Source organism: Pollicipes pollicipes, unplaced genomic scaffold (assembly GCF_011947565.3).
Source record: "Pollicipes pollicipes isolate AB1234 unplaced genomic scaffold, Ppol_2.1 Scaffold_2555;HRSCAF=2994_pilon_pilon_pilon, whole genome shotgun sequence".
NCBI lineage: Eukaryota > Metazoa > Arthropoda > Thecostraca > Pollicipedomorpha > Pollicipedidae > Pollicipes > Pollicipes pollicipes.
In genome coordinates, this window is record NW_023596136.1 from 18,606,875 (window position 1) to 18,746,042 (window position 139,168).

The window sequence follows — 139,168 nt, forward strand, 5'->3', positions numbered from 1 at the left end:
GTTATGCCCAAAGCTCACATAGACACAGCGGCAGTGGGAGTAGCGTACCTCTTTTTGAGAATGTTGAACATTACCTTAGAGTAATACCTGAAAGAGATCCACTGCAAAATTGGCATCAACTCTTCACTTACTGATACGTGCCTTCTCATACGACCGACAACGCGCAGAAGCTGGTTTATTTTACCTGCTCCAATTTTGCTGAGGTTGACAAGTACCTTTGAATCATCGTTTTCTTCTGCTTTCATGAGAACTGTAAGTTTTTTTGACGGACACAATTTCTTTTATGATTACATTTATCTAAGCTGATGCTATAGTGACGAATAATCAAACCATAATGGCCTCTTGCTCCTATCATTTGGACCGTTTCCACACCCTGCTACCATGAACAAAGCGCGCAACACTCGTGGGTGGAATAATTTCTTCGGACGATCGTGTCCGTGTGGTGTCTTAGTATGTACACCAAGTTTCGGCCCTGTAACTCTACCGCCGACGTCAGGTGTTATGAAATCCTGAGAAGGATGAGGCGATTTTTGCTTTCGGCAAAACATTATCCATCTCATCGTATTATCTCGTCGCAGTCCCCTCGAAAAACATGCATCTCCCTTGTTCTTTTAACTGTCTTATTTGCTCTTTAAAATTCTCTGGTGTTACTGGAAAACGAACATTTGCCCAATTCAAGCCAAGGTGCTTGATAGATTTGTGGAGTTTATTCGATAGCTCAATTTCGTCTCTGGCTACAGCCTCGGACTGCATTCTTGGGACATGATATGCATCCAACCCAGTCTGTAGTTACCTCAGGGGTATTCACACACAAATGTCATGTAGGTGTGTTTGTTGCCAAACATTTCCAATTTAACATGGATTAAAAATCGTTGGCTGCCCAGAAGTACTTTACGTCCCTTAATGGTTAAATACCTTCCTGGCAAAAGAAATAAAGAAATGTACAAAACACTGACTCTATACATTGCTGAATACATTGATATGATATCTACAACACGGCAGCAGCGTTAACGTCGTTTATCTCATGGCATTCTGTACACGAATAACAACTCCACTCTGCATAAATAACATAGATAAGACACTAAAAGTATTATTTCTCGTAGAATAACCAGGAGAATACCAGAAGAAGGGGGAGATAGGTGGTATTCTCCTGGTTATTGTACGAGGAATAAGACTGTTAGTGCTGTCTTATCTAAATGCATGATGTCCCCTGCAAATGCGTTAAGCAACTTACATAAATCAGTGTTGTTTATTCCATATAAACAACATCATTTACTCCATATGAGCAACAACGTCGTTTTTACTCATATGGAGTATATGGTTGCTCGCACTTCGTATCGTTAACTACATCAATTCCAAAAAGTTTGGTCCACACTACTGTTGACACTTCCGCTGATATATCACTTGGGCTTTTCGACCTCTACGAACTGCAAACATTTCATTGTCCTCGATGGCGCTTTTAGAAACGCGGCTCGGGCGAGAAAAGTTATCTCGGACACCGCTCTGAACATGTCATGTGCGAAATTAGGACATGGTGCCGTGCACATAGACATTAACAGTTTTCCCGTTTAGACCTGTTCATCCTCCCGTTAGCTGAGAAAAGGGAAATGTATTCAACGGCTGGCGCGCCGATTGCACTGCGAACAGGTTTCAAGATGCCACATAGGAGGGGAAAGTTTACTCGGACAGTTAATTTATGTTTCTGGAAGTCCCGAGGGCGCCCTAACCTTTCAGCTGCGGCGGCGCTAGCGTCTCTCTCGAGAGTCGGCTCCAGGCGGGTTACGTTTCGCCGAGGCTTCCTCCTCAAGAAACTCGCCACGCCAAATAATGCAGACGCCGCCAGGGGACAGGGCCGGCACAATACAAACACACACACACACACACACACACACACACACACACACACACACACACACACACACACACACACACACACACACACACACACACACACACACACACACACACACACACACACACACACACACACACACACACACACACACACACATCTGGGAGTTGGGAGAGCAGTGACAGCTTTTAGGGAGCCGTTTACGCTGGGCATTTTGACTTGCGATTTTGCCCTCACAATAGGTGATGGTTATCAGTTCTGGTGCAGCCAAACCTGATTAAGATAATGCGAGCTCATGGTTTACGGGGCTGGAGGAATTTTATGCATTTTAGAACTTCAGAAAGTCAAAGTAAAATGAATCACAAATTTCGATCCAGAACGTTTGCACTTGTATGAAAAATGCCCTCAGGTGCAGCATAGTGATACGTTGTGTATTAGAGATGATGAAAATTGATTCGAAAACCGGTGGGTGACAACACATCACAGGCTTGCAGTTCATACCGTCATTGTTTGCAGGTAAAGCACATTTGACTGTTTTCACGCCTCTTAGCTTGGCAAAGCTGTAAGCGTAAAAATGATAGCCTTAAAGGAACAGTAAAAAATAATTGGTTTTTGAGTCTTTGAGCTAAAAAAAGATATGAGAAGGCGGTGTTTAGATTCTGCTATTCAGTGCTTTCTTTCATCCACAAATTTACTTTTTCTTTTTCAGATTTCTGGTAGCTGAAAGAACGTCAGGATAAGAAAAAAAAAAACGTCGGAGTGCATCGTTTTTGAGATACATCCCGACGTCACAAGAATGACCGTTCTTGCCCAATCGTGATATACCGGACAAGGTGCACTTCGTACTCACTCATTAATCAATATGATACACTGACCGTTTAGGGGACATTTAGCGCGGCAATATCTTCGATCATTGTTCAGATACATCCGCGTGCGCTCCCTTTACTCAGTTCTGGCGTGTGATTCACCTCCTGTGGATCATCGACCCCAGCCGTAATCAGAACTTAGTCTCTCATGGGACCTGCCTTCGCACATGCCTCGCCGATTTCGGACAGAAACACCAGCTGACGCGCTCGTGCCGCGGTCTCAGTGGCGGACCGAGGACATCAGCATTGGAAGTGCTCTCTCACTCCACGTCTCTGCGCCGTGTCCGCTGCCGCGCCCCCCGCCGTTGGCCGATGTCCGGTGACGTGATCTGGCGGGATGGCTCGTGTTCCGCTGCAGGGCGGCGGCTGGCTCCGCCTCTGATACGCGGCGGATCGATCAGAGCAGCGCTCCGCCGCGCCCGCGGCGTGCCGGCGTCCCGGCCAAGGGTACCACGCCCGCACCAGATGGCGCAAAGCCACCGCCGGGCACGCCGCCGGTCGCCGACAAAAACAGGCGCCCGCCGCGCCAAAGAAGAAAGAGTCGCTGAAAGTGGCGCGCCGCCGGCGGCTGAATGGCCGCTAACACCACCGCTTTGCGGCGAGTGTAAAACAGCCGGATCACTTTGTCTGATGGCCGGGATGGTCTGAACGCGCCACTGAATAGGACAGAAGGTGGCTGCATAGTAATGCTCGAGAGAACCGGTCCTCTGCATTCGCTCGATCATTCGGAGTGGCGATCCCGGGGCGACCGTGCCCCTGGTACTGCATCCACTATGCTATTGTTTATCTACCGATATCAACTTTTATTCAAACCCCCTCGACAAAATGCCTAGGGCGCAAATCACCAGTGCAGTTTATGCACTTTTAAAGGAAGTATGCCAGCTTTTTGTACTTTTCACTTATTATTAGACCAGACACGTACAACTTCATCAGTAATGCCAGTTTTTTAAAAAAATCTTTCTGATTTTCTCACAATTTCTAGTACAAGTAGCCGTTCCTGTGGAAGAAATTGTATTGGACTTTCTGCTCACCACTAGTATGTGTTTTATGATGTTACAACATACTAATTTTTCAAAATGTTTGTGTAATAAACGCCACGAAAGCTTGAAACACTCGGTTTAGTCATAAAGATGAGCGAACGTCAAGCTATTATCCGGTGAATTCAACGAAACGCTATGCTATGGCTTTTATTTCTCCCCTATGGCGTTCACCACCGTGGCTTTTTTCGAGGCGCACTTGGCGTTGGAAATGAGAGTATCGCATGGTCCATAGTGACGCACTGGCTCCAACTTCAGCCAATGCGCTTTTCGCTAACCGGCCAGTGCCCGCTGGGCCAATTACAAACATTCTGTTCTAGAAGAGGAGCAAGAGTGGTTGTCATGACGACGGTGGTCGCGACAACTCCAGGGAAGAAACGTAGTGCTATTGCAAAGCACTGTCATCGTGATTTGGACTAGAAAATAACTAAAATCGATATTCTTATATCTTGACGGTCCTGCAGTGGACGTACCCAGCGTCATTTTAAGTCGCAACTGGTCCTGAGGTTTCTCTAAAACATGCTTTTGAAAAAGTTCCCAAAGGTTGAACACTTCCTTTAAAACGTAATAACTAACGAACCAGGCAAAATATTTAGCTATTCAGCATATTCAAACGAATACATTGGTACGTCGTAGACACCGTACGTAGTACATTTGTACTTCACAAATGTGCATCGTACGATTGTTGACAAAATTGCTCCTAAAGCAATTCCTGGAAAAATCTGAGCATTGCAACACCTTTTCCGAGCAAAATAGCACTTCAAAATACCACCATTCGACAATCTGCCACATACCGTGGTTTACGTGCAAAGCATCATCGCTTAGTCCTTGACGCAACGCAAACTTCCAGCGTCGTCGCGCTTTAAAATTTGAGTTCTGCATATACATACATACATATATTTGTATATATTTGTATATATATATATATATATATATATATGTATCTCTCTCTCTCTCTCTCTCTCTCTCTCTCCTCTCTCTCTCTCTCTCTCTCTCTCTCTCTCTCTCTCTCTCTCTCTCTCTCTCTCTCTCTCTCTCTTCTCTCTCTCTTCTCTCTCTTCTCTCTCTCCTCTCTCCTCTCTCTCTCTCTCTCTCTCTCTCTCTCTCTCTCTCTCTCTCTCTCTCTCTCTCTCTCTCTCTCTCTCTCTCTCTCTCTCTCTCTCTCTCTCTCTTTCTATCTATCTATCTATCTATCCATCCATCTATCATCCATCTATCTATCTATCTATCTATCTATCTATCTATCTATCTATCTATCTATCTATATATCTATATATATATTATATATATATATATATATATATATATGCATATATCTTGCAAAACACCTACAGGCTTCGTTAACAGTTTAAAGGTCGACATGAACATAGCAGTGCGAGGACAAATGTGAAACAGGTCGCTTCTTTCGTTTTGATGATGATGACTGGGGTTTTAGGGCGCGTCGACTTCTAGGGTCATTTTGCGCCCATTTTTTTCGTTTTCGCTCTCAGCTCGGCATCGTTGGTCTAAAACACCGCTGGCAAGCTTCAGAGGGGAGGAGCACCACTGTCAAATCAGCTCTCTCCATGCATCACCAGAGCGTTCGCATGAAACTTTCACAAGCGGCGAGAGGGGTCAGTGTCCTCTCGCTGCCGTGTGCCTTGCCCCGTATGCGGACGGTGCAGCCAGCGCCCGGTGGCCGCAGCACCGGTATCCGCGGCGACGGCGGACGTGATTCGGCTGAGCCGGAGCCGATGACGGCGAGCCGGTGCCGTGGCCCACATCGCCACCAGAGCGGGGACAAAGACCAGCACCGAGTCATCAGCGCCTGCCATTAACGCCCCGACCCCAGCCAGCCGCACTGGCCCCCCGTGTCACCAAGATAGACGGACGCGGGGAGGGGAGGGGAAGGGGGAGGGCGCCGTCGTCACGGGGTCTGGTCTTTGTCCGCCTCTGCCGCATAGACTCGGTCGGGAGAGGAGCCGGGAAAAGTCGTGCACACGCGGCGTATAAGCCCGTAGGAACAGTGTAAAAAGTAACTTTGGGCAGTGGGCAATGAAATGGAATGAGAGCAACAGGTGTAAACAGGGGCATGGCGGCAAAGTCGTGAACGGTGATGGGTTTCAAAGCTTCTGTCTCCTGATTAAAGCATCCCGGGTCATCTTCTTGACATCTGTGTGCGTGCGTCCTTTTAAGAGATAAAAGGACACATTCAGTGTGTGAATTCTGAGCTCATCTTCACCATGCCATGCTTATAACCTTCTCGCCGTGTGTAGGACTCTGACTGGCTCTGCACTACAAGAGCGAGGTGCGAGCAATGCTTCATAGTGTGATTGCTATTTGCCAAGACTGGTCCATCCGTCGCAGAAATTTTCTTGACCCTTGGGCTCATCCACTTCGTCTTTTTAACGGAACCCGACGCGCATTGGCGTGCCCCTTTTATAGACTGGCAGCGACTGCACTAACCATACAAGCGCTCAGGGAGAGTGGTGTAATCGCGATTCGATAGCGTCTAGAACAATAGGGGACCGCAAGGTCGGCGACTACTCGTGTAAAGACAGCAAAATACGGCTAAGGCCTCGCCGACTACGAGGAAGGGGTGAGCACACCCTTGTCTCCTGAGGCAAGCGAGCCCGTGATCCTATCACAGTCGCAGAGTTTCGGCGGGGACTAAACAGTAGCTGCGAACACGGGGCCGGAACCATCTTTTCCGTAAAGTTTTACGTGGGCGCACAGTATGCATACCAGACACGGGGCACAGGCTGTCATCACTGATGCTGGTAGGAGCCATAACGGCACAAAAAAGAAAGCTGACAATGCTGAATCACCTCGTGCGTAAGCCTCGATCCCCCACCCGTGCCCAGACCAGCTCACGGGCCGGACCGAGACGGCCGACGACGGCCCGTCTCCCAGGCGACGAGATGGAGCCGCTGCCTCCGAGCCAATCAGCGGCCGGAATGGAGCCGACGCCTCATTCTTGTACCAATCAGCGGCGCCTTCTTAAGGAGTCGGGCGCCGAGAGGCCGACGGACATCCGGTGAAACGACCAATAGAAAAAATGTCTCACCCCCGAACACCCCACGTTGTCAGCGATGGTGGCAATGAAAGCACTTGACATCAAGCAGACACAATGAATGCTGGTGATGTGCGCAGGAGGGGCGGAACTTGTGGGGAGTAGGCGGCACCCATGGAAATGGAGAGCGGGGTGGCGCATGATTTCTGTGCCTCATTTTTGCATCGTTTTAGTACCGCCGTTTTCCAGGAAATCCAGGAGGGGGGGGGGGGAGGGGATTTGCCCTCTCCTTACAATGAGCTCGGGTGAGGTGGGGGTTGGGGCAGCTTGATCACCCGCTCAGGCTTTTCACAGTAACTTCCAAGTAGCGCGGCGTAGCCTCGCCAGTTTTTGTGCAGCTGTATACAACTAAACAGCGGATGTTTCGGTATGTAACACTATCTATATGTCACATTCGATCGGCCAATCCGGCGCGTGTTGACCACCGCAACTGAGTCCGTATGTAACTTGTCTGCTTTTCCAAATGGAAAAGGATTCTCCTCTAGGAACACTCCTGGAGCATCGATGTAGATAATATTTCCGTGGTATGACGGCAGCACCGTTTGTTGACACTTATATAAATACCAACAAGCATCAGTAAGCGTCAATGACATCATGGCAGGCCATTGCTAAGAGCCTAGTCAGAGACAAGCGGCGAACACCGAATGATAACTAGAGAAACCACGAGTACCACCATGGCGTCAAGTGTGGATACGAAGAATGCGACATGTTTCCAAAATTTGCAGAGATCAATGCCACTCCGGCACAGAATCCAACATTGCCACGGGGATCCCAGTTCGGCTTATCGAGAACCTGACCGAAACGGGGCGGGACACACACATTTGGTATTTTTTTACAGGCGTGGAAACGTTTCTAAATGCTCCTCCAGTGTCTGGTAAACGTGTGCTGGGGGGGGGGGGGGGGCGACTGTGGCATGCAAGCGGATATTGGGGTTGGCAGCTGGCAGTTAGAAGCACACTTTTAAGCGATTGAGTTCACGATGTGTGATCAATGTATTCCAACTCAAGTCGCGTCGAAACTCGGTCCAGGTTCTGTGTGATCATAGGCGTAGGAACGTTACAAAAAGGGTGGGGGGGGGGGGGGCAAGCTCAGGGTGTACCTCAGGAACTTTTTCTAGAAAGCGAGCCAGATGACCGGGGGACGGGGGGGGGCGTAGGGATGGAGGTTGTTGTCGCCCTTTATTCAAATGCCATGGCTGCTATGCTAGATATGCATCTAGAGCTGTTATCACTGATGCATAACCTTGCCTATTCGACTCATCTGCCATTTGGCAATAAGGCTATCCAGCTCCCCTAGATTATTCGTCCATTTTAACATTGTCTTTCCTGGGAAGGCAAAATTCCACCAGCGGGTAGGCATTTGGGATCATAAAGGAAGCACCTGCCTCCACCGTGTAGATGCCAAAGTGCGGCATGGATATAGGCTGGTGAGAACTTTGAAAGTGGATCGATGGCTCACAGTGCGACAGATTTTTTATGCGCCCTCATTTCGCTGGCTGTTTTTCAAGAGATAAGACTTGTCGCAGCATTTTAGGCGGAAACAAATTCGGAAGCTTGAAGCTGCTAGAAACAATGTGACAAAAGCCATGAACTGAATATTTTCTTTTAAAATCAAGCCACGTAATGAGGCTAATCTGCCCTATGTTCCTTACCTGGGCCCTGCTCCTGTCCGCCGTCGGTGGCCACTGCCCAGGCCCGGATGTATCCCGCATGACCAACTGCGAACTGATCGTATGGCTGCTTTGTTGCATACGTTTGAACCAGCGCTACTACTACATGATGTGTGAAACATGTGTTGGGCACCTGCAATTTTCCGAATTAGCCTCGCTCACACCACACCATCGCAGAAAACTAGCCTCCGGAAAGCTGTCTGCCTCAGGTATGAATTGGTCCAACGGGCACTTCAGTGCCCATCATGCAACGTACGCGACTTGATCTGCTTTTGTGTGCGGGCAGGGACGCAGCCAGAGCCTTGCCAAGGGGAACACAAGGTTGACAAAACCCTGTCTTATGGTGATCCCCCCCAAACAAATCGGTTATGGCTTACTTGTTAACAAGTAACACAGTTTTCTTCTTTTTGCTGTTATTTTTATATTTTTAACAAGAACAGAAACCAGAAGCCACCGTGATCTCAATCCTGTCTATATTTTGAGGTCGATAAATAAAGTGCAGAAATCAGGCGTTGAGCGACTGCATGGAAGAAATCACCGGCGCTCTTAATGTACATGGTAAGTTGGCTCTTTCTAAACCGATAGAATTCAGAAGCTTTGTCAGATTTGTTATCTGGGTTCTACAGACACTGAGGAGATCGCGAAGGTAGATTGTATGTTTGATCCAATATGTTTTGTGTTTGATCCAAATTCGAAGATGAAAATTTGATTGCAGATCGAGTGGTCAACAATATTTATGACATGGCCAAGCCATGTTTGTCCGAAAATGTTCACAATTCAGTCAGAATCTTTTAGTGAAACAATTTATGTAACGTGTTTTCGAACACGCGCGCTCGCAAATCTTAGCAAGAAAAACCTCGACACCAGGCGTTGCAGTCTCCATAGTCCGCGGAGCATTAGCATATATCTACATATATCATTAGCACCAGTAGCTAATATTAGTCGTGGCCCATCGGTGGACGAAAATGATAACGCTTCTGAAATGATTATCTCTTAACACTTTAATCGACTAGTAATGCAAGTTATGTGACGTAACTTTGAGCATGCACGCTCGAAAATTTTAGAAACACAAGCCTCGACCCCAGGCGTTGTAGTCTCCGTAGGCCGCGCAGCGTCGGCCTAGCAGCTAATATTAAGTTGTGGCCAACGGGTGTACGAAATTTACGACGTTTCTGAAAAATTATCCTTGGACGCTTCAAGGCATCAGATCGTACGTTTAAAGGCAGCCTGAGCGCATATTTCACGTGTGTAATTTGTAGAGTGATGAAAAAGACATGATTGGACTTACCAATGTAGGCCCTTAAAGCACCGCAAAGTGGGGCTAAAATCTGTTGGTTGAACTGGAAGAGTGAACGTAAAATCTCTATTTTTCGTGCTTTCGCAGCTATTTATCTGTTCAGAAGACAGATTAACACGGCGCCCGCTGTCTGGTGGAACTTGCAGTGGCCGAAACTTTTCGACTTTGCGAAAGATGCAACCCACACCATCCCTGTCCTTGTTCTTGAAGACCTGGGCGGGCACGTTCAAGCCTTTTGATGTCATTTGTTTCAATAATACATTCTGAAACAAATAAATGCTCTCAGGCAAATACAACATGACCTTTCTGTTTGTTTTTTTATTCATTTTGACCCGCGCTTCTCAACAATAATGAGAGCCCTACTCTACTCAACAATAATGAGACCCCTTATTTCCTTCCCAGCAAGGGGCCTCCTGAGTAGAACACCAGGGGTACAATAGCATTTCCGGTCAAGGGATGAAGGGCCATTCCGCCCAATCGTGAGCGTCTTCTGGCTATCATTCTGGTGGCAAGGAATGGGATCTTTTGGTCGTTCCAGAGGTCATTAGAAGGATAAATGATACCACATTGTCCCCACCCCTGGCACGGGAAGCATTCTGACCCGCGCAGTCAGACCCGGATCAGCGCAGGAACCTGCATTGCTACAACATCCCGGATTACTGTAGGTAGTCCGATAGTTGTCACATAGACTCCATTTCTGTGTTTTTTTTTGTGTCCTTCAGAGATATTTAGCTCTTCCTGACTGTAGGTTGTAGATGAAATGAGGTTCCTAATTTGTTTTAACATGACTTACCCATGCTCGTCTTAAAATGCTCAAGATCCTGTCAGAGCTGATTACTGGTTAGAAAACTACGTAATACGGTGTTGGACAAGCGTGCTCGCAAGTGATAGCAACGACAGCCTCGACGCTCGGCGTTTGCAGTCTACAGGCCCTGCGGCGCCAGCCTCGCGGCTGTAACATGAAGCAATGGCCAATGAGCAAACGAAAAAGATGGCGCATCTTAAAGGCGATGCCTGGGGAATTAGGTAAATGGGCATGCATGTTTAATGTAGTGAAAAAGTAAGCCAAATGGAGCATTAATCTGAAAACGGGGGGGGGGAAGTAAACATTGCTGCCCCACCCCACCTTGAAAAGTGTGGAGGGGGGGGGGGCATGGTCCCCCTGGCCCCCCTGTTCCTACGCCCATAGTATTTGTACTGACACAGGGGCATTCCATTTTCTTTATCCGAGTTTTTCGTCGCCATTTCTCATATTTCCGTACACCTTTAGAGGGTCCCGACCGACGCAAGAGACCCTCTATATTCATGTTCTCGTGCTTGTCCATGAAAAGTAAATGGTGCCTGGCCGAACATTCCCTTTAACCTTGTTTGGAAAATGGGCCCGCAGACCTCGAATATCCGACATTTATGGTATTGCTGGTCTTTAACCGACGTAGGACTGTCATTGCCCCAGGTGTCTCCCAATGGTCAGGAGAGAATATCTGGCTGCCATTCAAATGCCCGTCCCCGCTGGCGGTGGTACCTTTGGGCTCTGGCCAGCTCTTCGTGTCCCCCCCCCTCCCCCTAATCGGGCCCTTGATCGTCGGTACCGAGTGGCCCAACGTCTCCTTAGACCTCCGGTGGCGACACATGCCTCACGCTCAAGCCCCTGTTGGAAGTCAATTATAATTTTATCTATGCGATATTCTATTTTTGGTCGACACTGCCGACACCTATCAGCTGCCCGAAATACTACAAGTGTTTTAGGCTCCGTCTGAGGCGGTAGTCGCCTGATATTTGTTTTACATGATGGATGTTGGCGTTATGAAACTAAAATAAGGTGCAGATTTGAGCCATTTAAATAAATCTATAACCGAAATACGGCTGTCCGTGGAGCGAGCAACAGGATGGCCAAAACGTCCACTTTACAGTGCACCCAGAGCTCCGAGCTTGAGCTAACGCGCGCAAGCGTGCTATCATAATTAAACACAGAATCGCCGATATTGTTCGTTAGTCATCCGTCCCTTTTATCCTCTATCTTGTGTTCTCTGAAGGGGACCCAGGACCGGATGCCTATCGCGCATGCGCGGGTTAAACCTCGGCGGTTGGCCCCATGCGCGTGCAAGTCTGCCCCACCGTAAAACATTTCTTTCATCCCATGGTCCTGAAATAATTTCTGGTCGAAAGGGCTCTAATAAAAAGACAAAACGAACCGACTTGTCACTTACGGCTTGTTCAACGCGAGGCGACACCTATCGCCAATTGCAACGTTGCACATGTCATTATTCATCAGCGGAGCAATGCGGGACGATGCTGAAGCAGCATTGGGTGGCCTTCATATTTCCCTTCACTTGCTGTCCCCTGTGGTGGTACCCATGAATTAATCAATGATGGCTGCGATAGCCCCGTCCAACTATGTCAGAATATAGCATGTAACAGGCGACACATCTTTCCGACTGACATTTAGCACAACCAGCGATTAAGTGAGTGCCTGTTGGCTGCCAAGGCCCGTCGACTGATTCTCCGCGTTCTCTCTACTTCCGGCGGACCTCTCTACTTCCACAAAACGGTCAGAGCGAATGCGTGTGATAGCGCCGACGTGATCAGCGGCGTAAAAGCAAGTCTCCACGGAAAGTTTCCCTTAGCGCAGGTAAGTCATCTGAATTCAATTCTGTATTCGCAAGCCTTGACGAACAAACTCTTTATATTTAGCCGCTCATACGACAGCTCGTGTTTTCCGCGCGTCGCGTTGCGTTGTGCATTCGCGTTGCGTTCGCCATCCGACGCACACAAGAGGTGGGCACAATCACGCCCGTCCGTGGCAGGGGGAGTGGATATCCCAGGTGGCCATCAAACAGCGCCGCAGCCATCTGCGGGCCACAAACACCCACCCCAACGAGCCGGGCTTGACAACACGCTGAGAGGCTCGGTCGCCTTATCACTGCCCCAGGTCTGCGAAACCACCTGAACGCTAGAAACCGTCCGAAAGGCGGGACCGCTGCACAACTCATACCCGCTCCAAACTTGCCGAAACCACGCACGCGAACAGAACTGAGTCGCCGCGTCCGGTCATCACGGCAGTAGCTGTCCATAACGCACCAGCGTCCGCTACCGAGTCGCCTCCATCCGGCGACCACACCTGAGTCACGGCAGCCAGCCACGACCGGGCCCAGCGCCTGTCGGTGGGTCCCGACACAGGACCCCACCTGGAACTGAGCAGCGACTCTCGACCACGCACGCGGCCAGCGTCACCTGGTGGGTTTCAATCTCGTACGCTGCAGGAACAGGGCAGACGGCTTTGGGAACTGCGAATGCGGCCATCATTTGGCGGCGTCGGCTGGCCGCTTGCCAGTCAGCGTTTTGGCCAGAACGTGCGCGTTGGCCGGCTCTATCCGCTTGTAGTAGTGCTCTTCTGTCGACACGATCTCGAAGCCGAATTTCTTGTAAAAGTTTATGGCACTTTCGTTGTTGATTTGAACGTGTCTGAAAAAACGGGAAGGCATTACGAGCATAAACGTCACGCAGCCAGCATCCCATTCTGCCAATGACTGCACACCTTTCCAGTGCACATTTTAAAATTCCATGTCGGTCACGAACATGAAAGCCATGAACAGATAAACCGCACCTCACTTCATTTTTTCGTCCATTTCTCGACATAGTTAAACGTAAGGCACTACATACACATCTATGTGCACGATGGACCAATACATAGCTTACAGATCCACAGCGTTGCGAGAACTGTAAGAAGCAGTAAAGCAGCGCTCACTGGCGGTGGGAATGCTCGGAATGCATCTAAGCCCTACATTTTTGCCGCTGAATGTATGCCATGTTCTCTCTTTATGCTTATAGCCAACATGGATTCAAAGGAGTTCTGTTATAGTCGTGTTGATAATCCCGACAATACTGCAGAACTGCTGTAAGGGCTGCAAAGCCGATGAACATACATCAAGGAAACCGTGCTTTGCTACAGCCCCTTGGGCAAGGTATGCTAGACCTTCAGCCTTGTTTATCAAGGATTAATGCATACAGCTGACGAGGTTACCTGAAAAAGCACCACTTCTTATCTGGCACCTACAAGTAAGTGAAATATGATCTTAGACAATGTGTTTCTGGCAAGTGACTATCCACATTTGTACGCAGCCAAGAATACAATGGTTAAAAAAACAGCAACCAATCATTATAAGCTGTGCAGATAAAATGGTCTGAACCTGAAGACGAGCTGAATTTGGCACGGCTTGAGTAGCTTTCAATGTTTGTGCTCCAACCTCAAAACAGCATCTGCGCCTATATGCCAGTTCAATCGCAGCAGAAGACCCACAGACAAATCCGTTCCTTTGCAAAGAGCTCCCAAAACACCAAACTGTTCCTCACAGAAAAATGCTGTCCAGGTTGCCGTCCTGCTCGACACACTTCATCACATGCTCCAGCATCTTGGTGCCGATGCCAAGGTTGCGGTATGGCGCAAGGCAGCCGAGTGTCATGATGTACAGTTTGCGCTTGCCGTCGATGACGTCGACGCGACAGCAGACGGCGCCCACCATGATGTCGTTGAAGTACGCTGCCGACGTCCAGAGGTCAGTAACATGCACAGGGCCCGGGCAGTGGCCAGCGGCCGGTTTGGCAGACAACGCCGATCTGGCACGAGGCATCTGCGACACCATGCGTCGACAGATGATGAAAACTGGTCGCATGCGTAGGATCAATTTACAGTGGTTAGCAAAGTGTTGTAACCTTGGACATAAGAAATGAAATGTCATCCAACGTCCTCAAAAGCATACAGATACTGATAACGTGCTGAGCCTGGACCACATAATAGCGAATGAGTCGTCAACAGAAACGCACAACAAAAAAAAAACAGTTTTTGTGACGGCGCTGACAACCCACACAGACTTTTTACAGCAAATCCATATGAACGCGCGCGCGCAGCTGGAACACGGTGCCGGTCTCACCGAGCTTAGCAAGCTCGCCCGAATGGAGAACGTCCTTGTAGAACTTCTCATTGTAGGAGACGGGAAAGACCACCTGGTTGAGTCGCTTCAGCTGCTTGATGTTGTGCTGCGTCACATCACCCAGCTCTATCCGACTCCTGCGATCCGACAGGTCTCGTCAGATGAGCCAACACACGTCACACACCCCAGCTCCATCCGACTCCTGCGATCCGACAGGTCTCGTCAGATGAGCCAACACAGGTCACACACTCCAGCTCCATCCGACTCCCGTGATCCGATAAGTCTCATCAGATGAACCGACATGGGTCACACACCCCAGCTCCATCCGACTACTGCGATCCGATAGGTCTTGTCAAATGAGCTGACATAGGTCACATCGCCTTAATCTATCCGACATGTTGTCAAATAAGCCGACACAGGATCACCCGTCAGTGTTTGCCGGCTTGATCGACCTTGCTTCTTCAAAAAATAGATGACTGGGGAGTCTTGAAATGGTGCATTCTCAATGTACTTAAGTTGAAATCGGATTATGGCAAGACAAGATCAGCCCAACTAGCATATATAGGTGACATACATATATATATATATATATATATATATATATATATATATATATATATATTTGTATATATACATATGCTAGCTAAAAGGTTTTTGCAGTCTGCTCTCATGTATGCCGGTATATTTTTGAACTACTCTATCCCCAGTGTGAAGAGCTGTAAAAACATACAATTACTCTTTGTAAGAGCACTTTCTGTCCACTGAAAAGTGAAGGTTTTTGCTAAATATGGTGGTGCATCAGAACAAGTTACAAACATACCCACCAAAAAAACAAAGCAGTAGCATATACATGTGCCCATGTTACATTTAGCAAAGCAAGGTCAAGAGTCCACACTACTGCTCATTCATAAATAGCTCTATAGAGGGAATGGGAAAAATAAGAGTGCCATAAAAGGCTTGGAAAAACTTACCTGGTCATAGCTGCAGAATTTCAGCGCTCTGAATATGATTGGTGACCTGCCTTCAACAAAAGCAGAAAGTGAATTCAATTGCAGGTTAACTGGAAGGTCTGTGGTTTGACAGCAATGCTGAAATAAGATGGCAGGTAATGTTGTGCATCACCTTCTTTCAAATGTTTTTGGTTTGTAATAGGGAGCCTGAGCAAGAGCATGAATGGCATGTTTCAGTCATGACACATGAAAAAGTAGTCAATGAAAGGTGCTATAAACAGTTTTGAAATACATTTTCATACTCATAGCAAAATTGCAGATCCTTCAAACATGAATCATGAACATGAATCAGCACATGAACACTGCACTTTACCACCAGATATTCAACATGGCCTGTTGTCTGCAGCTTGTCTGGTATGAATGTGGGTGACAGGCGCTGTGGGTTTGTCAGTACATGACACATTGCACACTCACTATAAATGTAGAAAATAACTGTCTCAGACATAATTAAAGACATTTGTATGATGTGCACACATCCTTCGGCTGTTTTGTTTTGTTTTTGGTTTTGGTGGCCATGAGGTGTTATGGGTCTCTCAGTATATACCTCACAGTGGGCTCATTATAGATGGAAAGAATCACTGTTTAAGATATCCTTAAACACACCTTACAACATGCATGCATATTTTATCATCCATGCAGTCACTGTTTGAGATATCCTTTAACATGCTTCATGATGTGCATGCATGTTTCACTTTTCTTTTCAAGAAGCCACAGCCTGTTGTTGTCCAGCACTCAACTTAATCAGAACTATGTGTCTTGTTGCACTGCGCAACTTTACAGCTTATCTTTTCCAAATATTATAAACATGTATACAAATCAATTGACACCAACTGATGAAAATGGATGAAGCTCAACTTAAGACATACCAGGAACATTCACCTGCTACTGGTCACATGTTTTATATTATAATCTAATATGGTTTATATGTGATTGTTGCTTTTGACTGGTCCAGTTTGTTTCTTTAAATTGCTTTCTTTGGCATTTTGGGCAGATTTTTACAGAATGGTACAATACAAAACTGCAGCAAAGTAATGATGCCACATCTTCCCCCCCTTTAAATGCATATTACATTGCAATATTTTTAGCACAAAGAGCTTGAACTAAAATCCTGACCTGACCAGATTAATAATTTTGAGCAAATATGTAGCCATCATTGCAACACTATGCCACCATATCATACAAACTTGTTTTTTGTGTTTTAAGCCTTAGTTTTTTAACATACACATTCATGTTTTGCAGCCTTTGGAGCAGGGGTTCCATGATAGGGTATTGTGACCATGCTGCCACCTGCTGGACTTAATGCCATTGGGCCATATATGGTTCAGCAAACAAATGAGCCATTCCATCACTGATTATCATCATGCCTTATCAGAAACTGGAAAGCCCTATCTAATGACATCAATTCTGCCACTACTGCTGCTGATTAAGAGGTGCCTAGACTTAAAAAGATATATTAAGGTACCCAGCTGATTAGAACTATTTCAATAATTTTTCAATGTTTGGTTTGTGCATGCCAAAAAACCTACAAATAATGAGTTTAGTGCATGACTAGTGACTACCACCAATTTCAGTATGTGGAATAAATTGTGAGAAATGAGAGAATAACACTGATGTAAAACAATACAAAGAAAATGTTTCATGGAGAAAATGAACTGAACATCCTGTGTAACCTTAATTGACCTTTGGACACATAACATCAACCATTCAGTCCAGGCAGGGTGTAGCAAACATGTGTGCCATGTTAAGCACATCATGGGTACATATCTGGGTGTATATTCATTTCACAATGGATATGTGCCAATTTGAGCACATTCAGCACTAGATACAAATTAACTTCTGCTACTTAATCATCATGCAGCCACAGCATGCATCTCTGTGCATCACTTGGTTCCTCAGTTTTAAGATTTATATTTTGACATTTTCTGATGGAATGGGTTAGGTATTGAAGCGGTATACAACATTATCATCGCGGGCTGAAGTCTGGCAACAGTCGCGCCAAATTTTCGGACGACAATTAACAAGCAATTTTTATCTGGGTCCCATCCGCAACCAGTACGGGCTTTCACCTGCCCACCAATTCACAGATCAGGACATGCAATGAACTACCAGCGGCCGAAGTGATATTTGCTTTTCGATCTTCACCGCAACCTACATGCCTCGCGAGATCACAAACAATCGTATGTACGCACAGGGGTATATAACACACACGCGCACACCTTCGATACTCCGTCTCTCATGCGTAGTATATGTATGAAATATTACAGGGCTGTTTTCGCGTGCTTTATGTTGAAATATAAAATATCGCCCACCTTATATCCCTTTACAAGAGGTTGAAAACACGTAAATTACCTTGATTGCATAAAATAATAGAGTAAGTTATGGTTTTCAAAAGATTTCAGTCAGCGAGCAAGTATGTTACAGAATGGTGCTCATCTCTATATAATGTATGTTCGAGCGAAAACACGAATTGATTGGCGGGGGTTACGGTGGGCGTTCCACCCCGTTGGATATCCCGGCCGTTGCACGTCGGTCGCGATGCATTAATTTACTGGTGTAAGAGCTCAAAACATTGGTATGCGCTGCTTGCTTGCTCTGAAACTGCTGCTCACAGCGCCGTTGGAGCAATGCGAGAACGTGATATTGGGTGAATCGCCGGGCACATGGAGAAATTCCCTCGTGTTTTTTTGGGGCTGCCGTGCGTGCCCCTTATAGTTTGCGTGCGCGGTAGGGGGAGTGGGTGGCGTGGGACCTGTTGTTTGATAGGTGGTATTTTTCTCTAGACACCAAGGACCGAGATGTGTGTTCTTTTCTACATCATTATCTTGTATTTTCCCTTTGACCAGTTGGTGTGAATACAGCAGCACAAATTTGGTGTCTTGCGATGTTCCTGCATGGTGTATCCCTTAGGGATGCTGAGGGCCAAACACAATCCCCACCTCAGCAAAATCTGAACTCTGTTGCTGCTATAGGCACTATTATCTGCATAGCACTTGTATGGGGATGCAGGATCCATTGCATCGGATCAACACATTTTTGGGGGACTTTGCAGTAACCACATGCTTAATAATTTGATTTCTACTGGATTCCACATGTGACTGTGTGCAGGTTGCTGCTGTCCTGAGCAATGGCCTCAGATCTGCATGCTCTGTATGCCTTGCTTGAGGAAGCTAAAACACAGAAGAAAGAGCTGCTATACAGCCGACCTGCTCGCACAGCTCCAGCTGACTTCCACAGATACCTGGATCATCTCACCACTCATGGGTAAGTTCAGGGGCTGAGCATGAAAGCTTGAGAGGACTTCATTTTGCAATGAAGCATTTACAACTAAAATATTTTCAGTCTTTAATACATATGTTTCATCTTTACAATGCTTAGATGCTTCCAAGCACAGGGGCACAGTTTCAAGTCACAAATGTTCCAAGTGGCTGTTACTCTCACATGGGATGCAAAAAGCATTTGCCAAGCAAGCCAACTTTGCCTCGCAGTCAGGGATAAGACCATCATTAAAGTATGCTTGGCGATGGATACATAGGGAAGACAATTTTGATTTGGAAAGTAGTTTTCCAGGGATAAATGCATGCAAATAACCACAAAATTCCATCTACACATTTGTGTGGTGGGATCTTTGGCTCATCATCTTGTGTTGCCATGGTTAGAACATGTGGTATGGCAGCCATGGTGTTCCTGTACCAGCTTCTACCAGTCTACCAGGAAACACTGGCCTTCATTTGAGGAATCACCTAGTAAGGAGAATGTCTGTAAGCAGGACTTGAGATTAAGGAGCTGTACTGGAATTCCTGCTTTGGAACACCTAAACTGTCACATTTTCAAGCTGATTTTTTCAACCACTGGTCACAATTGAATGCAGTTTCCAGTAGAAAGGGAAGTCTCATCATGGATTGTGGTATATTTCACATAAGTTTTTTGGTCTCGCATAAGTTTCCTGCAACATTGCTATCTTGGTGAATGAAGCCCTCTTCATATGATAAATGTTTGCAAAACATAAAATTTGTGTATCATAGTACAGTGCACAGAGTAAAAAGAAACTGGACCCAGATTTGAATGACCTGCATCACAGTGACTCAGAACTATCAGCTTGTAATGGAGAAAATGTCAATCATGATGCCAAAAGCAATGTTTTATGCTGCAGTAGTTGTTGCATGCAGAGCACCAATTACTTCTGTGCACAAAGTTTGGATCTGCTCATTTTGGCCTTTTTTCAAAGATTCATGCCATGCTGGCAAGCATAACAGATGGAGACATGGAACCTTGGTTTGGTTCCAAACCAAGGTTCCATGGAACCATGGAACCTTGGTTTGGGATCAGTGTAACTGATCGAACGTGCTTTGTGATCCTTGATGTTTATGATCATGTGACGTTTCTCGTCCATCTGATCGGAATTGGTCGTGTTTTAGAACTGAGCTGAGCGACCCGAGCCAGCTGGTGGACCACTGCATCCGGGAGGCGGAGCCGGGAGTCCAGGTGAGACCCGCTGAGCCTCGGTGACATTCCAGAGACCGAGCCGTGAGTCCAGGTGAGACCCACTGAGCCTCGGTGACATCCCAGAGACCGAGTCGGGAGTCCAGATGAGACCCGCTGAGGCTCGGCGACATCCCAGAGACCGAGCCGGGAGTCCAGTTGAGACCCGCTGAGTCTCGGTGACAGCGGCGAGTGTGACGTCACGCCTGCGCCATCCGTCATTGGTCGGATAGGCCCGGCGGCTGTCTTAGGTCTAGCTAGCTCGGTGTTTTTGGGTCTGATTTTTCGTTAAGAGCAAATGTCCAATGCTCCAAGCACGAGATACAGCGACACTAGTAATCTTATGAAGGCCCGTTTTTCCGGGAAAGGGTAGATAATCCAAAGCACCCTCTCTGTTGCACAGTACGTAGCGCGCTACATTGCAGCAAGAGCAGCACCAGAAACGATCGCTCCACATTCAAGTATATAAGGGCGGGGGAGATTGTTTCACATTCAAGAATATAGGGGGGTGGGGGGCTTCACCAATGAGCATTTGAATGCCAACGTTCTGTCAGTTCGGACATTATTTACAGTGTTCGTTGCTGGTGACCTGAGGCTAGGGTTTCAGAGTCAATGGATGCCGTTCACGTGACCCGCCGACAGGAGCTGGTACGCTCTCTGCTGGAGGAGGAGCAGCAGCGATGGACGCGAGCCGAGCAGATCCTCAGCCAGCAGGCCGAGCGGCCCCTGTCGCCCGGACCGCCGGCCTTCACCCGGACCACCGCCACCCGGACCACCGCCACCCGGACCGCCGTCACCCGAGCTGCCGCCACCCGAGCTGCCGTCACCCGAGCTGCCGCCACCCGGACCTCCGTCACCCGGGCCGCCGCCGCCCGGGCCGCCGCCGTTGCCGCCGCCGGCCGGCCGGGCCCGCCACAGCTGGCCACGGAGCGGCGCGCCCAGGTCCGCTCCGCACGTCTGCAGCAGGTGACGCTGCGGCCGACCGCCAGTCGCAGCCCCAGGCGGCGGGTACCGGGTGACGGCCCTCCCGGCGCGCCAGCCCCGCCGGTCACGCCCGGGGCGCCGCCCGGTCCGCCGGGGGCGCCGCCCGGCCCGCCGGGGGCGGCCGTCTCGCTCTGCCGGCCGCGGCCGCTCGACGACGCGGCCCGAGCGGCGCTGCTGCCCCTTGGGACCGAGGACACGTCGGGTGGCCCGCCGCCGCTGCCGACCTCGCCTTCGCCGACGCCGCCGCCGCCGCTGCTCGCCTACCAAGAGTTTGACGTGGTGCCGCGGCCGGCGGTGCCGCACACGATCCGCCTTGTCCACCAGGGCCTGGACGAGTCGTCGGACGCGTCGGAGGAGCCGCCGTCGCCGGCCGGCTGGACCGAGCACTCGTCCGCGGCGGAGATCGAGGCCAGGCCGGACCGGCCACGCGCGGGCCAGCATCGGCCCGACACGAGCGTGGGCGCGGACAGCGCCGTGCCCACACCGCGCTCTGATGACAGGGCGCGGGACACACCGGCCGACGACACGGGAGGTCGCGCCGCCCAACTGTCGGAGGACGCGCCGCAGCGTGACGTGACGCAGGCGGCCGGCGTGGGAGAGGTCATCAGCAGGTCAGGCGGCGGGAGGCATGAGCCGAGGCAGGACGCTGGCTGATCTGGCCGGCTCGGCCGCCGCTGCCGGTGGCGAGGTCACATGGGCGGCCTCGGAGCGAGTGGACGGCAATGCGCCCGGAGATGAAGAAGTCGACGGCAGGTTAGCTTCTAACGTGAAAGCCAAGACCATATCTGGTGTCAATGCTGGTGAAGCTGCCGATAGAACACGGACGGCTTCCACCAGCCGCGGCGCCAGACCGGCAGCCACTGCCGGAGGCGCAGTCAGACCCACCTCCCGCGCGACCGCTGTCGTTGGGCCGGCGCCGTCGGCGAAGACGGACGTCAGGTGGACGGCCGGCGTGCTGGGCCGTCCGTCCGTCGCCGCAGCGGAGGCCGGAGCCCGGGCGCTCGCCGCCGGCAGCCGCGGCTTGGCCGCCCGGCGGCCCGGCGGCGCGCTCTGGCGGGACGGCGTCGGCGGCGGGCGGGCCGCGCCAGGGCCGAAGCCGGCGGCGCGCGACCGTGACCGCGGCCGTGGCGATGTCAAGTGGGTGCCGATGGACCCGGCAGTGTTCACTGACCAGGGCCGTGCCAGGACCAGTCGCGGACTGAAGCAGAAACTCGAGATCAATGCGTACAAACTGTGAGTCGGAAGGTACATCAGCTGCTCTGTGTCTAGAGGTGCCTTATATGATTTGGTTGCGCGGCAAGGGGTAAATCAAGCTTCCCTGGTAGTTATCGTTTGCTTTCGTATCGTTGAAATGTACTTACTATTCGAATATGGATGTGGTCCCATTTTTCACCTTCAGGCAACTCGCGAGATGTAGCAATTTTTACATTGCTATATTGCGTCGACTTTTGCCAACCTGACGCTACCTATTCCAAAATGAATGGATTCATCCGTAGCCAAGACAGCATGCCAATCACCTCCTACCCGTTTAGGAAAGAGAGCCTTCTTAAGTGTCTTTCCTGACGTGGTGTGTTTGCGATTTAGATGTGGTATGGTGCGCGGTGGTAGGTGTTGATCGCGTGCCATGTGCCGCGTGCCGCAGAATCCAGGAGGTGGTAGCGGCGTCGATGGCGGGCGGCGGGCAGGCGGACCGGTCCAGCGGATCGGAGGCCACCTCCTCGGCCGACTCCGTGCGGGTACGCTATAATGGGCCGGCCCGCCGTCCGGCGCACGCTCGTGACACGCACTCGCCTCTCCAGCCACCCCAGTATACCCGCTCGATCAGAGATAGCTAGTTCCTATTTGGTAGCCATGTTTCCGAACGTGAATGTCGTTTCCAGTCGGGTGAATTCCTCCTGTCTGCTTATCGCCATGGGTCCCAACGGCATGACTGACATCTTTGGCTCGTAATTTGTGCGATACACGCCGTCGCCTGTAACCGAGCAGCGTCCGCTCGTGGCGATGGTTTGTGTGTGTCCGCCACGGCGGTCGGTGGACGGTCTCAACGACCAGGGCAGCGGGGAGGGATTTCTCGGCGCTGTCGCTGCTGGCTTCCAGTTCCTGCGTCACCAGCGGTGTTGCCGGCCTCTCACACTCGCCTCCCGTCCGTCAGCCGACGCCGCGCTCTCCTGGCGCCGTGGCCGCCGACGCTGTGGCAGCTGAAGTGCGTCGCGCCGTCGCCGCCCGCCAGATGGCCACCGTCTGCTTCAGCTCGTCCTCGCAAGGTGGCAGCAGCAGCGCCGCGCCGGCGCCGCCGGCTGTCCGCGCCGGCTCCACTTCAGAGAGCGGCGGTGGTAGCAGCGCGGCGCCGCCCGGGTCGGGCCCGGCGCCGCCCGCCGCCGGGACCGTGTCGCCGACATCCGCCCCGCCGCCGCGGGAGCCGGGCGACGCGTCGCCGCCACGCTCCGCCGCCGACTGTTGGCAGGAGCGCGAGGCGCCGCTCGGCGGCAGCGGGGAGCACTCGTCGGCCGAGACCGATGACCAGGTGTCTGACGCCTGGGAGTGGCCGGCCGAGGCGGCGCCGACGGCAGCGGACGGCGGTCACCGCGAGCCGCCTCCGGCACCGGCCAAGCGAGAGCAGCGGCCACCTGAGGCCACCCGCGCACCCCAGGTACGGCCACCGCCCACGGTCCGTCCGCAGGTCATGCGTGACTGCTCGGCTGTAGGTGGGACCTTTTTAAAACGGGAGATGAGTTTGCTGAAAATGTCTTGATCGGCGCAGACTGTTGATTGTTTTAAGTGAAATTTGGATCGTGTGCTTATTTTAGCGTGCTTATAAATGCCGTCTTCCTTTGTTTGTCTTGCAATTTGAGTTCCAATCGGTCAAATTGACTTGAATTTGATGGGTTTAACTTGCTCCAGAGTTCGCACCAGGATGGGGTATGTTTAGCCCCGGGATCATCTGAGAGGCCCGTTGGATTACTTTACCTTGTGGACTGACTGGATTAGCTGCTCAGATTCTACAGTCAGCTGCTGCGGACTAGAGGGACCAGTTTTAGGTCCGTAGGCCCGCAATGCGCGGGAAGAAAGAGGTCAAAAGCTGTACCTGTGGTCCGCAATACCTGACAGCTGCCGAATCTACTGCAGATTCGGTAGCAAGCCCGTCCAGCCCTCCAGTTATGTGTAGCGCGCACTTTACACTTCGTGTGCGGCCGTTTTCAGCCGTCGACCTCTGAGACGCACCAGCGGACGGTGGCCGAGCCGGCCGCCGCCGTCTGCCTGTCGGGCCCGGCCGTCGGCCCCGCGGCCTTGACTGTGCTGCCGGATAAGCCGGGTCGGCCGGTCCCCGCCCCGGTCCCTAGCTGGGCCCGCCGTCCGGCGCGGCAGACCGAGCGGCCGGCCAGCGCCGCCAGTGGAATACGCCCCGATCAGGCCAGCTCCCCTCGAGATCAGCGTGATCCGAGCAGTCCTCCCGGAGCGCGCCCCGGCACGGCCAGCTCCCCTCGAGGGCAGCGTGACCCGGGCAGTCCTTCCGGAGCACGCCCCGGCATGGCCAGCTACCCTCGAGGACACCGTGATCCGGGCAGTCCTCCCGTAAGGCGCCCCGGCACGGCCAGCCCCTCCAGAGAGACCCCAGGTCCGTGCGCTGCCGGCGGAGGACACTCCGGCTCGGCCAGTCCGGGAGGAAGCCCGGGCCTGGCCAGTCCTTGCCAAGGACGTCTTGGATCTGCTGGTCCTCCTGGAGGACGCCTGGCTCCGGCCAGCCCTCTCCGAGGACACCTCGTTCCGGGCAGTCTTCCCGGAGGACACCGCGGTCCAGCCAGTCCTCCCGCCTGGATCAGCGAGCCGGCGCGTGAGGAAGAACAACCAGACGCGGCGGCTCAAACCCGCTTCGTGTTGTCACCAGGTCAGCGCCGTGGTCTGGCATCTGGGCAAGGCTCCGTCGGACTGTGATATCCCCTCAGCGTTGACGCGGCAACTTCTGTGGTGTACCTGGACTCAGTAATGACTGCTGTGCTTGCGGTAACATGAGGAGATGTTTAATGCATAGAGCTGAGGCTGCGGCAAGCGACGCGCAGATTTGACTTAGAACAGGCTGCAAATGCAGACTCGAGAGAAGTGCCCTTGCCGTGCTGGCCAAACAAATTATGTGATCACCGTTTTTCGTTTCTTGGCGTACTGAGTGTGGTTCCGTTGCAGCTGAGCGGATCGTGGAGGCGCCCTCCGCCGGCCAGCGGCGGGCGGACGGGACCCAGACCAGCCCCCGGACAGGCCAGGCTGTCAGCTGCCAGACCGCAGCCAACGCCGACCAGCAGACGGCCTCTCAGACGGACGAGACGTCTCCGACGTCTAGCGACGTCAGCAGCAAACTCAGTTCGCTGCTGACCCCGCCAGCTGGCACCACTGTGCACCCGCTCCTGTCCGGCCCCGGCTCGCCAGCTCGCAGCGGCCCGTCCAGCCATAAGTCCACCGCGTCTGGAGAGGTAGGTGTCTGTCCGCAGAGTAGGGCAGGGAATCCATCACACGGCTGGTCGACGTGGTTAACTTGAATGCCTCAATGTATCCTATGTGCTTTGAAGGCAGTGTGGTACCGGGTCGGCATACGGGATATGCGTTGGTGGCTAACTGATGCTGGAATCTAGTCAGATTCGGCATGTCAGGGCATGTCAAAGTGCCGCAATTAATTATGTCCCACGTCTGTCAGCACATGGAAGAAACCACCGACCTTGGTCTACCACGATTCCACGATCTGGCACCTCACCCATCCCATTTTCGCGCATTGGTGCGATCTACGCCAATAGCATACGGTTGGCGTACGTCCCACCATTGTTGGTTGGCCCATATCATTTCGTGCACCAGCATGCGTAGTGGCAGACCAATGCCACTACGTATGCTGGCGTTGCCATGGCGACAGTTCTGGTTTCGCTGTTCCCCGACGAGCGTTCACCGGTGTTCAGCGTCGACAAAGCCGTGTCCTGCGTCCGGCGCCCCGTCGTTGACCGTGTCCCGCCCCTGCTGCGGCAGGAACTGTCTGAGGGCGAGGTGCGGGCGCCGTGGCTCCAGTGGGTGGATCGGACCGACTCGGCCACCGCGCTCGGGCCGCCGCCGCCGCCGGCCGGCGCTGGACACATGCCGGCCGCCCTCACATCCCGCGTGAGTCGCCTGCGCCAGCTTCGCCTCCGCCCCGTGCCTCAGTGGCCATACTTGTCATGAACGTTCAGAAGTGCTTTCTTTACTTCGTCGCACGCTGGATTACCGCTGTTTTCGAGAAGTTCGCATGTGTTGGGCGGACGTTGTGTCTTTATCTGCCACTGCACTCTAGCCTGGTATGGTGTGGTCAGACTGGTAACCTTGTGCGCTGTTGGAGACGGCGGACGTGGTGCACCGTGCCCGACGGAACGTGACCTATGCTCGGCAGGTTGGGACGGACACCTCCCTCAGCGAGGGCGAGGTGACGGGCGACACCACACCCCTCGGCTCCTCCTTCCCATCCGGCACCACCATCCGACTCTCGACCTGCCAGCTGGCCGCGCTTCGGCCATCAGCGAGTCAGCTGACTGCGTCCCGGCGCTCCTCAGGCCAGCTGACGGCGCCACGACCGTCTGAGAGCCAGCTAACGGCGATCGGCCTTTCTGCGAGTCAGCTGACTGCGTCCCGGCGCTCCTCTGGTCAGCTGACTGAGCCACGACCATCTGACAGTCAGCTGACAGCGCTCGGACCGTCCGCCAGTCAACGGATCTTGCCCCAGCCTTCGGTCGCTCGGGTGGCCGCGTCCCGGCGCTCTTCCGGTCAGCCACGACCAGTTGATAGCCAGCTGGCGGCTCTCGGCCCATCTGCTAGTCAGCCGACTGCATCCCGTCGCTCTTCCGGCCAGCTGACGGCGGCCGGACCGGCGACCAGCGAGCGCTCAGCGTTCCGTTCGGCTTCGTCCACTCAGCTGAGCACCCTCCGACTGGAGTCAGAGCCGCGGCTGGGTGGCGGGGCACCAGGCGAGCCGGCGGCCGCTGACGCCGAGCTCAGCGACGGCGAGCTTGGTGCCGGCGTGCGCGTGCGGCACGTGCGCATCAGAGAGGTGCATGGCGGTCCGCTGTTCGAGCGCGGCGAGGAGGGCGCCGCCAGCGCCAGCTCGCCAGAGCTCAGTCATGATCAGTGGTCGGAGGGCGAGGCGCCGCTCGGCGAGGGCATCGGTCTCGCGTGAGTGGGCGGCGAAGTGGCGACGTGGCCCGGCCGTGGCTGGGCGACTGGGCTTTCATTGCATGTGTGCAGCTGTTGGTTTACACGTTTTATAAATACATTGGAAATCTGCATGCAAAGTAAACGGTATATTTCTTGTCTTACAAAGATACGAAACAAACGTCATCCTCTGGATAGTGGCATGAGTTGGCATAGGACTGACAAACACGAATTCACCCAAAACAACTAACATCGAGCAACGAAAACTTACCGCCGGGGCGGCCGAAGAAAGCCCAGTATCTAAGTGTTGAATACAAGTCCGCCGCCGGCGCAGCGGCAGCAAACGGTCCAAATACCCGCAAATGTCAGCAGCGACATCAGGGCCATACCCCTCCAGAGAGCAGAGCGTTCCTCTGCCCTGTTCTACTGCCTGCTGTCCTTCCAGCTGCGTACCACGGCTGGGAGGTCATGGGTGGCATCTAACCGGCAGACAGCGCGGCTGCCCACCACTGACAGGCAGATCTGTCCGGCTCGACATCTGAACGCCCGGACACGACACGACACGACACGACACGACGCGACAACCGAGGGAACACAATGGCACCCGAGGGAATGAGCGGCCGAGGAGCGTTCACGCTACGGGCCGCGAGGGCAGTCACCCCACGCACAAGGAATTAACAAAACCAGCATCTTTAAAGACGCCAAACACGCTCGAGAATCTAGGTTGTAACTCCTACGCTCGAAAATCTAGGTTTCAACAGCATCACTAGAGAATCTAAGCTTCGACGCCCACGTTCGACAATCTAGGTTTCACCACCACTGACTTGTTGATCGTGTGCCATTTCTCGACTGTGCAACGGTCCAGCCCGTGCCCCTACGCCGAGCCGCCTCCAAGGCGGCCGACACTGCCCGCCCACTACACGTTCCCCCGGGCCGGCTCTCGACACCGACGCCGACTGGGTCACCGCTGGCTGGCCGGGCCTGCTGGGCTGGCCGGACCCACCTCCGCCCGACGCTGGCTGCTCCCGCCCGTCACACGGTGTCAGGTCCGCCGGCGCCGGCGGCGCAAGTGCGCCCCGCCGGCCGGAGCTCTGGCTCCGAGTCGGCCGAGACCTGGGACGCGACAACGGCGCATCCTACGCCGCTGTCCTCCAGCGGCGCCCCCTCGGCGGCACCCGAGGCGGGCGCGCCATCGCCAGTCGGTGGCGCCGGCGTCATCCCCTCCCCGTCGCCGACGCAGGACAGCCCCTCTCCGATGGCGTAGGGCTTGGCCGCGATAACGTCCACACCTGGCTCCGTCAGCTCCATCGCAGGCTCTGCAGCCGCCGCCTGCGAGTCGATGGCCGTCGTCTGCGTGCAGCACACATCCAAACGGGCTCCCATCTCGTCCGCGACGCCTATCTTCTCCGCCCCCGTCGACGAGTCTGTGACGTCCGCCAAGGCGATTCCGACGTCCGCGGAAGGCTCCAAAGCGCCGACTGCATTCCCAGGGGCGCCTGCAGCCGCATTCACGCCTGCGAGCACCTGCGCGCTGTAGCTGCCGCCGCAGCCGGTGTCGTAGCTGAGAGTCGTCTCGCTCCCGGCAAAGCTGGTGCGTGCCGTGGCGGCTGACGCGACGGCGGAGGCCCACTGACGCTCCCACGCCAGCGCTCCCGCGGACAGTGGCGCGACGGCATCGGACCAGCCAGGCGTCAGAGGCGACGGCGCTGGCGGACTGGCCTGCGCTGGCCAGCCGGACACGCTCGTCTGCGCGTACTGCTGGTACGCCAGGTACTGCCGCCCCGTCTCGCGCACACCGAGAGGGGAAGTGGCGCCGCCGCCGTCGTCAACCGGCCACGGGCTCGGCGTCGTCGGCCAGCTGCGGAGCGTCGAAGCGAAGTCGTCCTGCGAGGCCTGGTAGCCGGCCAAGCCGCCCCAGACGGACGCCGGAGCCGTAAACTCGGCCGGCCGCGAGAACGCCGAGAAGTCGAGCGGCGCCAGCGGCGAGCCACCCTCCTCCGCGGCCACCACGTCGAAGTCGTAGGTCGGGTAGGCGGCGGCCTCGCCGGCCGGCGGCCAGGCCCAGCCGGCGCCGCTACAGTCGGGCGCCGGTCCGCCGCGGTCCGGCTCTGGCGTGGCCGGCGGCGCCGCGCCCCCGGCCGCCGGCGAGCGCTGCCCGCCCGGCGACGCCGACAGCGAGCTGCACAGTGTGCAGAACGACGGTAGCTGCTGGGAATGCGCCGGATCAGGCTGCGGCGGGGACGCGGCCGCTAGCGGCGGCGGCGGCGTCGAAGGTGCTGCGTCCAGTGGCGGGAGCGGGGCGCCGGGCGACGGCAGCGACAGCGGAAACGGTGGTGAGGAGGCGACGCCGGCCGGCTTCGGCGGCGGCGGTGGCTCACTCAGATGGCGCAGCAGCTGCGAGAAGGGCGCCGAGGCCGGCAGGCTGGGCATGTAGAGCAGCCGCAGCGGCGGCCGCGGCGGCGGCGGCCGGCGCGACGCGCCCTCCTCGCCCGGACGATGCCCCACGTCGATCTGGGCCGACAGCCAGTTGTACAGGTTGTGGCTCTGTGGAGCATGGATCGCCGGCGCTGTCAGCACACATCAGCACGCCCACTTCACTCACTAATCAAAAGCGAGCGATCGTGCTGTTGGGCAGGAGCACCCAAGTCGGAACAATTTTCCGATACAAAATCACGCGCAGTCGATCATCCTTAGTACCATTTTTATTGCGATGCGGAATGCAATGCCACAGCCTTAGACAGAAACCCCATATGAACACACACACGCACGCACGCACGCACGCACCTACACACCTACACGTACGCACGCACGCACCCACGCACCTACACGCACGCATGCACGCACGCACGCAACCACACCCGCACGCAGATAGCCAAAAGCCTGGCAACTGAAACCGACTCAGTTCTGGTGCTGCGTGTGCGAGACTGGTGCCTGAGTGTAGCACCGCGGCCGGGGCTGGCTCGGTCGGCGCCCCGCCCGGCGACGCACCGTGTCCGTGTGGGGTGGACGGCTGCTGTCCTGCTTCAGCGCCGCCGACAGGTCCATCGGCGGCTCGACTCGAGCTTGGACTCGGGCCGCCCTCGACTCAGACTCCGAGTCGTCCCGGACGGCCGGCTCATCGGCAACCGAGCCAACTGCAATCAGGGCACTCGCTCAATATCGCCTGCCATGGTTTCATGCCTAACCGCCAAGCATTCCATGTCGTCTCGGCCGGGCCGCCAGTGGTTTCCGCGGAACACATACACATTTCTAAAGCAGGACCGCTGAATAATACAAGCAGCACCTATCAACAGCCTGCTACGGGTACCTGTGAGTGTGGCTACAGACGACAGCTCCGCTTCGTCCGCAGCTCCTTCGAGCCGGCGCCGCGGAGCCGGAGGAGCTGATTCCGGGCTCGGCTGGTTCCCGAAGTCGCCGCCAGATGTCACCCCGTATGATATCTGGTTCCAGACGGCACCCTGAGACGACCATGACCCGAAAGACGACCTGATCGCCAGGAAAAGTTAGCTGGTAACATCAATGGTAAAGGAACTCAACGCCTTTAAAAGCAAACGGAGAAACACTAGCTAGATCATCGTTTGCAACGTCGATTCGTTTTTATGAGGGGACATATCCCATCAGCAAAGCACATGCACTGCCACGGGTTTCGGAAAATGCTGGCTTCGAAATGAAACAACTTTCATTCCTCCAGCTCGGGAGCCTAAATACATACGTGTTGCTTCAAACCGCCCAAATCACTTACGGCTACGGTGGAAAGACAAGTGGCGCACACGACGCCATTTGATAACATTCTCAGGAAAGTATGCTGCAAGAGCGCCAAATTGAACACTCAGATGTATCGGGCTGATTTATCCACGCTGGAAACTTTTGCCCATTCCTGCTGCCGCTAGCAAAACAATGATGAATTTGACCAGTGGTGATACCAGCTATCAGGTGCATCGATAGGCGCAATGCCCCTAAACAGAGAGCACAAGGCGACGACACCTACACTCCAGCCACCGGCGCGTCCTCCATCTGCGTCTCACCCGAAGCTCTGCTGGGCGGAGTACCAGTGATCCCGCTGCGTCATCCAGGGAGCGTAGCCGGCCGCGGCCGGGCGGACCTGCTGCTCCCAGAGGACAGCACGGCTGGTGGCCGCCGGCGGCGAGCCGGGCCCCGCCGGGCGCGGCTCGCCGCCGCTCGGCACGCTTGGGTACGGCCGGTAGCGCGCGGTCGGCGCCGGCGCGGCCGAGGCGCGTGAGACGCGGCGCGCGGCGCTGGCGGCGCGGTCCTCACAGACGCGCACGGCCGCCAGCACGTCCTCCAGCCACGAAGCGGAGCGTGGCTTCAACTCCGGCTCCAGCTCCCGCCGCGGCTCCGACTGCGCCTGCGCCTGCGCCTGCGCCTGCGGCTGCGGCTGCGGCTGCGGCTGCGGCTGCGGCTGCGGCTGCGGTTGCGGTTGCGGCTCCGTCTCCGGCTCCCGCCGCGGCTCCGGTGCCGGCCGCTCCGCCTCGGCCGAGGTGACGGTGGAGGTGACACGCCGCTCCGCCGGGTCGGCCGGCGCCGGCGCCGGCAGCGGCACGATCTTGGCGCCGAGCGAGCGACGCCACCAGGCGCCGGCCGCCTCCCCGGCGCCGGTCGCCGCCGAGCTGTTGTTGTTGACGTCCGTGGCGCTGGAGCCAGCGGCGGCGGCGCTCGCACCACTGACGGCCGGCTGGATCTTGACGGGCAGGTGGGCGCGCGGCGCGGGAGGCACCCGGTCCCGGCAGGACGAGTCCGGTGACGCGCGTTCCCGGGGTGCTGGAGACCGGAGCTCGGTTACGGGTTGAACAGAGCCCACGATCGGTTACGAAGCGACCAGAGAGAAGGCAACGTCACGGCACAACCGGAACCCAGGCCCTGTCACGGGCCGACCAACGTCCAGGCTGGGTTACATCATGACCAGAATCCCGCCTCAGCTGCGGCACGACTACGATCCAGGCCTCATTATGGCAAGTCCATTGGGAATGCACGAAATGGTGCAATCAGGACCCAGCTACGGTCACGAAACGACGCACGCCTCGGCTGGTCATCTGATAGGCTAACTGCCAAGTTGCACGGTACCGCGCGGTTCAACACGTGTCCAGATCGGGCTCCGGGTGCGCACACGTGTCCTCATCCTCTGGGGCACGGAGCCCGCGGCGGCGCCGCCACAGGACGGAGACGGCGAGAGCGATCGCGCAGGTGAGGGGGGGGGGGGGGGGCGCCCGCTCGGCCAGCACTCACACGCCCGCTGCTGCCGGCCCTGGCGCTGCAGCGACGCCTGCTTCGTCGCCAGCCGCTTGTTGTTTTTGGCACTGCGAAGGCACGGTAAGGAGCTGAGTGGCTGATGGCACTGCATCATGTACGCAGCCGCACCAGTGACACCACACACGCAGGACACGGCACATGGTTCAATGAACGAAATAGCTTTTACTCATCTTCTCGCAGCCACGGGACATATCACATTGGAGGTAGTCTTTAGATGCCCGCTTTATGTTCATGGCCGAACATATACCATTAATGGCGTGATCAAATCTGGCACAGCACGGGTCCGTTGGACGCGCCCGGGTCCACTAGATGCAGACACACGCAAACGGAGGCAAGACAACAACTATCGCCGTCAGATGTCAACCCGCGCAGCCCCCTCGACCCATGCAACACCCCCGCCCTCCTCGAACCGTGCAACGCCCCTCCCTCGACTCGTACAGCCCCCCTCGACCCGTGCAACTCCACTCGACTCGTACAACCCCAGTCGACCAGTGCAATTCCCCTCGACTCGTGCAACCCTCCTCGACACGTGCAATTCTCCTCGACTCGTGCAACCCTCTTCGACACGTGCAACGCCCCTCCCTTGGCCTCTGCAACCCGCCTAGACCCGTCCAACCCCCATCGACCCGTGCAACCCCTCCCACGACGCGTGCAGACTCTCTTCCCTCGACCAGTGCAATCTCCCTCCCTGGGCCCGCGCAACCCCCTCCCTCAACCCGTGCAGTCCCCTCGAACCTTTCAACCCTCCCCCTCGACCCGTGAAACCCCAGATACAGTTCCGACCACCTCCCATCCGTGGGCGTTGGCGACAACCCATGCAGTGCGGTCCGGGCCCACCTCTTCAGATGGTGTTTGGTGTTATTCAGATGGTGTTCAGATGCTGTTTCACGCCGCCAATTTGAATTGGATTGACCCCAAACCGCTACACGCCATCGTGCTCAGCTAGCGGCCCCGTTCAATCCAGAATGTGATAGTGGCATTGGTACGCTTCAGTCTTAGCTCATCACCTGTTTAAATCAGTTTGTGGCTCCCACTGTCACCCAGAACACAGTAAGTACGGCTTCACCAAAGCAACCGCTGCCCTTCCATAAAACAACACCACCAGGATTTCACCAGGAGTGCACGGTTACAGCCTGGCCCCAGACAAGCCTTTCCGCGGCAGAGCCGAGTACGGTGCCCACCAAATCACAGTCTCAGACGCGTCTCCTCCATCGCGCACGAGGTGCCCGGGCTGCAGCACGAGCGACTGACGCGCCTCAGCCGGGTTACTCACTGATGCCGGCTGCACTGGACGCGCCTCAGCCGGGTTACTCACTGATGCCGGCTGCACTGGACGCGCCTCAGCCGGGTTACTCACTGATGCCGGCTGCACTGGACGTGCCTCAGCCGGGTTACTCACTGATGCCGGCTGCACTGGACGCGCCTCAGCCGGGTTACTCACTGATGCCGGCTGCACTGGACGCGCCTCAGCCGGGTTACTCACTGATGCCGGCTGCACTGGACGTGCCTCAATCGGGCTACTCACTAGTGCCGGCTGCACTGGACGCGCCTCAGCCGGGTTACTCACTGATGCCGGCTGCACTGGACGTGCCTCAATCGGGCTACTCACTGGTGCCGGCTGCACTGGACGCGCCTCAGCCGGGTTACTCACTGATGCCGGCTGCACTGGACGTGCCTCAGCCGGGCTACTCACTAGTGCCGGCTGCATTGGACGTGCCTCAATCGGGCTACTCACTAGTGCCGGCTGCATTGGACGTGCCTCAGTCGGGCTACTCACTGGTGCCGGCTGCACTGGACGTGCCTCAGCCGGGCTACTCACTGGTGCCGGCTGCATTGGACGTGCCTCAGTCGGGCTACTCACTGGTGCCGGCTGCCCTGGACGTGCCTCAGCCGGGCTACTCACTGGTGCCGGCTGCACTGGACGTGCCTCAGTCGGGCTACTCACTGGTGCCGGCTGCAGTGGACGTGCCTCAGTCGGGCTACTCACTGGTGCCGGCTGCACTGGACGTGCCTCAGCCGGGCTACTCACTGGTGCCGGCTGCATTGGAAGTGCCTCAGCCGGACTACTCACTGGTGTCGGCTGCACTGGACACAACAGCACCTCTTGAACGGACACCGTGACCGGTGGCCGCGCGTCAGCATCACCAGGCCGTGGTTCTTGCAGGCGATGCAGGTGGGCAGCCGGCGCCCGTCCACGCGGAACGGGTACGGGCTAAACACGCCCGCTGGGGGCGCAGTACCATGGGCTTCACCACCACTAGGGGCAGTCAGCTTCGGGACCCGCTAGCTTATGGGCAAGCTGGAATGTGATTGTGTTTTCGAACCGTGTAAAACGGCACCAGGCCGCAGGGCAGAAATGACGTCCCGCGCCGAGTCAAAAGAGGCAGACGGGCCCCCAGCTGGGACAACAAAGTACACACCCACGCATACTCGGCACTAGTCACACCTGTGCATGTCATGTCCATGAATGAGAATGAATGAAAACGTAAGTCAAAGGGAGGGGCCATACGGCCACCAAAACCTGCTGACAGCCCCACGCTCCGAGCCCTGAGCTGATCAGCACAAAACGTTCACCAATTGAGGCGCCATAGTCCATATTCTATCCCTTTCAGAACATGGTGACCTTTGGTTAAATCAAAGGTCACCAAAAACACCCAAAACCACCTAATTTGGCTGCAGACAACCCATGCCGCGAGCCTATGGAACCAATCGGCACACACCCTTAAAGTTGATGCGACATAGGCCATATACTATCCTTCCCAGCACGTTGCGACCTCGGATCAGGTTAAATGTCACAAAAAAACGGTAGAAGCCACCTGGAATTAGTTGGCAGAAAATCTAATGTCCACAGCTTATGGGACCCATCGGCACAAAAACTGTACCAACAAATGCCTCCTGGCCGAAAAATAGTCCTTTCCAGAATATGGTGACCCTGGGTCAGGTCAAAGGTCACCAAAAATAAAGACCGGAAAATAGGTGCCCTTGGTGTTTCTGGTGATGTTAACCTGACCCAAGGTCACCATGCTCTGGAAAGGATACGATATCGACTATTATGCATCGATTGGTAAAGGTTCTGTGCCGAACAGTCCCATAAACTCGAAGCAAGTGGGTTGTCTGCAGCCCCATTTTCCGTTTTTTAAATATTTTGTTGACCTTTGACCAGACCCAAGGTCACCATCCTCTGAACAGGAAAGACTTTCAACTATGGCAAATTGATTGGTAAACGTTTTGCGCTTTTTGGCCGTTAGTTTCCGAGCATGGGGTTATCAACCACCTAATTCCACGTGGTTTTAGGCGTTTGGTGCCTCTGACCTGACCACAGGTCACCACCTTCTGGAAAACATGGGTTGTGGACCATGGCACATCAATTGGTGAAGGTTTTGTGCCGATAAGCCCTATACGCTCGGAGCATGGGATTGTCTGCAACCTCACTCCAGGTGGTTTCAGCCGTTTTTGACGACATTAGACGTGACCCAACATCACCGCGTCCTGAAGGGGTTAGGATAACGACTATGATGCATCGATTGGTACATGTTTTGTGTCGATCGGTCCTATAGGCTCGGAACATGGGGCTTTCTGCAGCCAATTTCGCCAGTTCAGGGCGGTTTTGTGACTTTTGACCTGATCAGAGATCACCGTGGGCCGCACGGCATGGGATATGGACTATGATGCATCGATCGGTTATGGTGTGGCGATTAGTCTCATAGGATCGGAGCGTGGGGTTGTCTGCAACCCTAAATTTCCGTTTTTGGCATTATTTGTGACGTTTGACCTGACCCAATGTCACCAAAATCTAAGATCAGACGAGTTGTTGACCAAGCGGCATCGAATGGTGAAGGTTTGGCGTCAATCGGTGCCATAGGCTCGGAGCATGGGGTTATCAACAGGTTTTGTCGGTCGCTTAGCCCCTCCTGAAGTACAAAAATAAGGCACAAATAAACACGTATATTGAGCACCGTGCGTCTTTTTGCTGCCTACCTTTTGCTCTGCGACGCCGTTCCTCCGTCACAGCCGTATTGACACCATCGCCACTTTCCATGACGCCCCCCAGGCGAGTCAAGCTGCCCAGCGCTATCGCAAACGCCCCGAGGACGGCCTTGAGCAACGCGGCCTACCACCGCCGCCCCTCCAGCAAACAGCTGACTGAGCACGCGGATGCCGGATCAAAACATTCGCCGCCCCGCAGAAACTGGCGAGCAAGCCGACGCATGCGCGTTTGGGGCTGGTTTTATCAGCGGCATCAGGGTGTTCTGCTTACCGCTTGTCATTCTGCTTGCTGTTTGTGCATCTTCACCTTTACCTATATTGTACAAGATTCAGGGCGAAGATTACTGTCGTGCCAGACATTTATGCACCTTAGGACCATAGTCCTTAAGGTCGATATTGTCCCACACCGACACGCGTAGAACTCTGCCCTGGCAACGCCAATACAGACAAGAACGGCGAAATGACACGCGCGATTCTGACGGTCTCGAATTTCACTCTGCACTGAACTCCGGGAACAAATAGCTGGCTGAGTCTGGGGCAGGGCTGAAATCCCACATGAAAATCTAGCAGTGTTCCATGGGCGATGACTGGAAAGAAATAACCAAGAATGGCTATTAGCTCATTCAACTTGGGAGAGCGTGCATTGCCTCTGCCTGTGCGCGTTGCGAGGATGCAGTCGACAACAGTCATTTAGGGACAGACGCGTGCTCTACACGCCTTTCCAAAACGAAATGACCATAGTTTCCTGCCGAAGCACGATGGTAGGTGGGCTATCGGGTGCCCCCGCAAAAAATGGAACGGAGAAAGCCAAATGAACTCTGAGGACAAGTAGCCGGCAGGGGTAGCAGTCGAATCGAAAAGTGTGAAAAGATCAAAGCCAAAACGGACAAAGTCGGATAAAATATCGCCTCAGTGAAATGAACTGGTGACATCCATGAGCCAGGCTCGGGATCCAGCAACTAGGCTCCTGTGTTTGTGAAGGAGCCAGCTGAAGCCAAGGACCAATATGTTTAGTTGCGAAAGCAGCGGTGAAATCCAGGAACCAGGGTGCAATGTTGTTGCAAAATGACCAATGTGATCCAGGAACCAGGAGGTGGAGTTGACAAAGAGGCCGACCGGAACCGGGGTCCGCTTCCAGCAGAGGAATAAAGGACTAGGAACTGACATGGGAAACCGGGCACGGGTCTGTCAAGGACCAGGAATAATGCAAAAGCGCGATTTGCGACAGGCGGCGGCCGCTGTACACCGCTCCCGGTGGTGGGCGCCTCTGTTGCTCGCGACCGCCCCAGTCGTACAGCGGCTAGGGAGGGAATTTTGAGGAGAATAGCACAGAGGCCAGCAAGGCGCTCACGTCAAATTTATCGTCTGATAGTCTCAGGGCGCCTTGCACATGGTTCGATGGTGGAGGCTGGCGAAGGCTCGATACCACTGAGAGCGTGTAACGGGTGAGCACGGACGGACCCAGGCTGGTAGGTCACGGGATGCCGGTTGGCCAAGCCCTTCAGATCCTTTGGATCTACGGTCTCATCTGAATGTGCCAGGACTGCATCCTCTCTCACGTCAGGCGTACATTGCTGATAACTCTCCTGGCTTAAATACTTTTGGCTGCCTACTTGTTTTGTTGTTTATCACGATTGGCTTGGTCCACGTTGAATTTTTGTCCTTCGAGTTGTATTCCGATCTTACTTTTATCTTTTCTTAATTTAAGTCTTTCTTTCTTTCTTTTATCTTTTCTTAATTAATTTTCTTACTTTAAATCGATACCCTGGTTCCCAGGCAAAAAGTAGAATGACAAAAAATATACAAAAAAGTCGAAAATAAACAGACGAAAGGCGAAATGCGAACCTTACCATAGTTAGTGAACCGTTCCATGTACTTGCCTATAAGGCGAGACGCGAATATCACGTTAAGGGGATTTAGGATAAACCAACACAATTCACTGAGTCAAATGTCGAGATGAATCGATGGTCTCAATCTCGCACGACGTTTTGAGATGCATACCGATCACAGCCAGTGTCCTACAAGTAAGTATGGACAAAACACTGGGAATGCAGAACTTAAGAACAGCAACCGAGCACGCGAACGCAATAACCGATTGCACAAAACCCAGTGCTTTCAACGAGAGCAAAGTCCTCCAAGGACTCGGCGTACTAAATTTCATTCGCGAGACGCCACCTGTTCACTACTCAACGGCGGTGGTACAGGAGCACGCGTTGCTTGCCCGAGCAGCGCGATCGTGTAACCGCTCTGCACTGCAGGGTACCTGGTGCGGTCGGCTGCACTGGCACCCTGCTACCTGATGATGCCGAGAATGTGATGGTAATCGAGGCACAACAGTACGGTGGGAGGGTAAGCCTACCCGGGCGCCTCGTGAGCACATCGAGCCACTGACTTCTTCACCTTTGACGCCACCGGAGACCCACGCTGCACCGGCAGCCTTCGCGCGGGCCGAATCCCAGTGGTCGTAGCTGTATGCGCTGCTGGCCTGGAGATGCACAGCTCAAATCCGCGCACGTGTCGGCAGTCCAAATCCGTGCACGCGCCTGACGGGCACACGGAGTGCCGCACGCGTGCCACACCAAAACGATGGCGTTGATAGCCATACTCCTACTGGTGGTCTGGCACGAGTACCCTTCAGTTTGAAAAAAATATTGATGCCTGCTTTCGTCATGTTCATCTCACACCTTACAAGACCGGGTTTCGTACCGATCTTACATGTGTTTATCTCCATGTTCTGTTCGTGGTACACTGTCCATGACTGTTTGCTGCTTCTCTCACTCTCCGTCCTTTCTTTCATGCTTTGCGTTTTCCTTCCTTACCCTTTATTTTTCCTCATTTCTTCCTTTGCTCATTCCTTCCTTTCTTCCTTGCTTCTTTCCTTCCTTCGTTTCTTGCCTATCCTTCATTCCTTCCTTCGTTTCTCCACATCCTTCATTCCTTCTTTCATTCTTTCTTTGCTTGCTTGCTCCCTTGCTCCCTCTTTCATTTCTTTCTCCCTTGTGGCCTTTTACCTCCTTCATTCAATCCTCCCCCTTCTTTCCCTCCCTTCCTCCTCCTTCACTCCTCCCCACCTTGCCTCCCTGACCATCAGCATGCCGTTCCCCCGACTCCTAGCCCAGACGCTATATCAAGAACGTGGTCAGACTTTCAGTCTCAAGCCCAACACTTTTCGGGCGTCTGTCCTTATTCGACTTGGCGCCTTGCTCTACGGCCGTAATTCACGGGCGCCCCGGCGCTGGTGGGCCCTGGCGGCGCCGGGAGCCCTCTGGTGGCCCATGGCTCGCCCTGGCCGGCTGGCGGAGGCGGCGAGGCATTCGAGCGCCGGTGTCCACGCCGTGCACTGCGGGCCGTACACACTGTCTTGACGGAGTCTCTCGGAGGAGGTACGGTAATGGAGTGGCTCACCACGGATAACGGACCGCGATGCGGCTCAGGCAGCCCGCCGTCAGACTCTGCTGGCGTTGGCTCTAGATTGTGGGCTGCCTGGAATCGCGGGGATCATAGTTGGTCTGCTGGCGTTGCTCGATGCCAGATCAAATACCAGTAACTGGCAAGTAGATACAAAAGTAGCGCATCTCAACATGATGATGTGCATTTCATCACTGAAATGCTCTAAAACAGCATTGTTTGGGGGAATCCTGCTCAGGTGTGTGGGGTTATGACTAAAAAATGTTTTCTGGCAGCCCGTGTTCTGTGTCTCGGGCAAGTGGATCGACTAGTCCACTTGACAGAGGATGACACCGCGTAGAAATTGTATTTTTTACCACGTGAATTTGCGAAGGATTCCATTTATTTTGGAGCATCTCGCGCAGTAAGATGTCGCTACAACATTTGCTAATGACATTGTGTGATTGTTCAGTTGCCGAAAATGCTGACATTGTGATGGGCAATAGCTATTTATGTCATGCTATGAAAGCACTGCTAACTCGGGCATGTATGGCTAACTTCTATGAGAAGTTAGCATCAATACACGAATGACCAATAACACGTGCTCGTATCTCTGTGTTCAACAGGCCGGCGCGTCAGTCCGTATTTCTCAGCGAGCCCGTGGCCGTCGCTTCTACTGCGCCTCGGCCCCAGCTCCAGGGTGCAGCTCGACGCGTTGTCATGGTACGACACAGTAGTGCGCACACACACATGCACATACACACACAGCCAGCGGTAACTGCGCTGCCCAACCACCTGCGAGTCCCTGCGAGAGGTTGTGTTGCATCTTCCCAGGCTCCCTATCCCTCTGGAAGCAAGAGTCGGTTCTGCTGGTATGTCCAAAACGCGATTGAAAACGCTTCATCTTGGACCAAGAGCGTGTCTTGGGTGACATTTAAATCGCCGAGACGTTACAGGTCACATCAAGTTAACATATTTTGACAACTTCGCGATTTCGCTTTTTTGTAGGTTAACAGACTGCTCAAGTGTCAAAAATAAATGTGTGGACTGTTTCAGTCGTTGGCTTTGCTTCAGCAGTCGGTTCCATGGGAGATGGGGGCCTGGGGAACTTCAGAGGGTTCCATGAAGTCGTGTTAGGGGTGTCACTGCCGAGTGCAGGCCTTTGGTAGGGAACGGTCGCGTCTTCCTCTGGAAAAATCTGTAGGTTAGATAGGTTTGGTGGTAACAGCTTGACCAAAATGTCGAACAATGGCGTGCTTTTAAGTTTCTTAAGCATGTCATAGGCGTGAGCCTATGGCATGCTTAAGAAACTTCAGGTCAAAGCTGAAGGGCAGGCAAAGTCAGATAGTACAACCGGAAAATAGGTTCCAGATTCTATGTCTATGAGGTATGACAGTGCCATAAACCCACGAAACTTCATTGCGTTGTGGTAAAAATTACCCTGGATGATGTTACTGTGTGAAGTTACCTATGAGCATGCGCCTCGGACATGTTTGTAAGACAGTGGACCCCCTAAAAACATAAACAATTACATCATTGCACAAATTTCAACCGCATAGTTGGTGCATAATCACCGGACACATTTTTTTTCACGCACGAGCTTACGCCCATTTCTTTATATGTCATAGGCATAGCCTTCAGCTTCCTTATGACGTACAATTCATGTTTATTTTCCGGTGACCTCAAACATGGCATGCCCAACATGCTGTCATCTGCACCGAGATATGTGGTGGAGAGAACCTGCTATATATATATATATATATAGTTTATCATGTGTGCAGTTTGCTTACCAATGCTCCTGTGAAGAGATTAGTCGAAGTACTCATGGAATACGCGTGCCAAAGTCCTGCCCTGCGTCGACCAACAACTCTTAATCATGTCATGAGGGCCATGCTGCGCCTCTGGGGCGCGTTTAAAAGGCATTAGGCACATTCTCAATTCTTGTGAATGCATGCAAAAGTATCCATTTTGAGCTGAAAATGTCAAATATGACTGGTTTGAGCGAAAAGCTGACATTCGCGGAGAAATAAGCAGTCCAAAACTAGTCCAAATCCGGCCTTCTGATTTGCTCGCCTTCAAGAGCATTTGTTATAGTTTTGAATGTAAAATGTGAATGATTACCAGCATGAGAAGGACTTAATAACTGCTGACCTCTAGCACGACAATGATGTTCTTGTTCATGGACAAAATTGACAAAAGCACGGAGAAATTATGCTTCCATTCTTTGTTGTATTCGTAGCATACTTAGGAGCGTCGATGAACGGAGCTAGAGTGTTGGCACGGTGGGCGGGTATTGGTACACGGCTTGGTATTGCTTGGGTGGGGCATTCATGTATACATACGAAGGGACTGGGGTTTCTTCTCCTTAGACATGTTGCTACCTCTTAAAAGCACCTTCAAAGTTCTGCGAAGTAAAGACTTACGTTTCGGGCAGCCTTTCAACGCGAAGTTAATTAATCTCTTTTGAAGGCTGCTTGACAGTGAAATAGAAGTTTCCTTGGTGGTGTTTAGATTCCAGGTATGAGGACTGAATGCGAAAAATGTGGATGCAACTGCATTTGCACACAGCTTTCTTTATTTTGGCATCATTTGTGCCAGAGACTTGGAAGCTGACCCTTCTCAACGACAATCAACCTACAAACCGCGCTAAATGCTCGGATGTGGCCTTGACCATAGGTCAAGTACAGCCCACGCGTGCCGATGTCCTTCAAAATCTATCATGCTATGTAGCGTTGCTCAATTCTCCTTAATCTTCTTCAATCCCTTTAGAGAAGGGGCAAGTATGCACGGTGCACCTGGTCGCAGTCAGTTTTACAGAAGCCGGCGCGAAGCACCTTCGGTGCAAAATTTGTTTTTTAATGAACATTGACTTAGTCTAGCAAAATTAGTTTTTGGAGGGCTAGGCAGTGAGAAATGACGCAACCTGCCCCAAAATAGCCCCGAAACGATGCTCTCCCCTCGGATTTTGCCCACTCTCTTTATCAGGGTCGGGGGAAGGGAGGAGGGCTGGAGCCCTCTTCCCAACTGAATGGGAACCTGGATTACGGGCATATAATTACGAATACTACCTTTATCTTTCTTCTGAAGGGGTGCGTCATATTCCAAGGCGTCTTCGGCAAAATTAGACTCGCATTCGTTGCTAGTGACTTAGCATACCTGCCAAGGGGATGAGCGGTGCCACCAATGGCTCCGGTGATCATGCTCCGCGCTGGTCTTGTTCTTCTCTGGTCGCCATGTTGACAATGAAATGGTACGCAGCGCGCGGATGTCCACTCTGATTTGATGATCACAGTCAACCGCCACGCCTTGTGCACTTCACAATCAATTCGCACTGCTCAAACATAAGAATGGGGCATACCTTTTTCAAAAATATAATAATAAGAATAATTAATCTCCTTTTACTCTCCCCGATTCACCACCAGTTCCAGCACCAGTTCGTAGACCTGTGAATGCTGATTCATTCATATCATCCATCGTAAATTGCACAGGTAGCATGAACGCGCAGACTACATTCCAAACGTTTTAACTCATGTCCTAAAGCGTTCGAATGTACCTTCTTCTTCCAGATGCGTAACCCTTTTCGTCCGTCCGTTGGCCGCTGCTAGCCCCGGAGCCGACGCCGAGCGGCCCATTGAGTGTGCAGCAGCGGGCGTCGGAGTTTTCGTTTCGAAGACCTGCGGGCACATATTTCCAAAACACTACCGAACACCATCACCGAGAGTACATGTTGAAAAACATGTTCCATAATTTGCCTCAATTTTCGATTATGACTGCAAGTTGAGCATTTCCAGGGGGGACATGTTAATACAATTTTTTTATCCCGGTTTGATCTGCAATCTACGTTCACAGGGTCCTCAGTATCTCCGACGAACCCGGAACAAATTCTGGCAAAGCCTCAGATTTCTATCAGTTTAGAAAGCGTCCAGTGAACCATGGCAAAATGAAAAGCGCCTGCAATGTATTCCATGCAGCCGTTTAACGCCTGCTTCCTTCAGTTTATTGACTCCAAAATGCAGACAAAATTGCAGCTCCTCATAACTTGAGGCTCCTGTTCCTGTCAGGGAAAGTTAACATACAAATGCTTCGAAGAAAATGGCGTCCCTCATAAACAAGTGGGCCATATTCGGAAATTTTTTAGAGAGGGCTTCGTCCAGCCTGTGTGCCGCCCCTTACCACGGCCCTGGCTGCGCTCCTGGCTCTGAGCGTATGGGTCTCCCGGGACTCGATATGGTAATGGATAGGGGAGCTGTACGTGCTCAGTCAGCAGAGTTGAGCGGTACCGCATTCTCGTCGGCGCTCAGTTATGGGCGGCGGCGGCTGGCTGGCCGGCCGAGGCGGACGCAGACGTCGGTTTGCTCTGGCCTGCGCCTGACACGTGTGGAGGAGGCCGCGCAGCAGGTGCTGAAGCACCGGGAAGCGGCAGCCAACTGGCGTTGGTGGGGCGCGCCAAACAGTGGCGCAAGCAGGACGGGGTGCTGGGCACTGGGATACGTGCCCCCTGAGGTGCCAAAGAGCGTCCTGACTAGTATGCGAGGACCGCTTGCGTTGATTGGGGTCCCTGAGTCGATGAGGGTCTTATTAACATCGGTGAGGCACCACCAGTACTGAGCAGTCGGCTCCGTAGCGGACTGGGGCTGAGCGCCCATTTCTCAGGCTCATGGCCGCGATTTGCATCATATGTATGCAGCCATTTCTGATATACGGCATTGCTTCCACGGCAAAACTTGTGCAGTCATCACTTATGCACGAGCTTAGTTCTACTGCAAAGACTTACACATTACCTGTGCTGCAAAAACTTACACACAAAATAATGGTTATACAACAAAGCTAGTACTTCAAAAATGTACACCCATCATAACTTTTACTCCAAAAAGCTATACATTTCTCAGATATACGCGACGTTACTTCTGTTACCAGTCAATACTTAGATGCGACAGTAGCGCTACAGGACAAAATCTTTGCTTCAGAAGTTTACGCCCCTTAACACTTCTACGGAAAAAAATGATTTACTCCGTATCAATACACGAAATTACTTCTACTGATGGCACCTAGAAGCCCGAGATATATCTCATGTAAAATGCTCCAACGAGTACAAGTTTAGTAGCTGCACATAACCCACTCGGGCGACTGGCTGATGCAATGGCGCACCACGCTTCCAAAGGCGAGTCATCCGGCCGGCGAGTCCAGCGGATACGGTGGGACGTTTATGCATGGCTAATGGACGACGGCTGATATAAAGTCACAAAAGACACAGATGGAGCTCACAGATACAGGGCGAACACAGATGATTGACTGTTTGATGACAAAAAACTCAAAGATAGACATCATCATCAATGGCCACCAGTACCTGCTGCGGCTCAAAGCCTCGTCTGAGCAAGCCTCACTACAGACGAATAGACTAGCTTCCTTCACGTGTCCCTGGACGGTTATTGCAAACCTGTTGCGATCTCAGCCTATTTCAAACCAGCAGACTCAGGCAGACACTTAAACAGCTTGAGCGACTGCCCTACCAGATACAACGATAGCGTCATAAAGTTTATTCGAACAGAGCGACAAAACATTGTTATTCCAGGAAACTTGTGCATTTACAGCTGCAGAGAGCAACAAAAACGATGTCCGACCTGATCATGTTACCTGTTCTAATTACCTGCTACAACAGCCTGTTCAGACCGTCGACAAACACATACGCGACTCAATCACCAACATATCGAAGCCCGCGCTGTCACTTCTCCAGTCATTAGTCAGCAAGTTGTGCTACAAAACAGCATGTCCAGGCCTACAAGTAGAGCGCAGCAAGAATTTCCTGCGTCCCTACTTGTAGGCGCAGCAAATGGAAACAAAATGCGTCCATGATGGCATACTACGGGGCCATCACGACGAAAACTCAAAGATAGTAGGCCTCGTAGTATGCCATCACGGTTTACTACGAGAGTATTGCCGAAATATGCAATGTGGAAGGGGCTTATTTCTGAAGGAGCGGATCCAAGCCCCATTGACACGACCTACGTACTGCAAACAGACCAGCAGACCCCACAAACGGTAAAAGATAATCAACGATAATCAGAAAACAAAAATAAGCATCATTTTACCGTTCAAAATAAAATGATGACGACCCTACAACGGTGACTGTTATACATATATATATATATATATATATATATATATATATATATATATATATATATAATTTAAGCCATCGTCTTGTGTTAGTTTGTAACATTGGGCTCCAGGTTTTGGCACCAGTCCAATCAATGGATGTGCTAATGTGGTGTTGAATATCATGAAGGACAGTTCCAACCGAGCAGTGAATATTTCCAGACAGTTGCTGTTGAGAAAGTTCAGAATGGCGGCTCCTGGGAGTTAGATGTCGACCAGAAATGCGAACCACAGAAGACAGAACCCCGCGGACAGTGGAGCTCCCAGATGGACTTCATACTCAGCATCGTGGGATACGCCGTTGGCTTGGGCAACTTCTGGCGGTTCCCTTATCTCTGCTACAAGAACGGCGGAGGTATGGTGGCATCAGCTGGTGACGATGTAGTCTGCAGATTCCACTCCAATAGATATTCACACACGTGGTCTTAAATGTGGCCCTGACCCTGGCTCCCCGTCTTCCGCTAGGTATTTTACAAACACCAGGTCCAGATTTAAGGCTCCCACTGGTGAAGTCTTGTCCAATCCTTGATCACACTCGAATTTTATCCCTTTCAACTTTTTCTGGGATTTGACTCCTAGCTTTATCGTTTTTTTTTGTCCTGCGAATTTTTTCCGGTTCGACTTTTGTTCTTGTCGACTTTTAACCCGATGCGTTTTTATCCCTTGACTCTTTTCATTTCAGTTTTTCTCTGTCTACTTTTAGCCTTTTGATTTTTTTTCGTTTTGATTTTTCCGATTTGGCTTTCATTTTTATCGACTCTCTATTGACTGCCTTTTTTCGTTTGACCTTTTCAATTGGAATTTTGTAGCCGACTTTTCGTCCGAACGTACCACGAGCAGATGTTCCTGTACTTTTTTGCATGGTACGAGCCTGTGCAGGCCTGAGTAAAACGTAAGCTCGCGTAGACACGTGTTTAATTCCCATGCCAACTGTCGGCATGTTCGACACCTGCGTTTTCTTTGGCTCCTCTCCTCATGATTTCCTCATGATTTTTATTGCTTACGAAATTTGGTAAGGATGTGCTTAGCTCATCCAAGCACTGTTCTGTATCCAAAGAATTGCAGCATGGCTGCTGGTTTGAATGAAATGTACATCGGTAAGCTGCTTGCTGTAATGGAGTTTCTAAATCGATGCCCGTTGCTGTGTGTGTGTGTGACGACGCTGGGTTTCCCAAGGTGCGTTCCTGGTGCCGTACCTGATCACGTTGCTGGTGGCTGGCCTGCCGCTGCTCTGTATGGAGCTGACCATTGGCCAGTACACCAACCTGGGGCCCAGCATGCTCTTCCAGAACCTGTCGCCGCTCTTCGCCGGTGAGTCGGTAATCGCTCCCCGCATGACTGGCTGGCTAGGGCAGGCTGGCGAGCTGCGGCCAGAGCAGCCCGGAAACCCAGCGGCGCCGTCCGTGCGTACGCTGTTACAGTGATGTAGCCAGAAAGGTACAGGCAGGGGATGGGGAGGCACAGGGCATGGTCCGTTCCTCACATCCCGAGAGGCAGGGACCTACGGCCAGAGCCCGATTGGAGGACCCAAAAGGCTGGCTAGAGGTCGTCTGAGCGGACAACGGCCCACAGAGCTGGGCCCTCAAATGTCAGTGATAAAGTCGCCTGTGCCGATTGAGGACCACTAAGATCATGTGATAATCCATGTCGGTCAGAGACAGGACCGCCAACACCAAACAGCTGGCTTCGTATTGGTGTGGGTCCTGGAATCGCATTTCCCAAGTGGGGACAAGACTGAGGACCGCGATTTGCATAGGTGGAGCCCCTGAAAAATGAGGTACCCCTTGTGTCAGGCAGGGGTCCACGGCGCCTAACATGGTGTCCTGTATCGACAAGGGTCTCCAAGTCCCCCAGGGGCACCTTTGCTGAACAGGGACAGGAACGCGACAGGACAGGGACAGGAACGCGACCCCATATGTCAGAGCACCTCTTGCGTTGGTTTGAGTCCTTTGAAAAGGGAGGGCGATAGGAAGACTCACGATGAAACAGTTCATAATAAGGTAATGGAAGGGCGCTACGCTAGTCAGCGGCCTCAGTTACGAGTAGGTCGCTTCCTTTTCATTTCAGCCCGGGGTTCCGGCTCCATAGTTCGAACAGAGCCGCTGTGCCAATTGCTGTATCCCTGCGCAGTGCACCGGTGAAAAATCCTTCCGCGCATTTGAGGACCCTGCAGCGATTTGGGTACACCTTCCCCGGTCAGAAAGCCTTCCGCATAAGGGAGGGGATGTTATAATGTATCCCCGTCAAACCTCCAGACTGACCAGGGGACCCCGCTCTCAGCATTCACCAGGGAATTCTGGCTTTCGTGTCGTGAACAAGTTTTTGCTACAGAAGTTATGACTAACGATCTCATGTAACTAACGTATGTGGTTTTGCAGCATAAATTTTGTCGTGTAGTACTCACGTCGTGCGTCAATTTTTACAGTACAAGCAACGTCGCAAATAAGCAACGACTGTATACGCTATTGCAGTAAATGTAATGACGTGTCTAAGTTTTTTGGACTATATATTGTGTCATGCAGCACTCATGTCGTGTATAAGTCTTGCAGTAGAGATAATGTGGCGTATAAGTTAAGTCCTTATAAGTGTTTGCAGTAGAAGTAATGTTGCGTGTAACAAACGTCGTAGCACTCGTGTCAGTAGGAGTTTTTGCCGACCACTAATGTCGTGACATCACTGTAAACGGCAGAGCGCGCGCTCGTCACTTGGGTTGCTCAACACCTTCCTCGCGCTTCTCGACAGCCGTTCCTTTCTCACGCTTCTCGACAGCTGTTCCTTTCGCACGCTTCTCGATAGTTGTCCCTTTCTCACTCTTCTCCACGGTTGTTCCACACAGTGGAAAGTGTTATCTCCTTGCGAGGGCTACAGCTCTCAAGCTTCCTCCCCCCCCCCCCCCCCCCAACTAATGATGGCCTGAACCCCGCACTTGGGAACTTGGTTCCCAATACCTAGCTCTTTCACGCATCAAAAATTCAAAAGATTGGAAAAGCTAGGTGACACTGTGATGCGTTTTTAGGAATGAAACAGGGATTTTACAGACCTAAAGTTTGTCAAAAGGGCATTGCAATTTAATCAATTATGCTTTTAGTTTTATATGAAATGAGCCACACACACCCCATTTCCGACAGCTCCTTCACACTGTGCTTGTGAGGTCATATAGGTGTTCACCTCATAATCAGCATACCGCCACGGGCTTGCCGGTAACAGTGAGGTTGGTCAGGTCAATTCGTTGTCAGGTATCGCGTCGTCCTGCGTAGGTCACTGGTCAGGACTGTATGCGTCTCATAGGGCAAGCGCAAGCAAACCACTGCATGGTTTTTACGCACACCACAGACAGATACTTACAATGAAACTGCATTGTGGTGTCATCATTGCGCATTTTCCTTAAAAGTGACGAGGAATGTCATCGCTGACCTGTCTACAACTTTCGTGGGGAAATTTCATGTAACGCAACCAATACCACCTGACCCGATGGGCATCAATGAAAACTTGTCCATGGGGTGTCCCAAGCTCTCAATGCGATTTTGAGAGCAACTGCGGAGATTGAAGCTACCTTTGGAAGTAATAGACGCTTTATGACCTCCCATGATTGGGAAAATGCACTTTTGGAACGGCTGTATCTGGGAAACAGTTTGTCACAGATCCCCTCCCCCCAAAACAACGAGATATTGGCTCTCAAGAATAGTTGCGTTTAATTTACCGATATGTTAAGAATGCACATATGGATTTAAGGTTCGGATCTTAGGTGTTAACCATCGCGCTGATTCGCCGTTTCGAAAACACAGGATTGAATTGGGGGGGGGGGTCGCTGCGACCCCTCTGCCGTTCCCAAACCAAGAAAGATAGAGCTTAGCAGAAAAGATCAATGGTTTAAACGAGATTTCACGATTGGTAGTACGTCTTATGCTGCTACGTTAGTAATTTATCCTTATGAACCATGTTGAATATCAAATTTTCTCGCAAATAGTACCTTTTCAGCTTTACATGTACATAGGTATAAGACCATTCCTTTAAGCGACCCAAAATTCAAACAGTCGTATTTTTTCTTCAACTTTTAGCGCAGTGACGCATAGTTGTATGCGTTTTTACCATGCAATGATAACGAACGCCGTGATTTTATCATAGAGTGATGATGTATGGTTCCGTTGATACAGCAACGTCAGCCCGCCGCCCCCGCTCCGCAGCATCGTCCGCTGCCACTCACCGCCCGCTCAGGCCTTGGAGCGCCGTGCAACGTTCCTGAAAATACCCCGCCTCTAGAAAACCAGACACGCCTATGGACACGTTTTTGGTGTCAAAATACATACAATGGATGCCTCTTAAGCCACTGCAATTTAGGCGCGATTGCACTACATGCCAGGATGGTATACTAAAAAAACCGTAACAGGGGGGTCGATGCGATCCCCCCCCCCCCCCGCCATCAGGGTGAGTGTCATGTAGGGTTTTTGAATTTCGCACGCACCTTTTCAACTGGTTCCATGAAAAATGAAGCTCGTATTTTCCTGCCGACTCGTCCAACGAACACCGCATTGTTCCTCCGGCGCGACGCGGCCACCCGGCGCCCCTTCAAACAACCCCTCCCTTAGCGTCTGGCGCGGTCTAAGGCGGCGCGCAAGTGTGGGCAGAGAGGCAGCCACTGTTTCACACTCAGGCACGTTAGTCCACGGTCGGTCACAGCGACAGTCACGATCAACTTTTAGCTCACGGTCAGGCATGAGGCGTGTGAGCTCCACACGCGTCATGAACGATTTAAAAAAAAGATTCACTGTGGTGCGATGCGCTGCTGCCTAGGTGACACATATATTTGCCACACACTTTTGTTAACACGCTGTCATAAACGTCTACATGCGAATAACCGGAGAGGATGTATCCCTGCCTTATACGCCAGGACCTGCAAACCTTGACGTAGAGCTGGAGTTCTGGCGTTATCAAACCACCGATCCTAATTCAGCCATGCTCATGACTTGTTATTATTGCGACCCGATTTTCCAAATCTGAGTGTTTGACATGACGTTTGGAGTCATGGAAAGCTGTGGTGAAAATGCAGATACCTGTTAAGCTTTCGTAATCGTTGCAATGCTTTTTCAGCACCTGTCTGCTATGTTAGTCATATGTTCACCGACCCATGCCTGTGTAAGTTCGTCGCATATGACAGTGTACCTATCAACACTACAACACCCCACCGGTACAAGAAATCACGATTGTTCTCACCACCAGCTAAGAATCATAACAGCTGGTTGAGGGTGGTTGAGGTATTAGCTAAAGCAATAAACTTGCGACATAACACATGCCAATGTTTGTGGGGCTATGCTGAGAAGCTCCGGAGTTAGGACCCGGTCCAAGTCATCCATGGCTACCCCTGTTTCCTTCCCACACTTCCAAAAATGCGCTCCATACGTCCCCTCAGCCGACAATGTTGCCCGTGATTTTGGCCACAGTCCGCGTGTAAAATGAGGGATAACTGCCAACCAACATGGCCCATCGCAGCCGAGAGAATGTCGTGTGCCGTGCTTGACGCTAGCGGACGGAAGTTCTCGACTCAATGTTAGAAATTTGTAGCGGGCTGGGCTCTGCCTGGGTTAAGTAAATCAAAAGTTAGTTGATACTTAGTGCGTTTCTTGGATCTGTAAAGGGCTCTGGACTGCCTCAACTTGTTTAGCCTGAACATGCAATTATAATTTGGAAGCGGTAGCAATGGCGCAGTACAAGCGCCGTTATATGCTTGGTTTCCCAGGCCCTTGGGTTCAATGGAGGGCTGCTACTCTTGTAATGTGGTGGCACTGGGTACGAGCTCGTGACTTGTGATGTGGTGGCACTGGGTACGAGCTCGTGACTGGCACGTTGTTTTTGCTCGGCGATCGAAGAAAAGCCTGCTACCAACTGGCCAGGCCGAGGGCAATGTGGCCGGTGCAGCCTTATGGGGGCACTGGAAGAAAGACTGCTGGTAACTGACCAGGCCGAGGGGCACTGTGGCCGGTGCAGCCTTATGGGGGCACTGGAAGAAAGACTGCTGGTAACTGGCCAGGCCGAGGGCACTGTGGCCGGTGCAGCCTTATGGGGGCACTGGAAGAAAGACTGCTGGTAACTGGCCAGGCCGAGGGCACTGTGGCCGGTGCAGCCTTATGGGGGCACTGGAAGAAAGACTGCTGGTAACTGACCAAACGGGGCCAACCCGACTTGTTCAGTCGTGTCGGAGCACTGCGCGTTACTTAAACCCTCCGCAGTGCCATCTGGCAAGAAGACCGTGGGGAAAGTTGTCGAATGGACTGGGTCGGCTTTTTTTGGTTGCTGGGATCAAAAGATGTCAACTCGCGACAAGCCCCTTTGAGCATCTTAAGAACATGAAACCATCCGTGCAAAAGGTTCCATGGTATTTTGGTTTAACTCAAAAAATGTGGAGCAACGAAGAGTTTCAAGAAGGCAGGAAAGAAGCGAAACAACAGAGAGTTGTGAAACAAAAGGGTGAGTTTTGTTTTAAATGGTCTGAAAGGGTCTCAGTTGTCCCACCTTTGGAGCATATTTCAAAAACATGCTCTGGTGAAACCTTCGGACCAGTTACGTCTTATAATAACGCTTAGGAGGGCCACTACAGTGCCATAAATATGAAATAGGGATATTAGCTTTGGTTATTTTCGAGTTCAAATTACACCGTCAACGGTTATCAAACACTAGCCACAGAGTGTAGCTCTACTCCACAACTACCGAGCTGTCTCAACTGCCGTCGTCATAGCGACGGCAGAATCTGCTAAAGGCCGCCGTCAGCTGTTCCAGACTAGAGGTAAGTTTTTGGGGTGTTTTACCCCCACACTGCGCGCGTGCGGGAGATTTAAAGTGGCACCTCTACTGATGGGTATAAATACGGTCAGTGCAACTGAACATTTGGGATCGGCACAGCGGGCGACAAGGGCCAGTTACCGAGAAGTACATTGGTTGAATCGGGATGTCACTGTAGACCATTAGATACACTGTTTCCTAAAACCAAAGAGCGCTTCGAAAAAAACTGTTGCAAACGCTTTAAGGGAGAAATATAAGTCATGGTGCACTGCTTCGTTGAATTGGTGTGATAGCAGCCTGCTGTTTGTATATATGTTTTTTTCTAAATAGAGTGCTTTAAGCGTTCTAGCATTTATTACGCAAGCACTTTTAAGAATTAGTGCATTGCAAGCACTACAATTCACACACATTGCAAAAAGCAGGGCAAACGCAAAGCATTACTTTTATAGTGCTGAGCAAGAAGCTCAATGAAATTTCCCACGCAGGAGCGGTTACTTCAACTAAAAAACCTGAACTATTCAGAAAAATTCCGAGAAAACTGTCATTGCTTATCAAATGTCACGCATCTGCTTACATATGATGCTACACGGGGCCGATAAAAGATCTCTCAAGGACCGAGGTCCTAATGAAATCTATCGGCCCATGTATGGCATTCATTGTGCTATATGTTGTTCACAACTGTCCCGCTGGAAAAGCCATGATTTAAGCGATTCAGAGTACGTCGGAATCAGGACCTTGGTGACGCTTCAAAATAAGACAAAAATACGGTGGGGCCACTGATAAATGAGACCGGGTATGCTAAAATTTGAAATAAACCTAAAACAACTTTATTTTTGCTTACATTGTTCGTCGCACTTGATCGTTTATTGACGAGGTATTTGATCCCAAGAAAGCGAAATATTGGTTATATAATTGATTGCAACTATCTCCGTTCAGGACATGGCCTTAAAAACAGTCAGGTGAAATGAAATGAAATAAAATGAAACCTCTTTCCCCTTCACATAACATAACATCTCAGACAGTCGAGTACCTTTTATCGCATGCTCGCGCTTATGTTGAAAGCATACCCCGGCACATGGCAAAAGCCTTGGTGACATATATATATATATATATATATATATATATATATATATAAGTCGAGACATGGTAAAAGTATAGCTCCTGCATTGCTCCGATAAACGATCTCGCATGCCTTCTTCGGCCTTCGGGGTTTGTGATGAGTGTAGAGGCTGATTATTTGTAAGCTGTATTAAATCTGCCCGCTTTCAAATCGCTGCATACTTTAAGCGGCAATCCTTCTTTCTGTATTGCTCTGGTATGAATACCTGCAGCAGACATCCGCTCTTTAAATGACTTCGGCTATCACCGCTCGCTTGCAGGAGTCGGCTACGGTATGGTGATGGTTTCGTTTCTGGTCGTCTGTTACTACAACCTCATCATGACATGGACTATCTTCTATACCGTTGCCTCATTCAGAAGCACGCTCGGCTGGTCCAGCTGCGCCAACGAGTAAGATACTAACGCAACTTGTCGATACACCGAGGTTCACTTTACAAGGGATGCTGTCTACGTCGCTTCAAACGTTTATTTTGGTCTTCGTTGTGAATGATTTCTGATGCGGTTGGCTGGGTGCGGCCCGATGACATGACCAAGTAGCACTGCAGGCGTAGTAAGCTTTTTTGGTGAAGAGAGAAGAGTCTGGGCACGACCGTCTGTAGATTGGCTAGCGTAACTGTTTTGTGATTTGTCGCATTTGGCATCACACTATCTCTCATCAGCTGTATTTTCACAAAATGACTGGTGAACGCTTGGTGAATGGGCGGGCGGGCTAGCGTGAACAACACGATATCTTACCGTCCAGCTATAACACCGAGAACTGCTTCACGCTGGCCGAGGAACAGGCGTGCCTGAACCAAACCGGCGGCACCGACCTGTTCTGGAACAAGACGTGCTACCCAATCGACGCGTTCTGCGCGCAGAACAACTTCACCCTCTTCAACGCCACACACTGCTCCAGCAACGTTAACTCTTCGTTGTTGAAGGCGTATGGAGACATTGGACATCGCATATCCGCCAGTGAGGACTATTTCACGTGAGTAGAATATCGCTCCCATGGCTGCTTTCTACGTATGCGTGTGTACCGGGCACTGGGCAAGAACGTGGTCCAGCGTAGGGGTAGGCCCGAACGAGGCAGCTGGGATGGAAAGCATGTCCATAGGAGACCGTTCACAGCAAGCAGTTTCGTATTTGGTCGGTTTTCGTGAAATTGGCGTTACCTGTGGCACTTATCTTCCTTCAGAGTTTGATACTGGACTCTCCCTTTGTCGGCCTGCACGTCTTGCGAGAGCTGCTTAAGCATGTTTTTTGTTGTTAGAGCTACAATCTGAAGAACGTTCTTCGATCACTTAATATTCCTGTCTGGCTGTTTAACACGGTTTACTGTGTTTGTTAACATACCAACTTGGCTTCTGCCTACCGCAGCTGAAACCGGTTCACTAACAAGGTGGCCAAGAAAACGATAACCGCCAAATATCTACCCTAAAAGGACCTTTCCGCCCCAGGAGCATAGTAATTGAGCAGATTTAGGGGTCAGTACCACATTTTTGGTTCAAATTTAGCTATATACATATGTAACAAGTAGGTATGTCAGGCTCTGGACTGCACACCCAGTCTACCGAGATTTGTCTCAAATGCTCAAACTTTTTCGTTCCAAATCGTGCTTTTGGCAAACTTTTGCCTTCTGAATTGTTGCTCATCACTATAAGCAGACGCTGTTTTCCAATACAAAGAAGCTTGTGAATGGATTTGTCACTTGCTCTTAAATATTTGAACTGTAGACTTTATGGCAAATTGGTGCTGTAATTAATAAAATGACAACTTGTTTCGGTTACCACTGCCACGAATGTACCATGATCGTACACAAAGACTTTTGGAGCAAAGTTCATTAAGTAAGCATCCCGTCAGCAATACTGAAGCCCTTCCGAAACGCGTTACTGTAAATTGCTTGGGACGTATGGCTCGATGTTCAGTGACGGCGAAGTAAATGGCGAAGTGCACTGACGCCAACGGCCATTCTTGATTTTATGAAAAATTGTGTTTTTTCATGGACCTGCCCTGTCGCATTAAAATACTTCTCACGCACCATAAAGTAACGCACGCACGTTTTTTAAAAACCTGCACCACCCCTCTAAATCGTTTCAGCAACTATGTGCTGGGCCTACTGGATCACTCGTGGGAGGACTACGGCACTCTCAAGTGGGACCTATGCCTCTGTCTGCTGGCCGCGTGGCTCATCGTCGGCCTTTGTCTCATGAAGGGCGTCAAGTCCTCCGGCAAGGTGGTCTACTTCACCGCCGTCTTCCCCTACGTTGTGCTCATCATTCTTCTGGTGCGCGGTGAGTGCCCTCACCACACATGTCTGCTGCAACCTTGCCTGTTAATGTCGAGGAAGCACGAGGTCGAGGGCAAGGCGAGCATCTGCGAATAGAGAATGTGTGAGATCACAAACCGCAATGCAGCGTAAAGCGTTGGGCATATTTCTCGGTCGGTGGGTCGGCCGGCCGGCGTGACCGCCGCGTCATCAGTGGGTCTGCCGGCCGGCGTGACCCCGGCGTCATCGGTGGGTCGGCCGGCCGGCTCGATCATGGCGTCGTCGGTGGGTCGGCCGGCCGGCGTGACCCCGGCGTCATCGGTGGGTCGTCGGTGGGTCGGCCGGCCGGCGTGACCACGGCGTCGTCGGCGCGCCTCCGGGTACAGACAGCGCCGTAGTGATGACGTTACCACCACTCCCCAGGCGTGACGCTGGAGGGTGCTGCCGACGGCATGGCCTACTACATGACGCCGAACATGTCGCGACTGACTGAATCGCGGGTCTGGGCCGACGCCGCCACCCAGATATTCTACTCGTTCGGACTCAGCTTCGGCGGCGTCATCACCCTCGCCAGTTACAATCGTTTCGATAACAACTGCATGAGGTCAGGCTACAGCTGCTGCAGCGACACCAGCTGCGTGATGTCGGTCTGGGGGTCAGGCAACCGGGCAGAACTTCGCCAGCTACTGTACACGCTGGCGCGCTTGATCGGGTCAATCGCCGGGCTTAGTCAGGACAGGCGAGCGTGCCGACATTCGACGGAACGTACCCGCGCCGTTCAGCATGCATGGCGGGAAGGCCCACAGTCCCGCCTAGTCTTCGGCCTTACAGGGAGTGTTCCGTATTTCTATGGAGGTTTGAACTTAAATAGTCATCTTGAAGATGTGTCGGTACTGTTCACAGTCCTGCCCATCTTAAAACCCAGCTCCTTCCAATTTCTGAGCCACACGCCCGCGAGATTGTACGGAACATTTCGAGATCATTCCAAGGTCACCGAAGCATCCATGGTCATAATAACGTTATTAAAATCCTGCCATTCTATTGGTCACGCAATCAAGAACAAGAAAAACGAAATTATCGAGTCTGTCATGTCTAGCGTTTGTGAGCGCGATTGCCAGATGTAAAGGTCATCAGTTGGCTCTCAATCAATGTTGAACAAGCTGAGATGACGTAATAAAAGTATAACGCATCGAACAATATATTTACTAAACAGAGAAATTGCGCAGAGCAGCCTCTTCCACTAAAAAATGGACCAATAGTTGCTAAGTGAGCTGGTTGCACATATTTGATGCTTGCTTCAATATGTTCGAACTTGGAACATTCCCTTTTACTTGGGCGGAAGGAAGGCAAGAACTAAGGAAACAAGTGTTACCTCGCGTGCGGTACATTCACGACCCATTCAAAAATTTTTGGCGACCGCTGCCGAAACCTTTGCAGGGGTTCTCTTCTCCTTAAAATCACATTTTTTATTTTAAGGGCACCTCATTTGTTACCGAGCTTTGATAAAACTAGTTGTTGCGTGGTGTCTTTAATGGAGATTCATTAGAATGGCCACATACTTAGTAAGTGTAACACCGCTTGTGCTTTCAGTTTGACGTTCTTATTAAAGTCATATGCAGTCATGTAAAGTTATGCGTATGTAATAAGCCACAAGAAGACAAGAAACCAGGATAAGACAAGAAAACAAGAGACAATCCTCTTTATCAATTGCACACCAAGTTCATAAGCAGAACTAGCAGCCCAGAGTCATAACCGGGTACAAGCCGTCCTGCTTTCGCGTGCGTCAGTAATCACAACGACGAACCGCGGGCTGCATCGAACTCGCTGTTGAATTTAAAACGGTGTTATACACAACCGCATGTGTTCATTTGTTGTCCGTCTTTGCTCCAGAGACGCCATCTTCGTAGGGTTTACCAACTGTGGTACATCCGTGCTTGCGGGCTTCGTAGTGTTCTCCGTTCTCGGATTTATGGCCAAACGTCTTGGTAAGCTTGGGCTTGGTGGTGCTGGCGTCGTCACCAGTGTTATTGCTTTTGATTTTCCTCGAACTGAGAGTAGATTTTCAGCAACAAACCAACCCAGGCATTGGTGGGTCGTGTCGAATCCGCCAGTGCTGTTCGCATTTACCACTCGATGGCCGTCGCCGCCGATTATTTCAAGCATGGCCGTTGGCTCCGAACGCGCTCAGGCTGTAGAATGTGGCTTGATCTCTCTCCATCGACAGAATGTCGTGGTCCGTGCACCAGCTAACACCCGATGTATCACCGTGTATCGTCTGCAAAGAGGCCCGGAATGATGCAACATGGTGTGGGTGCTGTGATGAACCAGATACAATCGTAGCCAACTAGAAACGAGAAGCCGCCGAGTGACTCGTAGTGATTCAGCTCACGACCGTGATGTGTGCGCTCTGTAACAGCCAAACGCCTCCTGCAGAGGATCATACGCCTTGCCGCACAACCGCGAGGACTTCAATGGTTTGTCTTTGCAGCAGCCTGAGTCCCGTTTTCTGCACCGGGCATAGCTGGCGACGGATGATTACGGGAGCAAACACGTCGGAAGCGATCGATCACACTGTATCATTCCGGGTCTCTCTGCCGATGACGTTCAAGCAGCTGATCGCACTGCGCCACATCCGAGCCTCACCAGTCTGAGCCTCATCACTCTGAGCCTCACCACTCTGAGCCTCGCCACTCTGAGCCTCACCACTCGGAGCCTCACCACTCGGAGCCTCACCACTCTGAGCCTCACCACTCTGAGCCTCACCACTCGTGCGTAAAATTTAAACCCTAAACGCCACTCGCAGATCGGTCTCGGCTCGTGTATGCAGGCCCCTGATCCCTGCTCCCACCACAACGTGACACAGCTGCTGCTCCCGGCGTTGCAGGCAAGAAAGTGAGCGAAGTGGTGGTGTCCGGATCTGGGCTCACCTTCATCGCCTATCCGGAGGCGGTCGTGCACATGCCCGTCGCCCCAGTCTGGGCTGTTCTGTTCTTCTTCATGATCATCACTCTAGGACTGGACTCGCAGGTGAGACGCTGCCCGTCATCTGTGCCTGCGGAGCGCAGTGCTATTACTGCTGAACCCGTCTCGGACTAAGCCACTGCATTGCGGCGTGTTATGTACGTCTACTTTCGTGCCCATTCCAAGCAAATATAGGCAGCGCACGCCCTGACGCAAGTAACAATGATGAATCGCCATTGCCTTAGATGTAATTTTGCTAAGCCAATGCCCGTTTTTAATTGTGCTGAGATATTCCACGAGGCACCGGCGAAACAGCATTATCTAACAATCATTGGTTATATTCGTAAACTCGACGCATTGAAGCTGTGCTTATGGTCGCAAATAAACAAGGTTGACTAACAACTAGGACAATGAATGCAGAGCACGGCCTGAATCTGCGGATCCAATGCCACTAACACGTTATCGCAATCGCCAATGAAGCTCTCTCTCTCAACCTGACACCCAATACACGATACTGCGCTTCTCAGTTCGCCATGGTCGAAACGGTGTTAACGGCGGTTTATGACCAATGGCCTCATCTGAGGAGCAGGAAGGCAGCCGTCGTCTCTGTGGCATCCATCCTTGGATTCTTGCTGAGCATCAGGTACGTGAGGTTTGCTTAGTTCATGGGGCTTGCGGGCATGCAACCATTTGGGGGCCGTGGTGTAAAGGGCAGGCGGCTGGACGTGCTGGTGATCGGGTGACGGCGGGAGGTGTGGGGCGCTGCACCGCGCCCCCTGCCGGTGCCGGCAGTAAAATCCCGCCCCGGCGAGACTTGCAAGGACGCAGGACGATTTGTGACAGCGGCAAGCACGGTTAGTCTGGTACAGTTGGTGTTTGAAAACGCTTACTTGTAATGGCTTGCATTTAGAAATGCTTATGACGAGCGAGCAAGTTCTGATACACCTTCAGAGTTCACAGATGCTTTGTCATTTCCAAGTCGAAGAGGTTAGTCATAGCCAAGGCCAAAATAAAGGCATTTGGCTATGGATCATCTGCCACTATATGATCAGCCTGTAGCCCTACCGCACCCCGCTCGCGCCGGCCAATCGGCTGGTTCTCTGCTGACGTCATCTAGCGACGACCTGCCAAACTTGAGCTTGTTGGGCGCTCCGCAGCATGTGCGCGAACGGCGGCATCCACCTGTTCACGCTGATGGACTGGTACTCGGGCTCGTGGTCGCTGATGGTGCTGGCGCTGCTCGAAGTACTGGTCGTGGCCTGGGCGTTCGGCGCTGACCGGGTGCTGACGCTGATGGAGGTCGAAATGGGCATCAGGATACCCCGGCTGCTCCGCTGGTACTGGTACATCATGTGGAAGTACATCACGCCAGTCGTCGTAGTCGTAAGTTGTTGATGTGCGACACTGCTGCTGATGCGTTTCCGACTCGTGGTTGACAGGGAGTTGTCGCAAGACGGGACATCACAGGCTCTGGCGGCAGGATGTCGTCGCGGTCAATGCCGTTTGTTCAACTCTGTCCCGGCTGCAGCCTGTCCTGTCGTGTTCCCCACATGTATAGAACCTGTCCAAGTTGCAGGCTATCCTGGTGTGCACCTTGGTTGCATAGCGTCTGTCCTCGTTGTAGACGATCCTGGTGTGTAACTTGTTCGAGCAGCGTCTGTACCAGCTGCAGATCTGCGTAGCCTCACGCTAGGTATACTGTGCCGTACATCCTGGCTGCCACCTGCTCCGGTGCGTCTTCCGTACCAGCACCTGCTGCGGTCGCCGGCCAGCCTGGTGTGCATACTGTGCACGCTGCGCCTGCCTGGGCCGCCGGCTATGGCGGCTGTTTCGCTGATTTCAGGGCATCCTGGCGTTCTCGGTCGTGCAGTACCAGCCGGCCTACTACGGCAGCGGCGAGGCCAAGCAGGTGTACCCCGTCTGGGTGAACGCGCTAGGCTGGCTGATGTCGGTGGCGCCGATCATCCTCGTGCCGGCCTTTGCCGTTGCCTACCTTTGCGGCAGCCGCCGACAGGTGCGGGCAGGAGACACGGCCAGGCGCAGCCACCACGGCGCCCACTGGTCTAAACACACGCGTGTCCGGTCATAAAACAAGACCATAGGTGAAACTAGGACGGCGCGGAACGACTCGTCGCAGAGACTGCTTGAGGTCATCATTAGGCTCAGTGGCTGACCATCATTCATCGAACATTTTTTCAGTCTACATAGCCAGAGTACGCCACATTTCATTTATTTTTTATGCTGTGGAAGCGCGCACCCTCCACCTGGCGGCTGATGAGAGCGGGGAGGGTGACGGTGCCGGCTCGGTTGCAGGGGCTCCGTGCAGGGCTGCAGCCCACACCGCTCTGGCGCCCGGCCGGCAAACGGGCTAGCGTGGCCGCCGCGCAGGAGCTGAACGAATCGACGCTGCCGTCGGCCGACGCGGCTGCGGACAACACACAGGGCGAGGCGAATGCGGGATATGTCCCTGACCCTGCGGTGGTGGTGCACCTGTCGAATGGGTCTCACGAGCCCAAGTGATGCCGAACCCGTCTGAGGTGACGCCGGGGGTTGCATCACACAGCAGTCGCCAACACCGGACTTCTAGAGGCCGCGCGAAAGTTAGCTTACGCTCCAGCGCACGTCGTATGGGTGATTTTGCATAAGCAATTCTAAGATTGTGACGGCGGCGAAATGTCATGCTATGGATGTCTATTATATGCTAAGATATTGTATAATTGGTGTCTACATACATTTACAGCTGGCCAATCTGTTTTTGCTTCATTTGCATTACCATGCCTGCTACCCATTAGCAGACTCAGTGCCGAAGCCTAAGATGTCAGGAGGATTTCACACCTGGGTTTAGTGATACTCCAAGCTGGTTTCTGAGTGGCGGCGGTCGGGGTAAACGGCTTAAACAACAGGATCGTTGCTGCCACCAGGAACTCATGCCAGACTCCGCGTGGACCACACCCCAGCGTGACAAAATTCGTCCAATTAGGTACCAGGAAGGTAAATAGGAATTCGTGCTCTCTATCAGACCTCTGTCTCCTCCGCTGCCTCCGCCCTACCACGCTCCGTCACCACTAGGTCTCGTACCCTCACAACACTCCGGTCTCCCCGCCCCATTTATCTAGCCCGAGGCGCGTAGATGCTGGGACGACCAGTCCGGCTCGATGCTAATTTGTTGATCCTGAGGGAGGGAGGAGAGCAACAAGCAGTGTATTTCGAGACACGTGCGCAATAGAAAACACGTCGGTTTCCTCGGCACCGAAGTGGCTGACCTTTGCCACACTGCCCTCCCCTCATTCGTGTCGCTTCCGGCTCCCGCATGCCAGCGTTGACTGAGAGACGCGACGGGGCAGCGGTGCGGAGACCAGCCACTGCTGGAGCGAAAGCCGCAAGCCGCATCGGAAGCCCCTTCTGCTGGTCGGTCGTGCTGGTCGGCTGGTCTGGTCGGCTGGTCGGTCTGCTGGTCGGTCGTGCTGGTCGGTCGTGCTGGTCGGTCTGCTGGTCGGTTGTGCTGGTCTGGTCTGCTGGTCGGTCTGCTGGTCGGTCGTGCTGGTCGGCTGGTCGGTCTGCTGGTCGGTCTGCTGGTCGGTCGTGCTGGTCGGCTGGTCGGTCTGCTGGTCGGTCTGCTGGTCGGTCGTGCCCATCCATTATGGATCACGCTCACCGCATGCGCTTACTGAAAAAACATGGCGCCATGCAAAAAAAAACACTTGTTTATGGTGCAGCGACGCGCGGCATTCTGTCTGGTGTGCGCCGAGGCTACCTGGTCCATTGTTTAGCAGGCCTGTATGGCGGGGCACGCGCAGTGCCAATGGGAACACAACAAGACGAGGCTCCGCTCCAGCACCTGCTCCACCCTCTGCACAACGGCGCAGCACAACTGGCGTATGGTTACGTGTGATGCGTCTTTGATGGGCAATAGGCTCTGGGTTTTTCGCCATTGCTTGCAGCAATTTACAGATATTTAGCTACGCAGCAAACCATATAAGGTGAACACCCGGAGTGGCCGACCGGACGGTTGAATGCTTATCAGAGGCCTTCGCGACCAAACCCATGCATCGCCAATCACCACCATAATAAAAAACATGGAATCAAAAGTAACTAGTTTATTTTTAGGGGCACAGTTACTGGTGTCATTGGATTCGTCTACACAAGCCATACAATATGGCCACCTGAACTTTGGTAAATGCACATACAAGTGACAACGGTATAATGAAAGTAACACTGACTACTCTTTCCGGCGATAAAAAGCATAACCAGTACGCCTTGGTCAGAAAAAGATCACTTAATAATTCAGACGTATTTCTCGACAAAGCCATCTCAACAAATCATTTTTATTGACGATTTATATAAACGCATTCCGCGTAGCACGATGCACATGTCGTAACATGGTAATGAATACGTGTGTCCGACCGCCGCCGCAAGGGGCTGGCATCGCATCACCCATCGTCCAATCCGGCCGCCGTCGCAAGGGGCTGGTATCGCATCACCCACTGTCCAATCCGGCCACCGTCGCAATGGGCTGGCATCGCATCACCCACTGTCCAATCCGGCCGCCGTCGCAAGGGGCTGGCATCGCATCACCCACTCTCCAATCCAACTTACCTAACCTGGTTTGATATGCCACCCTGTCAGGGATGTAGTTTCACAAAATAACAAAACTTGGGGGGGGGCTGTTAACCACGAAGAATGACTATATCTACCCACAACAGTAAAAAAAAAAACATTTCCCCGGATCTGACCCACTGTCTTCCTAAAGTTGTGGGGCCCTGGCATTTACAACCGCATAGGAAACTACCCCACGCATGTCGCGTCACCCTGACCTCGGCAGGCAGCCGCGTTACACAGGCGCCGCTGTTAGGGGTCCCAAGTGGCGAAACGTTAAGGCACGCTCACCCACCATCGCGATGCGGCCGGGACTGCGGCTGTGGCCAGGATCGGTGAACTGGCCTCTGCCGTAGACGCCCGACCACCATCCAAACGCAAAAAAATCGCTGTGCATAATGTGTGGTATGCTGATGAGGGGTTTGGCTCTGCAATGTGTGCGAAAACGACAATGCATGCCAAATTGGGATATGGTTTCTAAATTGTTATGGGAGAACGCAGATCGATGTAACAGTCCTGCATTGAAAAGAGATGTGCGTGCGAGGCAGATAAACATGCCGTTGATTTTCTATGTAGTGTTTTCAAATCTACAGACTGGAGAACAGAACACGGGAAAGTCGGAACACCCAGTGGTTTCGATATTTCTTGTTTGCATGGTTGCAGTTGAGGCAGTAGCATTCATAGGGCCGTGAAGCTTATTACAAGATTTTATAGTGGCATGACTGGCATTTTACATGGCATGATTATATAGGGAGCGTTGGAATGACGTGGTACGAGCTGATGGAAGCGACTTGGTGGAAAGGTTTCTAAATGCTCTTCCAGCGTCTGGTAAACGTGTGCTAGGAGGAGCGACTGTGGCATGCTGGCGAATATTGGGGTTGGCAACTGGTAGAAACACACTTTTAAGCGATTGATTTCACGATGTGTGATCAATGTATTCCAACTCAAGTCGCGTCGAAACTCCGTCCAGGTTCTGCGTGATCGTAGGCGTGGGAACGTTACAAAAAGTGGGGGGGGGGGGGGTTGCAAGCTCAGGGTGTACTTTTTCTGGAAAGCGAGCCCGATGGCCGGCGGGGGGGGGGGGGGGGTAGGGATGGAGATTGCTATCGCTTTTTATTCAAATGTCATGGCTGCTATGCTAGCTATGCATCTAGAGCTGTTTATCACTGGTGCACAATCTTGCTTATTCGACTCATCTGTCATTTGACAACTAAGGTTATCCAGCTTCCCTAGATTATTCTTCCATTTTAACATTGTCTTTCCTGGGGAGACGAAATTCCACGAGCGGGTAGGTATTTTGGGTCATCAAGGAAGCATTTGCCTCCACAGTGTAGATGCCAAAATACGGCATGAATATAGGCTGGTTAAAATTTTGAAAGTGGATCGATGGCTCACAGTGCGCCAGGTTTTTCATGCGCCTTCATTTCGCCGGCTGCTTTTCAAGAAATAAAACTTGTCGCATCATTTTAGGCGGAAGCAACTTCGGGAGCTCAAACTGCTAGAAACAAGGTGAGAAAATCCATAAAACTGGAGATCCTCTTTTAAGAATCAAGCCACATAATAAGGCCCATCTGTCGTATGTTCCTTATCTGGGCCCTGCTCCTGTCTGCCGTCGGTGGTCACTGCCCTGACCTGGATGTCTCCCGCATGACTGACTGCGAGCTGATCGTGTGGCCACTGTGTTGCACACTTTTGGATCAGCGTTACTTCTACATGGTGTATGAAACATGTGTTGGATACATGCAACAGTATTTTTCCCGGATTATCTTTCCTTATACCACACCATCGCAGAAAAATAGCCTCCGGGAAGCTGTCTACCTTAGGTAGCTTACTTGTTAACATGTGACACGGTTTTCTTTGTTTTACTGTTATTTTTACCTTGTAACCAGAACAGAAACCAGGAGCTACCGTGAACTCAGTTCTCTTTGCATTTTGAGGTCAATAAGCTCGGAACTCAGGCGTTGAACGACTGCACGGAAGACATCACCGTCGCTCTTAATTTACGATGGTTAGCTGACTTTTTCTAAATCGATGGAACTCAGAAGCTTTGTCAATTTTTTATCTGAGTTCTACAGACATTGAGGACATCGCGAAGGTAGATTGTAGATCGACATGTTTGATTTAAATTTGAAGACGAAAACTTGATTGCAAATCGAGTGGCCAACAATGTGTATTAACATGGCCAAGCCACGTTTGTCTGAAAATGTTTACCATTCAGTCAGAGTCGATTGGTAATACAATTCATGTAATGTGTTTTTTAACATGCTCGCTCGCAAATCTTTCCAACAGACTTCGACACCAGGCGTTGCAGTCTCCATAGGCCGCGGGGCGTTAGCCCGGTAGTTAACATTTAGCCGTGACCCACCGGTGGACGAAAATGATGACGCCTCTGAAATGATTACCTTTAAACACTTCAATCAACTAGTTATTCAAATTCTGTGGCGTAATTTTGAGCATGCGCACTCGAAAATTTTAGAAACACAAGCCTGGCCCCAGGCGTTGCAGTCTCCGTGGGCCGCGCAGCGTCGGCCTAGCAGTTAATATTAAGTTGTGGCCAACGGGCGGATGAAAATGACGACGCTTCTGATTAAATATCCTTGGATGCTTCATGACATCAGCTCTTGTATTTAGCAGGCAGTATAAAGACATATTTAACGTGTGCAATTTTTAGATGGATGGAAAGAACGGATTGGCCCGTAAAGCACCGTGAAGCGGGGCTGAAGTCTGGTGGTTGAACTGGAAAAGTAAAGGTAAAATCTCTATTTTTCGTGTTTCCGCGGCTATTTTTCTGTCCAGAAGACAGATTAACAAGGCGCCCACCGTCTGGTGGCACTTGCAGTGGCCGAAACTTATCGATTTTACGGAAGTTGCAACCCAGACCATCTTTGTCCTTGCTCTCAAGGTTGCGGGCGGGCATGCTCAAGTCTTTTGATGTATTTTGTTTCAATAATACATTCTGAAAGAAATGAACGTTCTCATCCAAACATGGCATGACCTTGCTCGTTTTTTAGAATTCATTTCGACCCGTCCTTTTCGACAATAATGAGAGCCCCACTCTACTCAACAATAATGAGACCCCTTATTCTCTTCCGGGCAATTCCCTCTCAAGTAGAACACGAGGGGTACATTACCATTTCCGGTCAAGGGTTGAAGAGCCATTCCGTGCCATCGCAAAATGTCTTCTGGTTATCATTCTGGTGGCATGGGGCGGGATCTCCTGGTCGATCCGGAGGTCATTAGAAGGGTATATCATATCGCATAGTTCCCATCCCTGACACGGGAGGCCTTCTAATCCGCGCAGTTAGCCCCGGATCAGCATAGGGGCCCTCACTGACGCAACAACATCCCTGATCACCGCAGGTAGTCCGTTGGTTTTCACATAGACTCCAGTTCCATGTTTTTCTGTGTTCTTCAGAGATATTGAGTTCTCCCTGACTGTAGATTGCAGATGAAATGGGTTTCATGATTTGTAGTAACGTGGCTAGCACGTGTTAGTCTTATGCTGCTCAAGATCCTGTCAGAGCTGATTACTGATAAGAAAACTACGTAATATGGTGCTGAACATGCGTGCTCACAAGTCATAGCAATAACAGCCTCGACGCCCGGCGTTGCAGTCTCCAGGCCGTGCGGCGTCGCCCTTGTGGCTGTAAAACTAAGTGATGGCCAATGGGCAAACGAAAAAGATGACGCATTTTAACGGAGATGGGTAGTGAACCAGGTAAATCGGCATGCATGTTTAATGCAGTGCAAAAGTAAACCAAATGCAACCTTAATCTGAAAAGTGGGGGGGGGCAGTTAATATTGCTGGCCCCCCACCTTGAAAAGGGGGGGGGGGCAGGCATGCCCGGCTCCCTGTTCCTACGCCCCTGCGCGTGATGCTCCTGTTATAGGTTTTGCAGCTCTGTTTGGTAGAGGTTCTTGCCGTTGCTTGGTATGCCGGTTCATATGTCCGTCATACACCGTATCATAGTGGTCGAAGTGGTGCCGAATACAAGTCGTGTGCATTTGTGCTTGATTGTTTCTAGTTAGCTGTTTACAAATATGATAATCGGGTTTCTATCCATAACTAAGCGGCGAAAATTGTCCGCGATACGCGGACGCACCAGGCGGTTTTACACAAGTAGCTTGCTAGCCGCTGCGGTCCGGAGTAAAGGCGTGGCACGTGCCGGAAGGGGCGCTTTTGACCCATTGATTTTGCATGGGTGGCCGAAAATGGATAAGAATTTGATACGCCTCAGTAGGCAAGTGTACGGGGAATCACGTGGTGCCAGATGTTCAGTAGTACGTGCCACATCTCACGTGCGCAGAAACGGTCAAGATGAAATTGCCTCAGTTTCACGGGTTTTCACGTTTTATCTCACAACTTGGCACTCATAGCCGGTAGGGGCGTGAATCCAGCTTCAAAGCAACCGCCAACGTACCACTTGCATTACGTATAGCCATCATGAGTTTGCGCGACGCGCGGTTGCGCTAGTAACCTTCGAGCGACCCGGTAATGTCGGCATTTCGAAAATGGCCACCCCAAAACAACGCACTATCGCAGAAACTGCAGCCACAGTCGTGGCTAAGTCTACATCACCGCATGCACCGTAATTGCCTGTATTTACCGCCCAGTTGTTCGTCATTATGTGCAGTTCCCTGTCCATAATCAGCTTAACCCAAACGGTTGCAACCCAACATTTCCAAGCCACCAAAATGCTACCAACTGCCCAGCCACCGGTAGCGAGCATTTTAAGTAAAACAATGCATTACAGTGGCACAGGCAGGGGGTACAGGGGGCACGTGCCCGCGCCCCACCCTTCCTCCCTCATGTTCTGAAAGGCCCGAAGAACCCCTCGAGACCGACGGTCAAGGGCCTGATTTGAGTGCCTGGAGGGCCCCTGAATAAGACCTGGAGGTCGTGTTCAGGGGCCCTGGCGCGCAGGGCCGTGCTCTCCAATGTTAGCCTGGAGTTATCGGGCGGGCACAGCACCCCTGCCGGCAGGAGAGGTGGACCCTGGCGCGCAGGGCCGTGCTCTCCAATGTAAGCCGGGGGTTGTCGGGCGGGCACAGCGCCCCTGCCGGCAGGAAAGGTGGCGCCATCTCCGAGCCGGGCGTGCGAGGATGCGCGGACATCATGCAGACGGTTACGCGCTTCGCTGTACGACACTGGGCGTTGGCGTCATGAGCCTGACCGCGCACCCCTTCCCCCCTCCCGCTCGCGCGCAGTTTGGCACGCACGATCGGTGACGGTGTCCTCGGCGTGCCAAAAGCGCGTGCATGTAAAGTTGCAATTTTTTGCGATTGGAAACCTTGATAAGTTGATGAGTCATTCGTTTTCGTCTTTGTGACCTGCTTATGTGAACCGACGCTGCAACACATGTCTAGGCACGATGTTGCGCGGGGCGACAAGATGCTGCAGGACTTCTCACAGCTGACAAAAACACGCACAACTTACCAGATCCGTGACTTTTGACCACCGTTTCCTTTTTGCTATTCTAGCGGCTGGCAGCCTTCGAAAAGGTATTCCAGCGACCGAGAGAGGCAGTTCAAGATCGGAACAGCTTCAAAAAGGGCTGTCATCGGAGCTTCGGACTCCTCACTAGGATCGCAGCTAACAGACGGCTCAGGCGGCACCACACACCGTTCTAGTGATTAACCGCCGCGCACGCAGTCTTCTCAACAGCCATCTGGAAAGTTGGGACCGCCGGATAGAGAGCTGTTTTTCCGTTCATTGTTGCGTAATTGTTAGTATATTTCTCTTCATAGTCGGCGAATGCTAGCCAACTGCACTGCCAAAAGTCCACTTTCCCGAACAATTCGGGCATCGCGCGTCAATGTTGCAATTAGTCGGCAGAGGTCTCACGGATATGTGCAATGAAGCATTTATTTCTTTAGCCGCTTTCAAGGATCCTAAAGTGGTATTTTAATCGGGATATGTAAGTTGTGAGCCCACCATCGACACATTGAAAGGATAGAGCACGCTCTTAATAAGCCACCTGTTCAACCCTTCAAAAGGCTCAGTTTTTGTCCAATCCATAGCAGCAACTCAAGTTGTAAGCAGGATGTATCAAAACAAAATTCATTTTCCTGGTATATTGGGATTCCACACGCATGACGGTAGTCACAACAGTCAATTTTCAACGACGGCGGCAATTTTCATATCACGCACCACGCCAACCTTTACACTTAGTTTCCTCTTCATCACGGTCATCACCACACCGAGTCCGTCTTTGCCATCTAAAAAACAAACGCAAGACACCCGCAAAATTGCGTAAACATCTTAACAAGACAACAATCCTGGCAGCATTTTCACAGCATATTGGGACCAATCCGTGCCGACGCGACTGAAAACACAGCGATGACTCCGGTGAAGCACAACCATGCTGCTCCCTGTTTCCTTGACTAGACGGCGGTCTAACTCGCCCCAAGCCCTCCGCAGACGCAGAAATTTCCAGCCCGACTGGACAGCCCGACCCGCTGCTGAGCCGGCCTCACAACCCTACAGCGGCCGGCGCTGGCGGCCGGAGGAGCGGCTACTCGCGGGGCTGGTCCGGCGGCGGCATCTTCTCCCAGCTGGGCTCCACGCCCCAGATGTCACGCGCGTACTCGGCGATCGTGCGGTCGCTCGAAAACTTGCCCGACGACGCGATGTTCATGATGGCCTTCTTCGTCCAAGCGTCCGGGTTCTGCAAGGCCACGACTCGGTAATGCGGCTCAGGGTTAATGTACGCGTCGAAGCGGCTATCCCAGATTCTGGGTCGGCGCACGACACCTAGTGACAAGATAAAAGAAATACACGGCACAAGCATATTAGCACACAACACGAAATAGTAGCCGACCTATTGCTTGAAACCAGTCATAATACATTTGAAATGCTCACACCCGAACGTCCTCAAACAGAACGTAAGGTCTCACGGAGGCCTGTACCTTCCAATACCTTCCAGGACTGATCAACTCCGCAGGACGCCGCAGCACCGCGCACCCCAGAACCGGGCACTCACCATGTAGAGCTTGTCAACCTCGTCCTGGCAGCGGATGTAGGCCTCGTAATCGGCGAACAGCAAGAAGCGATCGTGGTTCATCAGCATGTCCACCACGTCCTTGAACTGATTGAGGTCGTGCGGCGAGAAGAAGCCGCTGCTGATCATGTCGATGCACTGGCGTAGCTCGGGCAGCCGGTTGTAGTACTCGTGCGCGTTGTAGCCGCGTCGCTTCAGCGCCTCCACCTCGTCCACGGTCATACCTGGCCGAGCGGACCGCAGGAAGTTAGATCTCCGGCGGCGCTGGCCGGCCTGGTCGGCCGCGGCGGTAGCCTACGACCGGCCAGTAACCTGTCAGCGCGCGCCAGCATCACACGTGCAAGACGGAGGCCACCACGTGGATGTCAGAGCACGCCCAAACAGCGGGCTGTCGGCTAGCAGCAGTGCCGGACAAGCGGAATCGTAAGACACGCCCGTGCCGAGGGCCTGCTGAGACGGGACGGCGCTGAGGCAGCAGCGACACCGATGACGCATCTCTCCGCCCGCGAGCCTTGGGCCCGAGCGAAGCCCGGCCGAGGGCCTGCTGAGACGGGACGGCGGTGAGGCAGCAGCGACACCGATGACGCATCTCTCGTGAGCCTTGGGCCCGAGCGAAGCCCGGCCGAGGGCCTGCAGCGGCCGCTGTGCGGCCAGGCCACAGAACCTGAGCCGGCTGTCTTTTGTCGGGACAACGGACGTGCTCCGCTCTGAGGGGAATAGTGCGCAGTTTGGCGCCGCCGTTCTGCACAGCTGACTTGGCGCTGTGGCGGGCGAGCCACCCGCCCACCGGCGAGCCACCCGCCCCCTGTGTCATGCTGTGCCGCCGGCTGCTCGCTGGCTCTGATGAGTGGGACCGCTCTGCTCTTTACACGGAATTCCGCGGAGGCCGACACTCGTGGCTCATACTGACCCGACGTCAGCTTTGTTTGCGACTGGATGTCAGTGTGAAGCGAATGGGCGGATCCACGTGGGGCGTGGCCTAACGACCATTAATCACAATACAGCTATCCAGCGGGACACCGTTCAGCATGAGCATCGCTGTGACATAACAGCTGTTTACCAACTTCACTTCCGCTTACCAAAACAGATCAGTTTTTAGTAAGTAAAACTATTTGCGCGTCCCTCCGTCCCCATCATTAATACCTTTTCATCGGACAATTATCATGCAAAAACAAAAACCAAAAAGGAAAGGCGCAAGGGGCTTAATACCGATCAGAAACGCCACAGGCCGCATCGCCGTGAAAGATCATGACGGCCAGGTGGGTCACTTCTATCACGGCACTGGACCACCGGCACCAACCAAAGATGAAGATGTTGTCGGGCCCCATCTCGTCGCGCATCTCGATGTTGGCGCCGTCCAGAGTGCCGACGGTGAGCGCGCCGTTCAGCATGAACTTCATGTTGCCGGTGCCGGACGCCTCGGTGCCGGCCGTGGAGATCTGTTCGCTCAGGTCGGCCGCCGGGATGATGCGCTCCGCCAGCGTCACCCGGTAGTTCTCCAGGAAGATCACCTGTCCGGGAGAGGACCGTGAGTCCGCCGACGGGCGACAGACGATCGCAGGGTTCATCGCTCGTTTGTTCCTGCGGCGGGGTAGTCACTGGCTCCACATTCCTGCCGGCGGTCCGCGTCTAAACGCACGCGGTCTCGATCCACCCGGTCACATCGCTGTCACAACACCCATCAATGTGCACAAAACCGTTTATATAGCAGACAAGTAACCAGCTTTTCGATTTCAGCTCGCATCTCAAACACCGCCAGGGATACAAACACGCGCGAAGGCGTGACAGAATGAATTAACGTCTGCGCTGTCAGAGCAACCAAGCCCGCATTCAAACGTAGCGATATCGCTTAAAACATCTTCATTCAAACCGAGCAGACCGATCCGGACAACGAGCCCACTGCCAGACGTCAAACGAGACGGGACACCGCATCTCTGCTCGCACGACCCACCAACGGACGCAATGCGTCCCCCATCAGGTCAGCAGGACTGACCTTGAGTTTGTCGCCGACGGCGGGGTCGTTGTTGACGATGTTGCCGACGGCGATGATGAGTCGGATGATCTGCTTGGCCATGTGATAGCCAGGCGCCGCCTTACCGCCGACCATCACCGTGCGCGGCACCCACGCCGCGGCTGGGTCCTTCTTGATCCGGTTGTACATCGTGATGACGTGCATGCAGTTGAGCAGCTGGCGCTTGTACTCGTGGATCCGCTTCACCTGGAGCAGGCAAACACACTCTCGACGCATACGGCAGCGTCGTAACTACCGGTCATAGGGAGAGGTTCCGGGCCCGGCTGGTGTTTGTGCTGCCGCTGCGGCGCCGCTCGGGGTCTGACATCATGCGGCGACGGCTGCAGGTCTGCAGTTGCCAATTTATCGGCGGTTTACCCGGCCGCCGGGCCGTTCGTGTCATGCACCGACGCCTGACGGACTGCAGCTTCAAATTTATGAAATGGCTGTGCAAAAACAAGAGCAGCCGACACGCCGACCAGCCCGGTCACAACTCATGCTGAATACCCGGTGGTCCTCCACCGACCTGGATGTCGAACATGGAGGCTGGGTTGACCTGGACATCGTACTGCTTGGTCAGCACGTTGGCCACGTTCATCTTGTTCTCCTGCTTCACCTTCTGCACGGCACGCACGAAGGCGGCGTCGTTCACCAAGTCTTTCAGCTTGGTCAGCTGTTCCAGGTGAATGATCCAATCCTCGCCGATTTTCTGAAATGCCAGCCCGTGGAGATAGTCGTGAACAGAGCCACCCTCTCCCAAAGATTGACGTTGAGAAATGAGGAAGTCCCAGCGCTCAAGGGGCTCCTGATGGCAGCAAAATTAGTAATTCCGACGCTAGTTCACAGCTTTCTGATACAATCAGACGTTATGTTATCTCTAAAAACAATAAACCAGCTCAACCACAATAATTTGGGGACCCAGCGTCTAACATTCTACTTCTCAAGGTCATGACGGGTTTCAACTCTTCAATGTCTCCGACGCTCCAAAAGTTGGTGCTGGAATGCACCATACCAGGTTTCAGCCTCGGTCGATCTCATGAGACTAAAGCAAGCGGTAAAATCACGGCGGTCCTGGCGGTCTGAATTTTGTCGAAATCCGCACCGTCCACGCAGGCCAAGCCTTTACCACCCAGCCTCTTGGTGCAGCCTTCCGAACTGTTCCAGCCCCAGGCTTTCTACGACGCGCGGAAGACGACTCCACCGAATGGGCAGCGACCAGCCGACTAGAGATACCGGCCGGCGTCGCTCCGAGCGGGGGACGTCTCTCCACCCACGTCAGCGATGACGTCCGACAGGCCCGGGTTACAGAGCAGCAGCCAGCGGCGCGGCGTGATGCCGTTCGTCTTGTTCTGGAACTTTTCCGGCGTCATCTCACTGAAGTCCTTGAATCTGTCGAGGAGAACAGTCATCTTCACCGTGCCCGAACATCGAGGTCACGCGGCATTGAATGTCTCCAAAGTTAAACGAACATTGTCATGCCAGAATGCGGACGTACGCAAGCGCAATCGCACAACATATTCATGTAATACACGCACTTAAAATACCGAAGCTGCTACCAGTCTCTGCCCAGCTTCTCCACGAGATACGCTTGAAGTCCGTGACAAGTCCAGATTGCCCAACTACAATTCCATCCCAAAAGAACCGCAAACTGGAACTCAACTCCGAGAAAAACGGAGTTCAACGCGCCCCCCAACACCTGGAGTGTGACGCATCCCCACAGAAGCAGGCCAGGGACCGTTTCCGAGGCGCCGTGGCCAGTGGTGGCGGGCTTACACATCGCGTTTGATGATCTCCGAGTGGATGGCTGCCACGCCGTTGACGGCGTGCGAGCCTACAATGGCTAGGTGGGCCATATTGACGCGCTTCTCGCCGTCCTCCTCCACCAGCGACATGCGCTTCAGCCGGTCCAAGTCACCCGGCCAGCGGTGGTTCACCTGCGGCGGCCGGGGCGGCGCGTCAAGCCGCGGGCCCGCCGCTCGGGGCGCCCCTGAAGCGGGGGCACCGGCCGCACCAGGGGCACCGGCCGGAGCAGGGGCACCGGCCGCAGCAGGGGCACCGGCCGCAGCAGGGGCACCGGCCGCAGCAGGGGCACCAGCCGCACCAGGGGCACCGGCCGCACCAGGGGCACCGGCCGCAGCAGGGGCACCGGCCGCAGCAGGGGCACCGGCCGCAGCAGGGGCACCGGCCGCAGCAGGGGCACCAGCCGCAGCAGGGGCACCGGCCGCAGCAGGGGCACCAGCCGCAGCAGGGGCATCGGCCGGAGCACGGGCACTGTCCAGACGGCGGACACGGCCGCCAGCAGTACGTGGCCAGTGCGCGGAAGGAGGTAACCTGGCACTCAGCGGCATCCCACAGGCGGGTCAACGAAGAGGCGGTATGTCAAGACGCAAGGTGATATAACAAGCGAGCTGCTCCTCCACCGACGGCGGCTCATAAAGGGGCCGACTGCCGACAGATGCATTCACCAGATGCACCTGTCGGTAGTGGGGGCTATGGCCAAACGAACGTAAGACAAAGGGCAACGGAAGGTAGCCCAGCACTATTTAACCATTACACCGTAGGCCTTTCCATGACAAGGAGCGCCTGTCTGCAGCAGCTGCTCTGGGTCTGACGAAACATTAGCCCGACATCCAGTCGTTCGCTGCCGCACCTCGTCCAGGAAGCGCCAGTTGATCTCGTAGATGATTTCCAGGTGTCGGGGCAGCATGTTGCCCAGCATGCTGACCGGCCAGCGCTCCAGCGCCTCTGGCAGCACCGTGTGATTGGTGTAGGCGCAGGTGCGGGTGACTAGCCCCCAGGCCTGTCGATGGGCACACAAAGGGCCGGTCACCGTACGTGTGCAGCGCTGGCCAGCGCGTCCTGCATATCGCGTACGCCAGCCACACACAGCAGACGCCGACTGCATAGCCCGATAACACGCGCCTGCTGGTGCCATTTTGCTGATTATGCGATAACACACAAAACCACGGCTAAACGATTGATTTCTCCGACACGTTCGGCTACCATCAGCAGACACCAGCGAGGACGATGGACGCGTACCTGGCCCCAGTAGCCACAGGGAGGCTGGGGGACGGCCGGGCTCGGACCGCGTCCACCCACCTCGTCCCAGGAGAGCTTCTCGACGTCCAGGAAGACGCGCATCAGCTCCGGGATGGCCAGCGACGGGTGCGTGTCGTTCAGCTGGATGGCCACCTTGTCCGGGAACGTCTCGAACGAGACGCGTTTCGGCTCGCGCGAGCCGTACGTAGACGCCTTGAAGCGGCGCAGCACGTCCTGCCGGTGGCGGCGCGGCGTCACGACACGCCACGTGACCGAGTGGCAGAGTCACGGGTCACACCGGCCGGACTCACGAGCGGCTCGACCCGGCGCGCGACGGCGTGCCGTCACAAATCCCAGGCTGGCAGCGATGGCCGGTCGGCGCCGCCACAGAACGATCAGCTGTCGCTCGCACCGTTCCCGTGAGATGGCGTCTGGTGGCGGAGGGGACCCCACCTCAAACCGCCAGCCTCGCAGACGTCTCCGCAAGAACATCTAGGCTCGGTGCGCACTGTCCACATCTGCGCGTGCGACTGCCTCAGCGTCTGGGTCTGTTGCTCCGGCACGTGCTGGCAAGTACATACCTGTATGGTGGCCGCCACCATGAAGTACTGCTGCTTCAGTCGCAGCTCCTTGCCCTCGAAGAAATTGTCGTTCGGGTACAGCACGCGTGTTATGTTCTCCGCTAGGTTACGGTCCAATACCGCCTGAATGTAGTCGCCATTGTTGACTGCGAAGCACGGAACAATTCTTTCAATGACCACACCTCACTCAAGGTTCAACTACGCGCCTCTGCTGTCCTTTCGTCAGTTCTTCATCCCCTCTCTTGATCAGCTGCACAAAATGCCCCGATAATTATTGGAGATGCTGCATGACGGATCGTGCACATGAATGACCGCCCAACACCATACTCGGCTCTGTGGTGCATGAATAGAACGAGTGGAGTGGAACCAACGAACTTGGGTCTCAAAGTTCACGAAAATCGATCCGAACCGTCACGGCTGCTCGAGGAGCGGAACTCAATTGGACCCGAACAGTTCGCTTCCTAGTGAATATATTTGCATGAACCGGGAGGCTGAGGTAGATTTGTGACAGCCAAGTCACCAAATGGCTGTTAAAAGGTTTGTATTCGGCACTTTTCATGCAGCCCAAGACCAAGTCTGAGAACGTGGACTGTTTTGAGCACACAGTCAGGGATGTTGCATGAGGACATGACTTCGAACTGCGGGCTAGGCCCAGATTGCACAGCAAAGTCAATTATGCGACTCAAGCATGCGACAGTGGACGGATCAACAAACGCAGCACACACCCGGCGCACGCCGAAGAAAATGGCATCACAGATGAAGGATGCAAGGTAGCGACGCCCAATAACTTTTTCCCTGCTCAATCGCGCATTGGCGGCGATGGCTGTGATGTTCTAGATATTACTCACGACAGGGCGCTATTACCTACATTAGACGATATAACGATGACGGAGAGTTGGTTCCTAGACGTTTTAAATCCTCTCGGCGCGAACAAATCTTACGTCCCAAATGACCTAGAATCATGAAACTCACAGCACACGTAATATGTGAGGCGGTCGCAAGTCTGTTTTATATCTGCATAAACACCGGAACGTACCCAGTGATCTGGAGGCAGGCACATGCCCATCCCATATCGAAAAAGTCCACCAACACACCCGACAACTACCACACCAGTAGTCTTCTTCGATATCTGTCGAAAGTTATGCTTGACACAAACAAAGAAGGCCTTGAGCTCCGAGTTTTTCGGCACGATGGGTTTAAAGTTCTCATGCTGGCAATAATCTACCATCAATACACCAGGAGGCTCTGGTTAAACTGTTCCCATTTCCAGCTGTCCCTCATGGTCGCGAGTGCGTCCGAGCCTGCCTAGATGGGGGTGGCGCAAGATCGAGCGGCAGGTCAACTACAAAGATATGGGGGCTGGCTTGGGCAATGAGTGACGTCCTCGCGGCGGTGGTGTGCGGATTGCCATGGCTACGAGGGGTGCCTGATTATATGAGAAGCGCATATGCACTTATCGCCATTAGACACGATTTGCGGATGCTTACTCAAACTATATTGTCTTGTGTTTGCCGTTTCCGGTGTGTTGATACCGAATGTCACAAAAGTTCATCGGTTTGCCCAAATGCTTCGATCATTTCCATGACCAATTTCAAGGTAATTATTACACTAAACATGCCGTCACAAGCGCAGCGCATAAACGAAAGTTCGGTTTCATTGAACTAAAAAATTGGCATGGTATTCATTCGTAATTTTCATGTCATGCCATTTTAAATTCATGGTAATTGTTCGAGGTATCTAAAAAAATAAACACCAGTATGCTGCATGCTCTAATTACAGAAGCAGTTTTGTGTTTGAAAGTTTCAAATTTTACCATATGGAAAGATCACTGGTCCGCTAGGTGTGCATTACGGAGGCGCAGGCTCGCGGGAGGGGGGGGGGGGGGGGGCTCGCATGTCGCAGAGTGCTAGTTACGTGAATGGCTTGTTTTGTATGCTGATGATGGGTGCTACGTCTCCGATGTATTTTTCAAGAGTGGTGAGGCGTCTAGATGTATTTTTCAAGAGAGGTGAGGTGTGGTTTGCGTGAGTACGGTTAGTGTGCACGACTAACGCATTTCTGGTGAGTGGGATGTCGTGGTGTATACATGCATGTCTTTTCGGTGCCCCCTCCCGCAAGTGCATAGTTTAACGTACGCCGAGACTTGTTTTTGTCAGGACAATGTAGTTTACTTTGCGGGTTTCACAGTCCCTGGCCGTATGTCGGAAATGGTTGACTACATCGGTCTGTTTCAACTTATCTGGCTTGGTTGAGATCATTTTTAATCACAATAGAAGAGTGTCTGTCCGTGTCTGCCCGTCAGCCCGTGCGTGATGCGCACGGGGTTCTCCGCACGTCATCACATCACTCACAGAACTGCAGGTTGAAGCTGGCAGCCGACATGGCCGACCACAGGCGCAGCGTGTTGACCACGTTGTTCTGGTAGCCGGGAATCGGCGTATCGTACGGCAGAGCGAACACCACCTGGGCATAAACGGGTCAGATTGAAGCCCCCGGTGAGCCGCAAGGCAGCATCGACACCGGTGAGACGCACGGCATCATCGACACCGGTGAGACGCACGGCAGCATCGACACCGGTGAGACGCACGGCAGCATCGACACCGGCCAGACGCACGGCAGCATCGACACCGGCCAGACGCACGGCAGCATCGACACCAGTGAGACGCACGGCAGCATCGACACCGGTGAGACGCACGGCATCATCGACACCGGTGAGACGCACGGCAGCATCGACACCGGCCAGACGCACGGCAGCATCGACACCGGTGAGACGCACGGCAGCATCGACACCGGCCAGACGCACGGCAGCATCGACACTGGCCAGACGCACGGCAGCATCGACACTGGCCAGACGCACGGCAGCATTGACACCAGTGAGACGCACGGCAGCATCGACACCGGCCAGACGCACGGCAGCATCGACACTGGCCAGACGCACGGCAGCATCGACACCAGTGAGACGCACGGCAGCACCGACGCTGCTGAAGCGCACGGCCGTATTCTGAGACGGGATGCTCAATTCGAACGTTAACGGCTCCAACGGTGGCTTGTGAGCTCGTTGCGCAGGACCCACCTGGTTATCGATCCACTTGCCCTTGTCCATGCGGCCGTAGAGGCAGACGGGCAGGACGTACTCGGGCCGAGCCTTCTCCCAGGGGTTGCCGAACCGCAGCCAGTCGTCGGGCTCCTCCGTCTGCCGGCGCCCAGACGCTCAGTCAGCGCCCCAGGCCATTAGCGGAGTGGGAGCGGCCAGGGCACCCTGACGTCCCTGTGACTCAAGGAAACATATCCCCCTACTTTGATAAAATGAGATTTTCTCCCTTTCAATTTGGTCCGTAGAGCGCACCCTTCTTTTAAGTCCCATTCATCGTCCCATTTAGATTCCATATTGACTCAACAAATCGTGGTTTGTCACCACAGATTACAGGCGTGGTCACACACACTCACGCGCCGCGCTGACCAAATGACGTCACAATGATGGCCGAACACCTGAGCGGTGAATGGTGTGTAGACTGACCTCTCATAACACCGATGTTACAGGTGAAGGTGCATTTAAATGCGGTATCGTTAAGGGCGAACATGGGACTTAATAAAAGGCAGAGACATGAGCCCGAAAGCGATGGAACATTTCAATCATTCGGGGCCCGCAAGCAAACGGAGCATGTATGAAGCATCCAGTTCCTTCAAACACGTCCGTGTGATAACGCGGTGGGCCATTTCATCACACTTAACCAGACTTAAATCGTACAAGGCTTTGGACTTGGCACGCATCACCGGAAACTCACCTGGCCACCATCCTTGATCTTCTGCGCAAAGATGCCGTACTCGTAGCGGATGCCGTAGCCGTAAGCGGCCAGTCCGATGGTGGCCATGGAGTCAAGGAAGCAGGCGGCGAGGCGGCCCAGACCGCCATTCCCCAGGCCGGCGTCCTCCTCCACGTCCTGCAGCTCTTCGATGTCCAGACCCACCTGGCGGACGAGCGCAGAACCAGTGATGAGTCCGTCCGGCGCCAGGGGTTCCATTTACACGTCGTGTCGAAAGTTATCCAATTGAGTCGGATCTAAACTGCTTGTGCGATTATCAGAGTGGATTAACAGTTGACTTCAAGTCGAGATAGGCGTTAGCATATGACTCCAGCGTTCCAGCATTCACCCTGCAGGCTGTACAGGATGTCTACACAAGAATGCTACCAGAACCTTGGCTTCCTTGCTGCCTCCGCACGCAAGGCACCAATCTGTTGCCCTTTGACCCCGAAACCGGCATCATCATCATCACCATCCTCACGACCTTCCCGGCCCACTTTTCATTGGTGTAAAAGAGTGAACGATGGGGGGAGGGAGATCGGGCATGACAGGGCAGGGCAGGGCAGGGCAGGGCAGGAAGAAAATTTTAGCCCATTCGCCTCTCGCCCTTTCTCACTGATATTCAAAATATGTAATACTCAAAAAGGACCCAGGCGAGGGGCTGCCCAGTCGGACTTGAGTAACTGTCTAGGCTTTGTGATTTTTTACGTTTGTCATTTTGACCTTCCGTTTTGATTCTGTGTCGACCTTTTATGTTAATGGAAACCTTTACTGCCTGCCAATCATCTCTCCTCCCCCAGCTGTGACGAGGGAATGAAGGCGCTATCTCGCACCAGGTCCACCAGGTGACATCAGGTCCTGACGAACCTGGGAGGAATACAGGTCAGTTGAGAATCACGCACAGTGCGGTACCTGGTAGAGGGCTTCGTCGCAGGCGCTCTGGATACCCAGGTTAATCATGGTGTTCTGCAGGGTGCGTCCCATGTAGTACTCCAGAGACAGGTAGTACACACGCTGTAACACGAGCCTGCAGGTCAGCTCAGGGCGAAAACCGGCAACGTGACACCATATCTTGCCCGAGAGCAAGTGAAACACGCGCAAAATCCCGATGGAGACCTTGACACATCAACAGCTCAGGAATGCAGGGTGAATCTTCCGTTGGTGCTTTACCTACCATACCGCCGCAGGATTGGCATAGATTTGCCAAAATAGTTTTAGCCTAAAGTTTACCAGGGCGACGCAAAACTTTATTCAAGAATTGTTCTTCGAAGAAAAACACGGCAAAAAATCAAATGAAGCCATATATCCTCAGGCCCAGCAGATGTGGAATAAGACAAACTACTGAAGCAGTTTTGTTTGCTCCGCTGACCCTATTGCGGCGTTATAGTAATATTTCAGCAATAGCAGGGCGGCCGTGTTTCGTGTTATGGCTGTGTCTGTGCCTGGCTCATTCGCCTCTCACAGAGTCGATGCTGTTAAATAGGCAAGTACACTGGACACTACGTACAATATACTCGGCAGACACTCTCATTTTGGGCTTCACTGCGGGAGTCTCGCACGCTCGCTAGCTGTATGGATGTCCACAGTCACCCGCACGACGGTAGCAGGCAGCACCCAATGCTCGCTAGCTGTATGGATGTCCACTGTCACCCGCACGACGGTGGCAGGCAGCACCCAATCTCTGGGGCTCGCTGGACAGCGGGCTGCCACGGTCACCCAGAGCGAGGCTGTGTCCTCAGGGCGGGTCGCCAGACCGGAGGGTCTGTTTGAAACTGATCACGTCCGTGGATCCGATGCCAGGGGGCTGGTTGTACTGACTGCACTGATACCAGGATGATCGGTCGCCAACTGAAACCATGCATTGTGGTTCGACTACAATCAACCACGTCTTCGACATTTTTTTTTGGAGGGAGAGGGGTTCAAGGGAGGGATTCAAGGGAGTTCAAGAGAGGGATTCAAAGCACATCAGAATCTCAATGAACATTAAATAGACGTCCTAGATCGGCATATTGGAAAGCAAGGGTGTGCAAGCACCTGCTGCAATGCATTTCACAAAACACTACCACTTTCACCATTCGCTGGCATACGAAGATAGGGTGTTGTCTTAATATCTGTCTAGCTGGTTTGTTGGCTGCCTATGAACGCCTCGATCAGATATTACGGACGGGGACGGGTTCAGAGCCAGTCACAAACACATGTCATGATCCAGTGCGCGGACCGAGCCCTTGGCTCAGGTATGCGCGCCTTGCCTCGGAGGGGCTTTCGTATACATCGTGCAGTCTGTACTCCGCTTAACCGTCCAGGCCAGCAGACCGGCCGGCCGCCGCCCGGCGGGCCAGTGTACAGTTCAGGACGCAGCCGGTCCCGGGTCCCGACGCCTCGCAGGGATAGCACGCAGGACCTGACACGACCCAACCTGACCTCACCTACAACCCACATAGCCCCCGGAGAGGACAGGTCAGCAGTTGGACTCCTGTTCTGCCATCCTGACGGGACGTTGCTTCGACGGGGATTCCGTGGCGATCTTTAGAGACTTCCCCGTCGAGCCGCTTTAGATGGAGCGAGCTTTGAGACTGGCTGCGAAGCCGTCGAGTCGCTTTAGATGGAGCGGGCTTTGGGAGTGGCTGTGAAGCCGACGCCACTGGTCAAGCCGAAGTCACGTGACGCAGCGATGAGCAGCCAAACAACCAACACGACACGTGGACAGCACTCGGATGTGGCGATGTGGACGTAGTCACCAAAATGTCCTGTAATGTGGATGTGGTCACCAAAACCACGATCGTTATAATCTGGAGATCCCACATGTAGAGCTCGGGACTTGGAAAACCTGAGTGCACACACAGACGCGTCACGCACATACGCCCCTCTTCGGGTGCCATCAAACAGATGCTGAGCACGAACGTTGTCCAATTTGGGTGCGTCGCATCCTCCAGCCGAAGGGTTTGGCACACAGCAGGGCCAGAACGCAGAGAGCCCACACAGGTCGTCGATCTGTCTGGGACGAGACTGGGACCAGCCACTGTTCTGTCGGGACCCAACAAGACGTGTGCTATGACGACCCATCCGACCGAGCAGCTGCCGACCACCCCACTATTGTCTGTCGATGCAGAGCGCGGGCAGGGCGCGGGTCACGTGGCCGACAGCCAAGAGTATTTATAGTGATGCCAGGCGGCGTGAGCGAGGTGCCCACAGCGGCGCGTCCAATCGGTCCCTCCACTTCCACCTGACGCCAGGCACAGGTGTCGGACCGCAGGGGTGCGATCAAACGATCACACATGCCGGTATCAATGGCCACGAAAGGACGTTGTCAAAAAGACGTTAGGTGGTAATGAAGCCTTATGAATCACGCAAACAACGCAATATGGACGTACTCTCATCACCCTATTTGTTTTTTCTCTCTCTCTCTTCTTGGAAACCTTCTAATACTTCATCTGATTGTCCGCATCAGCCACGGAGGGCCAGAGGGCCATCTGATCGACCCTCCTCGCCTGCTTGGCCAGTCGCCAACTGGCCTTGCCATTCCGGATACGGTTTACCACGTGCACGATTTCTGGGGGCAGTGCAAATCAGCCGAAGCTGCTACCCTGAGTGATCTAATCGATGCCTATGAGCCGACGTGAATGAAAATCGGATATTAGCCTGAGGAGATTCCGATGCTTATTAGTCGGCCTTTTGGAGTTAGAGACGCTTTAACTGACAACTAAATGCTGCTGAAACAAGTGCAAGTATATTTTGGAACGGGTTGTGCCAGGACCTGCGGACGGTTTAGGAAGATGTATTTGATACTTAAAATCCGACGTATCCTACAATCGTACACGTTAAGTCTACAATCATAGTTAAGTTCTCCCAGCGACTTCTTTCGCAACGAGCTTCACGAAGAATGTGTCGTGTAAGCATACAACCACGCTTGGACAGAACTGTACCAGCAATTAACGCACCAATGATCTGCCCTGTGGCACTCACAAAACACCACCGGGACCCGCACTGCCGCTTCTGCAACACTGAATATTCGATGAGGTGCACATTCAAGCAGCGCAGCATTCCACGAATTCCACTTTAGGCATCGACTGGAAGTGAACGCCCTCCAGCTGTTGGTTACAGCCGGGGCAAAGACCACGGGGTACGGCAACCACGCAGACATACTTATCAGACCAGGCAGGCGGTCGACACGCGCTCGGTGACGAAATGAAGCTCGTTTGTATAACGCCCTTACCAAACTCGTTGGCGGAAAGCCAAGGGTTGGATCTCTTGCTACAGCCGATGTTTTCTATGGATCTGGGGCCCAGGACCGAGGAAAACTGGTGTTCGCTTCTCTCACAAGTGCTGGTGACTCCAATATGGCGAATGCTTACCGCTTGCTACGATGCTCTTATACATTAACACTTATAGAGCACAGGCATGAAGAGCTGCAGACAATTACGGACTTAAAATTGATCCGAGTCGCAACGGTAATCACGAATCCGGCATCCTTTTCAACGGACGACCAAGAGAGAACTCTCCACCCGCCTGAGGCCGCTCATTTCCTAAGTGCATTCTAGAGCGTGTAGGGAGTGAGGTCCCCTTGAACAAAACAGTCTGGGTTTCCATGACTATGGGCCAAGCAACAAGCCGACCTCGGCTTGACGTTAGGAAATTTTGCAGCCCGAGGTCTGGTTTGGCCACCCACAACTTCGACGGGCAACCATTCTTGAACTGCTGATCGCAGTCACGCATTTTACGGCAGAAAGTGGCGCCATTAATGCGACTTTCCTGTAATGCTTTACAGATCGATAACAAACTGTTTCGTGAGGTGGTGTCGTGCAACAGTGCAAGATTGCCACATTTTAACTCATTTGAACAACACGCAAAACACAAAATTTGTAAGTTGTCAGAAGGTTGAAAAAACATCTGTAGAAGCCCGGTCCTCATATCGGTATGCCGGAATTGTAGCGATGCCAGACGCACACCGACTGCCGGACACCGGGCACTGACTGACGAAAAAGAACACGCAATCCTATTTTCAAGTGTGCGTCATGAATGGAGTCGGCCACGCACACCCCGGTGCGAGACGTGGAATCACAATTTTGGGGCAAAAACGTGACAAGAATGATTGACGACGGCGAAAACGTAAACATAAATGTATGGTACATTCGAATACATCGTCTATCACACACTCAACAGAAAATAACCACACTTATTACGTCCGACCAGTCTGACCCATTGCTGCACCAATCATCGTGCACGAGAGACGGCGGCGAAAACGTGAACATCACTGTGGTGCAGGCGAATACATCGTCTATCACACACTCAACGAAAAATAACTGCTCACTTCTTACGTCTGACCGGTCTGACTCATTGCTGCACCAATAATCGACCAGGAAGCGACCCATGTCGTGTTTTTTTTTAGCGCACATCTCGAGTTTTTAGAGCTAAGGCCCAAATTAAGAAGTTGAACAATGAAAACTGCACGGTCATCCGTTCAAATGTGCGCGTTGTTTTACCTACTTGGTCAGCCACGGAAGCGAAACCCATTTCAAATTAATCCACCCCACCCATTGGCATTGCCAACCATGCCGACCACATGCACCCCAGTACCCAACGTAGACATAGAACGTAATTTAACTAATGGGCAAGAAATGCTTTAGGTTATGCACCTACCTTGGGGTCTTTGTCGTGATAGCTTTGTTGAGTCCTTATCCATCGCGAGACCAAGTGGTCGCGAACGGTGTGGGCCAATGCAAAGTAGTAATCTCTCGTGGTTGCAACGTTGCGGTCCTTAACTAGAGTGTAGTGCACATGCCGATTAAAAGTTTTCTTGATGTTGGCCACATTTTCGACTTGAGCTATTCCTCTGACACTGATTTGCTTACGCCGCTCATAATCGCTCGTGGTCGGATGCATCTTCGACATGGCTGGTTATTGCCAAAGACACTCGCCAAGCGGTAAGCAATGGCCAACACTTGTCCAAATCTTCGAGCTAGACCACCGCCCCGAGAATGGCACCCGCCCCTCCCCGTCCCACAAGAAACTGGCTTGAAAGGGCGCGAACGCAAGGTCAAATGATAGGTCTGGCAGGATCCACACATGCGCTGTCTGCTGAACAGCTTCTGCTTCTGCGCGCTGGCTAGCCGGCGAATGACAACCAGCTGGCATTGAGGGTCTCTTCTTCTTTTTCCTCTTTTAGTGCGGGCCTCATAGGCGTTGCTTCTTAGCCGTGTTCGATCCTTACTCAGCACGTTTGTCAATACCAATCATGGCCTGGTATTCTTCTTACGTCATGGCAAATGACAGGAAAGTCACCTGTTTTGTCACGTCTTGCACCAGGTGGCGCTGCCGCCGGGATTTTTTGCCAGCCTGTTGGTATGGAGAGCATCCCTATTAACCGGTCACCAAAAATTAAATAAAATGAACCAAAAAGGCCACTTCTACCAGACTGGACGAATCACAAGCAAAACGAACACTTCATCACCGATCGGATTATTGCCATCAATATGGCCGTTTTCACCATCGATTTAACAAAGCTGCTAACCATTGTGCATACTTAAGGTACCAAATACGTAAAGGAGATGTCTGCAAAGAAAAGTTTCCACTAGCCTGGCTAAGCTTCCACCAAATAGGTGAAACAAATCACCAAAATATAGTGGAATTAAGACTTTATACCTGAATGCAGACTTTCAGCACAACACTTCAACACGACCCTATTTTAAGCCAAACTGGCATCAACTTTGGAATGTTTTGGGACCCAGACACCATTATTCGCCTTGCTGTTGCGTTGTGAGAGCAAGTCGCTGACTAGCACCGAGTTACCCATAGCAATCTGATCGGGTTCTAGGGCGGCCCTGCTGCCACCTATTAACCTCGACTCCACTCACCACTTCCTAGCCAACGCCACAAATCTGTAGGATTCTTTATGACACAAGACATAAACATTAAAGCTTTGTGGGCGCTAGGCCATCTGGTCATCGCAGGGAACGAAAGGGTTGACCCATTGGCCAAGGAAGCATTGACGTCTCCTGACATAATACCATTCCCCGTTGACCACACTTCAATAAAAACGTGATTTGTACTTAAAGCACCCTCGTCCCTGTGCCAATCGTGTTATGGTCCCCCTTCAGTTAAACATCTTTTGTTTGAATGTGATGAGCTTCAACAGCAGCGAAAGGCATTGGAGGCACATTGTCACCACAACGTGCGTTGTCGTGAAAAGTTCTAGGTAATGAACCATCACATCTGGGACCTACGATAAAGGGCCCGATTTGCAGGCCCCAAAGGCCTGAAAGGCCGGCTGGAGGTCGTATTCAGCGGCCGTCCCGCAGGACTGGGCACTCAAATGCCAGCCAAAGGGCCCTACGCGCTGATATAGGGCCCGTGAGCAGACAAGGAGCTATATGTGGGTCCGACACCATAAGTAACGCACAGTCGGCTTCGTGGCGGCATCGGCTGATGGCCCATTTCCCAAGCGCGGACAAAGGCGGAGCCAGCGATTTACATTGACTAGGGCCCCACAGCGCCTAACGGGGACCTGTGCTGGCAAAGAGCCCCAATTCGTCCGGAGGCCGTGTTCGAGGAGGCCCAAAGAGCCTGGACGACCCACCGGATCCTATCACCAAGGGCTGGATTGGAGTGTCAAAGAACACAAAGGGCTCGTCGGAGCAGGGTGTCAATTTTTGTAAATTATGAAGGGGAGGGGCCAAACCGAAGGACCGACAGCTTACCTCGCCCATTTTTCTTGCTTGATTTAGCCCACTTTATTTTGATTAAAGACAATATATGTTATAATCATTGTATAATCTATTTTTAAAAAATATTGAATTTAGGCAGTATAGAAGTCATGCAGGGCTGAATCCAGGGACCAGGCAGTGGGCGCTCGTGTTTCTTCTGATCGGCGCTTGAAGGCGCCTCTTTAGGGACCACCTTAGAGCGCCGATGGCGCTCTTCTATGGCGGTCATGAGAGGGGGCACGCATTTTGGTTGTGTGGGGACAGGGACGGGGTTAGCCATGACGGACTTACGTCATCCGCATATTCCAGAGCTTTTTACTTTAACCTTACAAGCCATTGCATGTCTTGTGGCGCTAGTCATGTGAAGTTTTTTGCGTCGTGCATCCGCTCAGCTGTGACAATTTGCATCTTGTGGTGAGAGCAACCATGACTTTTTGTTATGAGAGTGGCACGAGACGCCACTACGCAGAAAGGTCAAAGAAGATAGTCTTTGTATTATGATCATTTTTTACCCACGTTTTTGGCAGTGTTCCAGGCAAAAAACATTGGGGGGGGGGGCAAGCCAACATTGGGGGCCCAACTCAACATTGGAGGGGGAGGGCAGTACCCCCACAAAATAATGCATATAGACACCCTTGGGACGGAGTTTTATCCGGGGGCCCCGGCCTGTGGGTACGAACCTTCCAATGACAGCCAGGGGGTTCTTTGTACCGATCAGGGCACCCTAAGTCGATATGGGTCTATACGTCGGTCAGGCACCAACAGCACCGCACAGTCCACTCCATATCGGTGTATGGGTATGGGCCTGAGGGCCCACTTCCCATTCAGCCACCAAACCGGGGCCCTGTATCTGTCAGGGGCCCACAGCGCCCAATAGGGAGTCCTGTGCTCGCAAGGGGCACCGAGGCGACCAAGGGCAGTGCTCGATGAGGCTCGAAGATTAGCACGGACGACCCAATGGAACAGACTATCAAAGGCCTAGTATGAGGGTATCAGGGCCCAAGGATTGACTGTAGATCCCATAAAGAATCCCAGCCCGTAAGGGTGTGAACTGAAATATCAGTCAAAGGTCCTCTTGTACCTCTTGAGGGCGCCCTGAGACGATGCGTGTGTCTGACTCGGCCAGAGACCTCGAACGGCGAACAGTTGGCTCCCTGTCAGTCTGAACTTTGGGGTCCATTTTGCAAACAGAAGCAAGACCGGGGGCAACGATTTGCATTGGTCCGGATGCCTGCAACAGTGGTTGGGTACCTTTGTCGGTCAAGGACCCACAGTGCACAACAAAGGGTCATGTCTCGGCCAGTGGCCCTGTAGCAGGTGACGGACTTTGCTTCAGGAGATCCGAAGAGAGACCGGAGAGCCCCTCGGGACCAAAAATCAAGCGCCCGATTTGACTCGGGTGCGGTTCCCACCTGCAGTGTCATGACCTAAAATGTCAGTCAGATGGTTTCTATTAGGTCCTTCCTAATAAGGGTCTCTATTACTTTATCACCTGAGACCCATTTCCCACGCAGTAATGAGGCCGGCGCCCCCGACTTGCAATGCTCGGGGTCCCTGACACAATGAGGGGCTTCTCCGTCAGTCAGGGGCCACAGTGCCTAAAAGGGGTCGTGTTGCGGCAAGTGGTCCTAGTCGGCCAGGGGTGGTGTTTGAGGGAACAAAAAAGGGACCAAAGGGCCTCTTGAGATAAAAAATCAAAGGCCCAATTCAAAAGCCAAATGGCCAAAAGGACTGGCTGTAGCGGATCTACAGCCAGAACCCCCGCCATTAATGTGACCATGTGACCAAAAGGTCTTCTGGAAGGCCATTTCAGCACAAAACCTCATAGAAGGACGGAACACTCTCATTAATGGTGCATTACATGGGCGAAGAACGTTCCAAAAAAGTACGAGGGAGGGCTTAGGATATACTCTAGGACCCTTTTCTGGGAGGCAAGTCCGCTGACTGGGGGAGGGGGGAGGTTATAGAGATGGAGGTTATTGCCTGGTTCTAATTCACATCACATATTTTTGAAATAACTAAATGTCATGGCTGTTGATCAGTGGTGCACAATGATGCCTATTGCATACACCTATGTCATTCGGGAAATGTGGCTATCCAACTTCCCATGATTAATCGTCCATCGGTTATTGGACCATGCAGCGTGCCTTTGCTCGTAGTAGAATTCATCACTCTGAATTGGCAGCATTATGGCAGCATTGCTAGCGAATCTAAGTCAGCCAGAACTCCCAGGTTTATCTTGAGATATTTCGTCAGGAAAAGTTTCTAGCGACTTAGAAACTACTTCACGTCAGCTGTTCATGCTTCAGCATGCGAGACAAAAACATACGAACTTTGGCAAACGCGATGCAAATTTTACCGTGCGTTGGGGCGAGTGGTGACAGGCGTTTTACGGGTCATTAATGCTGAGGGCGAGTGGGGGCGGTGTCAGGTCATGCAAGTAAAAAAGTGCCCATTGTGAGACCGTGCATGCATCCTCGCTAAACCCGCAGTGCCGCCTACTCTGTGTGCATGCAGAAGGGATGCCGTTGGTTTCTTGCGGCGGATGGGGATTAGAGATAGGCATTGCATCAAACATTCGCCAGAACGACTATTCTTCAGAGCAACCTTTCCACGGTGCTGAGCGTTTAAGTGCTATAGGTGTATGAATGTGGAGCATGTCTGCATCAGTCATTTCAGGACAAATTGAGCAGAATTTTCAGATGATATTGGATTGGATCTTTTTAGGTGTTCTTGCTATTCAAGTTGCTGTAACAACAACCCAAGTCCTTATTTCACGTACCGGAACTACTGGTGACTGTACCAAATTTAAGGCACTTAATTGTGGCCTACATGCATGGAATATGTTTAAGCAATGCCACAGTCAACCTGACTTGTTAGGCCTGATACATCTTTGCATTCTGAGTAGGCAGTACCCTTTGCTTATTTATGCAAATGATTGACAAACCCACATGAAGGCCATACGCATATTCTCACCATTATTAATATCTGCCTGTTCCATGTACATGATATGTTGGTGCCTAGTGTTGGAGGTGCTTGTGAACCCTGTTTGGGAGTAATTTAATAATATGCTTTATATATATATATATATATGTATATATATATGTATATATATATATATAAAAGATGCTAGGCCATTGTTTTTGAAAGTTAACAATGCAATAGCTAATAAGGGTTATGGAGACTGGTTTTAGAGGTTATTAAGCTGCTGGTTGTTGTGTCTCTTAACTGTCATTGTGATACCAGAAATCAAATATTGTTTAGGCTGCTAGTAATTCTTTCCCACCCACCCACCCACCCCAAAATAAAATGCATTATGGTTCTACCATGGTTTATAGTAAATCTGTTCTGAAGTGATCTTATGTGGCATAATGTGATCTAAAGTGATCATGATGTGGCATCCTGAAAGAATAAATGTCATTGTTCATGTGTGCAACTTCTTAGAAGCTGCCATTCAAAACCAGGTAGGGTCTTTTACACTCTTATATTTGTGATCCACTGACAGATTTGACAATTTAGGGTGGGCTGTGCAGGTAATGGATATAGACTAATAACAAACATCTGTCTTGGTGTATTTGTCCATACTTGAATGAATGAACATATAAGACTAGCTGCCATTTCCATGCAATATGGAATACTAAGATATTAGACAAACATAGATACAACTATATTATCTAGGTCCAGATAGACCTCTGTGGTTTTAGAACATGCCCCTGATGTTGAAATCACCCAGTGAGAGCTGGTATGGTGCTCCTATCTTAAGCCCTCATGATAACCTCTTGAAACACTTGAAACAAGCACTTCACTTTGTTCATGTGAAACAAACAACAACAGATGTAATAATCCATCCTGCTGTTATATTTTTTAAGGGAAGGTGTTAAGAGGGTTCAAGGGATGTGGCCGACAGATTCAGAAGTGAACTTTTTTAGTGCCTGGATCCTTTTAGTCTTTGTATGTTTTAATATGTTGCAAGGAACATGCAATTTAGCACTGTTCAGATGCTTATATTGCAGCTTTAACCTCTGCACAACAATGTAAAACCTGGCAAGAAAAATATTTAAACTTGGGCAAGTATAAAAAGCTGGTCACAGTTGTTGAATTATCATTTCTTGACAATTCTGACAACATTCTTTTCATCCCCTCAAGGTTTGCTTGCAATGAGGGATCAGATGGCAAAACCAACCACAGAGCATTTGTTTGAAAAACCCAAAACTAATTCAACACATGGCAGTGTGGTTAAGCTTTTGTGCTAATCACAAATCATGTTTTCTTTTTTTAATAGATCTTGTGGTGTCCTTTTGCACAAGTGCCATAAGGTCACCAGTCCCAGCAGGCCATCATTGGAGCTGTCCCCCCCCCCCCCCACACCTGGAGTGCCATGAATGTGTCCAAGAGGGCTGGCTCCTGTGACACTGGGCTGGCTCCTGTGGCAATGGGTGATGCTTGAGTACAGCCTGTGTCAGGGTGGTCCGGTCTCCATCTGAGGCTCCGGCTACCCCACACCTGGACATCTGACAGACACTACAAATTCAAACTCAGTAGTGTAGCATATTTTGCAATCTACTAAGTGTGTGACAAAATTGATAATCATGAAATCTGATGTAGTATCCCAACAGGAATACATCACCAAATTAACGTCATCCTGGTGTAGAAGAAAACAATTCATGTATAACCAAGTCCCGCGAGGTCGAGCAAGAGGCAGAGGATTCAGAGGGAATGCCAGGGGCCAAGCCACACACCAGGTAAAAACTAGCATTATGAACTCAATCTTTTAGCTGTTGAAATGTGTTGAACATATTGAATTCTAAATTCTTTGTCATAAAAATTGAATTGTTACCTATGCTGCCGCCAAACAAAGTATCAGCGTGAGTTATGACATTATGGAATTCCACATAGTCAAAGTTTGATATGCTGGTTTGCAGTATGGCCGAGGCTGGGGCGGTGGCGGCGGGCAGCGTATCTCGCAGGCCACGCCTTATCAGCTGCAGCTGCCGACGACACCCCATCCACTGAACGCCGTTTGGGTCGACCGCGCCGGAAAGGCCTGGAGCGAGGAAGGTGTGTGCCGAGCAGGGTAGCCAGCCTACACTGAAAGATGCTGAAACGACAGCCAAGTGATGGTGGCTATTCACGTGCTGCCTGCACTGGATGCCGAAATAGTGCGGGCCATCTCTGCCGTGGACCGAGAGGGCTTCGGAATTATCCGACTACCGAACTGGCGCGTCGGTTTAGCTGTGCTGATCTGTGTAGCCCTGGGACAGGTACTGACCTGGGGTGCCCTTGGACATCCGTGGGACATATGTGGCCGCCATGGAGGCCCACAACTGCGGGACATGTGCGGCCGCCGTGGAGGCCCGTAATTGTGGGACATGTGTGGCCGCCGTGGAGGTCCGTAATTGTGGGACATGTGCGGCCCACTCTGGAGGCAGGTCTGATACCCTGACTCAATCTGGTCTGTGTGTGTGAGCTGCCGGCTGCCGCCGAGGACGGGTCTGATCACGTGACCTTGATATCCTGATCTCTGCATGTGTCGCCCGTTGGCAGGCGCTTTTCAAGGCTCCGCGGCAGCTGTCGTGGAAACTCTGGTCTGACCTGACATGACAACTATATGCCTGGGGTCAGCGGGCTCCGATCCAGACTCGGCCGCTGCGGAGGCCACGGTCTCGTCCCCTGACCCGACCTGACCTCTCTGTGCTGGTGGTCGTCAGGAGCCGGTCCAGACTCGGCTCTGGCCCAGGTGCTGCGGCAGGCGTTCGACTCAGCGTCGCAGCCCTACCTGCGCCTGCTGGACCTGGTTCTCTTCAGCTCAGACTATGCCAAAAACCGCCCTGACGGCCTGGCGGCAGCAGGTGAGCCCCAGTGGCGCCCCGCCTCTTCAGGCGAGCCCCGGCAGAGCCCCGCCCCTTCAGGCGAGCCCAGGCGGAGCCCCGTCGTTTCAGGTGAGCCCCAGCAGAGCCTCCGTGCTGCCCTGTGGTCTCCGCTCAGCCCTTTACCAGCCCATGGCTTTCGTCCTGACTCTCTATCTCGTCATGTTATGCCGCGCGACGTGTTATCTTTGTTTCGTTTCGTGAAGCCGCGCGGACACGACCACCGCCCAATCTCCCGCCGGCCACCCGCCCTGCAGCCGTCGCTTGGTCACGTGACCGGGGGTGAGTGATCGAAGCGGAGCGCGGCGGTCGAAACGGGCCACATGACTGAAGGCCTGAAGGCAGAAGTTGACGCTTCAACAATCGGAATTTACAGTTGGGGACGTCGCAGCAGACTTGAGGTTTAGAACAGAGTGTCCATGGACTGGCAAGGAATGTCCGTGTGGCGGGGGGATTTGCGATCTGGGCAGCACTGCGGTGTAGTCAACACGAGGGACGTACACAAACGCCAGCCCGAGCCCACATGCCAGAACCGTGAATATTCGACGGTGGGCGCGGTGGGGGGCGGAGGGATACGGCGCTGTGAGGGGGAACAGTGGGATGCTCTTCACCAGCTTCAGCCTGATTCCGGAGTGGCTGGCATGCTTGTCCCAGCTGTCCTTGTTCACTGCAGCCCTTGCAATTGATGTGCCTGAAAACCCCCAAATCATCGTCACGCCCAGCTGTAAAGACCAGACTCCCCCCTCACCCCCTGTCTCCCTGTCTTCCTCTCCCTTTTCGTCTCTCTCTCTCCTCTTCCCTCTCCCCATCCCTTTCTCCCACTGCACATAGTAGAAGATCAGAGCAACAGCTAGAATGTCTGGAAATGGTGTCCAATTATGAGTTTTGTTTCTGTCTTACATGTAATGACTAATGCAGAATGTTTGCCAGCACATTTAGCATGTTTGGCAGAGCATGGATATTGCACCAACCACACCAAAGACATTCTGTAGACCAGCACCATAGCCAGGGTTTTTTATGGAGAGGGGTGCATGGTGTGAACTCATCAGTCATCATTTCAGAGACCATCTGTGGTGCCAAAATACAAAGTGCATGCCTGGGTGGAGGGGGGGGGGGGGGAAGGGGAGGTGAGCTAGGGCTGGGGCTACATTTTGGCCATACCTATACTGTGTGTATGGCCCTTGGCAAAGAGGAGCATAAGGCTGGAATTGTCCTTTATACTCAGATGGCTCATCTTAGGGCTACATGAAACTAGGGATATTTAAACACATTTTTGATGTTCAGAAACAAGAAGCAGATGAACCCAGCTGTTGAGGCCAGCTGTTGAGCAGATTAACCCAACTGGTTGTGTCCTTGATGCACAGGTCACCTTCCAACAAATCATGGAACAATATAGAAGCAAGGTCTACTGCAGGGTATATCAGATATCACTTCCCTTAATTTTTTGAATGCCAAAAAGCTTATTTTGTCCTGCCAATATTTTTAGAAAAGGGTTCTTGAAATAAATCTTGAAATGCTCAAAAATTATTCCTTTGCCTACCCTGATTTGCCTCACTTCATGGTCATTTGAATAACTCACCATGAGTGGGTGACTTCCTTCCAGTAAGGAACAAGATTGGAAGTTCATATGGAAAGGTTAAAAAATTAAGCAAAGAATGGTTGATCACCCTCCAAGATCCACACCACCCCTTAGTACCTGCATGTGGTCATGAGGCATGGATCCCAGGACATAATATAGGGCCCTGGGTTCCAGATTTCCATGATCCAGGGAACACTGGAAGTTTGGTACAGGATGTTTTGGAATCTGGGGTCCAGTTCAAAACTTGTCAAAGATCCTAGAGGTCTAAGTATGTTTGGGATCCAGGATCCCTGCTTATTTTTCCTAAAGATCCTCTGGGATCTGGCATATTCTTTGAGGTCCTAGCACATATCTGTGTGAGACATTGGTCTTTGGTTCCCAGACAGGGACTCATCTTGTGCTGTATGCATTTTATTTGAGCATGGGGGTTTTCAGGCTCTAACAGTGTTCCTTATTTCTGTTTCAGTATTGAATGCCTTCCGGTCCTGGGCTGAGGATTCTTACAATGGAGTGCAGAACATGCCTCAATTCTTAATAACAGATAAAGTCAGGACAATGGCGTTCAAGGTACGTTCCTTATGTTGTTAGTAACAGAATCATTGAAAAGTCCTAAGCAGTTTTTTAAGGTGCATTCATGAGATCGATTTATCCCATGATGCTCATTGGTTACTGTTGCTGGTTTCATTAAAGGGAATGTTAACATTTTAAGGTATGGAAGCAACCACAAGGTATGAAACAAGCTCACATAGCTATCGGTGTATTTTGGAAGTGGAAAGACTGTTCTAGACAGCACAATTCTGTGTTAGTCAAGATGCTCCTCAGTGCGTCATGGTTTGGTTATGTCATCGTACCCTGCACAACATTGATTGAGAGTCAATTGGCTGCCGTTATATATGGAAATCGCGCTAGCGAACGCGATATGGACGCCTTGACAATCAAACGTTTATTGGTCTTGATCGTCGCATGGCTTGTGGAATGGCTGGATTTGAATGGCATCATTATGACGTCGTGGATGCCAAGGTGACTTTGAAATGCTCTCGCCTACATGCCGTTCCCCGTTTTCGCGAGCGTGCAGCTCATAAACTAGAGGGTCCCAGGCCTTAAGGAGCTTAGGTTTTTAAGCGGTTTGGATCTTAAAGGGATAAAAGGGGTCCTTATATATAAAAGGAATGTAGGTCCCTTTAAAGGGAGTGTTCCACTATATGTGGGGTTCACTGAAATAGCCATCTTGAAGGCCTTTCGTTGCTGTTCACAATCTTGCCCTTCTTAAGACCAAAGCCCCTTTTATCTAGAGCTACACGCCCACGAACATGGGGAGAAGCAATATCGGGGAGCATATTTAAAAGTAACCTTGACATTCATGACGTCACAGTGACGTCATTCAAATCCTGCCATTTCATAAGCCATGATGGTTATCAAGTCCGAGAAAATACAATCGTCGAGGCGTTCATACCTGGCGTTCGTGAGCGCGATTTCCAGATATAACGGCTGTCAACGGGCTCTCAATTAATGTTGTGTGAGGTGCGATGATGTGATCAAACCATGACACCTTGAGGAGCATTTTTATCAAACGAGTATTGTGCTGTCTAGGGCAGTCCTTTCCACAAAAAATAATCTTAATAGTTACAAGTGAGCTTGTTTTATCATATGTGATGCCTGCTCCAATATCCTTGGATGTGAGACATTCCCTTTAATCACAGTTATTTTGTGGATGCTTGCTTCCATATCTTCGACTGTGAATTATCCCCTTGAACCGCAGCTACTTTTGTGTTTGCATGTGTGGAAGACCATCGGATGTATGTGCATATTCCTCACATGGAACAAATTTTGACGTGCGGAGCTCTCAACATAACCTGAAACTTAGACATGGTCAATGCCAGCTGAAGCTGTCCATGTGCTGTTTCAGGCAACATTCAGCATTCTCACAAAACAGCTGGCAAACGTGGCCTACGATTCTTGCTTCCACACTATGTCTGAATCTGATGGAAGGATCCCAGGGCCGAAAACTTCAGATTTGGGAAAAATTTCAAGGAAGAACTTGCAAAAGTTGTCTAACTTTGCATGAGTCAATTCGGGAAAGCTCAAAATAAAAATCTACAGAAATGTCGAATTCCTTATAATCTCGTGACATATTTATAAAGCAGATTTCAAATTTCAAAATTTTGAAAGTGCGGAAAAAGTTTGAGGCCTTAAAAGATTTTCTCAACCGAATTTTATAACGGCTCCGGGACACAAGATCATCCACAAAATTTGAAAATCGATCATATATCGCAGAATATCCGGTATGCATGACTCAGATCTGGTCCTACGGATCCATTTCCGCCATCTGGACAGATGTATGGGACTCGCTCCGCCTGCCCACAATGCTGGGATGTCTGCTGGGCTACCCAGAGGACAGTTGTGGACTGAGACCGATATGCGGTCGTTCATACATTACGTGACGCATATTTGACATTTCCCAGCATCTCTTTCCCCTGGTAACACAGTGGTTGCGATAGGTAGAACCTTTTTGCGGTTTGCGCTGTGCCAAGCTTAGCGTTCCAAATGGTGGCGTCCGTTTGACCTCTAATCTAGCGGCGCGAAATACACGGCGTGTCTTTTGTCATGAGACGGGGCAGCAGTGTACAACGTTAAGGTTTTAAAACATATTTTTAGATTTTTGCATGGTTTCCAACCACACCCGGGCGTAACGTTACGCTGCTCAGCGTAGAGGAGACCTCTCCCCTCCACGCTTACGTGCTTTATGGGCAACCCCCGTAACGTATTCAAGGTGGATGCACTTTGTGCCACATCTAAGTATGTCACCGTAGAGATGGTGCTCGTGTGCGGCTGAGCCGAGCACTGCTCTGGCAGGTGATGGGTAACCAGGAGTGCTCGTACGTCAGCGCGGAGGTGGTGCCCGTGTGCGGCTGAGCCGAGCACTGCTCTGGCAGGTGATGGGTAACCAGGAGTGCTCGTACGTCACCGCGGAGGTGGTGCTCGTGTGCGGCTGAGCCGAGCACTGCTCTGGCAGGTGATGGGTAACCAGGAGTGCTCGTACGTCAGCGATGCCATAGTGGAGCTGTGCGGCCTGTCCGGCTCCACGCACCTGTTCGTCGACGAGATCCACAAGATGCTGCAAGCAAAGGACTATAAAAAGGTGCGGTAGGACATGCGCGAGAAGCCTCGGCTGTCGCGTCCTGCTTGACGCACGAGGACGCACATCTGTCACGCTTGTGTGCCGCTGCATGCGTCGAGGTATGCTTGTCACAACTCTGTTCGTACGACGCAGGGCACGCATTCGGCATCACCGTCTCGCGTACATAGCCGCTGATGTGGATGAGACATGTCGTCCTCGCTACGCTCCGGGGCTGGAGCCAGCCACTGTACTGCGATCCACGCGCGCCGCTGAGTGTGAGCTACCAGTCTCGACTTCACAGCAGATTGACTCACAGCGCAGCGCGATGGGCCGCCGCCGCGGTGCTCGCGTTACGGTATGCGAACACGTGGGCTCGCGCTGCAGGCGGCGGCGGCTGGATGGCATGCTCGGACGCTCCTGCCGTGCGTGCCGCCGGGCTGCCGTCGCCCGTGGACGGAGCTCCGGCAGCAGGTGCCGTTGCGGCGCGCCCGACCGACCCCGGCCCGCCGCCGTTGCCGACAGGCGTGCCAGATGGCCACGCGGCTGCGGCTGCACAACCGGTTCGGCGTGAACGAGTTCGTCGTGCCGCTGGTGCTGCTGGACCGGGCCAACGTGGCCGAGCAGTTCTTGGCCGACTCGCCGCGGCGCCAGGCCGAGGCGGTGGCTGCGCTCGACGACCTGCTGGAGCGCAGCCTGCCGCAGGTGGCCAGGTGAGACGCGTGGCCGCGTGCGACGACCTGCTGAAGCGCAGTCTGCCGCAGGTGGCCAGGTGAGACGTGTGGCCGCGCTCGGCCTGCTGGAGCGCAGTCTGCTGTAGGTGGCCAGGTGAGACGCGTGGCCGCGCTCGGCCTGCTGGAGCGCAGCCTGCCGCGGGCGGCCAGGTGAGACGTGTGGCCGCGCTGGGCCTGCTGGAGCGCAGTCTGCCGCGGGTGGCCAGGTGAGACGTGTGGCCGCGCTGGGCTTGCTGGAGCGCAGTCTGCCGCAGGTGGCCAGGTGAGACGTGTGGCCGCGCTGGGCCTGCTGGAGCGCAGTCTGCCGCAGGTGGCCAGGTGAGACGTGTGGCCGCGCTGGGCCTGCTGGAGCGCAGCCTGCCGCAGGTGGCCAGGTGAGACGCGTGGCCGCGTGCGACGAGCTGCTGGAGCGCAGTCTGCTGTAGGTGGCCAGGTGAGACGTGTGGCCAGCACTGCGGCTCTGCGGCTTATTACATGCCAGGTTGGCTGGGTGGAGTGGGTCGCTCATGTCCGGTGTGTATCGCTTTCTCTAGCTTTCTGTGTCTCTCTGTATGTGTCCATCTCTATGTGCCCATTTATATATTATGTTCCGTCTCTGTCTCACTATCTCTGTCCCTGTCCCTGTCCCTGTCCCTGTCACTTTCCCTCCCCTCTCTATCGCTGTCGCTCTCGCGCTCTCTCCCATGCTCCCTCTGTCCCGTACTCTTTCTCCCGTGCTTTCCTCCCGTGCTCTCTCTCTCCCTCTCCCTCTGGGCGCAAAATGACCATTGAAGTCGACGCGCCCGAAAACACCAATGAACAACTCCCTCTCTCGCGCTCTCTCCCTTCTGACCGTGCATTCTTTGCCGCAGCAACCTGGGCATGTCCGGCTTCTCGAAGGACACGGTGAATCAAAGACGCTGAAGAAACTGATTGAGCGCTTCTGCAAGCGCTTCCAGCTGGAGTTACGTCAGGTGGCTCCGAACACTGCCCTGTTCTCGGCTCGTGCCACCATGCACTACCTGTTCTACCGGCGCTTTAAAGAGGACAGCATCAGTAAGGAGATCTTCTCACCGAAACACGTTGTGCCTTCCGAGACGGTCAGCAGAAGTCGATGCCATTGAATGGGAGCTGGTGTCTTCTAGTCACAGCAGCTTCTGCATTCGATGACTGGCTTCTGGGTGGCGTTTGAGGAACATCGCGTGTTGGATGCGCACGTCTCGCCTGTGCCGTGGAGCTCTCACTTGTTCCTAACACCCGGTAACCAGTCGCGTCCCGCCATCTGCCGCAGAGCCGGACGACTGCGAGGACTTCCTGGTGGACATTCTGGCCGACTACCCGGAGCTGATTCAGAGCGCGCTCGATATCCTGAGCCGGTGAGCGCGCAGGAGCCGGGGCTCTGGCCTGACCGACTTCTGCCGCCTGGTCCGATGGGCGGAGGGCTCGCGGCCCGGCCATTTCCTTGTATCACGGCTCCAGCTGCACGGCTTCCCACTGCTGTGCCGTCCCTCTGCATCGCAGCTCCAGCTGCACGGCTACCCACTAATGTGCCATCCCCCTGTATCACGGCTCCAGCTGCGCGGCTGCCCACTGCTGTGCCGTCCCACTGCATCGCGACTCCAGCTGCACGGCTGCCGGCTGCTCTGCCATCCTCCTGTATCACGGCTCCAGCTGCACGGCTGCCCACTGCTGTGCCGTGGGCAGCCGTGCAGCTGGCAGCCCACTGCATCGCGACTCCAGCTGCACGGCTACCCTCTGATGTGCCATCCCCCTGTATCACGGCTCCAGCTGCACGACTGCCGGCTACTGTGCCATCCCCCTGTATCATGGCTCCAGGTGCACGACTGTCGGTTACTGTGCCATCCCTCTGTATCACGGCTGCAGGTGCACGATTGTCGGCTACTGTGCCATCCCTCTGTATCACGGCTGCAGGTGCACGACTGTCGGCTGTTGTGCCGTCCCCCTGTATTACGGCTCCAGCTGCATGCCTGTTGACTGCTATACCATCCCCCTGTATCACGGCCCCAGGTGCATGACTGCCGGCTGCTTTTTTCCGTGTCTTTGATGCCCTGCGATTTATCCGTCCTAGTTGCACTTGCTGTTTTTGAGAGCAGGTGCAAGTTTGACTGCTACACGCAGTGCGGAGAACTGCAACGCGCATTGGAATAGCAGTGCATCTCGTCAAAACGATCAAGACGCTGGGCGTGAGCGCCAAAGGCCTGTGTCAGAGCGCCGCCTGGGGCACGTGACGCGCCGCCGGCCGTCAGCGGCGGTCGCTGTGTCGCCGGTGCGCGGCGCCTGGCTCCGCTGACGTGCCGCCCGCTCTGTCCGACAGGAAGCAGGCGTACCGCACAGGCGTGAATGTAGCGCTGACGCTGGGCGTGCCGGAGCGCGAGCTGCCGCCGGACCTGGCGCACCACTACCACTATCCGCCGTGAGTGGGCCGCGCGCGGGCGGTCGCCACCGCCGCCTGTCGCTCCTCCGACCGTTGATGTGACGCAGGCGCTGGCGTACGGAGGCCGACCGGCCGGCAGCGGAGTACGGTCCTACTGGACTACCTGTCTAGCACGCGCTTGTGACCCCCGCAGAACGTCAGGAACGCTCTGCTGCGCAGCTGCAACAGGTGCCACAGTTGACTATGGGCCAGCCGGGTGCGCCGCATTCTGTGGGCGGGGGCGGTGGTGGGGAGACCTGCTGCGGCCGGCGGCGCCCGCCGGGTGTGGGGACCCGGGTGCCTGACCGCACCGCCGTGCTCGTCAGGGAGATGGACGCCGACATGGAGGACCGGCCGGCGGCCAGCCCGCACGCCCGTCAGTTCTACCGGATGCCGGACGTGCGAGTGGAGCTGGTGGACAGGATGGAGCAGCTGCCGACCGTGTGCGACGCGCTGGAGCAGGTCAGAGGCGCGCCGGCGGCGGCGGCGGGGCTCGGCGGTGCCGCTCAGCCAACTGCCCCGAGCGGAGCCGACGAGGTGCCGCGGCTCACTGCCGAGCTAGACACTCCTCAGAGTGGCCCCGGTGCCGACGAGGTGCCGCGGCTCACTGCCGAGTTAGACACCCCTCAGAGTGGCCCCGGAGCGGACGAGGTGCCGCGGCTCACTGCCGAGTTAGACACCCCTCAGAGTGGCCCCGGAGCGGACGAGGTGCCGCGGCTCACTGCCGAGTAGACACCCCTCAGAGTGGCCCCGGAGCCGACAAGGTGCCGCTCCTCACTGCCGCGTTAGACACCCTCCTCAGAGTGGCCCCGGAGCGGACGAGGTGCCGCGGCCCACTGTCGTTAGGACACTCCTCAGAGTGGCCCCGGTGCCGACGAGGTGCCCGGCTCACTGCCGAGTTAGACACTCCTCGGAGTGGCCCCGGAGCCGACGAGGTGCCGCGGCTCACTGTCGTTAGACACTTCCTCAGAGTGGCTCCGGAGCCGACGAGTGCCGCGGCTCACTGCCGAGTTAGACACGCCTCAGAGTGGCCCGGAGCCGACGAGGTGCCGCGGCTCACTGCCGAGTTAGACACGCCTCGGAGTGGCCCCGGAGCCGACTAGGTGCCGCGGCTCACTGTCCGTTAGACACTCCTCAGAGTGGCTCCGGAGCCGACGAGGTGCCGCGGCCCACTGTCGTTAGGCACTCCTCAGAGTGGCCCCGGTGCCGACGAAGGTGCCACGGCTCACTGCCGAGTTAGACACTCCTCAGAGTGGCTCCGGAGCCGACGAGGTGCGGCGGCTCAACTGCCGAGTTAGACACCCCTCAGAGTGGCCCCCGGAGCGGACGAGGTACCGCGGCTCACTGCCGAGTTAGACACTCCTCAGAGTGGCCCCGGAGCGGACGAGGTGCCGCGGCCCACTGTCGTTGGGCACTCCTCAGAGTGGCCCCGGTGCCGACGAATAAATCATTTGCATGCAGCTGAAGTCACGTGCTGACAGACGGGAGAGCTTTACGTACCCAGTTTGGGCTCCGGTCCCGCGCGTGGTGGTGAGCTCTCTACTGTGTTCTGTGTGTGCCCGGTGTCTAGTTATTGAGGCTAATATGTTCCGACTGCTCAGTACAGCTACTACAGTGACCTCAGGACAGTGCCTGGGGTTTCCTCCTCCCTCTCCCCAGTCCTTGGCGGTTGCAATGGTAGGGCGAGAGTCGGCCGTGATGATTGTGGGGCGGGTAGTTCTGGCACCGTTGTCTGATGGTGGTATGAAGATTACCAGTTATCGTTGCCCGCCGCCAGACGAGCCGCTGTGCACACAGTGACGGGGTGGGGTGCGGGGGGGGGGGGGATCAGAAAATGCGGCCGGTCTGCTGCTGCGCCGACGATGCCGCCTCCTGCCGGTCTGGGCTGCGACTGACGGTGCTGCCACCTGTTGACAGTACGACGGCGTGCTTGGACTGGACGCCGAGTGGAAGCCAATCACCGTACGAGACTGGAACAGGGTCTCGCTGCTCCAGGTGAGCTGCGTCGGCCGGCCTGCGTCCCGACGCCCCGCCCACACCGCGCTGCCGGCCGGGTGTGCGCGCGGGCGACGGGTCGGCTGGGGGTCATCTCGGGTTCACCGGGGTCATCTTGACATGGTCGGTGGAGGTCATCGGTGCGGTCGTGTGGCGAACCTCAGTCGGCCGCCGTGGCTGTCGGCGGCTATGTGGCGAGCGTCAGTCGGCCGCCGTGGCTGCCGGCAGCTGTGTGGCCGGTAGCGGTGTGGCGAGTCCCAGTCGGTCGCTGAGGCTGCCGACGGGCGCGTGGCCGGTAGCGGTGTGGCGAGTCCCAGTCGGTCGCCGAGGCTGCCGACGGCTGTGTGGCCGGTGACCGTGTGGACAGCCTCAGTCGGCCGCCGTGGCTGCCGGGCCGTCTGTGTGGCCGGTAGCGGTGTGGCGAGTCCCAGTCGGTCGCTGAGGCTGCCGACGGGGCGCGTGGCCGGTGGCCATGTGGCGAGTCCAGTCGGTCGCCGAGGCTGTCGGCGGCTGTGTGGCCGGTGACCATGTGGACAGCCTCAGTCGGCCGCCGTGGCTACCGGCGTCTGTCTGGCCGGTAGCGGTGTGGCGAGTCCCAGTCGGTCGCCGTGGCTGCCGACGGGCGCGTGGCCGGTAGCGGTGTGGCGAGTTCCAGTCGGTCGCTGAGGCTGCCGGTGGGCGTGTGGCCGGTGGCCGTGTGGCGAGCGTCAGTCGGCCGTCGTGGCTGCTGGCAGCTGTGTGGCCGGTGACCGTGTGGATAGCCTCAGTCGGCCGCCGTGGCTGCCGGCGTCTGTGTGGCCGGTAGCGGTGTGGCGAGTCCCAGTCGGTCGCTGAGGCTGCCGACGGGGCGTGGCCGGTGGCCGTGTGGCGAGCGTCAGTCGGCCGCCGTGGCTGCTGGCAGCTGTGTGGCCAGTGGCCGTGTGGTCAGCCCAAGCCGGCCGCTGTGGATATCATAGTCATATTCGTATATTTCACACGAAATCCAATCAGCAGATTTTCATCCATGCGCAAGTATGTAAAGGGAGGCTGCAGCACGCGCACACGTGACTGCCACTCAAATCTTACACACCACCCGGACCGCATGGCTGGTGGCGAGACAGTTAGACAGCATCACGGACTTCTACGCTCCTCTTGAGTGCTGACTTAACGTGAGACCCTCTTCACGCATGTTGTGGCACACCATATTGTAAGATTGCACTGCGCTGTACACGGGTTGACCGCCGCTGGTCTCTGCTCTGACGGGTGGAGGCCGCGGCAGGTCGGACTGTCCCACCGTGGGCTGACGGCGGCGCGTGCGCGGTGACCGGCAGGTGGCCACCAGCCGGCTGGTGTACGTGCTGGACCTGCTGCAGCTGACGGTGGTGTCGCCGCTGATGGAGAGGCTCGGCGCCGCCATCCTCTGCGGAGACAACCTCAAACTGGGTAGGTGGGCGCGGCGCGCACCTCGAGCGCCCAATCTCCGGTGGCTGCGGACCGCGTCCTGGAGTCACGTTGTGCGCGTTTGGTGCGTCCGACTGAGCGACCCTTCTGCCGGCCAGGGTACGACCAGGTGAGCGACTTCGACATGCTGGAGAGTTCAGTGCCGTCATTCGCGAAGGCCATCATGGGCAAGAAGAACATGATGGACGTCAAAACCCTCGGCAGTCGTGTCGAGGAGGCGTTTCCAAACATTTTCCCGTACAAGGAAGGTGAGGCAGCCGTCTGGACGGGAACATGTTCGCGGCCGTATATGAACGCCACCGCGGCCTTTTCGCGGCCGGCGGCGTCCCGCGGCCTTTCCGCGGCCGGCAGGTTCCTCACGCTATGCGGTCGCTCGCTCGTGTGGCATGAACGCTAAGGCCGCGTGTCGTGTAAATACTCGATGGGTCTCAGGACGCGCGCGCAGGCCGCTAGTCCGGTCACTGTGTCCACATTGCATGACTCGTCAGTCCGGCCGCCGCGCGCACGAACCGCTAGTCCGGTCACTGTGCCCACATTGCATGAGTCGCCAGTCCGGCCGCCGCGTGCACGAACCGCTAGTCCGGTCACTGTGTCCACATTGCATGACTCGTCAGTCCGGCGGTCGCGCGCGCAGGCAATCAATAATGCCTGTAATGATATGAATGAAAACTAACCACTCTTTTAGCAACCGAAAGGGGTGCCGGTAGTGTAGTGGTTAACACGTCTGCGTCAACCACTGCGCGTCTGGGAAACCAGAGGTACGGGGTTCGATTCCCCACAGTGCCCGCCCTTCCTGCTAGGGTGAGAGGCGGGCGACGCCATATAGCCTCAGCAGCTGAGTGCGTCGTAAAGCCCCAATCACACACACAACAGCGACCGAAAGGCAGTTCTAGTGATGAGTGTTGAGATTTGGGAGACTATTTAGCTACGCAGCATGACGCTGGCTGCGCCTCTGCCGTCAGCGCCGGCCGCGCGCGGCCAGGACGGCGCCGGCCGCCGCAAGTCCAAGGAAGCGGTCAAGGGCCTCAGCGAGCTGGTGCGCAAGTGCCTGGGCAAGCCGCTCAACAAGGAGGAACAGTGCTCCAACTGGGGTCGCCGTCCGCTGCGCTCCAGCCAGCTGCAGTACGCCGGTGAGCGGCCGTCAGCGCCGGGCGTCGGCCGGTCGGCGGCGGGGGCTCGACAGAGGTGTCGTCCAGTGACGGTCCGGGCCGCCCGGCCCCGCCACCAACATGGCGCATCGGGGGTGCCGGTAGCGGAGTGGTTAACACGTCTGCGTTAACCACTGTGCGTCTGGGAAACCAGAGGTACGGGGTTCGATTCCCGACACTGCCTGCCATTCCTGCCAGGGTGAGAGGCAGACGATGTCATATAATCTCAGCAACTGGGTGCGTCGTAAAGCCCAATGACAATGACAGTATAGCGCATCATGATTTGACGGTTTGATTGACCTGCCTGCTGACGCGCTGTGCCGGACCTAAGGGGACGCTGCGTATGGTTCGACCTCGTGTTGACATGCGGGTGGTTGTGCTCTCGGGTGAGACCCCGCTCACCGTCCTGTCGCTACGGTGACCGGTGTTGTCCTGTGTCGGACAGCCTCGGACGCCTACTGCCTGATCGAGGTATACAACACACTGCGGGACGCGCTGTACGACCGCGAGGGCACCACGCCGGCCGCCGTTCTCAAGTGCATCATCACAAACACCGCGGCGCCCGCCAAGGCGCCGTCGGCCGCCAAGAACAAGCAGAAAAAGAGGCCCGCCGCGCCCGCGGGCAAGGTCAGTGCCGTCCACGGGATGCCGTGCGGGCAGGCTGCGCCCTGTTGCCGGTGTCGGTCCGCCCCCCCCCCCCCCCCCCCTCCTGTCCTGTCAGTGCCGCGTCACTCAGCGGTCATGGCCGGCCGCTGCCGCCAGCTGCTGTGGTGTTATCGCATGCCGGAGCTCCACCATTGGCATCTGGCATGCGATGGTGACTCGTGCCATGCACAGACCCGCCGCGGTGGCGGTCGAGACCAGCTTCCGCCTGCACCTGATCTGCCGGACGCGTTTGGTGGCGGCCGTCGGTCCCCGTTCGCCGACGCAGCCGCGTACCCAGGCGTCGGCCGGCCGACCCCTCACTCGGTGCACCTGCGGTAGCCGCGCTAAGACCAAAGTTGCCGACACAGGCACAGCTCGGTGGCTCGTCACGAGCCGCCTGAGGTGTAAGGACGTGCAGAACCGTGCCGCCGGCCGTCCCCGCCTGAAGTGCCGGGACGTGCAGGACCGCGCCGCCGGTCCTCCCCGCCTGAGCTGCGGGGACATGCAGAACTGTGCCGCCCCCCCCCCCCCCCCCCGCCTGAGGTACGGAGACGTGCAGAACCGCGCCCCCAGGCCTCGCCGCTGCCTGGTCTCAAAGGTATTGCCACGGGTCGGCGTGGAAGCTTCCACAATCTCGAAAGGAAGCGCGCCAGATCCGGGGGCTTTTTCGCAAATGAGGCAATCGCTGGGGCAGGTTATCATGTTTGTTGGAGCCCCTTGTTTTTTGCCCATTCCAACCAAAGTGATTGCCCCAGTCTTAGAATGTAAGCGCCGCCACAGCGCCGGTGTGACCCGCCGTCGGCCGCAGGGGCCCGAGCTGGAGAACGCGCCGCCGCCGAACGCGCGCGCCATCCGGCCGGCGGCGTTCCGCGCCGTGTGCGACACCATGGTGCAGGGCCTGGGCAAGAAGCTGCGCAGCATCGGAGCCGACACAGTCATACTCGGTCAGTCGGGGCGCTGGGGAGCCGACAGTCATACTCGGTCAGTCGGGGCACTGGGGGGCCGACAGTCATACTCGGTCAGTCGGGGCACTGGGGAGCCGACAGTCATACTCGGTCAGTCAGGACGCTGGGGGGCCGACACAGTCATACTCGGTCAGTCAAGACGCTGGGGGGCCGACAGTCATACTCGGTCAGTCGGGGCGCTGGGGGGCCGACAGTCATACTCGGTCAGTCGGGTTGCTGGGGAGCCGACAGTCATACTTGGTCAGTCGGGGTGCTGGGGAGCCGACAGTCATACTCGGTCAGTCGGGGTGCTGGGGAGCCGACAGTCATACTCGGTCAGTCAGGGTGCTGGGAGAGCCGACAGTCATACTCGGTCAGTCAGGGCGCTGCGGGGCCGACACAGTCATACTTGGTCAGTCAGGACGCTGGGGGCCGACACAGTCATACTCGGTGAGTCGTGGTGCTGGGGAACCGACAGTCATACTCGGTCAGTCGGGGCACTGGGGGCCGGCACAGTCATACTCGGTCAGTCAGGACGCTGGGGGGTCGACACAGTCATACTCGGTCAGTCGGGGTGCTGGGGAGCCGACAGTCATACTCGGTCAGTCAGGGCGCTGCGGGGCCGACACAGTCGTACTCGGTCATGCTTTTTGCCCCCTTCCAACCAAAGTGATTGCCCCTGTCTTAGAATGTAGGCACCGCCGCAGCGCCGGTGTGCCCCTGCCGTGTGACAAGTATCCCAGCACTCGGTCAGTCGGGGCGCTGGGAGCTTCGGCCACGCCACACGCTGGTGCAAGCTGGTGCGTGCGTGCGTGCGTGCGTGCGTGCGTGCGTGCGTAGGTTTCGTTTTTATGGTGATTCATAATTGCAATTAATAATTCAACAGTTGATGGTCTTGGTTTATTAGCAAAATAGCGGAATGCTGTCTGCGATTGTCTTGAGTGTTCACTTTACGAATGTTGATACTTGGCATTGGTAATCGCACAAACAAGAACTGGTTTCGGTACTCGACAGCTACAGGCTATCGATATGTGTGGTTTACCTGTCAACGGTGCCCACAATTCGCAATTTGTTGATGCTGTTTTGTGCTTTCGTGCCAGTACCCATGAACAACACCTCGTCCATGCGATGACACCAACGGCACGTGGAAGCACGGTTCAGTTGACCGGCGCTGAAGCGCTGACGAGTGGCATGCCATGTGGACTCCAGCGGCGTTTATGACGGATCCGACTCAGGGCTACGGGGCCAAGTACCCCAGATGTGCACTGGTCGGGCCATCGCAGCTCCCGGGTAACCTGTTTAGATGAACTCTGTTGCTCTCGCTCGTGTCGATCAAAAGCAGTGCGTGCGCGTGAATAATACCTTGGGCGTTTTGCTGTGACCGTGGGACGACCCCTGCTCCCGCCGCCCGACACCCACCCAACAATTGGACCTGTTGCGTCGGCTTGGGGACGAAGACGCGCGCCCAACCCCGCCGCCACCGAGCGCCGCGAACCCGCGCCGGTCGTGCCCGCAGAGAACGGCGAGGATCACGACACGTGCGTGGTGCTGGCGCAGCGCGAGGGACGCATCATCCTGACGCGCGGCCGCGCCCTGCACCGGCGCATGGTCGGCCTTGTGCCGGCCGGCCACTGCTACCACGTGGCGGCGGAGCGTGCCGCCGACCAGCTGGAGGAGGTGGTCCGCCACTTCATGCTGGACGTGGCTCCCGAGGACGTGCTGCGCCGCTGTCAGGTGGGGCTCGGCAGGCCGCGGACCACGTGTCACGGCCGTGCCACCTGCGCGACCGTCGTGGGACGCCTCTGGCACCGCCGCGCGACATCTCTGTGACAAGTGTGACATGCGTGACACCCGCGCATGATGGTAGCGCCCGTGTAACTCCGTCGCGACATCCATAACTCGTACGTGACCGACGGTGGCTCGGCCGCCAGCACTGTAACTCGGGCGACTACTGGCACGTGCCGGGCGGCGTGATGCGCCAGCTGCGGGACCGGCTGGTGAGCGGCGGCCGCGGCGCCGGGCGGCGCCCCGAATACGTCGACCTCGAGCCCGGCGGCCCGCTGGTCGACCTCAACACAGGCGCCGTCAGGTGAGCCGAGACGGCGCGCGCCGCTCCCGCGGACGGGGACGCCAGCGAGGCACGGACTGTGGGAAAGCGGGCCAGGCCATCTGCTCGTACGGGATGAGTGGTCTACAGGGAGATGCGTCGGGAAGCGGCTGGCTTGTGGGGCTTCACGTCTCGCTCGAAATACCAACACGTCACCGTATCATGAGGTTGGCGTGGCGCCTGCTGTCGCTGGACAGTCGCGGCAGACCAGCGGATGTGCTGTGCCGTGGCGGCTCGAGCAGCGCGGCCGCTGTCACTGGCGGCGTGTTCGCTCCGACCGCAGCGTCGCACAGCTGCGATTCGTCACCCGCTGTTGGCTGCCCGCCCGGGAGAGCGGCGTCCGCAGCGGGTCTCCTGTCGCGGCGGGCTGTGCAGCGGTGGTCCGACTGACCTCCCTCCCCCTGCCCCTCCAGCGACTGCACGGTGTTGGTGCAGGCGGCCGGCCTGCACACCACCACTCTGGACGCCACCGACACCTTCTACGTGTGCCAGAGCTGCGGCCACGTCTACTGGGCCGGCTCCCACTACGGCAAATACATGGCGGGCCTGGGCCGCATTGTGGGCGGGGCGCACGGGGTGAGTACGCCGCGGCCACGCAGCCGCGCTCGGCGCAGAACGGCGCGGCTCGGCCGGTGGCCGTGCGTGCTCTTCTGGGCTGGTTGGTGTGCCCCCTTCCCGCCGCCGCTGCTCGGGGTGTCTGTCCATCCGTGACTATCCTGCGCCACGGCCTCTTGACCCAGGTCAGCGCTGTTCCGTTTTGCACTGGTGGTGTATTGTTGCCATTCTGATCATCGATCGGTACTAAAGCACTTGACACTAGTCAGTGACGACCAAGCGCGCCTCCAGCGCCGAGGCGTCTGTGCGCCGCCGAGCTGACCGGGCCGGCGTGCCGCTGACCCATCGTCCGTGTCTGCCGCAGGAGGGCGCGTGCGGAGGCCCCACCGACGCCGCGCCCACCGCCCAGCTCAACTCCATGAGCATGGCGTGCGGCTCCTGACTCGGAGTCCGACGGCGGATACTTCTAGCGCCGCCGGGCTGCTCGCGAGCCGGCCGACGACGCCCACACCCTTCAGCAGGCGCCGCCACAGCGCCGGACGTGCTGGGCGCGCCGCGCCAGCGGACGTGCGGCTCTGACTCGGACTCGGAGTCCGACGGCGGATACTTCTAGCGCCGCCGGGCTGCTCGCGAGCCGGCCGACGACGCCCACACCCTTCAGCAGGCGCCGGACACAGCGCCGGACGTGCTGGGCGCGCCGCGCCGGCGGACGTGCGGCTCTGACTCGGACTCGGAGTCTAACGGCGGATACTTCTAGCGCCGCCGGGCTGCTCGCGAGCCGGCCGACGACGACGCCCGCACCCTTCGGCAGGCGCAGGCACAGCGCCGGACGTGCTGGGCGCGCCGCGCCGGCGGACATGCGGCTCACGCCGATAATCCTAGACAATTATGATACGCCGGGCTTTGTTCTGTTGCTTGTTGCTGTCCCTCGGCGACCATACCCGGGGTGCTCTGTAGCGCGCCGCTCTGGGCTGGAATGTGGCTCCTCTCGTGGGAAGCGCCCGCCCGACATACTGTGATGCGCGCACTACGCGCGCCGGGGCGGGGCGGGGCGGGAAGATGGTTTTACTGGAGCCTGGCAGGGCTGTGGCGCGACCGCTGCCTTCACTGCTGCTGGCACCACTCGGGAGTACGACGCGCGGGCGGCCCGGGCGCCGCGCCGCCACTGTGATAGGCGAGTGTACAAACGGCGTGTGCTGTGCAAACGGCGGAAGAGCGGGAAGGAGGGCTGCCGCGGCGGAAATACACACGGGCTCCGGACAGCCAGAGGTGGCCTTTGTCACGCGCTCCCGTGCGGCGCCGCCGGCCCTGGTCGGCAGCCGAAGCACGCGTGCTGGCTGCAGGCGACAGGTGCCGGGCCCAGACCCAGCGCGCTGTGTGAGAGGAGCGGCAGTGCGGTCGGCATTCGAGTAACGAACCGCGCGTGGGCCCAAAGATCAGAGACGTCGAATCGGCGTTTGTTCAGCCCCGCGTCTTAGGAAATTGGAGTGACGCGTAAGTCAAGGCGAGCCACATGGTCACGCTAACGTCAACGCTGCAGCCGTCAGCTGCCAGGACTGGCCAAGCTGCACCGGAGCTGGAGCTCTTGAGTGCAACTGCCGGGACTGGCCAAGCTGCGCCGGAGCTGCAGCACCTGAGCGTAACTGCCGGGACCGGTCAAGCTGCGCCGGAGCTGGAGCGCCTGAGCGTGACTGTACCGAGCCCTGGGTTTGAGCCGGCCAACCGGCTGGTATGTGGCCGCACAACACGGCAGCCAGCATGAGCACAGAGCCAGGGTCGGCGAACATACACCTGTATTGACCAGGGCATCGTAAAATACCACAACAGTATAAAACGGTATTATTAACAAATCACCGATGGCTGTGCTCGTCCAGGAGAAGCCGACCGCCAACACACAGATCCGCTATCCACCGCAAACCATACAACGCTGACAAACTCACAGCAGTTGGTGGATTCGATGGCGGGCCGAGGCGGCGGCGCTCAGTCGGGCAGCGGCACGAGCAGCGTGCTGTCCGTGACGGGCACGCCGCGCACTCCGCCCGCCTCGATCTGGTAGTAGGCGGCGTCGGCTGCCAGGTGGGACGCCGAGTGCACGCGCAGCTGCATGAGCCGCGGCGCCGCCTCCGACGGCCGCTCCCTGCGGTGTGGCACGCCGGCCGCCGTTACACGGGCAGGACACGCACCAAAGCTGCGGGATGCTGATGATGGTGTTCACGCCAGGCTTGTTTCTGTGATGTGTGAATACTGAAGGCAATAGTAGCAAGCGCTGTTCGGGTCTCCACGCGGAGGCCAGATGTCAGTAATGCGGTTTACGAAACAGATGTAATTTCAGCTACAATAATACTGTGAGGAGATTTCAGTCCATACCTAATCGTACCCTCTTTGATAATCAAGCATGTTACAGTCCGGTTCTAGTTTTGAGCCTTGCTTTGGGGACAGTTTTGGTGTTTGTTATTAGTTCAACTACTTTCTTCTCGAACCAAATTAGAGAAATCGCGCCCGTGCCTCCCGGTACTCTTTTGGTGCTTTTAGACGAACCTGATGAGAGAGAAAAAAAAAACAAAAGCTGGTGAAGGATTTTCGTCCAAAACCACGATTGACACTAGCAGGTAATAGCATCGATTGTCCAAGCCTTGCAGGGTCATTTACAACACCAGCAACCATTCGGTGCCTTACAGCAGACCACGCAAAAGCACAGCCAATGGGCGCCCCGCCCCGACTTTGGCGGCAGCGCCCGCGTCAGCGAAATCGCTCTGGCCGCAGCAGTAATACTCCGGTCAAGCAAGTTGCAACATATCAGCCCTGGTAGGATGTGACCCGACAGGACGGGCAGGCCGCGCCTTCTCGACCATCGGGGGCCCACAGCGCCGGAGAACCGTGACAAGACCGACGCCGTCCTGTGAGCCAGGCTAGTCCATTCACGCGGCCAGACCCCGCCAAGGGAGGTCGAGGGTGCCGTCTGACCGCGGCCCTCCCCAGCGCGTCACGGTGCGGCCCGAGCGCCGGCGAGCCGCCCCCGACCACCTGTGGCGGGCCGCACTCACCGGTGCGCCAGGCTGAACCTGGTGCGCGTCGTCTGGAGCCGGCATGTCACCTGGGTGGCCCAGGCGAGGCCCAGCGCCGGCGTCACGCCGCCGGCCGCCCCGTCACGCGGCACGCTCGTCACCTGCCGGCCGGATACGTCACGCCGTCAGCGGCACGGCCGCCACAAGACGCGCCCCGGCGCCGATCAGCGCGCGCAGTCGGACGCTGAACAAACTGAGGCGAATACTGCGCGCTCTGGGCTCTAGCAGCAACGCGAAGTGGTCACGTGGAAGGAGGAACTGAACTGAAACCACATGTTCATACTCAGGGAGGTGATGATCGCTGTCTCCCCCCCCCCCCCCCATCTGTAGGCGTGTCATGGTCTGAGGCAGGAACGGCAGACTAGAGGGGCAAGGGGGGGGGGGGAGCAATCCCTAGTAACATTTCACATAAACCCTACGGCGGCGCAAGCAAAAGGCGAAACTGAGTTCCCCATCTCCACATCAGTTCCATCGCCGCTGACCCGAGAGGCGAATTACTAGTTAGCCACTAGTCAGGCATTATGGTAAAAACTAGGCTGGGGTAAAACCACTCAACGGATCTGCAATCTGCTGACCAATCAAGATCGGTGACAGATGCCGTCGTCAAAATTGGCGGTGTACGCGTCAACCACACCCGTTACCTCACCTACCATACCGAGCACGTGAGTCCGGTGGAAAGCGGCGAACGCGGCTAGCCGGTGACCACGGTCGTTGCTAAGCATCACCTTCAAATCACAGGAACACGCCCCGAAGCGCTCAGCTCATTCAAATTTGCAAAACGCTATGTAAATACTCAAAGCCTGTCAACATCCCAAATGCAAAACAAAAGAGAGGTTGTTCGCAGATCTGCCAGTCGCCTTCCCAACGAGTTTCGTGAAGTTCTGCCGCAGGGGATCTTCATCGCTGGCGTTAGCGAGGAGGGTCGGTTCTTCACAAGCAAACGCCCTGTCAACACTAGCCAGTCCGCTTGAACAGCTCGCGCCACGGGCCGATGGCTCTGGCGATAATGCCTGCAACTCCACCTGACCCCGCTACCAGTGTATACCAGGTATGACAGCAGTGCAACGCTGCGATAGGAGGCGGCCTGGAAGTGTTCCGCACCATAATGCAGCGTGCCTGACGCCGTATCACGTCAGTAGTGCCACGGAGCCCGACCATCGCACGCAGACGTGAATGGACCACATCAGTCTCCATCAGAAGTCTGATCCTGATCAGACGTCGACACGACCCCGGGCGGGCCCCGTATGGGACACGTCCATGGCTAAACCTCGCCAGTATTCAGTGTCCGTTCGTGGGGCCATGCTAGGATGACCAGCGCCGAACGGCGTGGTAATTACGGCCAGCCTTCAAACCTAACGCGGCAACAAGGCCAAAACCATTGTTACGCAAGTTTATTACATGGAAGGATTAAAACAACGCACAATCAGGGCCACGCCATCACTAGCACATTCTCCTGCAGAAAGACATGAACGTTCCACACAGCCAGGCTGGGCGGGAAATGAACACAATCATTCAAATACTGCCTCGGTAGCGCACAACGCGGCGTTATCCAACCGACCGCACACCGTGCCTCCTAAAACAGACTATCCGTGAAAGACTTGTGCAGCGCGCGATACAAATAGGCATCCTTGGTGCTCCCACGCTGGGAGTCGGTGTCATGGGAGCGTGCTCATGCTGCGGGAGACCGTTGCCGGGTTTCGGCCAGGCACCCGAACGGGATCTCCGTGGAAGTCCGGCGCCCCCACTCTAGGGGGGGGGGGGGGGGAGGGGGAGGGCAGAGCTATTACTCCATGTTGTCCCGGATCCAGTCGACGTACGCAGACACCCTGGTGTAGATGCCCGGGTACTTTGGGTTGCCGCAGCCGTAGCCGGTCGACACGATGCCCACCAGCTCGTAGGCGTCGCCGCCGGGCCGCGGCGCCATCAGCGGGCCGCCCGAGTCGCCGTGGCAGGCGTCACGCGCCACCGAGTCCCGGCTGCCGGCGCACACCTTTGTGTCCTGAAATCCACCTGGGAAGCGAGCCCTAAACTGCGGCGCGGCCAGGTACGCCTCCTCGCAGGCGGCCGCGTCAGTCACGCGCAGCGGCACCTCGTGCAGCACGTCGGGCGTGTCGCCGGCGAACTCGAGATGGCCCCAGCCGGCCGCCTCGACGTCCAGCCCGGTGGGCACGGGCGCGCCGGGCGCCGGCAGAGCCAGCGGCTGCACGGCCGCGGTCAGCTCCGCCGGCTGCGCCAGCCGCACCAGCGCGATGTCATTCTGCCAGGGACTGTACTGCGGGTGGTGCAGCACGGCCGCCACGCGCCGCTCCTGGTGCGCCACCCTCCGAGCTCACGGAGAGCGTGTGGTCACCCAGCCGCACTCTGACGGCGGCCGCTCGCTCGGGCTGCACGCAGTGCGCCGCCGTCAGCACGTAGCGGGCATGGATCAGGGTGCCGCCACAGAACCACTCGGTCGGGCCGGCGTCGGTCTGGCGGCCAAACAGCGCTATCCACGGCCACTTGCCGAGCTGGGCCGGCGAGCCGCCCACCGCCCCCAGCTGGGCGGTGGCGGTGGCGGTGGCGACCAGCGCCATCAGCGCGGTCACGCAGCAGCCGCTCGGTCCCATGGCTCGTGCACTCAGTCGCCCCTTCGCTCAGCGCGTGGTGCCCCGCCGCGGCCACAGACGCCCCACGCGCACCACAGGAGCCAGCCGTCTGGACACCGTCTGGGCGACAGGGCCGGACCGCGCGCTGCGAAACCACCGCTCGCGCTGATTGGCTGGCAGGGATCACCGGACCGCACACGTGATCGCACAAACGCTGCGGGCTTTGACTGGTCAGAGGCGGTTTCAAGGCCGCGTTCTCCATTCCCAACCAATCGCCGTCCAAAGTCGCAACGCCCGACGTCACAGGTACGTGCGGCACAACATTCCCTACGGCTACGAGTATAGTCGCTTGTGTACGACGTGTGCACACGCGACATCATAAGTAGCAACTCAGGTAGACACTGCCGATGGGGAACGCCGCCCAGGTGGATGCCGGAACTGCTTGTGCTCCGTTTTTAAGCTGATCAATGCTGTATGTTTGGGTAAGACCGTGGACGACTTTTCGTTGGTGGACTCGATCTAACGTGCCCGAATGCAAACACGTGGCTAGAATTTCGGCCAAGAGCGGTTGAAATTGATCAAAGGGAACCTTCTAGCCAAATGGGGTGTCACTGATGGTCGCTTCGGCCCTATTTTACGTTCGGATTAGCCTTTAAGAACGAAACCCTATTTTGAGGTCTCGGGGGACCTTTTCACGTTAAATGAGCTCTGCGGGCGTTTGAACTATCAAAAGGCATTAGGGTCCCACTACCTGTGAGGGGTGACAGACATGGCCACAAAATTCTCCCATCTCTTGATTACGCCCCCTGTCCCAATGGTCTCCAATGTGAGCACAACACTAAAGGGATTGAGCTTCCCCACACATATGTTTGACTTACATGCCTGAAAAGTTGCGGCATCTCCCATTCTCTATCGAATCTACCTTTTGCCAGCCACTCATCCTTGCCATTCATTGCAAAGCGCCTGGCGGCCAGGCGTTACGTAGTACTAAACGCGTATCTACTTCCAATACATACCGATCACATTCCAATGGCGTAGGCAAATTCCCCCTAGGACAGGCCAAACCGGGCTACAGGGGCCCCACGTCGCCACCATACGGGTTTTTATTTTGAATTCATGGTACCTTTAAAGCATTCGAATCCCATTTTGGGGCCTGGAAGACCTTTGTTGATGCCCATAAGGTATAAACACACACACTATTAACCACATGGAATATGGGGCACGGGTGGTGACCGGCAGAAAGACAGTCCGCATCTTCGCAGGGATCCGCAAAGTTCGAACTCTCGCTTGCTCAGAGCAAACGCGGGCACCGCCAAGATGGCCGCGGCGCGGAACATGAACAGCTGGCGGGGAACGTGAAACGGACGTCAGCTGACGTGTCGCCGGGTACGGCCGGCCCCATTTTGACGCGACCGATGCCTGCCCCGGCAGTGTCCGGCGCCGTAACAGGGGAGTACGGGGGTCACCGTGGGCACCGGGGCAGAGGAGCGCGGACGCCGCGACACGCCGACCACCTGCTACTTATTCAGTGGCGCCAGTTTGTAAGCGCCGCTCCATGGCCCGCGACGAAGACCGAAAATCGGCACCACGTCGTCTTCCAAAGCGTAAAAATTGCGGTTCCGCGTCTGCCACAGGTTCATGGACCTGTCCAATGAAGTCTGCTGGAATTCACATTCATGCGCCTACGACATTTGCATAGCAGACATCGTCCACGATATAATCTTCTCACACGTTTTTCAAAGGCGTCTGAATGTATTCGCCTCAGGTTCTGACACCATCTATCGTGGAAGTTCTTCAATGCCATCATCTCCCCCACCCAATTCGGCACCTTACTGGCATTGCACCGTTGTGCACTGACTCATCTGAATGTCTTTTAATGGAGATTTGGTTTGGCAGCTAGACGTAGCCAGTCAAATGACGTCCTTCAAACATACGTGAACATCTTAAATAAATTGTCATCCCCAAACATACTGAGCTCCGTCAGATATTCCGTCGTCTTGCACCGAACAGTGTGATGGCATGTCAAATGCTGACGTTTACATCCATTCACAACAACTGGATCGAAAACGAGACGCAGCGAACTAGCAATGTTGACACCAGCCAATCTTTCCTGACCAGATCTGCGTCAAATACGAATCAGTGGTGGTAATTGGTGAGTAATTGCCCCTGCAGCACGTCGGTCCAAAATGCGCACATACCGCACAAATTTTTGTGCACCTAATACGTCCCACCTTGGCGCGTTTGTGAATGCTCTTAAATTCGCCAGTGTGGAGATCGGGCCACGCCTGGCGAGCGAAGCTGCTGCTGCTGCGAGCTCTCACATGACGGCTGCTGCTGCTGCGAGCTCTACCCATGGCGGCTGCTGCTGCTGCTGCGAGCTCTATCCATGGCATACCACACAACCCATGCAGCCGCCACAAGAGCGCGCCAGACCGGCGCAGGCGGCCGTGGCTGGAGCGGCGCCGCGGAGCGACGTCTCTGACCTGGTTCACGCAGAGCACAGCCACGCTGTGCTGTCGGCTGAGGCGACGCAGCGTGCCGGCCAGCGTCTGGAGATCGCGCGCGCGCCGGCCGCCCTCGCCGGCCTCGTACTGGCACCGGAAGTGGGCGGCCACAGAGTCGATGATGAGTGCGCAGAGCGGCCGCCGGCCGGCCAGCTGCGGCACGCGCCGCTCACAGCACACCTGCAGACTGTCCTGAGGAGCGGGCGGCGCTCGTGAGGACAGGCGCCCGGGACACAGGCGCAGAAGGCACGCGCTGCTCACAGCACACCTGCAGACTGTCCTGAGGAGCGGGCGGCGCTCGTGAGACAGGCGCCCGGGACACAGGCGCTGAAGGCACGCGCTGCTCACAGCACACCTGCAGACTGTCCTGAGGAGCGGGCGGCGCTCGTGAGACAGGCGCCCGGGACACAGGCGCAGAAGGCACGCGCTGCTCACAGCACACCTGCAGACTGTCCTGAGGAGCGGGCGGAAAATGCGCAAGACTGGTGTCATCCGCCACGAACACAAAGAAGGTGAGAAACGTGAGCACAATCACACACAACTGATAATACTATCAAACGGTGTCTTCGGTTTCAAAAAGACATCATAGCAACGGCACCAGACTGATGCAGTGAAGACACAATACGGTGACAGTGACGCTATCCACGCTTATTGGTGCAGTGGTGACATCACAATGACAGGTCCGCCTCGCTCTTCTGCACGCACTTAATGATCCCCAGGCGAGCGACAGCTGGCGGATCAGGCGGGGAAGGCCGGGACTGTCGTCTGCTTACCACGTGCGTCGCTCAGTTACGGGCGTGGTGGTGAGCGGGTGCTGACCTTTGACGGGTCCGGCTGGGAGGGAGCGGGGGCTGTCGTTTGTTCACCCACGTGCGACGCTCAGTGACGTAGTGGTGAGCGGGTGGTGACCTTTGACTAGTCGGGCTGGGAGAGGGGGGGGGGGGGGGCTGTCATCCGCTCACCACGTGCGGGGCTCAGTGACGGGCGTGGTGGTGAGCGGGTGCTGACCTTTGACGGGTCGGGCTGGGAGAGGGGACTGTCGTCTGTTCACCATGTCCGGTGCTCAGTGACGGGTGTGGTGGTGAGCGGGTGCTGACCTTTGACGGGTCGGGCTGGGAGAGGGGACTGTCGTCTGTTCACCATGTCCGGTGCTCAGTGACGGGTGTGGTGGTGAGCGGGTGCTGACCTTTGACGAGTCGGGCTGGGAAGAAGGGGGGGGGGGCTGTCGTCTGCCCACCGCATGCGGCGCTCAGTGACGGGTGTGGTGGTGAGCGGGTGCTGACCTTTGACGGGTCGGGCTGGGAGAGGGGACCGTCACCTGCTCACCACGCGCGGCGCTCAGTGACGGGCGTGGTGGTGAGCGGGTGCTGACCTTTGACGGGTCGGGCTGGGAGAGGAGACTGCCATCTGCTCACCACGTCCGGTGCGTGCTCGATCAGGATGAGGTCTGTGACAGCGGTGGTCAGCCGGCGGGCGGCCCTTAGCTGCTCTAGACGCCGCGCGGGGAACGCGTCCTCCGTGCAGGCGTACACCACGGCTGGGGACGGGTACCCATACACATCACAAGGGGGACTAATTGACAGCCAGCAGCGGCTCGTCGTACCAGTCACGGCGGAAAGGGACTAAACCTAAACCAGCGAGGCAGTGACTAATGAGGATATCGCCGACACGTGTAGTGGAAGAATACTAAAGCATGGCTGAAAAGATCACAAGTCAATGGCTCCAAGACGCACGGAAATAGGACGCGATCTTTACGGCTATGCATTGCCATCAGTAACGATAGGTTAGTAATCTGCTGCCGTGACCAGGAGACATACATCGGCGGTGAACGGGCGAACACAATGACTTCATCGTAAAGAGAATATTGCAGTCCGTCGCGACTAGCGGAAAACTAAATAGGCACCAACCCGGGTTGTGAGGAAAGATTCATGTCGTCTGCGTCTGCGACCTAATCACTCTTGATGGAGAAAAACAAATCGGATTCATTATAAGACACTTCAACTGGACGATGCTAGGAGAATCTGCAATGACTTCTGGTAGAGAACAGAGGTCCACGCCACCAACAGGGCGCCGCATGGTTTCGCAGCGCGGGCTTCCCTCCCGGTACGGAGCCCCGCTTGGCGATCCCTTCCCGGTACTGAGCCCCACTCGGTGATCCCTTCCCGGTACTGAGCCCCACTCGGTGATCCCCTCCCGGTACTGAGCCGCTCGGTGATCCCTTCCCGGTACTGAGCCCCACTCGGTGATCCCTTCCCGGTACTGAGCCCCGCTCGGTGATCCCTTCCCGGTACTGAGCCCCGCTCGGTGATCCCTTCCCGGTACTGAGCCCCACTCGGTGATCCCTTCCCGGTACTGAGCCCGCTCGGTGATCCCTTCCCGGTACTGAGCCCCACTCGGTGATCCCTTCCCGGTACTGAGCCCCGCTCGGTGATCCCTTCCCGGTACTGAGCCCCGCTCGGTGATCCCTTCCCGGTACTGAGCCCCGCTCGGTGATCCCTTCCCGGTACTGAGCCCACTCGGTGATCCCTTCCCGGTACTGAGCCCCCCCCCCCCCCCCCGGTGATCCCTTCCCGGTACTGAGCCGCTCGGTGATCCCTTCCCGGTACTGAGCCCGCTTGGTGATCCCTTCCCGGTACTGAGCCCCCGCTCGGTGATCCCTTCCCAGTACTAAGCCCCGCTCGGTGATCCCTTCCCGGTACTGAGCCCGCTTGGTGATCCCTTCCCGGTACTGAGCCCCACTCGGTGATCCCTTCCCGGTACTGAGCCCCGCTCGGTGATCCCTTCCCGGTACTGAGCCCCGCTCGGTGATCCCTTCCCGGTACTGAGCCCCGCTCGGTGATCCCTTCCCGGTACTGAGCCCACTCGGTGATCCCTTCCCGGTACTGAGCCCCCCCCCCCCCCCCCCCGGTGATCCCTTCCCGGTACTGAGCCGCTCGGTGATCCCTTCCCGGCACTGAGCCCGCTTGGTGATCCCTTCCCGGTACTGAGCCCCGCTCGGTGATCCCTTCCCGGTACTGAGCCCCGCTCGGTGATCCCTTCCCGGTACTGAGCCCCGCTCGGTGATCCCTTCCCGGTACTGAGCCGCTCGGTGATCCCTTCCCGGTACTGAGCCCCCCCCCCCCCCCCCCCCCGGTGATCCCTTCCCGGTACTGAGCCGCTCGGTGATCCCTTCCCGGTACTGAGCCCGCTTGGTGATCCCTTCCCGGTACTGAGCCCCGCTCGGTGATCCCTTCCCGGTACTGAGCCCCGCTCGGTGATCCCTTCCCGGTACTGAGCCCGCTCGGTGATCCCTTCCCGGTACTGAGCCGCTCGGTGATCCCTTCCCGGTACTGAGCCCGCTCGGTGATCCCTTCCCGGTACTGAGCCGCTCGGTGATCCCTTCCCGGTACTGAGCCCGCTCGGTGATCCCTTCCCGGTACGGAGCCCCGCTCAGTGATCCCTTCCCGGTACTGAGCCCCGCTCGGTGATCCCTTCCCGGTACTGAGCCCGCTCGGTGATCCCTTCCCGGTACTGAGCCCGCTCGGTGATCCTTCCGGTACTGAGCCCGCTCGGTGATCCCTTCCCGGTACTGAGCCCGCTCGGTGATCCCTTCCCGGTACTGAGCCCGCTCGGTGATCCCTTCCCGGTACTGAGCCCGCTCGGTGATCCCTTCCCGGTACTGAGCCCGCTCGGTGATCCCTTCCCGGTACTCGAGCCCGCTCGGTGATCCCTTCCCGGTACTGAGCCCCGACTCGGTGATCCCTTCCCGGTACTGAGCCCGCTCGGTGATCCTCCCGGTAACTGAGCCCGCTCGGTGATACCCTTCCCGGTACTGAGCCCCGCTCGGTGATCCCTTCCCGGTACTGAGCCCGCTCGGTGATCCCTTCCCGGTACTGAGCCCCACTCGGTGATCCCTTCCCGGTACTGAGCCGCTCGGTGATCCCTTCCCGGTACTGAGCCCCGCTCGGTGATTCCCTTCCCGGTACTGAGCCCCGCTCGGTGATCCCTTCCCGGTACTGAGCCCCACTCGGTGATCCCTTCCCGGTACTGAGCCCCGCTCGGTGATCCCTTCCCGGTACTGAGCCCCACTCGGTGATCCCTTCCCGGTACTGAGCCCGCTCGGTGATCCCTTCCCGGTACTGAGCCGCTCGGTGATACCTTCCCGGTACTGAGCCCACTCGGTGATCCCTTCCCGGTACTGAGCCGCTCGGTGATACCTTCCCGGTACTGAGCCCCACTCGGTGATCCCTTCCCGGTACTGAGCCCCGCTCGGTGATCCCTTCCCAGTACTAAGCCCCGCTCGGTGATACCTTCCCGGTACTGAGCCCCACTCGGTGATCCCTTCCCGGTACTGAGCCGCTCGGTGATACCTTCCCGGTACTGAGCCCCACTCGGTGATCCCTTCCCGGTACTGAGCCCCACTCGGTGATCCCTTCCCGGTACTGAGCCCCACTCGGTGATCCCTTCCCGGTACTGAGCCCCACTCGGTGATCCCTTCCCAGTACTAAGCCCCGCTCGGTGATACCTTCCCGGTACTGAGCCCCACTCGGTGATCCCTTCCCGGTACTGAGCCCCACTCGGTGATCCCTTCCCGGTACTGAGCCCCGCTCGGTGATACCTTCCCGGTACTGAGCCCACTCGGTGATCCCTTCCCAGTACTAAGCCCCGCTCGGTGATACCTTCCCGGTACTGAGCCCCACTCGGTGATCCCTTCCCGGTACTGAGCCGCTCGGTGATACCTTCCCGGTACTGTATCCTGTTGTTGATATCAGTCACGGTATGGCAACCAGGTCCTTGGCGAGGAGCCCTTCCTTTCGTGCCGTACCGTTTGGTGGTACGGCGTTCCTACCTGATACAATTCTCTGTTCAGCGGTGCCTCTTCTGATCCTGTATTCCGCTGAGCGACACCCCTCCAGGACCGTACCCTGCTCGTTGGCGCCTCTCCGCGTGCCGTACCCTATTAGGAGGGTAGTACCTACCGGAGCGTGTAACGTTCGGTAGCGAGGCCCGCCCCCTGGCGAAGCCGTACCCTGTCCTGTGGCGGAGGCCGCCTCCAGCGCCAGCTGCAGGCAGAGCTGCGTCTTGCCTGAGCCGCTCTCGCCGGCCAGCTCGGTGAGGCCGCGCCGGAGCAGGGCCGCCGGCCAGCAGCGCGTCCAGCCGCGCACAGCCGAGCGACAGCGGCGCCGGCCCGTCCGCCTCCGCCTCCAGCAGTGACAGCGCTGCGGCATAGCACGGCCTGAGGCGGCCGCCGGCGGAGCCCGGCGCCGAGCCGACCCCAGTGGCCTGGCCCGCAGCGCAGCGATGTGCGAAACCAGGGATCCAGAATTCAGCCATTTAGTTGGCAGGTATGTCAATATTTTGTTTGTCGTTTTACATTCCCGGCATGGGATTCACCACCTGTTGCTCCTCCCCTAGCTCAAAATCGACCAATCAGCATCGAACCGGGCACCGGGCAACCCAGCACTTGAGTGCCTCACGCTTGAAAAACTGGGCCGGGCAGGTCAGATGTCCGGGTTCGGGGTCAAAGAGCAACGGATTAGCACCACCGAATTGTTTACGGGGCCGTCGAAGAGCCAGGATTCTGGCAGCATTAATTCACAATCACATCCTGCACACCCTACTGGATGACTTTAGGAATGTTGCATGAGACAGTCACTGATATAATGAGTGGGTGACAAGTAGATGTGTACACATGATGTTGCCACCAGTACCTTTACCATGATGAAAGGTTAAAGATGACAACAAGGGACCTACCTGATCCTGCAGCAGATGTATATAAGGAAATGGGAACACATGATTCAACCAGGATACAGGTCTTTAGGTACCTCATATGACTGCACTTTACCTGAGACAGGTGTGAGAGCCCTCCTGGCCTCCACCATCAGCAGGTGTCTGGCCTGGAGCACCTCCCCTGGTCCCAAATGGTACTCGTGCTCCAGGGTCGAGACAGGCAGTGAAAGCAGGTCTGGCACTCCAATCTCCTTCACTGCCAGGTCACAGTCATGTCACAAACCCAAGGCATCAGATTCCTCAAATCAGACAAGTTGTCCAAACAATTGTGCTTAGTCCATCTGATGAAAATATCACAAAACAATATCTATAAAATGAGTTATTATACAACCACGCATCAAGACACATACACAAAAAGCAGAGGAGATGCATGCAATCAAAGATGTAAGTGACATGAGAACAGATAATATCTGCCACAAAGGCAGTTTCGCCTTGTATGGCTATTAGCTAGACTGCTGAAAAGCAAATCAAAATGCCTGAAGGTGTTATCCTTGATGCTGTTTGCAACGATTTCATTATATGCAACAGTTGCATGCACACATCTACATGATATAAACAGAAAGTAATGCAAAATGTGTTCTAAAATTTTGTGCATGTCCTATTTGTTTGCATTGGTATTTCACAACCACCACTGCAAGCATTGCAATTCATTTCATATCACTATGGAGTAGTGATATGTCCTCTGAGAATTCCTTTCATGGCAGAGAACAAACTATCACCCATCTTATATAACCATGGGTGCAGCCAGGACCTGCTCAGGGGGCACAGAATACAATGTGATCATATCACACTTGTAGTAACTTCTGTCAGAAGTGATTCATCATCTATGGTCAAAGATAAAAATATGGGCCTCAGGGAGATGGTCCCCTCCACTTAAGCTGCACACCCACAAACAAGTACATTGTACATCAACAAATCCATCATCACTAATAATTAACTTGCAAAATTTCCAGTGCAAATGTATACCAAAAACAAAATGATTCATCATAATGGTATGCCCTTGCAGCTTGAAGCTCATGTCAAAGTATGTCTGCTCAAGTGCTTGCTGAAAATTTTAGTTCTTCTCCAGTTTGGTTTCTAATGTGTTGTTGCCCATTTATGATGGAATAGAATAAGGAATATGTATTGCAGTTAAGGAGGCAACAGTGCATGCTTTATGGTAGACATGGATATATATATATATATATACATGTGTGTGTGCATGGTGTGCATATACATATAGACATATATACATATATAGACATCTGTAAATATGTATAAATACAGTCTACATGCTATCAAATCTTAAGTAGGAGAAGGATGGAATACACTCCTTGCCTTGCCTTGATGAACAAGTTGAAAACTACAAGACAAACTTGAAACCTCTGGCTATGGAAAGCCAACATTCCCTCAACTTGGACTGAGCTTTCTCTCATTCATTTAAGCATACTTGATCCATGTGGTGTGAACAACTGCTAACAGAGTTTTCAGTTTGTGCTCCAACCATATCCTCTATAGTTTGGAACTTAATCAGCTCAGATCATTTTTAATAGAACCGGCCTCCCACTTTCAGTCATTTACGCATGTCACTACATGCAGTGCGTCCCCCCCCCCCCCCCCACCTGAAAGCATACCAGTACCATCTACGCGCAACGTAATTCATGATTGGCCTCCAATGCCACTTGGTGTCTCAACTGCAAATATTTTTGCCTACATGCGAAAAATAGGCATCGCCTATCCGACTAACCTGCATTAGAACACCACTCAGGAAGTTTAGAAAGATCCATCTCAGGCTCCCACCGCACTTCAGCGAGACGAAAAGCACGTAATGAACCCACGGCGATAGGTCACTAAGGGGGCATGTATAATCTTGCAACATATTTTGTTTTGTCTCTGGCGCGCTTCCTTATCTCTGCTTCCAAATCCCACGATGCTAGGTTTGTCCAATCTCCCCTTTGGCAGGAGTTCATATTGTCTAAGGTACAAAATGTCCAAACATACAGAATGTCCAAAGTATAGAATGTCTCCATACGGTTTTCTTAGTGGGGTTAGTCAGCGAAAGAATGGCTCTTTCACATCACGACGGCCACCAACGCACGGATCGGATTACGCACAACCGTAGTCGCCGCAACAGAGGGCGGGAGTAGAGGGTTTCTTGTTTGTAGTGCAGTTGTACTTTGTGTCCCGCGCCTCTGCTGGGGCGGGACGACGGCAGCTGGTCAGGTTCGCAGGCCGGCCCAAATACAGAGAAGTTTTGGTGAAATACTTGGCCGTCTCATTACATTTCTTCCAACATTTAAGACGTTGGCAATAAGCATATGGTGTTGCACGAAAAGCAACTCCTTACCTTGACCTCCCAAAACTTGACATCACCCTGAACGCATGACCCGTGACAGAGCCGGTGGCGGATCTGGGATTTCGTTAGGGGGGGGGGGTATGATCTAAGTTCGTGCGACTCCCTATTGCAACATTTCCTGTCAGGATAGCGCTGTCAGAGGCACGCTCGTCAGAATGATTGATAACTGAGTTTTCAAATCCTCTGCAAGATTGTAATTTGCGAGTGAACGAGTGTTCTCGGCACACCATGTATTTGTAAGGTGTCAGAGAACACCTATGTGCTGCTAGCGAGTGTTTGCCTAGTTTGGAGAACGCCGCTTCGAGGCGCTTGCGTTCCCCTCCTGCGGCGCCCCGTGCGAGGGAGGCGACGCTGGGGCCAGCAGAGGGGGAGGTAACAAAGAAGACTCGGAGAGCCGCCGGCGCGAGGACGGACTCTCCGGCGGGAACGGACTGTGTGGAGTGCCTGTGACGCGTGTCAAATATAGAAATGACTTTGGACGTACTGAGTGTATCAGTGAGCCGGAAGCGAGACGCCAGAACAGCAGAACTTACACATTCATAGCAATGGAGTAAAACGACGCAAGGTCAATTAAAAGCAATGGTCACGCGCAAAAAGGCCAATGGTCCGCCGCAAATTAATACAAGCGAAAGAGGTAAATAGTGCAGGCAGTGATGAAGCAGCTCAGAACGACCAGAGATACGGAAATTCAAAACGCAATGATCGGAACGGGCAGAAGAATGTTCACCGCTTACCGGGATTTGGAGACGGACTGAATCCCCCAACAAAATTGTAACATAGGTAGACCAATGCCGTTGCCGATTTTAACTACTCTAGTACCTTAAATATGTCCTTGGATGCATAAGTGTATGCGCCACGAGGTCCGCGAGCTAGCATACAACATATTGATCTACACAGAAACATGCGATCCACGTGACACCGACTGACGCATCTCTGAGGCGGATCTATCCGGACTGGCGCTAGATCGACCTGCAATACTTTTTATACTAAAACAGACCCATTTTTATGGGCACCTGCTGTAAGAACTCCTTTCAGCAGCGACGTTTACGGCTCAGCTATTCCATATAGGCACAGACAACACCGACCATTCCACCAAGTGCGCACCTAAACTAATGGAATCGTAAAATCAGACGCATAGAGACCACCAATTACCAACATAATTGCCTCGTAAAAAAACAGACATGAGGCCGCCTTCTGAGATCCACAACCAAAGACAGACTGTCTGGTAAATGCAACACGCAGACTGCATAACAAAACTAGCACACAGGGACTGCTTAGTGAAATGGACACATATATACCACGTAGAAGCGCCGACCAGAGGTCTCATCCAGGGGCCGGGCACTTCGGTGCCGTCCGGAAGGCCTGCGCGCTGATCAATGGCCGCTGAGTTGTTTAGGGCCGATATGTCGGCAGACACCACCTATTATTCATAATCGACTTCGTGCCGGCATGGGCCTGAAGGTCCATTCCTCCAGCAGGGACAAAGCGGGAGCCAGTGATTTACATTGTTCAAGCCCCAGCGCCTGTCAGGGGCTCTGCAGTGCCTAATAGGGGTCCCTGTGTTGGCAAGGAGTTTGCGTTGACCAGAGGCATGTTCGAGGAGGTCCGAATAGCCTGGATGGCCCGCTGGAACCGACGATCAGTGCCTCCATTGAAGGGCTTAAGGGTACGAAATGCTAGTCGGGTCTTGTTCAGGGTCTCCAGCTGCAGGGACAGACCCTCAGATGACAGTCAAAAGGCCCTTTGCACCGATCGGGAGCAGCCACCCCGAGCTAACATGGGCCTATATGTCAGTCGGGCAGTACCGGCCAGTACCGCACAGTCACCTACCTCCCTGTCGATTTGGATCCAACGGTCCACTTCCCAATCAGCTACGAAGCCGGGGACACCAATTTATACTGCTCGAGGCCCTTGCACCTGTCAGGGTCCCGCAGTGCCTAACAGACGTTCTCGCGTTCACAACGAGTCCTGAGCTGACCAAAGGCAGTGTTCGATAAGGCCCGAAGAGGGGCTCGCGCGGTATAGGAACCTGAAGAACTGGCGTTAGTTCGCACAAAAATCCCTGCCCATAGGGTCGTGGCCTAAAATATCAGTGAGGGGTCCTCTTGCACCGTTTGAGGACGCTCTGAGACAATGCGGGTGTCTCGGTCGACCAGAGACCAGGAGCACCCAACAGTTGGATCCTTGTCAGTCTGAACCCTGGGGACCTTTTTCCCAGCCAGGAGCAAAGCTGGCGGCCACGACTCACATTGTTCTGGGTTCCTACAATTATTTGGGCCCTTGCATCCGTCAGGAGCCCGCAGTGCCTAACAGGGGTCATGAGTCAGCTAGTGACCCCGAGTCGGTCATAGGCTTTGTTTGAGGAGGTCCAAGGGGTGGACGAAGGGCCCATCAGGAACCAAAGACCAGGGACCCCGGGGTCACATTTAGTAACCCCGCCCTCAGGACTGCGATCACAAATGTCAGTTAGAGGGTCTGTTGTATCGATTTGGGACCCTGACACAGGCGTTTTATTTTAGCCCAGAGATCACCTACAACGATCAGTCGGCTCCGTGTCAGTCTGATCTCTTGGACCCATTTCCCAAGCACGGGCAAGGCTGGGCCCGCGATTTGCCTTGGTCGGAGCCCCTGCAACAATGCGGGGCTTTCTGGTGTCAGTCGGGGGCCCAGTGCTCAACAGGCTGTTTCTGTGTCAACAAGAGGGCCTCGAGTCCGTCAGAGACCGACATACCAACATGGCGAGCCCCCTGAACGATCAGTAATGCCCCGGCAGACTGATATGTAGGACCCCGGCCAGAGCACAGGCCCCTTTGATTAAACAAAAGTTACGGAATACCAATGCAATGGATTAATGCCCCGTACGATCAAGAATGCCTGGGCAGGTTTAAAGCAACGACCCTGATAGGAGTGAAGGGTCCTCCGCGAATGAGACCAAAGGGAAAGAGGACTAGTTCAAAGAAGAGTTCTCCTGAGCATCACGTGGCTCGGTACCTTACCTTATATGAGTCCAGCAACAGCACAAGGCCCACCGAGCAAGTCAAAGGAATTCATATGAATGTGAAGGGCCCATGAGCAACTGACTGTACCCTGGCATATGGGGCCTCGGAAAAGCGCGTTAAGCGTTTCAGGCGAATGGGAAGAATCGGTGGAGGAAAACCTGATCGATCAAGAGTGTCCAGGCATGTAATCAAATAGCGCTCCAACAGCAGCGTAGGGCCTTACGAGAAAATTTGAAGATGTTAAGGCCAACGTGGAAGATTTCTGAGCGATGCGCTTGACCCGGCAATTTAATATGCAGGCCCCGAGCAGCAGCGTAAGGCTCTAGATAGCGTAACCAGCCCCAAAATCTACCTAAATCAATATCTTCTCAATCAGCGGAGAATTAGCTTTGTCTGCTCATAGGCTCATCATTTTCGCTCGCAAGTGTTCTTAGTCATCTGTAGCCCAAACAAGTCCAATTTTGTTCCGTTTTGTGTTGGAAAACTGGGTCTATTTGGTCGGTTACCGGCCCCTTCAGAGCCTATGGCCCCGCTCGGGGCACAAGGAGGCATGGTCCCGTGCGTTCCCCGTCCTCAGATGAGGACCTTGCAAGAACATAGGGGCATTTATTTAAACAGAAGTGCCCAAAACACATGGAGGGCCCCGAACGATCGAGTGTGCCCGAGCGGAGGGAGCGTAGGGCCTTCCATTCAAATATGAAATACCCACCACACGATGTAGAGGCCCTCGAATGATCGAGTGCGCCAACAGGTTAACAGATTAGGCCCCAAAAGAGCGGAACGACCTCCATTCAAATAGGAAGTACCCAAAACCAGATGTAGAGGGCTCCTAGTGATCAAATGGATCCGAGCATCTTATCAGAGAGGCCCTGACAACAGTGTAAAGCCCTCCATTCGAATGAGAAGTAACCAAATCCAGTGTGGAGGGCCCCCGAAATATGGAGTGTACCTGAGCTGGTTATCAGGTGACCCCGGTAGGAGCGCAGGGTCCAAATTCAAACACCAAGACCCAGTATGCGCCCCCCCCCCCCGAACAATTCAGTGAGGCTGAGGAAGCGAACAGAGGGGGGGGGGGCTTCCATTCAAATAGGAAGTACGCAAGACGCAATATGGAGGGCCCCTGAGCGATCGAATGTGCCCGAGCTGGTTATCAGATAGGCCCTCGACAGAGCGTAGGGCCCTTCCCTTCAATAAGAAGGGGGATTCTCGCAATATCTGATGTCGTAACCACTAAGGTATCATAACACCTAATGTTCAAAACACCTAGTAGCAGGAAGGGCCCCAGTAACGCCAGGGCCCTTCGGACAAATACACAGGAAGTAAGGGCTACGTGGAAAGCTCATTGGCAATCGGATTGGCCCTGCAAGTGGGCAAACACACCGGAAGCAGCATAGGGCCTGTGGGCAGCGTAATACGCGTTATGATATCCCAATCACGATCGTCTCAATCAGTAAAGAATGATTTTTTCCTTTCTTCAACTCCTCAGTTTCTTGCGGCTGCTCTTGGACGTCTGAAAGCCCAAATATTTTCAATTTTGTTGCGATTTGTGTTTAAAAAATGCATCTGTTCCGCCGGCTTCGGAGCTTATGTGTCCCTTCGGGCCCAAGGGGGCCCATAACCCGTGCCCCCTCTGGATCCGCCCCTGGAGACAACGAAAGGGTACTGTGCCCTTGCGGGCCCCCAATGCCGAACAGCGGCCCTCCAATCCAATTCCAGCACGGACCCGTTAAGCTGAACTGGAGTCTGCGCGCCATATTAGACCACCTACGGCGATCACGGTCTCCTGCCCCGGCCTTGCAGCTGATTGGAAAGTGGGATCTCGGGCCCATGTCGACACGGAGCCGGCTGTGCGGCACTGGTGGTGTCCGACCAACAGATAGGCCCATATCAACTCAGGAGGTCCTCGATCGGCGCAAAAAAAGCGCTCTGTCATTTAAGGGCTCGTTACCGCAGGCCGGGCCCCTGAAGAAGACACCGACAAGCCCTTCGTGTCCTTAAGCCCTCCCACCGGGCCCCTAATCGTCGGTCCCGGTGGGCCCTCCAGGCTCTTCGGACCTCCTCGAACACTGCGTCTAGCCGACTTGGGGCCCTTGCAAACGCAGAACCCCTGTTCGCGCTGTGGGGCCCTGGCGGACGCTGGGACTCCACCAATGCAAATCGCTGGCTCCTGCTTTGTCCATGCTCGGAAAATGGGCTCTCAGGCCCATGCCGATACGGAGCCGACTGTGTGTTTAGGGAAAACGCCCTGGCGCTCACACGCACACGTGGGGCTTTCGGCAGCAAAGTAGGATTCTTCTACATTCATCGGAAGAGCCCACGACCAGCCTGGAAGGCCCTCCGATAAAGTGGGAAAACCCAAGACCACTGGGGACGGCACCCTCCCGGTAAGTGTAGGGTCCTCAGAGCAAGCGAGAAAAAAAAACACCAACGATGTGGTGGGCCCCCTGACCGCTCAGAAGTTACCCGGTAGGTTAACGTATAGGGCCCACACTAGAGCGCAGGGCTTCTGAGCAAAGGAGAATAACCCAAGACCAATGTGCATGAATGAATGCCTTGAGCGACCGAGAGCGCCTTGGCAGATGGGCATATAGAGCCGCGAACCATAGGTCAGGGTCCTCCGGGCAAATGTGAAGTACCCGAGACCATTGCAGCAGGCACATATGCGATCAAGAGTGCCAGGGCGGGTTAACAGAAAGGGCCACGACAAGAGTGAACAGTCCTCCGCAAATGAGATCAAAGGGATAGAGCCCTAGGCCAATGCAGAGGGTCCCTGAGCGTGGCGTGTATGGGTGCGGCGTTAATTTAGGGCCCCAGCAACAGCGCAGGGCCCTCCGAGCAGCCGGGAAGAACCCCAGACCAATGTGAAGGGGCTCTGAGCGACCAAGAGTACCCCGGCAGGTTAACATACGGAGTCTTGACAAAAGGCGAATACAGTTTTTGTGACAAATGGGAAGATTTCAGGTAGGCCCAAAGACGCAGTGTTGTTAAGCCTTGTGTTAAAAACGGGGTTCGTTTGCCCTGTTAGGCCACTTCAGAGCAATTACGGTCCCTTGGGAGGCATAGGGGAAAGTATGGCTCCGTCCTCCCCCCCCCCTCTCCTTTGGACTTTGGATCCGCCAACAGGCGGGGCCATCCTTTACAAGACCTCACAAATTGGTCGTCTCGGCTGACCTCCTGCTGAGCGGTCACGCACTCACAAACGCAAACGCTGCTTATATCTTCAATGGTTGAAAACCATGTCTGTGTCATGCGATTAACACAATTTCGCCAGTACTAAGATCCCCAAGTCCACTCGCTGCTCCCTGCTATTCGAACCGCGACGCGAGATATCCAAGGATTCTGACTACCTACATGGCTTCGTTTCATCCAAGTCACACCTGAACCAGACGTAGCGTCGAAGAGATCCGCCGAAGCACGGAGATGGAAAACTGCGATTAAAACGTGTATTTGCACATTGGAATCACAAGAGCCGAGATCGATGGTGAGCATCACACAGCGGAGATGAAGGCAATAACGTATCACTCGCGGCATCGCGGGAGTCTGCATGGCGGAAAACCTCGAACGAACCCTCACGTCTTCCAACCTCCTACTCCAAATCTCGATCTAAAGCTCACAGTCGTTACGCGGTGATGATGACACAGCAAGCAAGGCGCATTACGCTAACTGGTCGTGGAGTTGGAACCGGGCACCACGCAGACCGCCTGCGGAGAACACCACGGCGACGAGGCGCAGGAATACCTCCGCCGAACAAATCATATCAAATACGGGTCGCCCTTCGAGCATCACAGCCTACATTAGGTCCACCCCTGCATAATGAACACCACCGCACGTCGATCACCATACACGCCGTGCTGGTAGCATAAAATGGCGCAACCCATGGGAAAACGAGCCCGGGGGGCGAGATGGTAAAGGTCCTCTGGGCTCACTGGCGCTGCGCTACACAACGCCGAGTAGTGTCGACGGAGCGACAGCCTGCAGCACGGCTCCGGCCACACAACAGCCTGCGCCGGACGTCCGGACCAGGGGCCACAGTCGGCAGCAGCACCGGCTCCGGCCACACAACAGCTTGCGCCGGACGTCCAGACCAGGGGTCACAGTCGGCAGCAGCACGGGCTCCGGCCACACAACGTCCGGACGAGAGGCCACAGCCGGCAGCGCACCGGCTCCGGTTATGCTCACCCCTCCGCTATCACCCATGAATCAGCCTCACGCAACACACGTCAGCGGCAGCACAGACCAACGTCTAGTATGCGTAATGCATACATTTACTTCCGCACGTTAATCTTTGTTGCGTCTCGATTCCACAAGTAAGCCAGTGGAGGAATACGTGCGCTCGCCTTGATCCTATCATATCCTTTCTTCCATCACCCAATCTTATGACCTTAAAGTTTTGTTCTAACCACGCCCTGTTCTATTTGTTCAACTTGACTAATGCAAGGAGCGTCAGGTGTTTATGGACACATAAAGTCCATACGATAGACACTGACTCTAGCATCAGTGTACCAGCCTCTGCAAGGAGCCCGCATTATATGCTTCCATCACAGGGAATTCATCACATCACATGGCGAAAGTGTGGTTTTTAAAATATACCAAGGCTGACAAGCAAATGTTCCATAGCATCATCACGGTAGTCAGGCTCCAAACGTGCTCAGGGACATAAATTATGCCGATACATACATACGTGGACTACGCCAATGTGACCTATCTATGGGCGATCTGGGAAGGTATCACCAAAGCACAACACACAGCATGCACTGATTTGAAGTAGCTGATGGGCGCACCGCACTCCTTACCCATCGCATGCATTGGTGTGATTCATACACATCTAGCCGCATCGCTGCGCATGTCCCCAACTTACATCATGTTGGCGGCAACACCCCACAGAGCCAGCTAAACACACGATGGTCCCTACACATACTCAAATATCAATTCTCTCCACCACCTTCCACGCCGCACGCATCCGAAGACTCAGCAACGCAGGCGTCCTGCTACGTCAGGAAGATGACGAAGACGAGGAAGAAGGTGATGAGGACCCCGAACACCTTGACCATAAGCCAGCGGTTGGAGGAGACCGACTGGAAATACTTGAGGATCTCAGAGTGCGCCGCCTCCACGTTGACCGACGTGTCTTCCACGTTGGCGTCAATCCTGCCGAGCCGGCGCGACGTCAGGTCAGGTCGCATGACATCACCAGGTCAGCCGAGCGGCAGGGTGCCTGCTGACTGGGCCAGACCGGCGTCGGCAGCAGGACAGCGTCTAGCGTGGGAGGCTAGTGACCACCGCATCAGCCGGCCACGCCCACTGTAACGCCCGGCAGCCGTTACAGCAGCCACCCGACGTGTCCGGTGCCACCAGCGCACGGCGTGTCAGAGAGCGTCGCGTGCTGCAAAGCCGACGGGCATGCGCAGCCGATGTTGTAGACTACCGCGCGATAGCACGACGCGACGGGCGGTATCGTTCCGACACGATATGTGGGCTCCGAGGGGCCCAACCATATTTTGTCAGCAGCTGATCATTACAACATAATTCAAAGGTGAATTTCAACCAGTATGTCCCAGACATACACTCTGCCCAAGCCCAAGCAGTTTGTCTTCATCTCCCGTTCCAAATATATTCCTTGGACTGAACTTCACCAGCTCAGCCCTGCCCTCGCTGGATGCCCCCCCCCCCCCCTCCACGCTTCTGAAAACATGCGAGTCCTGGGGAGGTCTTACCGTTCCCAAGCCCTCGAGCTCACCTCTGCACCATTTCGCCGTGCTCCTGGACCATGTGGGCCAGCTGCTGGAAGATGGTACCCAGCTCCACCACCGTCGACTCGATATTCTTCATCGCCTCCGAGCGGCTTTCGTATAGGAACGCATCCTGTCGGGCGCACGGAACACGGTCAGGGGGCAGCGCGGCGCGGTTCCGGGGCGGCATGGGCGGCACGGAGACATCTCGGGGGGGGGGGGGAGGCCAGGTGCACCGACCTTGCACTCGATACACCCTCCCCTCTCCCACGGCGTCGTCGTGGGGGCACACAAGCTATGACGGGGCTGAGGAAAATGTTAGCACAGTTCTGACCGTAGTGTGCCATACGTGTGCACAGCATTTGCAAACCGACGGAGTGCGACGAAAAACACTCAAGTACCCAAGAAGTACTCAGGAACAGTTGAAGACGAGGACGTACTCAGGACCGAAGTATTTGGGAACACTCCAGTGTCACAAAGTGAAAAATGTCTATTTTTAAAAGGGCAACGGTCCAAATATGACGAATACGACCCCAGGGCAGGGAATCTCTATGCCCTGACCTGCTTTCCCACGAGCATATATTGACCAGCAGCCCCCTGACCTGCTCACCTTTCCCTACCCCCCCCCCCCCCCGTCCCCTACACGAGCATCTACCGGCCTACAGCGTGACCTGACCTGCTCCTCGGCGAATATCTGCAGGGAGGCGGCGGCGCCGTTCATGTCGATGGCCGCGTGCGCGCGGGCGGCCGCCTCCTCGTCGGCGAGTAGCACCGAGCCGCGGTGGCAGCCGCTCAGCGCCGACGGCGGCAGGCTGGCGCTGACGCTGCTGCCCGAGAACTGCTGCCGCCGCCGCCGCTGCTGGCGCAGGCTCTGGGGAGCACGCCGCCGGCACAGTCAGCGGGGCCGTCCGCGCGGCACGGCGGGAGCGGGGCTTCGCTGTGGACTTCGCTGACAGCCACAGCTTGACTTTGACCTGCCATAGGTTATCGGGCTTCATGGTACACCCAACCTTTTCCAAAAGTCCCGCCATTCAGTTGTCTATCACTATGCAAAGTTTCGCGCGACTACGCCACGCCGTTCGGCCACCATTCTGGAAAACCAGGTGGGGGTCAAATTCCTCCCCTCGCTAACCTGAGGGCGTGTTAACGCATATCCGGCACGCAGGTACGGAGCGAATACAACAGCTCTCATTTTCCAAAATCTGTACACATAGAAGCCAAAAATTCAGAAGAACAGCAAGGATATGTGCACCAGAATCTGTCACCGCCACCGAGCGCGTGCGGTCTGGGTATGACAAAGCGATCAGCGATGGTGGTTGCCAACATGATCTGCACAATAATTAAGCTACAATTTCACCAAACCTGCACGAAGCGTGCCGAACTGACAACACGCTGGCTCTGAACAACGTTGTGGGAAGCTCACAACCCTCCTCTACAAATGACTTTCATAACTGAACCACGACAGTGGTTGCCTGGCGTTCCACATGTCATCAAAATTTCGGGTACTCGGTGCATATAACAGCATAGTGCAGTATAAGGGAATGTTGAAATAAGCTAATTTATAACTAATGGTACCATTTAGGTGACAATAACTGTTCTAGACAACACAAATTATTCGTTAAGTAAATACGCAGCTCAATATGTCATTGATCACGTCATCGCAGATTGCACAACACTGATTAAGAGCCAACTGAAGCCCTCCTATCTGGAAACTGTGTCCACAAACGGCAGATATGAACGACTCAACAATTATATTTGCATTGCCTTAATCGCTGCATGGCCAATGGAACGCCAGTATTTGAATGACGTCATTAATACGTCATGGATGCCTGGATGAGCTTGGAATAGTGCGCACGTCTTCGCGGGTGTAGCTAAGAAACTAGAAGGGTTTATGTTTAGGAAGGGCAGGGCCGTTAACACTCCATATATACCGTGCGCGGTCTCCAAGCGAGGCGCATCGCGAATCCCATCTGGAGAAGGTTCTGCACCACAGCACAATCGGAGGGTCAGTTTCCAGGTCCGTTGGTGACTCGGAGGGTCACCATAACTCTGCCCAGCGTTCGTCCCCCCCCCCCCCCCCACCACCACCATCACTACTACACCGAAGCCACGGCGCTGCTCACCTCCGTGCGTCTCTCCAGCACGCCTTTGAACTGGTTCGACATGGCAGCCAGCTTGGACTGCAGCGTCACCACCACGTTACTGGAGAAGTGTTGCACGTGCTGGCCAGCGGCCGGCGTGCGGGCGCGGCCCAACTCCTGCAGCTGCAGGATCTGCTTGTTCAAACTGGCCATGTCCTGCCTTATGATGTGTGTCAGCTCCTCAATCTCCAGCGGCCGGTCGTTGTATATGGACTTTCGCTTGGCCACTGGAGCAAAGGTCGCCATTGGCAGCACGGAAGGCACGGACAGAGGAGGCACGCATGTCAATATAGAGACGTCATACATTACATATGAGATGGCTTTTAAAGCACCATTCTTCACCACTTCAAATCCTGGGAAGAGCTGATGAAAGCATAATCGATAATGGGTGTTCCCACCTTCATAAGACTTTAAGTCGAAAGTAATCATACGTTCTTTGATCCCGGATGAAAGGCGTCTTAAAAACACCACTAAGACCATTCGTAGGTTACCCAACATAGATGTAAGTTTCAGTGCATTATCATGTCTCCGCAAACAGTCATGTATACTCGAACTGGGCCCCAGGCATACATGCGCTGCTCCCTGCATACCACCACAACGGATCCCACGCCCGTTGCCAGAGACACGGCGCCGCCACTCACGCAGCGTCAGCTTCTCCAGCTTGGCGTACGTCTGCGCGACATCCCTGCCGATCAGCTTCGCAATGGCCATGAACTGGACGTGTGGCAGGAGGCCGGCCGGGCGCGCGGCGTGACCGGCCGGCGCCGGCGCCAGCTGGCGCTCGCGCAGGGAGCGCAGCACGGCGGCCAGCTCGGCGGTGCGGTCGCGGCAGGCGGTCACGTGCGGCAGCGCCGGAGCGCGCATGGCAGCCGCGCTCACCGGCTCACCGGAGCCTCACGTCACTGGGGGACAGGCGCGGCACGTCACGGTCGGCACAGCGGGCATGATGAGCAGGCTCCGGCCGGGGTGCCTTCCGCGCCTGTTGTTGCGCGATAGAGACCGGTGGGGGTACGCGCCCCAGGAGTCAGGTGGGGCGCCGAAGATCCCCAGATGGGGAAGCTCACTCTGACCACAGGGGTCTTACTGAGAACCCTGCATGGAACAGTGTGCTTGCTGCCAGGGAGATAAGCCCAACTCTTTTGCAGGTCTGGCAACTGGTTACCAGCATCAGGGTTGGAAGATGGATGAGGTTATTTATACTTTCAAAAATGGGACAACCATTGCCTGAGAAACTGCAGTTTTGTTGGTATAGCTGATGCCTGGTGCAAACTACCTGTGTAATTGTAGCACCATGATCAATGGCATAAACACACAAGAAATCCTCACAGTGCTAAACATGGCTTGGGCACAAGTGGATAACCTTCAAGCAACTTCTTGCTCCAGTATCTAGGAATAGGACAGATCAACTACTCAACATGAAGATCCAGCCAATGCTAACACTAATATTTGTTACAGCAAGGTTTTTGACACAATTCCCCACTAGCCTAGCCCATATTTTTTGGCTTTGTGACTGGTGGTCACTTTATGAACCATATAAT

At 54.5% G+C, this 139,168-nt stretch overlaps 10 protein-coding genes and 1 long non-coding RNA gene across 12 annotated transcripts in view; 5 read left to right on the forward strand and 6 right to left on the reverse strand.

Moving 5' to 3' along the window:
- Positions 1-12,410: 12,410 nt before the first annotated feature.
- san (Probable N-acetyltransferase san) lies at positions 12,411-17,919 on the reverse strand. Of its 2 annotated transcripts, none has more exons than XM_037232769.1 (5): positions 17,901-17,919; positions 15,673-15,789; positions 14,702-14,838; positions 14,124-14,310; positions 12,411-13,235 (listed from the first exon to the last, which is right to left on the reverse strand). In XM_037232769.1, exons 2-5 carry the CDS (start codon positions 15,678-15,680, stop codon positions 13,073-13,075), a joined length of 495 nt encoding a protein of 164 aa, XP_037088664.1. In that variant the 5' UTR covers positions 15,681-15,789; positions 17,901-17,919; the 3' UTR covers positions 12,411-13,072. The 2 variants fall into 2 exon arrangements, with proteins under 2 accessions (XP_037088664.1, XP_037088657.1); XM_037232762.1 differs by lacking the exon at positions 17,901-17,919 and adding an exon at positions 17,818-17,893.
- Positions 17,920-18,236: 317 nt separating this feature from the next.
- On the forward strand, positions 18,237-21,828 carry LOC119098719 (uncharacterized). The gene is made up of 5 exons (XM_037221733.1): positions 18,237-18,283; positions 18,817-18,972; positions 20,127-20,193; positions 20,833-20,982; positions 21,499-21,828. Exons 2-5 carry the CDS (start codon positions 18,836-18,838, stop codon positions 21,826-21,828), a joined length of 684 nt encoding a protein of 227 aa, XP_037077628.1. The 5' UTR covers positions 18,237-18,283; positions 18,817-18,835.
- A 1,962-nt stretch (positions 21,829-23,790) lies between these two features.
- Positions 23,791-27,451, forward strand: LOC119109896 (collagen alpha-2(I) chain). The gene is made up of 5 exons (XM_037233649.1): positions 23,791-23,824; positions 24,376-25,060; positions 25,354-25,637; positions 26,179-26,307; positions 26,573-27,451. The coding sequence occupies exons 2-5, from the start codon at positions 24,703-24,705 to the stop codon at positions 27,350-27,352; spliced, it is 1,551 nt and encodes a 516-aa protein (XP_037089544.1). The 5' UTR covers positions 23,791-23,824; positions 24,376-24,702; the 3' UTR covers positions 27,353-27,451.
- Positions 27,452-27,958: 507 nt separating this feature from the next.
- On the reverse strand, positions 27,959-36,665 carry LOC119098728 (doublesex and mab-3 related transcription factor 3, truncated). Its single transcript, XM_037221743.1, has 9 exons — positions 36,574-36,665; positions 34,667-34,820; positions 32,572-32,642; positions 32,008-32,106; positions 30,316-30,461; positions 29,833-29,871; positions 29,043-29,367; positions 28,617-28,751; positions 27,959-27,963 (listed from the first exon to the last, which is right to left on the reverse strand). The coding sequence occupies exons 1-9, from the start codon at positions 36,632-36,634 to the stop codon at positions 27,959-27,961; spliced, it is 1,035 nt and encodes a 344-aa protein (XP_037077638.1). The 5' UTR covers positions 36,635-36,665.
- Positions 36,666-39,907: 3,242 nt separating this feature from the next.
- On the forward strand, positions 39,908-61,910 carry LOC119111555 (sodium- and chloride-dependent GABA transporter 2). The gene is made up of 14 exons (XM_037235369.1): positions 39,908-39,965; positions 40,596-40,692; positions 46,288-46,480; positions 47,302-47,436; positions 54,279-54,408; positions 54,761-54,991; positions 56,101-56,294; positions 56,693-56,873; positions 58,160-58,254; positions 59,154-59,296; positions 59,758-59,873; positions 60,388-60,613; positions 61,074-61,244; positions 61,544-61,910. The coding sequence occupies exons 2-14, from the start codon at positions 40,690-40,692 to the stop codon at positions 61,748-61,750; spliced, it is 2,025 nt and encodes a 674-aa protein (XP_037091264.1). The 5' UTR covers positions 39,908-39,965; positions 40,596-40,689; the 3' UTR covers positions 61,751-61,910.
- A 7,976-nt stretch (positions 61,911-69,886) lies between these two features.
- Positions 69,887-86,359, reverse strand: LOC119104754 (glycogen phosphorylase). Its single transcript, XM_037228477.1, has 15 exons — positions 85,899-86,359; positions 81,174-81,275; positions 80,244-80,426; positions 79,532-79,651; positions 78,810-78,921; positions 76,459-76,604; positions 75,938-76,111; positions 75,489-75,638; positions 74,612-74,772; positions 74,113-74,227; positions 73,365-73,547; positions 72,821-73,045; positions 72,128-72,338; positions 70,810-71,051; positions 69,887-70,494 (listed from the first exon to the last, which is right to left on the reverse strand). The coding sequence occupies exons 1-15, from the start codon at positions 86,148-86,150 to the stop codon at positions 70,342-70,344; spliced, it is 2,529 nt and encodes an 842-aa protein (XP_037084372.1). The 5' UTR covers positions 86,151-86,359; the 3' UTR covers positions 69,887-70,341.
- A 3,926-nt stretch (positions 86,360-90,285) lies between these two features.
- On the forward strand, positions 90,286-100,159 carry LOC119098737 (exonuclease mut-7 homolog). The gene is made up of 8 exons (XM_037221755.1): positions 90,286-90,321; positions 92,578-92,703; positions 92,884-93,019; positions 93,670-93,810; positions 95,874-95,974; positions 98,421-98,546; positions 99,048-99,235; positions 100,108-100,159. Exons 2-8 carry the CDS (start codon positions 92,626-92,628, stop codon positions 100,157-100,159), a joined length of 822 nt encoding a protein of 273 aa, XP_037077650.1. The 5' UTR covers positions 90,286-90,321; positions 92,578-92,625.
- On the forward strand, positions 100,157-110,945 carry LOC119098743 (exonuclease mut-7 homolog). The gene is made up of 14 exons (XM_037221770.1): positions 100,157-100,291; positions 100,527-100,611; positions 101,571-101,669; positions 101,996-102,131; positions 103,587-103,664; positions 104,975-105,086; positions 105,203-105,352; positions 106,067-106,234; positions 106,698-106,879; positions 107,706-107,841; positions 109,358-109,575; positions 109,773-109,816; positions 110,362-110,524; positions 110,868-110,945. The coding sequence occupies exons 1-14, from the start codon at positions 100,249-100,251 to the stop codon at positions 110,943-110,945; spliced, it is 1,692 nt and encodes a 563-aa protein (XP_037077665.1). The 5' UTR covers positions 100,157-100,248.
- LOC119098751 (DNA repair protein XRCC3) lies at positions 104,796-120,508 on the reverse strand. Its single transcript, XM_037221779.1, has 6 exons — positions 120,475-120,508; positions 120,073-120,194; positions 118,637-118,849; positions 113,548-113,669; positions 112,444-112,640; positions 104,796-105,191 (listed from the first exon to the last, which is right to left on the reverse strand). Exons 1-5 carry the CDS (start codon positions 120,506-120,508, stop codon positions 112,484-112,486), a joined length of 648 nt encoding a protein of 215 aa, XP_037077674.1. The 3' UTR covers positions 104,796-105,191; positions 112,444-112,483.
- A 3,311-nt stretch (positions 120,509-123,819) lies between these two features.
- On the reverse strand, positions 123,820-126,193 carry LOC119106320 (uncharacterized). Its single transcript, XR_005095121.1, has 3 exons — positions 126,153-126,193; positions 124,482-124,622; positions 123,820-123,855 (listed from the first exon to the last, which is right to left on the reverse strand). It is a non-coding gene; the product is annotated as an uncharacterized LOC119106320 (long non-coding RNA).
- An 8,324-nt stretch (positions 126,194-134,517) lies between these two features.
- LOC119106326 (syntaxin-5) overlaps positions 134,518-139,168 on the reverse strand; it is a 7,273-nt gene continuing 2,622 nt past the window's right edge. The window contains exons 2-6 of the mRNA XM_037229942.1: positions 138,272-138,532; positions 137,613-137,857; positions 136,166-136,360; positions 135,498-135,622; positions 134,518-134,908 (exon numbers count right to left, since the gene is read on the reverse strand). Coding sequence (XP_037085837.1) covers positions 134,749-134,908; positions 135,498-135,622; positions 136,166-136,360; positions 137,613-137,857; positions 138,272-138,494 — 948 coding nt within the window. The 5' untranslated portion in view covers positions 138,495-138,532 and the 3' untranslated portion in view covers positions 134,518-134,748. The remainder of the gene's footprint in view (positions 134,909-135,497; positions 135,623-136,165; positions 136,361-137,612; positions 137,858-138,271; positions 138,533-139,168) is intronic.

Excerpts from the sequence above, each read along its gene's own strand:
- san (XM_037232769.1), bottom strand. Across the intron at positions 14,311-14,701 it reads GGGCGAGCTTGCTAAGCTCG|CGTACTTCAACGACATCATG; the intron begins GTGAGACCGGCA and ends GGACGTCGGCAG. Across the intron at positions 13,236-14,123 it reads AACCTGGACAGCATTTTTCT|ACACGTTCAAATCAACAACG; the intron begins GTGAGGAACAGT and ends CCGTTTTTTCAG.
- LOC119098719 (XM_037221733.1), top strand. The coding sequence starts at position 18,836 with ATGGCCTCAGATCTGCATGCTCTGTATGCCTTGCTTGAGGAAGCTAAA. Across the intron at positions 18,973-20,126 it reads GATCATCTCACCACTCATGG|AACTGAGCTGAGCGACCCGA; the intron begins GTAAGTTCAGGG and ends GTCGTGTTTTAG. Across the intron at positions 20,194-20,832 it reads AGGCGGAGCCGGGAGTCCAG|GAGCTGGTACGCTCTCTGCT; the intron begins GTGAGACCCGCT and ends ACCCGCCGACAG.
- LOC119109896 (XM_037233649.1), top strand. The coding sequence starts at position 24,703 with ATGGCCAGCTACCCTCGAGGACACCGTGATCCGGGCAGTCCTCCCGTA. Across the intron at positions 25,061-25,353 it reads CCGCTTCGTGTTGTCACCAG|CTGAGCGGATCGTGGAGGCG; the intron begins GTCAGCGCCGTG and ends GTTCCGTTGCAG. Across the intron at positions 25,638-26,178 it reads AGTCCACCGCGTCTGGAGAG|GAACTGTCTGAGGGCGAGGT; the intron begins GTAGGTGTCTGT and ends CTGCTGCGGCAG.
- LOC119098728 (XM_037221743.1), bottom strand. The coding sequence starts at position 36,634 with ATGGAAAGTGGCGATGGTGTCAATACGGCTGTGACGGAGGAACGGCGT. Across the intron at positions 29,872-30,315 it reads GTCCACCCCACACGGACACG|AGCCACAACCTGTACAACTG; the intron begins GTGCGTCGCCGG and ends CATGCTCCACAG. Across the intron at positions 29,368-29,832 it reads GGCTGTCGGCCCAGATCGAC|GCCGCCGCCTACCCGACCTA; the intron begins GTGGGGCATCGT and ends CCGGCCGGCGAG.
- LOC119111555 (XM_037235369.1), top strand. Across the intron at positions 54,992-56,100 it reads GCCAGTGAGGACTATTTCAC|CAACTATGTGCTGGGCCTAC; the intron begins GTGAGTAGAATA and ends AAATCGTTTCAG. Across the intron at positions 59,874-60,387 it reads GGATTCTTGCTGAGCATCAG|CATGTGCGCGAACGGCGGCA; the intron begins GTACGTGAGGTT and ends GGCGCTCCGCAG.
- LOC119104754 (XM_037228477.1), bottom strand. The coding sequence starts at position 86,150 with ATGTCGAAGATGCATCCGACCACGAGCGATTATGAGCGGCGTAAGCAA. Across the intron at positions 81,276-85,898 it reads ATCACGACAAAGACCCCAAG|CGTGTGTACTACCTGTCTCT; the intron begins GTAGGTGCATAA and ends CTCGTGTTACAG. Across the intron at positions 80,427-81,173 it reads GCGACGAAGCCCTCTACCAG|GTGGGTCTGGACATCGAAGA; the intron begins GTACCGCACTGT and ends CTCGTCCGCCAG.
- LOC119098737 (XM_037221755.1), top strand. The coding sequence starts at position 92,626 with ATGTATAACCAAGTCCCGCGAGGTCGAGCAAGAGGCAGAGGATTCAGA. Across the intron at positions 93,020-93,669 it reads AAAGGCCTGGAGCGAGGAAG|GAGCCGGTCCAGACTCGGCT; the intron begins GTGTGTGCCGAG and ends GGTGGTCGTCAG. Across the intron at positions 99,236-100,107 it reads AGCCTGCCGCAGGTGGCCAG|CAACCTGGGCATGTCCGGCT; the intron begins GTGAGACGCGTG and ends TCTTTGCCGCAG.
- LOC119098743 (XM_037221770.1), top strand. The coding sequence starts at position 100,249 with ATGCACTACCTGTTCTACCGGCGCTTTAAAGAGGACAGCATCA. Across the intron at positions 102,132-103,586 it reads TGTGCGACGCGCTGGAGCAG|TACGACGGCGTGCTTGGACT; the intron begins GTCAGAGGCGCG and ends ACCTGTTGACAG. Across the intron at positions 105,087-105,202 it reads CGGAGACAACCTCAAACTGG|GGTACGACCAGGTGAGCGAC; the intron begins GTAGGTGGGCGC and ends TCTGCCGGCCAG.
- LOC119098751 (XM_037221779.1), bottom strand. The coding sequence starts at position 120,508 with ATGAAGTCATTGTGTTCGCCCGTTCACCGCCGAT. Across the intron at positions 120,195-120,474 it reads TTCGCCCGTTCACCGCCGAT|CCGTGGTGTACGCCTGCACG; the intron begins GTATGTCTCCTG and ends ACCCGTCCCCAG. Across the intron at positions 112,641-113,547 it reads AGGTTCAGCCTGGCGCACCG|GGAGCGGCCGTCGGAGGCGG; the intron begins GTGAGTGCGGCC and ends GCCACACCGCAG.